A 144,179-nucleotide genomic window follows, 5' to 3' on the forward strand; every position below is an offset into this window, starting at 1 on the left:
GTTTGTATTTAGTAGTATCAATCATTGTTTTAGAGAAGCTGACAATCAATAGTCCTGTTGCCGGATGCAAAGATATCGTTGTGACAGTCAAATGAGTGTTACTATACAGTACAGTTGTATTAAATATCCACAGTGGTGCATGCAGTATACCTGGCATGCATACATTTTTCTGTAAGCATGCCAAGTTTCTATGGCTCATTATAATCATCTACAGGTTGCACTGAATTTCAACAAGCAGCATCCCTCCTGTTACTATTAAAAGTGGAAATGAAAAATAAATGAGGATTAAATAAGAAAAATGCAAGCTCCCCAATAACACTGGATTTATCTTTCATGTTTAATTTATTTAGATGAGTGCCTATCTATTCTTCAGGCATGCTGTGCCACTATGATACTTTGGGAAACAGTGCACCTACATTGTTTCCACACTCCAAACACACACCAAGTGTCATTTTCCCACACATACACTCAAGGTATGAGGATCTTTGAAATATATGTGCCTGCACCATACGTGACCGATAAGCCTCTAAATTTAGCTGATTCCATTGGTTTTCACCGTACTCAGACAATCCATATATGGTAGACCTGACATATATAAACCCTGCAGTTAGACCTCTACTCCACAGGTCCACAAGGTGAGTCCAGCTGCAGAATGCAGGGGAGTGTGAACTAAATATACGAAGATGAACCTGTTTTTGTATCTCTGCTCTGAGTGAAGGCTCTGTCTAATTCCAGTTTGTATCCTGCAGGTCTGCTGAGATGGCTTACACGTGCGTTTCCAGGTTATCTGCTCTGGCTCTGCTGCTGCTGTCCGCCTGCTGCTGGGCTCAGAGTGAGGTAGAGTCACAGTGAGATCATGTTGCTACAGAAAGCTGTTATTTAAGAGTTGACTTTTTAAGCTCCTTCTGAGAGATATAGCTTGAGTCTCCATGATGCAAGTGGATTTTTTTATACTTAAATTATTATTTATAATTTAGCATTTATTAGTTATCTGACCGTGGATATCTGTTAACATTCAGCTTTGTGATTTCATGTTGTTTGTCTGTATATGTTTCTAATATGTTTTGGTTTTCTCTCCTGGTCAAATGCTGAAGCTTCAGGCAGGTATGTAATTTGCTGAGCTGGTCAGACCTACTAACATGCTCACAGTACTGAGGCTTGGTTAACGCTATACAGTGAAGTAAAATTGTGTTTTTGTGGATGTTTTTGAGCAGAGGACATTTCAGAGGAGCTTTCTGTTTCTGAGCTGCTGGAGAGAGCCAACCGTAATCTGAGTAAGTGTGAGTTGCTGCAGTCACTGTTTTTCTTTGTTGGCAGTTCCAAGAGTATGAATTTGCTGTACGATGTCTTTCAGTCCGTTCTGACGATGATCCCATCCTGACTGGAGGAGACATTGCCATCGACAGCGAGGCAGAGAAAAATGCCGACCCCTGCACCAGCAGAGGGTGCATGTGGGGCAAGTGGACTGACGGGAAGGTCTACATTCCTTATTACATCACCAATCACTTCTGTGAGTGTGACATTGACAACATTAGTGAATGTTAAGGGTTAACAGGGACGTTTGAAAGAAAACTAAATTCTGTCACTTTTTAGATCTCAGTTATTAAGACATAAAACACATCCTGACCTAGTTCAACGTCTTGAATTTTTGACTAAACCATGGACTTTTCCAGCCTCCCGTGAGAAGGCCATCATCACCCGTGGACTGGAGTCTTTCTCTTCCTTCTCCTGCATCCGCTTCAGGCCCTCAAGAAGCAGTGACCGCGACTGGTTGAGCATTGAGTCACAGAATGGGTAAAAACCGGTGATGAGTATCAGCTAAAAGTTGTCTTCAGACTCCAGTGCCTTTCAACTTATTCCTCATTCTCTCCAGCTGCTACTCCTATGTTGGACGTCGTGGTGGTAAGCAGGTGGTGTCTCTGGCCCGTCGTGGATGTCTTTACCATGGTACAGTCCAGCATGAGCTGCTCCACGCTCTGGGATTCAACCACGAGCAGACACGCTCAGACAGGGACAACCACATCAAAGTCTTGCTGCAGAACGTTCAGTCTGGTAATGCAGTTGTTTGTTTCTGCAACATTATAGATGGAATCAGATAAACTTCAGAGGAGTAGATTCATATTGAAAACACAGATGTGACTCCTGAAGTCCTTTTGTTCCAGGGTAAACAGCCTGAACTGAAGAAGTATGATCTTTGTCCTTTACTATTTTATTTTCTTTTTAGGAAAGGAGCACAACTTCAGGAAGATTGCCACCCTCAACCAGGGCACTCCCTATGATTATAACTCCGTCATGCAGTACCACAAGTAAGATCAACTCATGCCACTTCAGCCCTTCTCTGTGTATATGCTGTGTGTCTGGATGTGGCATAGTTCATTCTAAATGTGTCCTCTGGTTCTGTTGTAGGTATGCCTTCTCCAAGAACAATAAGCCCACCATGGTCCCCATCCCCAACGCCAATGTTTCCTTTGGCAGTGCTAAGGAGATGAGCCGCACTGACATTGCCAGGCTCAACACACTCTACAAGTGCTGTGAGTCCACATGAGTCCATTATGGACATACAGTACACACACACACACACACACACACACACACACACACACACACACACACACACACACACACACACAGAGCTTGTGATCCACTTTGACCAATACTGTACTCTACACTTTTACAGAGGAAGTCTGTCCAGATGTGCTACGATACAGATCAGAGGGGAGACTGAACAACCTGCAGACCTCAACACATCAGCACAAGGTTCAATCATCATCCCATGATGTTGCTCATTAGAATAAAAACTGTGCTTTTTCATGCGGTCGACTTCAGTGAAAAATCAACTCACAGGAATGTTATTGACCCTAAAAATACCTCTAAAATGTTGTTTAGGACAAATTAAACTCAACACCTTGAATATGTCTCTTATACTCTGTTGAAAGTCGATGATGAAACTGTGCAAAGCCGGATCTTGAAATGGCAGATCTTTTCTCTGCTGTCTGGGAATAAAAATTGTATTGCATCCAAGTAAATGTGCTGACTGTGTTTTGTTGGGTTTTGTGCATATCATGTTTTTGGATTAAACTCAGTTTTGTTCTCCGTCCAGAGAGCACTGAACAATCTTGGAGTGCATGGCAGCGTGGCAAGAACAAACCCACTGTAGTCCAATTTTCTAAACATCATGCATGCAAGCTAGAAGACTAATGACAAAATGTTTTGTGGACAGATGAGACCAAAGTAGAACTGTTGATGCAAAAAGTTCAAACTGAGCTGTGACCTTTCATGCCATCTTACAGCACACTCTATAAGTTATTTTATTCATTCATTAAGACATGAACAGAGATCAGATTACTACTTGGAACCTGAACATTTCCGAGCCCTTTAAAATTTGAGCACTTTGTGACATAGATTGATCTGTTCTGTCAGTCAATGGTTCCTACACGGATTCAGACAGCCTCTTCTATCTGTACACAGGCAGTAACGCTGCTAACAAAGTGAAGGCACATTTAGTTTCAGCAAAGCATCAGCACACATTAATAATAATAATAATCATTAGATGAATCATTATGGGGGAAGGTCCTTTGAGACTGTGAATTACTGGTTCATTCCCCTCTATGCCCATGGCTGAGCTGAGCAAAGCAAAACAAAACAAAAAAACTGCTCCCGAGACACACCGCATGGCTAAATGGCCAAAAAACAATTCCTTTTAAGTGTGTGCATACACAATATACATGACCAATAAAGCTAATTTGGAATCAAAGTACATGAAAGTAAATGTCTCAATTACAGCTATTTCACAAAACAAAGGGTAATTTAGTTGTTTTGAGCTTAAGATTATTAAGACATGTTTCATTATATGTAGACTAATTTATTCACGCAAGCATATGTGATTTTATGCCTCATTTTATTTATGAAGAGCTTTCTGGATGGCTGAATTGAGCCACAGCTATAGTTGTCGTGTGCATAGTTAAACTCAGTCCACTGTGATCTGTCCAGCATGTTTCTGTCAATGTCCTTGCTCTGTAAGTTTGTCCTCCACTTTATCAGCAGTTAGGTTCAAGAGGCACGATCTCAAAGCATCAATCAGATCCTTTGTCCGGGCGTGAGGTCCTTGAATTTTCCTCCACTCCTTCAGCAGCTCCACTGCAGTCTCCTCTAGGTCTGTGGGATGTTGCTTGGAGATGGACTCAAGCTTTACATCACTCACACGTAGTTTGCGACCCAGTTTTCTCCAAGACTTCCCCAGATTCTCTGAGATCACCTGTGTTGCAATCTCTAGTTTGGCTGAAAGAGTAAGAGAAGACACAGAGGTTTTAGAGAACAACAGAACAATTACTAATATTTACAGCATGAAAATTTACTGTACATCTACAAAAGAGGACAGGTGGTTGGTAAATGTGGCAGGCGTACTGCACATGGTAGTGTACCAGCAGATGGGGGGAATGTTCATGGTCCACAGATTGAGGAGAGATGGGTTTAAAACATTCTGAAATCAAAAGTAAAAGTCTCAGAGGTAACACTGCAGCTCATTGTACATTTTTCTATCTGCTTACTCATCTTTTATTTTCCTGTTTGGCTTTGGCTTCTACTTCTCTGCCTCTCTCTGATACTCATATTAATAAACTTAAATGAAACGGAATGCAATGTCCGCTATGTGATCCAATAAGCAATAAGCTTGTGGTTCATTAAAGTCTGTCTAAGTTCAGTAAGTTAATAATAAGTTAATTGCCGATAAACAGGTCTATTTGCTGATATACAGGTCTAGCGTGTTGACTCTCAATGCAGATCTTATGGATGCCCCTTTCGCACAAAAAACATAGTCCTGAGTTTGTGTCTAAAATGAACAATAATCATAGATTAAAGTCTATAGCTTATCCTGCTCTTATTTATCTATGTTTATCCTCTGATCCTTAAACACTCTCATTTAGATCTTAGAAATATACAGTACATATACGTATATATATGTACACACATTTTCTTTCTCAGTAATATTAATGTTTACTATTTTCTCTGTACCTCTGTACACAAATCAGCCACAACATTATAACCACTGACAGGAGAAGTGAATAACATTAACCTGCTGAGAAACCTTTGGACCTGGTATTCATGTGGATATTAGATATGTACCACCCACCTAGACCAGACCAGACCAGACACCCCCACCCCATAGCACTGACACTCCTAGATGGTAGCAGCCTGACACAGACACACACACAAAAATGCTTTAAAAAAATCATGAAGAACACTAAGTTTTTCATGTTCTCCAAATCCACTAGATCTCAAACTGATCAAGTATCTGTGAGATGATCCTCAACCCATAGGATCCAAAGACCCCCACTAATAACATTCAGTTACCAGTCACCACAGGACACCCTTAGAAGACCCATGTCCATTCTGTGATGAGTCACAACTGTGTTGGAGGCACAAGGGAGAATATTATGTCATAATACTGTGGCTGATTGGTGGGCTTGGTGTATTGGAGTATATAGCAGTAACTAGTGATGTGCAGGTCAATACTGAAATATCGATACCTCTGATACCAGATCTTTATGCTCTAAAATCAATGCTCAAATCAAAATATTGATACTTTTGATACTTCAATCATTTCAGGTAATGTATGCAATTTAAGTAACTAAAGTATTGCATTATGGCAACACAACAAACCTTGAAACACCACAAGTTAAACCACAACACAGAAAACAAGGCATTTATGATAAGGTGATCAGAAGAGGAAAGCACATTGTCAGAATTAAGACGAAAGTTTATATAGTAATTCATTATTAAACAATAAATGATTTTAATGGTTTTATTATCTTATTTATTTATTTTAAACACCATTTTCACATATTTTGTTATGAGTGTGTCTTCTGGTTTTTCTGTTGTATTAGCTTGGCTATGACGCAGCAACCTTAAGATACTTCTGAGCTTAAAAATAAATAAATTACTGAATTTTAGTCAGTATCTGATCGGAATATCTTGCCATGCTTGCCTGCCAGCGAGTCTGTCGTTTAGTGAGCCACAGAGCTTCACAGAGACCGTCAGTATGCGCCACATCGAGGTTGTTGCCACAGATGAGTCACTACGAGGAACACGTCCTTGCTCTTCCTGCGGCTTGTATTTCTTTGTACTGACTTACCCTTCTCCGTCTCGTCCGGTTCATTGTCGGGGGGTGCTTCATGGCCGTCCAACTTGTCCACAAGATCTTGTCTCTTAATTTCTTTGAGAAGGCGGGACAGAAAGTCCGTGTTGTTAGCAGACAGTTGGCCCCTCTGCGTCAGGACGTCAAACAGTTTCAGTCCGGTGTCGATTTTCTCCAACTTTCTTTTCCCGATTTCTGGAACCAAGAACTTAATATTCACCATGTCTTCAGCAGACAGCTGGTTGGATATATCCAGCAAAACAGCGTTAAACTGTATAGGAGTCATATCTGGGACACAAGCTGGACACCAGCTGAAACGCCGACAATTTGTCTCACAAAACAGAAAACTTTTACTTTCGCTTCCGCCTATGCTTACTTCCTTTCTTCTTCTCTGTGTTTTGAATTTACTGGCGAATTACTGCCCCCACCAGGATACATATGATTACTGCAGCCTTATATATATATATATAAAATAGAAAATAGAAAACACAGAGAAGCCACCTTAATTGGACTCTATCTAAATGTTTTTTCTTTCTGTGCTATACATTCTAGGATAACATGCTTCACTGTTTATGGTCACTTCATCTCCTTAATTTGTCCTCTGAGTGCTCCTGTACCAAGGCATATGCTGATTTTTTCATTCCTCTCAATCCCAGAATGCCCGGGAACCCAGGAGAGTTTTAGCCTACATCAGTACCAGCTCCCTCTGTATTAAACTTGGCAAAAAAACAAATCTCTCTAACCATGCTGTACCCCTTTTAAAACAGAACAGCTGCTGAATGTGAGCAAATTAATACTTGATTTTGTCTGTTATCCATTATAATACACCATTTTGCTGTATGCTGCTGCTGTCACTCAACAATCTCCCTTGCAGGATGACGTAAGTCTATCTATCTATCTATCTATCTATCTATCTATCTATCTATCTATCTATCTATCTTTCTGTCTGTCTGTTTTACTATCAGAACCATTTACTATCAAAGCTAGCCTGACTCCTTCATGGCCTACGTCACTGTGGCGTCACACTGTCAACTGGAGGCAAAACAGATGGAAGCCTGAGGCGAACACTTTTGACCACGAACATGTCGTCTTACTGTATTTCAAAAACACTAACTTGAAGTGTCATCACATACCAGGCACTGCCAGTCGTAGACAACTTTGATTTGAATTTTAAAAGAAAGTTTGGAGTGAGACAATCAACAATGTGCACAATTCATATCAGGTCAGATTACAGTTTTTTTTCCTTTGGTTTGGCTCATTTCTTAAGGCAGAAATTACATTCTCAAAACTCAAAGATCATTTGGCAGAACAGTCTTACAGTTCACCACAACACCATAGTTCACTTGCAAAAGCTCATATCTCTCCCAAAACCGTTCATTCATGCTTCAAAACTAAATTTCTTTCCCATATAAATAGTCAGTGCCACCAAAAGGCAAAAGATCCTTCTCAATTGCTTTGGCCCATTTCTCCAAACAGACTGGACGTTCTCAACACTCTTGGTTCTTTTGCCAAAATAACCTGGATGGTTCAGCACAACACCATGGTTCACCTCCAAAAGCTCATATCTCTCCCAAAACAGTTCACTCATGTGTCAAAACTAAATTTCTTTCTCATATAAACAGTCGGTGCCCCCAAAATGCATTGTCCCTTTGGCATTGTGTGAGCAGTGCAAGTCAAAATGATTAGATGTTTTGTCACTATGGCAGAGGACCATTGAAATATCCCTTATGTCCACCTCTCAGTCTTAGCCCAGTACTTCATTCACAATGGTTACTGTACTCGTTTTTTTTTTAACTAACAGAATACAATTGTGTATAACACTGAAAAAAAAGAAACAATAGGACTTTACGGTAAGAGTACCCTCCAAGGTTTGACTTCACACATTGCACTCATACTGCCAAGGAAATTTAACCATTTTTATTCACACACATGAAGTAACTGCCATACATCAGAGTTAAAAGAAAATGTATACAGCACAATATACTGTAATATAAACACATACACACAAAAAACTAGGAAAATTATATGTAGCCTACAGTGCTGTAAATTTAGCCGGAGATTCAAAACTAACATTTCTTCACTGGCCGCTGTCCTCACCCTCCCTCTCCTGGCCATCATCCTCACCCTCCCTCTCCCGGGTTTCATCCTCACCTTCCTGGCCACAGATTCTCGTCCATATCACAGCGCATATTCTCCCTTCCGATGCAACGAGGGAAGAAACGGCGTGCATGTCGCAACCATCCCCCTGCACTGATCTCCTGTAATATCATCACACGCAGTGTCCATTGCATGGAGCAAGGCCCTCTGATTTTGAGCCTGATGTTCGTACACTCTCCACCTCCAAGCGGAGAAAAACTCCTCAATAGGATTGAGGAAAGGAGAGTAAGGTGTTAGGAACACCATGACCATCCTTGGATGAGTAGTGAACCAGGCTCTGATGAGCGAGCCATGGTGGTCCTCGGCCTCTTCCCACTATTCTACCACCACACACCATTACTCTTCCTCCTCTTCTTCTTCCTCTTCCTCGAGCAGGCAGTTGCCCTTGTTCATTTACTTGGCCAGGTGCCTCCATGTTCAGAAATTGTACTAGTCCTGGTCAAGCTCTATATGTACATGTTTGGCAGCATTCACAATCATGGACAGCACCTGTCAGGCAACTAAACATTGTTTGATTGGTCATCTGAGATGTGTGAAACTCCTCTTTTGTTAGTCAAATTCTAGTTTCACCTGACTGTCAATTAATCAATTTATCAAATGTTCCAAGAGATTCATATATGATATTCATGGTATTAGGTTCTTGACTCATTTTGACAATTGAACAGACTATTTTGCATGTGATGACTTATAGAATGAAATGATGCTGACATGTTTTGGAGAGAATAACCATTAGACTGAGAATCAATCAATCAGTTTAGATCAACAGGATCTATTCACTTGTAAATTGTGCTAAATGTAGGCTAACCGTGCTAACTGTAGGCTACCTGTACTTAATCATTTGCAAAATGTACGAAGACATTTGCAAAGTGAGGAAATCAATGAGAAATACAATTCTGTTGTGAACAATTGCCAAGTGGTTTGGAGGTTTGTCCATGTTGTTTTGAGAATGTAATTTCTGTTTCAAGAAATGAGCCAAACCAATAGAGAAAAACTGTAATATGTAGTGCATCATCAGTTTCAGCCTGGATAACATTATGGGTTAGAATAAATCGTGACTGAAATTACGTTACCACAGTCTAACTTAAATAAATAAATAAATAAATAAAAAAAACTCAGGATTCCTCTAAAATATATTACAGGAAGACAAGAAGGATTTTATTTGTGGCCAAACCATTTCCCACTGCTGTGCACATAGGGACAGAACACACACAAAAAAGACAAAAAATACAAATTTCTTTTACAGCAGATCATCGATAAGCATCATCTCTGACTCCTGAACTCCCGAGTCAGAGATGAGAATATCTCTGCAAACTGAGTTTAACCCTCTGTTTATGTAGAGACTATTGGATTAATGAGTTGCTCCAGAAATAAATAAAACAAACATAGAGAGAAGATATGAACATATTTGGGTCATCAAATGAAAATGCCAGATACACTGAGACTTACTCAAGTTAACATATGTTATGATTTTATAACAACAGACCAATTAGAATTCGATCATTAATTCAAACTCTTTTACTTTCAAGTTTTAAAGTTATAAGAACAAACACAATTTGCAGAGACAGCCCAGTCCTTTATAGTCATTTTAAAAATAATCAATCAGAGTGTGCTCATAGAGGCTGGGACAAAGTTCCCTGGGTCTCTATGGACCCCTCACCTCCGCTCTCTGTGCAGCGTCTTTGTTGTTACCTCTCAAATTCAGTGCACTTTTTGCTAATAAAAATAATATGTTGTAGTCTGTGATAATTTAGTTAGTAACTTCAAGTAACTTCATTTAAAATGTGCACCATGTATACATACAATCTACTAATACATCTTAAAGCTCTTAATAGTAGTTTTTGCCACAACATACCTTTGCAAGATGCACACAGTCACAACATGAAATAATAATGTACCTTAGCTGAGATGTATTTTAGTTATGTATTAAACAAACAAAGTGAGATGTTGGAATGTCTGTAAACATCTCCACTCTAGGTCATTTACATCTGGTTTATTTGCAGTTAGTTTAATCAACAAAAAAACAAGAGACTATTTGGTTATACATGCAAAGACACTCACACGCTCTGAAACGTGCTTTGACATACATTAAGAATAGATAATAGCATATTACAATGTGTGACTGCTGTTGGTGTTGTAACAGCAAACATGGCAAAAGGCCACAGAACAAAGACAAGGAATAGGGGCATGGGGTATGTCTCCACATTTGAGATACAGAGGAAAGGAATATTTGAGCAAGAACAAGCTCCAAAGCTCGCTAATGTATTTATACCCACACAATATGAAAGAGAAAATGATTTCGTAAAAAGTGTCGTCCTTTGAGGTACAGTAAAGATGCCCATTATTTTGTTTTCAGCTTGTAAAATAATGCATTTAAAGTAAATGAGTGTATTTGTGAATCTATCTATAACTGGCAGACCACTCGCCCCTCGTGCGCTAGCGACACTTTCATTTATGGAAATACAGTTGCATTGTAACTACAAACAAAGTAACAACATTTTCAGCTTAAAGTCATCATACAAAAGTGAACATAAAACTGGATATTACATTCTATCAGTCAGCACTGAGGGCTTCAATTGGGAAAGAATGAGCATATTTACAGGAGGGGGCAGATTACACACTGCAGACTGTGTATTTCACTCTACATCCTACTCCCATTGTTCAGTTACATATGTAACCCCTTTTTGTGGTTTAGGGGTTAGTACAAATGAAAACATATTTCTGTCCGTGTGCTTTGTTTAAGAGCTGCAGGTTTAGAAAAAATGCCAAGTAATTTATAAGAATAATATAAAGCCAAAGATAATAATGTTGAAACAGAGCTGCTTTGCATGGTTTGATCTATCTCTTTACCTGAAACCTACTAAATAGAAGTTTTAGATAGGTCAGTCACAGTTTAAAGGGTGATGAGGTCAAGGTTTGACCCTGGAATTGCTGTAAAAATATCAGACATTCACCCTCTGTCACTGAGGTGCCTTTGAGTAGGACGCTATTGCTGAGACACAAAGAAATTCATACAAAAACAAAAATCCATTGACATGAGAATCTCACACTGGTAGGAAACAATGTCTCAGTCCCATTTGTTCCACGATGCAGTAAACTGGTATACATCGTATATGCAATAAACATGTGATTCTCCAATTTTAGTACACAGTAACTTAAATCTGTCTGTACAGATGTTCGATAAATAATAGGACAACAATTTAAAACTGACATTTGCATTTTAATTTACACTCGTATATCTACGCCAACAAGCAGACTTTGTGGCCATTTGGGGGCAGCAGACATCAGCTGAAAACTGATATATACACTAAGTATCATTACCTTTTTGGTTGATTAAGCAAACGCAATTTCTAGGCACACAAGCATTTAACTGATTTGGATCACTGTTAATGATATCAGTCTTAAAGTAGCAATGTAGACAATCTTGTCTCAAAGAAATGTCTGTCACTATTACAGAATGAGGTAACACAAAAGTAAAACAAGATTATGGCCCACTAACATTCAGTGCTCTGTGTAGTTAATGTTCTGGATATAAATGCAAAATCACTGCAGACAATAGCAAATGCAATATGTGCAATCTGAGCACATCCTACTATACTGCAGCTTCACATTAAAAGCATTTCATTGGAAAAACACAATTTGTCTTTTATTCTAATGCAGTCGAAGCAATGTATTTTGTAAGAGATCTTACACTTCTCACTAAAAAGACAATGGAAACATTTGGATTAATATTATTATTATTATTATTATTTTGACAGCAGGTCCCTTTAAAGTAGTAATGTAACAACAGAGAACTGCATGAAACAGGCTGTTGTTCGCAGGCTGATGCCATGTACAAAAAACGTCAGTTATTACCTGACTTTTTTCCAAGTGGTAATAGTTTATTTGTCACCTGAAATTCTGTAACCAGTGCTATTAAACCATATTTGCTGTTACTGCCTGTCACCAAATCAACAAGGACGTAAATCTTTGATAAAGTCGCATTGATCAAATATGAACATTAACAAGATATAATGAAGTGTTGCTCATAATGATGAACTATGCAGTGGTTAATCTGAACTTCTTTTACTGCCCCCAAGTTAAAAGCAAACAAACAAAAATAGTTCACGTTAAAACCAATACCAGAGTTTAGTAAGCGAATGCAGGACATTCAGTGTATCGACAGCATCTCACCATGTGAGAGGGAATGTTATTTTGTGCTATAAATTTGGCCAACTGCAACTTTAAGAACTGCAATATACAGAGAAATGTAAAAAAAATAAAAAATAAATAATCATAATAATAAAGCAATGATACTCTTACAAGAGAATTAGAAAACAAATATCAAGAAAATTTGCAAAATCCTGCTGTTCACTCCAACAACCAAAGCACGCGTTCATGACCATGTTGCATATTCAAAATGTACACCAATAAATGTCCACACTTACCAAAAACAGACAAAAATGATGAGACTGGTGTTGGAGAGAAGTATCTTCTCAGCAGGACCATTTGGACGGACTTGTGTATTTTGCCTTTATTATGAAAGCTGAACTGAAGTCTCAAGAGACAGGTGCTAACAGGATACATGGCATTCAAAGTTTGTTGGAGTCTTAACCAAGAAAGCTCACCACTACGAAAAAAACAATAATAAATTTAACTGGGGCGTACACTGGCTGATATAATTTGGGCAGTGGTTCAGCTGATTGGTCTGTGTGCTTGATTGGCGAGATGGACTGTGATGTGATCTTGCCTTCTGAGAATGGCCTCAATTTGAGAGGTGATCAAGAATCCAATGGTCACTGTGGCTGCATGAATTATGTGACCTGATGAAAGTGTCGCCTCAGAGAAAGACATGAAGACTTGCTTTATGGTTATAGAAAAGGCAAGAAATAACCAAGACTTAACTGTTGTGCCTCAATTCAAAAGCCCTTTAAACACTGGACTGGAACCCCAGCACATTTAATTAAAACATTTAGCAAAACTGAAACAATGCAGACACACACTTGTGTGATATATGTGCAGATATTTGCCAACACACAACACATCTGGCAGCTGTCTTACAAGTCTCAGAACGAACAGAAAACAACAACAACAAAAAGCTTGGATCTTAGGGGGTATTAGCCCACATTGTTTACTCTCTACTCTGAAATTCACATGGAGTGAGTACAGTACGAAATAATGCTTGTAGCAGATATCAAGCCAATCAAAACACTATGGGACTCTATAAAGCAAAGGCAAACTTGTTAACTGGCAGGGCAATGGCCCTAATGTATGGCTTTAAGGTCACTGCTGTGTCTGTGAATTGCTAAGCCAGAGCTATGGTTTAAACCCGGACAAATATCTCTGGAAACCATAGACCTGAAGACCACAGCCCTCATTCAGCCTGACAGAGCAGGAGAAGATTGAAAAGAATCACCTTATACAGGCATGCAAAACCTGTCAGTCATGTCATTCCAACAAGTCTTGGAAAAATATGAATTTAGCTGATTTTTAGACTGTGGCATAATGAGGGAAAAGGTGTGGGGTCTGTACAGTTTCTGAATGCACTGTTTGATAGGCTGCATGCTGCATGCCGAGTTTGGCACTAGTTCTTCTCTCCAATGGCTTGTTCCTTTCAAATACATCCAATAAGATAAGTCTATGGCTGATAACTACGCACTTGTTAGATTTTGGTTAATGGATAAACATTTAAAATGTCTGAAAAAAATTTAACTAATGTCTAAATATGGAGCACGACCAGTCTCTACAGCGATGGAATTCTAATGTGTACACATCAAAGTGTGAGTTCCACAAATATTCCAAAACGACATGAATGCAGCAAAAAAACTAACAATGTATCAATGAACGACTGTTTTAACCTTGACCAGCAAGCTCTAGCAGCTGATTAACCTACTTACAGTTTGATGTGTTTTCTCATTGCCGTTTGTGCTTGTTTTAACAGACCCAGTAGCTCGCAGTTTAACTGCAGCTAGTGTGAGAAATGGGCCGTGAGCGGGGCTGTTGACCCTGACTCACTGGTGAGGAAGGAGTGCAATTGTCCTGGCTGTGGTTGTCTCTTGGTGCAAGCCTTTTGCCCTGCTCCTCCTTCATAAAGAGCTCCACCATGAGGATCTTCTCCTTGTGAATTTGGAGGCTGATGTCCTTGGGGATGTCTGGGATCAGCCAGTCCACAAAGTCACTCATAAGCATCACCACATTCTATACAGGGCAGTGAACAGAGAAAAAGAAACCACTCAGAGAAGAACATGTCATTGTCTTTGGGCCTTTGACCAACAGATGTGATGACATTAAAGCTTCTGTTTTAGAGTTTTACAAATCGGATGTCTGTACAACATTCCCATGCCTTATAAGCGGCTAATAGTGACTTTTCTGGAGAGGGCAGTGGAGCTAACACCAGGCTAATGTTTCAACTCCCCAGTTGGACAAGGAGCCGCACACTGACATTTCAGAACATTTTTCACTTTAATATGCAGACCTACCTTTTTTAAGGACTGTTGGGCAACTGACTAAATAATTAGTCGTCCTTTTTATATGACATTGTAAAAACAAAATAGCAAAACAAACATTGTGATTGTACATAGTTCTACTACACACTAATTACTTATGATATGGTGTTAGCACAGCAGTTGAAATAAATTAAATCTGGAAATCAAACAATGTGGCGACACAGGCCAGGTTCCTTATTATATTACAATCCAATACATAGATAGATAGATAGATAGATAGATAGATAGATAGATAGATAGATAGATAGATAGATAGATAGATAGATAGATAGATAGATAGATAGATAGATAGATAGATAGATTGACTTACTAGCCTTTAAACATGCACATGCACTTTGATAATATTATCTGTGTTTCGTTCCAAACCTGAAAGACGATAACAAAGGTGAGGCGCGCAGCTAGAATAGCCCAGAACTCTTTGGAAAGTTCATATGGAGTGTTAGACCATGGAGGCTCTCTGTAGTCCTTATACCTGCAGATAGAAACAAATACAGACAAAAAATAGAGTTGACATGATTTATTTAGACAATTTTACAATTTTTGTCCTATAAAAATGACAACTCTACACACTACAAAGACTATATGCAAAGACATTGGCAAATTTAAAACCAATGTGGTTTCAAAACAGATTCAGAAGTGAAAGCTTACCTGCATATATCTACTTTGTAGCCCAGATGCATTGGCTCCAGAGGGTCTGTGCCAGGCTGGAAGTCGCTGACGTTGAAGTACGACAATGTGTGATTAATGAAGCCATGCATGGTGCCATCAGGGCTGTACGTATACTGGTAGACCAGCCGAGGGATGAAGTCAGAGGTGAAGGAGATAACAAAGGCCTGTGGAACATAGAGCTGCTCATGTTTTACTGTGTTCCTGAATCCAACAAGCAGGATAAACAAAAAATAAGAAGCAACGAACTACTGCTATTGTGTATTTTGATTCGTATTTTGATTTCATTTTCATTTTCCAGCTATGCAATACAGTTAGGGAGTTCAACCTGCAGCATGTGGGTAATCCAGGGCCTGACAGCAAGGTTCACAATGTAATACCATGATTATTGCAAAATTTGGCCTTGCTGACATATGCAAGTGCAGTTCTAACTTTAAACACCATGTTTAAAAATTAAAGGGATTACCTTAGCTTATCTTATACACTATATACACTACTATCAGGTCACTGTTGTCACTTTCCCAACCCCATCACAATCATTCAAATCTTTATCTGTCTCTCAGGCCTGCAGAAGTGTTGTCGGCACAAAAACAGACATATCTGTGAAATTATAGATATATATTATTATAGACAGTTCAATTAGAACATAAAGATTTTGGTGCCTTTGAGAAAGGCAACTTATTCTCAAAGAATGTCTCAGCTACAATCACAGGATGTTGTGTGGCTGAAATGCAGCTTTTGTAAAAGGTTAACAGGGTCCAGGTTTCCCCAGAAAATATGCCATTGATTCATTTTTCAAGATGAACCCTGTCCTGTTTTGGAAGTACAACCGTTCAGACTTTAAAGATGGATAGGACTTACGTTGACTATAACAGCTACTTTGCTGAGGCCCCTCAAGAGGTTGTACCAGATACCTACAGAAAGAGAGAAAATGAATTCAGTTGAACACAACAGCTCCAAAATTCAGATGCTGCAGTAGCCTAGCAAGTACCAGCAACCACTAGATGGCACAAGCACTCTCAGCTGGTGAGGGAGAGGCTACTGTCTGTATTATAGGAATTTTACAGGTTTGTTGTAGGGAATGTAAGGTACATGTTTGAACTGCACACATTTGAAGTTATGACATGCACTTCCATTTCCTTACATTATATATTTTTTTTGTGCATGGGTACTCCCCCTGGGTACTGAACACATACCGATGTCTTTGGCTCTGAGTGCAATGGGCCTGCGTAGCTCCGTAACAAACTTCTTGGCATCCAGGCGGATCTCAATGATATTGTTCAGAAGAGCAAAGAGGGGAGCCAGAGGGAAGGATGCAACGAAAAGAGTCACCATCCCAAACTGGATGACTAAAAGGACACATCACAGGAGAAATTCGTAAATACAATTACTGGCTTATTTTGACAAAAATAAAACAGAAACTAACTGCATACACCACTGGAGAGACATCATTCAGTACTGATCTAATAAGAGTGAAATCATCTGACCCAAAATACATGTGGTCTAAAACCTGGAAGACAAAACTAAATTTAATGAAAGATAAATAGAGAAAAAATTAATTTTTAGAGATGTACAAATGATAAAAATAAAGAAAGATAAAGAAAAATAAGAAAAAATAAACTTAGTAATAATAAACTAAGCTTTTTTTGTTTGTTTTTCGGTTATTTGGTCATGTTCCCTGATGGATTTTGTTACCTGTAATCAACATATCTCCTTTATCATTACCAAACTGTAAACAACTCACAAATGCCATTGATGATTCGATTCATTTTTGTCTGAACACAACATGCTCACAGTTGCAGTTGCTGCAGTTAGAATGGAGCTTCCTTCTTTGACCACTTGGGAGCAGCAGATCAAACTAATGATAAATATTTCGGACATCAGTTATTTGTGAGGTTTTAAAGATTTAACTGGCAAACTGGATTACCAGAAGTTTCTTAATGGCACATCTAGTAAATTCAAAGCAGGTTTAAGACCAGAGTCATGTTCGTGAAAATATTAGCAGAAGAAAATGGTTCATTTTTATACTGTGCTATATAAGCACATTGGGTGATTGTTGTTTAGAATACAGAACCTGCCTCTGGCTACATTTTATGTTTCATTATCTATTGAAGCGTGTGCTGGTAGGAAATGTGAGTCCTCACACAGTTTGCATGTCGACACACATGCATGCACAGAAATGAAATAATCCATGATCTAGTCAGAGTATTCCATATTCTGTGCATTATCAAATTGATATTTTATCACAACTCAGGAAAATATTTGCTGGTTCAACAAAATTAAATATTACAAATGATTATACAAGAAAATGTATCACTGTAGGGGAAGAGCAACAAGGATAAAACTGACTCACTCATCTCCATATATTCAGGGTTGAGACCAATAAATGGGCCGAGGAAATGGTCTTTCTCATAACGGTGCATGGTTTTGTTCAGCTCCTCTTCTTGCTTTGAGTCAATCTCTGACTTCCTTTTCCGGAGCAGTTTTTTCAGTTTCCTGCACATGACAAGAATTAAACATTCAGCTTACTTTGAGGCAGATTTATGTTCAGTTTTTAACAGAATTAAAGCTGCAGTTAATTGGTTAGTGGACTTGGGATTGTAGGGTCACTGCTTTGAATCCCGTCTACATTCATTGGTGAAGTGTTCTTGAGCAAAACTAACCTCTAAACTGCCCCTGTAGTATGGGAAGTATGGCTCTTTTCAAAGACTCGGTTGATTTTTTTCTTCTCCCTTACAAGAGCTCTTATGGCTCACAACCGGCTCGCAAAAGGATCTTGATTTAGTTTGAGCCTTCTATTTTATGTTAGTCCAGCTTGGCATTCACACATACCAGATGCCTTGGCTTGGATAGCCAGTTTGCTGCATTTACATTCGTCTCTCTCCTGCGCTCTGTATATACTCAGCTTGCGCCACTACACTCAGTCAGTGAGTTTTACATGTACATAATTTTTGGTCTTTGTCCCAGAAACATGTCCTCCTCCTCCACACTAGGTGGCGATATGGGTTTTGTCAGCGGGTTAATACGGGCCCTTTCCCGTTGACCTATTACGTCAAACATATAATAAATAAGAGTCGTTCATGTGGAAGACCGCAGGATGGATAATAGTACATCTTTTTCGTCTTTTCATCTTTCATCATCATTTGTAATGTCCGCGCTACTCACGGTGCAGATAAAATGCGCACTATCCCTCAGGTGGTTCTTCTGTTTACTGTCTTCTCCTGCAACTGGTTTTCTTGGACGTTTTTGTTGTAAATAGTCTTGCTCTTATATAGCGCTTTTCTACCTACTCAAAGGTACTCAAAGCGCTTTTACAGTCAGAAACACATCCACCCATTCACTCACACAAGCACACACACATTCACACACCAATGCCAGTTGCACTGGGAGCAACTGGGGGTTCAGTGCCTTGCTCAGGGACGCTTCGGCATATGGCACACTCGGGGGATTGAACCGCTAACCCTTCGGTTCATGGACAACCCGCTCTACCTACTGAGCCGCCCACAAACACTTACTTGGGAACCAGACAACAATTTACTGGCTTGCGGTCAGCCAGCAATTTCTCCTTGTTTAGCTTCATCCCTACGCCATACTGAATGTGTCACTGCCCTGTGAACTGACATGTGACTGTTATTTTATTCCTTTCTATTTTATGTAACACCAATTAGCCAGCAATAGTTCAGGTTGCAAAATGAGCTGATGTATTGATAAAGTATCAGAAAATACCTCGTCAATATGAATATTACCACACTGATACTGCCTTAACTAAAAGCTCATATGGAGGGACCCATTTGCTTGAGGCTGAACATACATGACTAGGAGAGAGACAGAAAAGAAGAAAGAGGAAAGTGCAGAAGAGAAGGGAAGAGAGGAGGAGAAGACACCAGCAGAAGATCAATCCCTACATGCATCTGAATAAAGCAAATTTGCAGCATACGAACATGATACAAACAAATGCATCCATGATACTAGACACTGTATAAAACGTGAGAGACTGATAAAAATAATGGATGTTGTGGGGGTCATACGCCAGTGCAGCGGTTGTGGAGCATGCACACATGTTGTCTAGTTTAACTCTGATTGAGGCATATACATGCTGATTTCCAATCGCATTATTTGGGTGTCTTAGTAGGATAAGGAACATTCCGATATTAGCTGAGTAACGCATTTACACGCACTTAAGTTTTCCAGTTAGAGTGCCAATAAGGCAATGAACGTAAATGTACGTCCCCCTTCCTTTTATTAATACAATGGTATGATCTTAGTCTGTCCTTGCATGTGTTTGTGTCTATGGGTTTCTTAAAATATACTCCTGCCCTTGCCTGCATGGATTCTCAGGAGTCTGAAACTTCAGCTTGATACAAAGAATTGTGTGTTAAAGTCGGCTCGTTCACATATGTCACATCACTAGCTCTCTGGGTGTTGCTTGAGCGGCTGCCCACTGGTCGGAATGTGCTCAATATTGTGAGTGTGCACAAATGAATAGGTTAAATGCAGAGAATAAGTTTCTTATAGGTTTGCTTTCTTGGCCAAAACAAAGCTGCTTTTTGGTAAATTCACACACATCTGTTGTATTTCTGTACTAGCTGATAATATGGACATGCCAGTGCTTGGATGTCAGACTGTCTGAATCTCACACTGTTCTGTCTTGTTCATGATTAAAAGCGTATTTCATTATTTCAAAATATCTGCTTTACACGTCTAAGTTGATTTGAGGATCCACAGATACATAGACATTCTCATCTTCTCTTTCCTGCCTCTCACTCCATGCATTTATGTGATACTATTGTCTGTGTTTATCTCCATCGTCCCTCCCCCAACTCGCCTTTTTATGAGTGCCTCCAGCCTGGAACTGCATTTTCTGATTTGCAGAGCTGCGTGTTTGTCATCTGTGGGCCATAACCTGCCTATTGTTTATTGCCTACAGTTTTCTATTCCTACCTGAATGTTATGCATAATTCTCCAGCCTATTGATATATCTGTATATTAATACAGGCAACTCATCTGTCATATACACCACCAATCAAAAGATTGGAATTGAATGAGAAAGTATGCCCAAACCTTTGACTGGTAGTGTACATAACTACTATTGTCATTGATGTAGTTTTATGCTTTTGTTTGTTCTTATGGTAGTAACTTCAGGGGGTACTGTGAATGTTGGCTCTATCCATTATTTTTATCAGTCTCTCACGTTTTATACAGTGTCTAGTATCATGGATGCATATGTTTGTATCATGTTCGTATGCTGTGTATTTGCTTTATTCAGACGCATGTAGGGATTGATCTTCTGCTGGTGTCTTCTCCTCCTCTCTTCCCTTCTCTTCTGCACTTTCCTCTTTCTTCTTTTCTGTCTCTCTCCTAGTCATGTACATTCAGCCTCAAGCAGATGGGTCCCTCCATATGAGCTTTTAGTTAAGTCAGTATCAGTGTGATAATATTCATATTGACGAGGTATTTTCTGATACTTTATCAATACATCAGCACATTTTGCAACCTGAACTATTGCTGGCTAATTGGTGTTACATAAAATAGAAAGGAATAAAATAATAGTCACATGTCAGTTCACAGGGCAGTGACACATTCAGTATGGCGTAGGGATGAAGCTAAACAAGGAAAAATTGCTGGCTGACCGCAAGCCAGTAAATTGTTGTCTGGTTCCCAGGTAAGTGTTTCTGAAAACCAGACAGACATTTAAATGATCCCTCTCAGATGCAAGTACAGGTGGGTGTGCATAATTTTTTCTGAACCCACATGGTATGCTGACCTATTGTTCTGCTTGAATGCATGTGTGTGTGTGTGTGTGTGTGTGTGTGTGTGTGTGTGTGTGCGTGTGTGCGTGTGTGTGTGTGTGTGTGTCTAGAGGAAGGATGTGTTTGAGCGTGTTAAATGCATGTCTCTGCTCTGACTCACGGCATGCCAATCTCAAAGAGGTTGTTTTGGATGAGCTGCTTGCCCAGCATGGTGATGCACAACTGGATGCACAGCTCCATGAGACAGCCTGCATGGGCACACTGGAGAGGAGGATGTTTGTAAGTTTGAACAGCTGGCATTTTAAAACATGTGAGTGTATTATGATATAGTAGTATATTGATCTTTATATTATATGATCTTTGAATTACCTCTTCCATTCTGTAGGATCCAACAACATACAAGTAGTTTCCAGGCCTCCCGACAAGCCTGTAAACAAACAACAACCATCTCACGTTTATAGTCTGTAGAGAAAAGCAGGGAGCATGATCATGTCCTCTGTGTATTAACAGTACACACTGCACATCAGTACTGTGACATAATCATGGCCCGGTGTTTTGTATAAGCTGTCTACTAAATGGAAGCAAGAGATAATAGTATTGGATTTAAGGATAACCTGCACTCAGAGAAGTTTGATGAAAATGACTTAAAATTGAACTTATTGAAGACAGTTTTTACCTTCCCCTGAAAAAGGCCAAATACACAATGGGGGTGAAAGCATTGACGAACTTCAAGATAAAAGTTTTGAAGATGAGGCGCTCTTCAAAGCTCTTGTCCGTCTTTGGAACCTCTGAAAAAGAGATGAGAATTTATTATATTTATTATACACCAAATACACACGGCATCTTTACTGACTGCTGCAGCTCCAATTAAACTGAATTAAGTGGGGAAGATATTTTACACATGCCTGCTTCTAAGTGCATTTTCATTTTAAATATTTATTATAATTTAATGATTCTTGTTCCTCCGATAGAAGAATATAACAAGATAGTTCCACTTAAGAGAAATATGAGAAAGAAGGGGTGGCAATTACAGGCTGACAGATTAATCACAAATGAATTACAAATGAATCATGATGATCCTCTTACTACTTAATAGTTTTATTTTGCAATTTTCTACCTTAGCACAGACACATTAACACATGACAGCTTAAAGGTAAAAATTACCCATAAAAAACTAAATAATGGTTAAGATTAAACTGAAAAAATAGAGCTGATTAAGACAACTGAGAGAGAAGAGAACATGAGAAATGATATGATGAGGTGGTGGAGACACTAAACAAACCTTATCTAAAAGGCTCAGACAACTTTGTGGTGTGAAGGACCGCCACAGGAAATGTTTCCTGCCACCAGCCATCAGTTACTATAATTCCTCATCTGTGCATGACAGATCACACTCTGGACTAATTGTAACTGGCACATGGCAGCTAGTGTAGTTTCACTGCAGTATAGTTTTGCTATGTGATTAAATTTAGGGGGGGAAAAATGATGTTACATCCAATCACATGAAACCTTTTTTAATTACAATAACAAGCAACTGTCCTGGGAAAATATATGATGATTCTGCATGATCACCCTATAATATACAAGCTGCTTGCTTTACACTGGGTATCTAATAATGTTCATTTTATCTTCCTCCCTTAGAAAAGCTCTCTCATTTTACCTCACAGTGATTAATGGCAAAATGACTGTAACTACGAGAGATATATCATATATATACACATATATATATATGTGTGTGTGTTCTCAGAGCTGCACTGGGACAGTCTGACTACATCATGGACCATCTGATTCTTGCATACAGGCAGAATTTAAAGCTCTCTAGACTTGTTGCGAGGATCATGGAAGCAGTGGACACATAAGGCCGTGGAGCTTGACACAAGATATGTTTCAATAAAAAAATAAATTCTCAGTGTTTGTGACCTTAACATTTCAAATCTGTACACAGAGAAGCATTCCACGTTCAGCAGGTGAATGTGACAACGAAATGTGCGGACAGTCAGTCAGTTTGCACACTGAGCATCAATCCTGACATTAGGAGGTGAACAGTGAAGTGTGTCTCACCCAGTGTGGTGAGCCAGCGGGCGATGGCGCCGTAGATTTCATCTAAGATGATGATTATGATGAGATTAATGATGGCAGCTGTAGTTTTGACTGTGGCTCGGATGTTGGCCCTGGCTGCCGGGTAGGTGCTTATGTGCAGGGCTGCCTTAATGCTAATCCTGTACAGGATGACACCGAAGACTATGGCAAACGTCACAGTTATCTACGAGTAAAGAAGAGTTAGGGGAACACTGTGTCAGACAGTCTTGTAAAACATTATTAACACAAAATATTTATTTACGGTAAATTCATGACCACTCAGATTTACACCATAATCGTATTTCGGATGATTATATTTTTTTCATGGCTCTCACAAATGTTTTGATGTAACACTGAGGATATTGCTGGGACTCACCATGAAGATCATGATGACCACGGTAGTCACGTAAGCTGGCATTCGATCTGTACATGTCAGCTTCACTTTCTCATCCTGCGATACATTGATGGACAAGAGCACATCTGAAACATACTGTCACTCCAGCTATGTGTTTAATCTGTGAGTATGTCTTGATGTGTGTTCCCGCTCCCATATCGCCATGTCTTTCTCTCACTAACAGCTCATACTCATACCCCCAGCACACACATACACACCGTAAACATACATACACACACACTGTGACTGCAGCGGAGCACGACTAATGTCGCCCCAAGCAATCATGTCACATTCAAGTCCACTCAGAAGTGGGTCACAGAGCTCGGGCAACTGTTTGTGTGTACGTGTGCGTTTGATTAAACAGACGACGTGGCCTTTGTGCAAGAAAGAATAGCAGAAGGCTTATAATCAACAAGAGGTATGGCCAACTCTAAACCTTGAATGGTGAACGTGTCGTCTTCACGCTTGGTGGTTTTTGCTGCCCACAAACATGTTTCATCAGCACTTTCTCTTCAAGATGCAGCAGAAAGTGCCATTAAATTGTATTCCTACCCGAGTCAGAGCTGTTGTTCCCCTGAGAGCTGTCAGAAGCTGATGGACAGTATTTGCTTCTTTGCTGTTGCTGTGTGTTCGTATGTATGAGCTTTAGAGTATATCCCACTGGAATGCAAGCAGTACTCAAATATATATAGTTTTAATTATTTTTGTTGAGTTCATGGAAGATGAAAAAGCTATTTTATGATGTGATATTAGATAAAAATGAAAAGGAAGAATGTGTTGTTGCTACTGACAGTAATTAATAGTAGTATGCAGTACACCTTTCCTAATTAGACAACAAACAGTGCATACATCTTCTCTTTTGTAATGAATAGTATCATTAGGTTAAATTATGAAACAACCACTTCATTCAAACAATGGTTGAAAGATTAATGTTGAATTCACAGTTCTTATCAAATGGTAAAGAATTCATCGATCACACTGCAAATAAAAAAATAACTGAAAATATAATCATTACTTAATTCAATTTTATTCATATAGCAGCAGTAACAATCCAAACTGCCTCAAGACACTTTGCACAAGCCAGAGCCTGACACCCGAGAGCAAGCGCTAAGGCAACACTAGCAAGAAAAAACTCTATTAACAGGAAGAGTCCTTGAGCAGCAGAGTAGAGAAGACCTATGTGTTTGAGGCTGGCTGGTAGAGATATGAAACACAAAGAGTGGAAGGGAGAAGCAAGCAGATGAATTCATACAGCCATGCATGGATGGAGTCAGCATTATTAATTGTTTAAAAAAATGTAGGCTGACAAACATATGCGTTTATGAGACATCATAACCAGGCTGAAAGCAGCAGGGATAAGATCCAACCAGCATTTTCACGTACTCGAGTGCTGAATGGATAAAATAATAAAGTTAACGTTATTTTTACCTTCGAGGTTGAATGTTCCTGCTTCATTGACTTCTGCATGACCCGGAATTCGTACTCTGCTCGGTTGTGATCCTAGAGGAAAGAAAGAAGTTAGTGTCACATTTGCTGATGTTCTGTCCCTAGAACAGTGCAAGTCATAGAGAAACTAGGCAAGAAATAAAGTGTGCATCCATTCACCCTGAAAGGATTAATTGAAAGAAAGACATGAAAGTAATATTAAGCTTTAGTTTGTTGTTGAAACAGCCCATCGATACTTAGGCGTCTTGACATTTTAATTTCTATATGTTAAGCTTCAGCACAAGTTAAAAACAAGTTCCTATATAAAGATAAAAGTACATCATTAAATCAAGGCTAAAGGTTTTTGGCATGAAGGTGTTAGGTTAACGTACAGGCAGACAGATAGACCCAGATGTTGCTAAAAGCAGCCTTGACAAAGCAAATAAAGATCTCCTCCAATGCAGAGTCATGGCAGCAGGCAAAGAACTAATATACATATATATGAAATCATACTTTGAGTCATTTCTACTCAGATTCAGATTGCGTAAGGCACGGGAGATGTTGTCCCTGAAAGCAGTGAAGGGACGGTGGCTGTGTCTGACCCAACATCCCCTCTGAAACATTTTGCAGGAGCCGTCATTGCAGATGTCTTCAATTCAGTGACAAGGCACAACACAACATAAAAATGTATTCATGGTGAACCCTGAAGAAGACCTCCGCTATGCCTGCAACTTTTTCATTAAAATAGTCCTGTTTGACAACATTTGAGCTACGCGTGTTCACGCGACTTCACTTTCTATCAGTAACGCTGGTGCGTGCTCTATTTCTACTTTTCTGCTTAAAAGGTAAAGCCAAGAGAGGAGACACAAGCAATGGTTCAACAAAGTGTCCTGTCAAAGCACAAAAGCATAGATCTGCAGTGAGGATTGTGTTAGGCAGCCGCGATAACAGGAGGCTACAGGATGCGCTTCAGAGAGAAAGTTAGCATACTGGTAAAACATTATATGTGTACAGGAGCAAAGAAACAAAGAGGATGTCACATGAAATAATCTGAGTCAGATAGTTAGACCTTCAGGGAGAAAGGATTAGTGTTAGTCAAAAAGAAAGGCCAGCTTAAAAACATAAGAAAAAGCAAGAAAAAAAAACAAACAATTCGGGTTCAAACCTTGTGTTCTTCCTGTGAAATACACATAAAAGAAATGAGGAGAAGATGTCAGTACGTCTGAATATCAAAACATCTATGCTACTCATTAAGCAACACAAAAACACAACTAAAACGGTTTCATTAAAGGGAATGCATCATATCATTTATTATGTTTAAGAAGAACTATTTACATCTAAAGCTGAGATGTTTGTGTGGGAAACTTGCAACCTCATTACTTTGTCAATGTGACAGTGGAAAAAGTCTGAAGAATTCTTTTCATGGTAACTATTACAAGTTGCTCCTAAGGGTTAAAAAAAAAAAAAAAAAAAAACGATCTAAAAAATAAAAATTCTGTTTACAAGGTCTGAAATAAGATGTGGAGATCCCTGAAATAAACAGAGGGGACTGTTGGTTCTGGAAGATATTTTATTCTAAAGATATTCTCAGTGTTGCGTAACTGCGCATGTGATAGGCTTGGTAGTTAATGCCTACCCATAGGCTCTTATTGGCTACAGCAAATGCAACTGGACTGGAAGTTTTCTCATCCATGTGGCTTCTTCAGTTCTGAGGGATAAGCGGTGAAATGTTTATCGACATTGTTTCTTTTTTTTTTTTCTTTCCCCAAATATCCCAAACTAGAACCTTAGTTATAGTCCAAATTTTCCAATTTTCCAGGTTCCTATCTGTCTCCAATTGTTTTAAGGTAAATAGACAGCAGAGACTTGCAATATATTAGTTAACTAATTACAAAGCCTGGTATAAAAGTGACTTAGGTGAGTTAGTGACAAAAGTTAGCAATTACTTAAATAACTGCATTACCAAAGAATACAGTTTTCAGTTTATTTCATGGATGTGGATTGTGATTATATGATTTTTGTTGTTTGTTTTTTGTTTTTTGTTTTTTTGTTTTTTAACCGGGGTTATCTCACCTCCTCCTCCTCTCCAAAACCTGTCAGGTCCCAGATATAGTTGAGTCGCATCTGTCTCCTCTTCCAGTGCTCCATGAAGAGAACGGCTGCATAAAGAAGCATGCACAAGCACTGAGCACAGACTCAAACACCAGCATAGTTCGTATGGACAAAATGTATTTGACACTTTCTACATAAAACAAAATCTTATCTTAACATATAGAAAGGGTCATTTTGTTGATGTTATATTGCTGGTGACAGACACCTCTTATGTGCCATCTTTGCAGTTATTTTTTAAAATCATTTCATCTACAAGAAGAAATGACTGGCTGTATTTCATTTCGATTTTACAATTGTCTACAAATGCATTACAAACACAAACAACATCGAAATAAAACAACCAAAAACTACATTAAGTGCGTTCACTACATCCCGACATATGTTCATGCATAGAAATGTTCTGCTGTTGCTTTGATGCAGTTACCCTGACTAGGGGAAATGTTAACAGTTTCATCTTGTCCCTCCTCAGATCTCCAGCAGGTGAATCCAGATGGCTGACATTCTGTGACTCCGTGGCCCTGTTGCTGCTAACAGATGGCAGCGAGGTTTGGCCCTGGCTTCAAAGGAGTTCCCGCTGTGTGTTTACATGGGAGTTACCGTTGCAGATACGATTTGTATTGTGAATTTCATGTGCGTCTCTAGATGGGCTGCAATGTTTTTGCCAAAGCTGTAGTGAATGTGCCAGTTGGTGAATGGTCCTGTATTTATTTGGTGTCTTCCTGTCTACTGAAAGATAGTTTACAGACACACATTCACACAGCTTGAGGTTCAGTGTTTTGCTCAAGGACACTTGTACATGTGTCATTTAACTGCAGTAGATGCAGCTATACTTGACTGCACTGTCTGCATTTGTAAGGCTTTAGTTGTTTGCTGGTCTACACTAGGGCCTTTTGGCTATATGCTTCAACTGGAATGTCTTCTTACCCCAGAGGGACATGAAGATGGAGAAGAAGACGGTGGCTGGGTTGTCAAACAGGTGGCTGGCTCGGGCTGTGCCGCATGCGGTCGCCAGCTTCCAGTAGCTGCAGGCGCGGTCGCACAGTGGACACATGGTAATGTTGTTCCGGGGATCACAAATCTCCATACTAACAAAACAAGGGTGGATGGAATAAAGTATTCATTGTGATTAGATGTGCAGTGAAAATGTAATCCCTTTTTATTTTATTTTTGTGTCAGTTACTCTAATATGAGTCTAAGAGTTAGCTTTATACTCATTATACTGATTTAGAAAAAAAAATCATTTATCACAATAAACTGTAAGATATAACATTTCTTTACAAAGAAATTGTCTTTTCATGCATAATTTTGCATCACACCAATGCACACATGTGTATTATACACTCACAGACCACTTTATTAGGTACACCTTGCTAGTAAAAGGTTGGGCCCCTTTTGCCTTCAGAACTGCCTTAATTCTTCGTGTCATACTTTGAACAAGGTGTTGGAAACATTCCTCAGAGATTGTGGTCCATATTGACATGATAGCATCACACAGTTGCACTAAGGGGCCAAAAGTTTGCCAAGAAAATATCCCCCACACGATTACACCACCACCACCAGCCTGTAGCATTGATATAAGGCAGGATGGATCCATGCTTTAATGTTGTTTACGTCAAATTCTGACCCTGACATCTGAATGTCACAGCTGAAATCGAGACTCATCCGACCAGGCAACGTTTTTCCAATCATCTATTGTGAACTGTTCTCAGTTTCCTGTTCTAAGATGACAGGAGTGGCCCCTGGTGTGGTCTTCTGCTGCTGTAGCCCATCTTCTTCATGGTTGGACGTGTTGTGCGTTCAGAGATGGTATTCTACATTCCTTGGTGGTAATGAGTGGTTATTTGAGTTATTTGAGCCTTTCTATCATCTCCAACCAGTCTGCCCATTCTCCTCTGACCTCTCACATCAACAAGGCATTTTCATCCACACACCTGCGGCTCACTGGATATTTTCTCTTTTTCAGACAATTCTCTGTAAACCCTAGAGATGGTTGTGTATGAAACTCCCAGTAGATCAGTAGTTTCTGAAATATTCAGACCAGCCCGTCTGGTACCAACAACCATACCACGTTCAAAGTCACTTAAATCCTCTTTCTTCCCCATTCTGATGCTCGGTTTGAACTTCAGCAAGTTGTTTAATCACCTCTACATGACTAAATGCATTGAACTGCAGCCGTGTGATTGGCTGATTAGCTATTTGTGTTAACAAACAATTAAACAGGTGTACCTAATAAAGTGGCCAGTGAGTGTAAATATACTGTAGGTTTGGCATCAATGTCCTACTTAGAGAGTTGCATCTTAATATAGAGAATATATACATTTCTAGTTCCTTATGAATCATTTTAACAAAACTGACTGCTCTGTGCAGATGCAGTAAGTGTGTAGGCTAGTGACTTTGTGTTGGAATAAGTGTAACCATTTAGTATGTTTCACAGGAATAGGTGCAGATTTAAGGGCATTACCTACACCTCAGTCCAACCTAAAAAAGGTGACCTAAAAAGGTGATATTTATTCAGTCAACACAGTACAAATCAACTGCTCATAAGTACCATTACTTCATTAATTAATTGGTGGGTGGTGGTAAACATACAAAAGACGATGCTGGCATGTAGAAAAATAAAAAAGATGGCGAAAAACATCAAACAGTCTAAATTTAATATCTATTCATAAGAAATTATGGGACTCCTGAGTTTGTATACAAAATCCCGCTAGTTAAGTGCGGACTGACAATTAAATGGAGACAGGGTAGAAGTGCAAAAGTGTAAATATAAACAAAAAAACAAGAAGATGTGCCATTTACCTCGGTATGTTATCGTCAACAGTGGCACAGCCGTAGAGGAACACTATGACTCCAACAATGGCAGCAGGTATTAGCATCTGTGTGTAGACTCCTAACCAGGCAAAATACAGTCCGACCTTCTCCCCGAAATATTTCCTGTGGAAAGAGACACAGAATTGAACAATGCACCATTTACCAAGTCAGTATCAGAAACTCTGGGCTGACCTACTCTTAATACATGAGATGAGTAAGATGGCTCTTGTGATTTGATCACACACACTGTGGCTGACCTTTAAGAATTATCCATCGTTATTATCTTTGGATAGCACTATACTGTATTTAATGATGTTTCTTCATTAGCTGTAACCCGAGGAACCAGTGCAACACTCAGTGCCTGGAGAGGATCTGATAAGAGACTACTTTATTGCTTCAGTGTATTAGATTCAATCTGCCTGGAAGAGTCCTCATGTATATTTCTTCACTGTATCGTGCATAGAGCAGTTAAAGCTACTGTGAAAGCACCAGCTGGGGACACAGGTGAGTACTTTCAAATGTTAATGCAATCCCCCTGATGGGGGGTAACATTGCTGAATGAATGAATCTGACCTGATGAGTCCAATAGGCTGGTACTTGTAGAAAACACTGTAGCTGGCCCACTCCTCATACAGCAGCTGGAAAGAGAATTGGGAATCAATACATACTGTGGTGGCTCATCTAATTTAATTACTAGAGAAAGACAGTTATCATCTGTTTATTTCTCATTAATCAGTGACACATTATGTATGATGATGGTATCAGGTGTGGCCAACGGAAAAACAACAAGTAATTGCTGTTTCAAATTATTTTCCGTGACACCCATTGCTAATCCAGCAGAAGCAAGTCATCACAAACCCTCCAGTCCATCTATTGGAAGGCAACTGCCACATTGATCAGTGTGAAACAGCACCACATTTTCACACATAAGCTCATCCTCCATTCAGAGTAGTAAGCCTCAAAGTGAGAAATGATGGCTTAACAGATGAAGGCTCGGAGGACGTTCTGAGCCTGAGAGAAAAATAACCTACTTCCGTTTATACTTTCATTCCCAGATTGCAGGTGAACTTCAATATTGAATATTTTGACATATAATGTGTAGTACTACATGTGTGATCTGTATTTAAAAAACAAAAACAAAGCTAAAACAAAGCTAAAACAAAGGGCCAACTGGGCTTGGTTTCTGGACAATGAAAAGAATTCCCAGACCTATGAGTATGACGCTTTGAAGTACCAAATTAAAGCTCTTCAGAATGTTAAGAAAAAAATGAGGGGGCTTATTAGACTGTTGCCTTAGTGACACACAGCCTACTGTATAATTATGGAGGCTGGTAGCAGAGGAGGAGATGACTTCAGTCTCATAAGCGGATCTTTCCAATTGCATTGTTATTTCAGTTCTTTTGGAGAGGGGGAGAGAGGCACAGAAATATGTAATGTATGTAATATGTAATAAAAAATAATATGTAATAAAAAATGTGGTTACATGTTATTTGTCAAACTTCATTATTCATTCCTTTTATATTACAAGTGCTACTGGCATAACTAATTCAGGGACCTATCACCATTACCATTACAAGACTACTAAAAGAAAATTAGTAGGGGATAAATACAAAGGCATGTAAAAGCTGAAGCAAAGTAGAGCGCACATATTGATTTATGTCACGTTATATGAATTATTTAAAGCCTACTGAATCGAGGGGATTTCAGGAGGCCGGGGTATAAGAAAAATCTCATTCTTACCTTCAAATACTTTCAGACTGTTTAGGATGACAGGACGAGCAGAGGAATCAGGAAAGTGGCAACACAGCAATGCTATGCCGGAAAAAGCCCAACAGTAGCAGTGTGCACACCCAAACACTACATGTCCAGAGAGGTTCTGTGATGCCCTCTAGGCTGCATTTTAAGATCCACTCTCTGTTTAAACCCCAACTGCCTCTGGCATCATCCACTCGTCTACTTTGAGACTCCAGACTCAAAATACTGGCTCACCTTTTTGTGAAAATAATATGTCGGGCTCAATGTTCCTGCCTATGTTGCAACGTGTGCATAGTATATGTAGTGTTATTTTAAAGTCTGCAATGTGCTAAAAAGAAGATAAATGACTATATAATTTGACACAACATATACTGAAAACAAAGTCAAGCGATTGTAGCGTTTATTTTTTTAATTAGATTTGTTCCCTCCGTGCTTTCTGTGGACCCAATAATGAATGGACTATTATAATTACATGGCAACGTGTTGGGGCAGTTCCACCTCCTTCAACATATTAACCAGTTGACTGGCTTTACTTACTTTCCTGTCATTAGGTTCTGCATTCACTCCCTCAATGTCTCCCTGTAACACACACAAACACACACACACACACACACATACAGTATTTTAATTCAACTCTGCTCATTGTGCGTGTTATGAATGCAATTCTGTGGTGATTTTCATATCAAAGACAGTAATTATGTGGGAATATGAAAAAAATACATTTGTCACATGGCCTCAGGGGGAGAGATAGACGTGAAGTGCGATGGCGATACTCACGTCATGCAGAGGATAAGCAGACATGTAGACACCATTGGCAAGCAGACTGGTGATCCCTGAAAAACATATCCATATTCAGTATGTAATATGAAATAATAACAAACACTGAAGATGTGATGGCCAGGTGGTGTTGTGCAGGTCCTATATGTTTTATCAATCCTGTGTATTTTAAAACGTCCAAATTCCAATATCTCTGACATATTTTCATGTTTGTGTTGTCAGGCAATGGAACAAGCATGAAATAGTAACTGAAATGCAGCTCACTGAGACTACATGTTGACCAGAAGTCACCAAACGAGTTCCTACTTTGGTCAGCCATCAAATCATGATGGTGACAAAATCACCACATACAGTATAAGTGAAAGAAAACAGCTGTGCTGGGGTTTTGGAATGAAATAAAATGATAACTCAAAGGAAAAATGTCTGCCCTTTCCTGTTTTTCTCACAGATTTTTTAAAAATAATAATTTCATGCTAAAAGCCTCATATGTTTAACTGCATATCAGCATCAGCCTCGCAAGGTCAGTGATGCTGATTTCAAACAGCAGGTGGCATGTTGAAACTTTTCCAACCAATGAAATTAGAAAGTAGAATTGATGTGTTTCATCACAGTACAGTCATAACCTTTATTTCATAGATCAAAAAGTGGGCCACAATGCTTTAAGGATAAGTTTGTTCTGGGAATAACTCTTGATAACATGGCATTCACCAAGTACTGTAATTGCTGAAATCGTGTGAAAAGGCATCGTCTCCAGATTAATAGATGGTAGAATTTATGTCATTATAAAATATTCTAAAAAGATTTATTATACCGTAAATATATAACATACTGTATATTTAGCTAAATATGTCCCTGAAGGCCTAGTATGGATAATCCCCTGTGGGATAAATAAAGAATGATCTTGATTATCTTATCTTAATCCCCTACATGCTTTTACTAGAACCATATGTGCCTGTGTAAAATGAATGCAGAATTAATTCAGGTGACTTTACTTCTGGAACTTTCGCGTTCAAAATACTCCTTTGTGAGATCATGTGTCAGAGTTTGATCTGCCAAGCAAAGGGGAACTCAGGTGGGCCCAGATTTAGGAAAGTCATCAATTGTTTACTTCATATGTTGCATAGCATATATATAGACTGAGACAATCACACATTCTGCACCCCTTTATGGTTGAATTAAAAGGAGGGACCCAGAGTAAATGCATATTAATGTATATTAACTATGGCAGTTCTCATACCCATGGAGTATTTGGCTTTTGTGCATTTTGTCCTCTTCAACACCTCAAAGACCTGGAAATACAAACACACACACACATTATGCTTTCAGCAACTGACCAGATTCAGTCTTAAAAATATCAGGATATAATGTAAATGAAAAGGATGAGCTGAATATTTTTGTGTGTGATGGCTCATACATCTCAGTCTCGTGTGTGTAGAAAATGTTCCACACACATTAGGTGGAGAGGTGGAATTCTTTTATCTGATTTTTTAACAGGATTAACCTTCTAATCATTTATCTGGTGAAACAGATACTTACTATTGAGCTCCTGGTCTTGCTATCAAAGAACCTATCCCTGTCAGACAGGTCAAATCTGGCAATAAAAAAAACAAAACAGACACAGTTTCAGTTACAATAAAATCAAAATATGTTATAAATGCACCAATTAAGAGTTTCAAAGTACAATGCAAAAGCTGATCCAGTGTCTTTAGATTTTTTAAGAGTGCAGTATCTCAGCTGGTCCTAGGATTGCACTCGTCCAGACAGGGATCTCAGATATTGTTTCCTAGCATCTGCTGGAGCCAACCTTTCTATATGGGGCTCATAGTATCACAGTGTTTGTCCTATGAGCCCAGTCAGTGTTTCAGCATTCCTATAGTTCCTTGTTCTCAGCTCTTGTTCTTGTTGAAGTCCCTCACTTTTCATTTTTCCCCTAGTTCACCAGCCCCTGGTACAGACCTAAATGACCTGGGACAATGTCACTAGCTGTTTACCAGCTAATGTTAGCATGCTACTGTATTTGGCCATGCACTTGCAGACATCTGGTTATTCCTAAACCTTTATTCATATTCCACAGCAACAGATGTTGATGTCTTAAGCTTAACTCATGACAAATACATCAGCCTAAAACTGATCTTGTGATATATGACTTAACAGTGTGCATGCTAATGCTTGCCTGATATGTAGGGACACTGAGTATCAGGATCCCACAGGTGTGACACTCTTAAAACTGATGCTTCACAATTTATTGCCTGCATGTCCTTAAGGTGTGTCCCCAGAAATTATATAATTTCATTAAAGACCAGTTAAGAAGAACAGAAACCAGACTAGACTAGATAAGTCAAAGGGACATAATGTGCTTTGAAAGACTATGTTGTACTGTAATTCACAACTGGGCTTACTGTCAGCAAGCCTGCAGGTTAGTTGAGAATTTATGGAAATTAAGTGACGGATAAGACGTGGAGGGAGATCTGTTAGTCAGCGCTGTAAATATAGCTGCTCACTGCCCACACTACATGGCAAGACATCCTCCCTCTCTGCCTTTGAAAGGAATCTCTTTAGTTGGCAATGAACAAAAAACATATGCGAGCCATGACATGATCCAGTCAATTGTTATTCTCAAGGGAGTTATTCCTTGCCACTGTCACTTTCATGCTTGCATGACAGGTTTTGTGAAGTGTCTTGAGACAATTTGCATTGTTATTAAAGCTAGATAAAATATATAAATATAGATAAAATTGAATTGAACTGAGCTGAACTATGAGAAAATGTTGTCATTTATAAACCAGACTAGTATTTGTTTGAAAAGTAAGTTGACTGATAACAGCTTCATCAAGTAGTATCTGAAAACACCATTTTATCCTTGATGCCATGCTCTATAGTCAAAAAAAAAAGCTCCACTCACATGCTGAGAGATTTTTTAATCCAATTTACACCTCTGTGGTGACACACTGTACAACACCATTCAAGTGTATGCGCCACTACATCCAGGTTTTCTGTCTTTGAAATTCACATTTTAAAATTACACAGCCGATTGGGAGCAACATTATCATTCATTTCAAGTTGTGTTTCTGGCTAATCATGGACTCAGATCCAGTGTTCATCTTTTAACTCTTTCAGAAACTGGCTGCTAAATGCTTCAGTCTGTTCACCAGCTGCTTGATAACTGTCTACCTGCTACTTGTATTTTCTACTGAGCTGGCAGAGTACACTGGGTTTATGGAGTCACCTGCAAACCAGGGTGGAGCTCTTCACGGTTTGAAAACAATGTGGTGTATTTTGAGGGGCGGGACTTAACTGGAAGCAAAAGATCGCACAATAGCCTGTAAACAGCGGTTAGCATATTTCAAAGGACTGTTTTGGCAAGAATGGATGAGGAAAACACATATTTTAGAGAACATACTAATACAGTCACTCCCCGAGACCATGACTGTTATTTTTAAATGTTGACTCTGACTGATGGGGCGACGATCCCTACACTCTCACTCACTGGATGGACGATTTGATCCAATGAGGACACAGAGGGGACGAAGTCTGGTCTGTCTTTATCAAGTGAAGCCTCTCCAACAAAGATATTACAACAAGTAAGTGGAGCCACTGTGGAGGGTAACGTAGTAAATGCAACTTCTGCTTGGACACCCATGAAGCACACAGCTAACATTGTGTTACTCAGAGGTTAGCATTAGCATTAACGTGTAACAAGACCTAAATAAACATTAACTTAATGTAATTTCAGTCACGATGTATTCTAACCCATAATATTATACAGGCTGAAACTGATGAGGCATTACATATTAACATCCTGTCTTTTAATCGGGAAAGTCAAACCAAAGTTGTCTACGACTGGCAGTGGCTGGTATGTGATGAAACTTCAAGTTGATGTTTTTGATTTTACAGTTGTGGCTCAGCATCAGCACAAAAAATGTTGTGATCCTCTTACATTCTAGCACTGCTAAATATCCAAGGATCCATTTTAAACTGCTGTATTCTGTAATTTAAAATGCCTAACATTAGGTGGGAAATAATAATAATGGTAATGATCAACGAATTACAGAAATACTGAAAGTGGGATCTAATGTCTTTAACTGCAGCATTCTGTTAATGTTTCAGCCCTTGATTGTATTTTATGGGATGATTGTTTTCTCCTCCAGTGGGCATGGCCCCTCAGAGTACAACATGATGTGCTTTGTCTCTTGTACCAATTAATTTCAGTAGCAAAAAGTTTGATTAGTTCAGTTTGAAAGAAATATTATTTGGGCATATACTACCTGGAATACATTTGTGACTATATATGAATGTCTTTACAATCAAACTTAAGCTAAAACCATTTCAGTGAGTTAGTCCGGTGTCCATGGGAACATTTTATCTTCACTGTGGGCACACAACTCAGGCAGGTGACATACAGATTCTATGCAAAGATGTAACAAGTCACATTTCACAAAATTACAGTCAATTTGAACGTCTTTGCTACCGAAAACAGAGCGTGAGAGGGAGATTTACTCACAGGTGCTGCTTCTCTCTGGAGAATGGATGAGAGAGGGGTTTGACACTTTGAGGTCGGTTGGCATCTACTTGTGGATGGAGAGGAGCTGTGATTTTGTGAATGAACATCCTTATCTTCTCCACCACATTGCTGCCCTGTTTCACATCATAAACCTGCAAAGGGACAAATATGTAAAATTGCTCTTACATAACAAATGTGTATAGATCATGGAGCAGAGGCAATTTGTCAGTTTTTCCAAACAACTATATTCACTTATTCACTCAAAGAGGGTTTGGATAAAGGGATGATTCCCTTCTGTTTTTATATTTTATATCAAGTGTATGTTAGATAAGAGATAGGTGAAAATGTTTTGAAAGCAGATTGCATATTGTCCATAACCAGAATAAGAGACACAGAGTGGTAAGCAAATGATGCATATAGTGGAAGTGGGATTTTTGTGGGATTCATGTACCTTGCATTTTGCACTCTAAATAATCAAACTGTTGGATAATCAAAACTTTTGACAGGTGATCAGACTTGGTTTTTATGGGACACTTTTGTCAACCTTAAGAAAAAGAAAAGCAGCCTTCAAAACATTTAATGTATTGATGATCTTGAGCCAATTCACTCAGCTTCAGACGAACATAGATGCAACAAGTATACATCTGTTACATAGACAGCTTACCTTCTTTGTCGGCATCTTGAGCTTCATGAACTCAGCCTCTCGGCACAAAATGTTCCAAGGAGCGTGGATCTTCAGGAAGCCAATTCCAGGAATTTTACTCTGAAATTCAGTGTTTTCACATTTTAATGGCAGCAGATACAGTTTATGTGCATCCTAAACTTTACGAACCACATCTGTTAATAACATTTATAGGAACTCATCTTCATGCTGCTTTTCTGTTTGAATATTTTCTGTCTGGTGGAGTCACAGGATTACTCTCAGCGTCCACTCCAGCACAAGCACTTCAGCACAAGTGTATTACTGCATGAGATCTCTGTCTGTAAATCCACTAATGTTACATAAAGCATTGCCACTTTCTCAGCTCCTTTCAGCTCTGCGCAATGTTCTGTCTGGGTCCAAAAATACATCAGCACAAAGTGAAACGAGGTGGCTTACTGTGTATACAGAGATTTACATTGTATCAAGACAAAGGTTTGTTGTGTTTGAATTATTTTCCTTATTCTCAGCTCTTGTCCATTAACGCTTAGTTCTTGTTGAAGTCCCTCACTTCTCATTTTCCCCCTGGTTCTCCAGCACCTGACACAGACATTGTTGACCTGAGACAATGTTACTTGACAGTGCTTTTATATTATATTTTACTTCTTAATTTCCAGTACTATTTACCAGCTAATGTTAGCATGCTAAGGTTGTTGGCCATGCACTTGCAGACATCAGGTTATTCCGAAATCTTTATTCATATTCCACAGCAACATATGTTGATGTCTTAAGCTCAACTCATGACGACAGCAGCTTTAAGCTGATCTTGTGATATATGACTTAACAGTGTGCATGCCAGTGCTTGCCTGATATGTAGGCACACTGAGTATCAGGATCGCACAGGTTTTCCTCTCCTTAATGATGCTTCACATTTTATTGCCTGTATGTCCTTAAGTTGTGTCCCCAGAAATTATATAATTATATTAAAGACCACTTAAGGAAAATAGAAAGAAGACTAGACTAGATTAAGATGTCTGTCTGTAAATCCACTAATGTTACATAAAGCATTACCCCTTTCTCGACACCTTTCGGCTCTACACAATGTTCTATCTGGGTCCAGAAATACATCAAGACATAGTGAAACAAGGTGGCTTATTGTGTTCATACAGAGATTTACATTTTTATCAAGACAAATGTTTGTTCTGTTTGCTGATGACACTGAATGTAAATTGTAAACTGAAATGAAAAGAGTTCCTTCAATTGGAAATGATAGAGTAAATAATTATTAATAGGAATATGTGTATGTGTGTTTATTTGTTATATATTCTAAATTTGTGCAGAAGGTCATCTGATTTATGCTCTTTGAGGTGGTATTAATAGGTCTGTTTTTTTGTTTTTTTTAACAGTTTTAACATGCTGACAGATGGAAAGAAGTAACTGAAATGTTTGAGACTGCCACTTTAATTTCAGTAAATCCATTATTTTGTCATACAAGGCTAAAACATCTCTATCCATCCACACCTAAACTAATCCACACCAGTAACGTGATGTTTCCGTTACCCACACTGAGTTAATAAATGAATTTTCTAGAACATATCAGGGACCCAGCTTCCTAACCTTAGTAGTTTGATCATGATTTTACTGGATGATGATTCACCGTGTGAAGACTTTGTTTATCTCAGTTTGGCTTTTCCACAGAAACATGACAAAAACACAGTTGCTCCGTTCCTGAAAACAAATCTCTTTTGAACCATGGGCCTACTCACATAGCACATACAGAGCTGTGACACAAGATCTACCAGGAATATTGTCCAGCAAACATCCCTGTTTAGACAAGAACTGATAGAAAATAAACATAAAAATGTCAAAGTAAAACTCTGGACTCGGTTCAAAGATAAGGATGAATTAAAAAAAAAAAAACAACTAGGTCATCATAGGCAGCAGCTTCTGTTCTATTCACCACTTCTGTTTTTTCATGTTATCAAAATGACAACATGACATCAACTAAAGATGCGTGTGTATTTATGTGTGTTTAAGGCAGCTGATATGTCACACAAATAGTTTACATTTGTCTGTCAAGCAACAGTTTTAATTCATGGGATTAGTCACTTTGTAATGCAGAGTAAAAATGATTCAAACTTACTGGATGTTCCAAATTTGCACGGTTTGTTTTTATATTGAAAAATGTTGATTACACCTACAGCATTATACAACCTGTGAAATAACTGTAAAACCCTAATATCAGTTGATCTGTTTCACTTCTACCCATGGGTTCTTAGTATCCCTCTGTATCATTTGTAATAAACTATGTATTTGCTTTTCAAAAAGTAATTTTGGAAGCTCAGTGCTTGTTACTTTTAATTTTGCCAGGGGGATTCTGCTTTTCCTTGGCTTTCCAGTAAATGTTTTCAAGTTAACAAATCCGATCTTATGTAAATCATTTGACCTTTGATGTTGTTAGAAGCATTACGGACTGTCTCCTTTTCTGCAATGCAAAGCAACAGTACTAAGAAGGCCTGCGCTTTTGCATATATTTCGTAGAAAACGCTTCAACAACATGTCTCCAGTACAGGTGAATACCTCTGAGGCAATTCCAAGTTTTAATTTAAAATCGTTTTTCTGACTGTAAACTGTCATTTCCTGCAGCTCAACTTGTTTTAATAATTTAATTGTATATTGATTTACTTAATATTTGTTTTTTTTTTAAGTGAATGCACTCAAACATTTTTTTTTTGTATGAACATCGGATCAGCTTAACTGGTTAGTCAAGAAATGTCCTTTGTGACAATACAAATGTAGTTGAGCCATATGACAATCTTTGCAAAAGATCAGCTGTGAAAACACAAATGTTAATGTGCCGTGCATTCCCACCCTTCTCACCTCTTCATCCTTTTCCAGCTCTAGCCCCGTCTCCAACAGGTTTTCCTCAAACTCCTCCCGCCTGAAGCGCTTGTCATCCTCATGATAGTCATTTCTCTGCTCCTGGGCAGCGATTTCTGGGTCTTCCTTTGGCTGCAGTGGGGCTCTGCTGCTCCTCATACTCATGCTGCGGCGAAGCCGTCGTATGAAGTTATTCTCACCAAATTTGGATGACTGCCGCCGGATGCTGCTGGGCTTTTGGATACTGTATGCCAGCACATAGTCCACACGCCGCCGCCCATCAGAGAAATACGGGCCTAATGACGAGCCATTAAGAGTCTTCATGGGCTAGAGAGAGAGAGAGAGAGAGAGATTATAGATTCCACTTAGGTTAGAAACTGTTCTTACTCCATCTTACTAAATTAAAATAGGGACATTAGGAATAACGCTACCCCCAGACTTTTAACAGGTACTAAGAGACACAATCACACTACACAAAGTTTTAGAATTTTAATTATTTTATGACACTATGCTAGTTTTTGAAGCCTTTTTAAAGTGGTATATGATACCTGAGATCAGGTGCCTACTTCTTTGTTAAGTTGTGGAACTCACTTATGGCAATTTGCAATTTTCAGTAATTCAGTCTAAGTAATGCAGTCTAACAATATATATTTTTCTTCCCAACTAACTAATACTAATACATACTGTATTACACAGGACAATGATAGCAATGTCACTGACACAATATATCTTATTTATCTAATACATCCAAAGTGAGGATAGTCTTCTTGGTGCTCGTGCACCAGGCCCATCAGCAGGCAGCTGAAAATAATGTGTGCATGTCCCGTACCCTTTAACGAGCTGTGGGGCACCAGCTGATGGCAGCCAATAAAATGTAATCAATTTAACGTCCATCAAGACATTGTAATTGAGTAATTGGTCGGTTGAGTATCAGGGTAACCAAATGAACCAAGTGGACAATTTATGAAAATATTTAGATAGATGTAGCAGTTTAGAGCATAAATACGAGATTAAATGAGAGGATTTTAATATAATTCATTCATATATAATTCAGCCACTCCTTCAGTCCAAGAGGTTAATAGCGCTAAGTTTTGAAGATGCTGTAGTGTTGCCAAAAAGCCACTCTTCTGTTTTCCATGCAATTCACAATACTACAGAACGCAGCCAGAGCATTCACAAGAACCGGTCAGAGAGATCACCCTTTTTTAAACGATACACTTTTAAACGTCAACATTCCTGTTATTGATATGCTTATTTTTATTATTGGTGAAAGGTTTAGCTTCAACATTTACACCTTGATAGCACAATACCATACACTTACATAGCCAAGAGAAAAATCACTTTTAATGACAATGACAACAATGAGTCCACAGTTGAGGTATTTTTTAAAAAAAAAAATTTCCAAAGAGTATCAACTTCATGGAGAAAAGGAAGAGTCGTTTCGAAGAGGAAGGAGAAGTGACACTGATTTGACTTTGTGACTTCTTTGTCTATTGTTTCCACTTGTGAAAGACTTTAACAATGTGTGTTCCTCGTGTGGATGGTACACAGTGCGGTACGCCAGCCGCACGAGAAAAAAAACGTTGCAGCTGGTCATCAAGACTTCCCCACTTCCACATCTGGACAAGATCTACTCGAGCCGTCTCCTCCAACGAGCCACAAAGATCCCCAGGGACCCCACTCGCCCAGGACACTCTGATCAGCAGCCTCCAATCTGCTAGACCCGCACCAACAGACTCAAGCACAGCTTTTTCCCCAGGAACATTAAACCACCCACGATCAGTTTTTCTGTATGGAAATACCTATACTATTGTATAGGTATTTGAGTTGATATCCGACATTGATGTTTACATGCTGATAAACAGACAATTACACGGTACTACACACAGATCAGGCAATCCATTGTCAATATAATAGTCATTAACTCTGCGTGAATGTGTGTGCATACCATATCACACGCACACACTCACAAACACTTAACACACTTATGTTCAGCTCTCTCTCAGCAGGAAGTTGTCACAGCTGAAAAGGTCAGAGATCCCTTCTCAGAGGCCATTTGAGGATGTGGTGGTGTATGCTTTGCTCACCGTTAAGAACTCTTTTCTCACCAGGCCACAAGGAAATTGATTTCTCCTTTTCAATAAATATATACACACACAGTGAAAAACAGATATTTCACGCAGGCATATGATGTTATTGTACAGACTGTAAAGGCAGCGGTAAAAGTTTACCATGCTCGGGGACTCCTGCGGGGACTTTCAAGTAAGTGGTGGGCGGCAGGAACCTGACTACGCTTGCTAAGCTGCTCAAACAGAGGTTGCCGGCTGCAGGCTGCTAGTAATGATATTTTGTGTAATTCTTGGTGATATCTCATAATGCAAACTGTGGTTCCTTCTGTATCAAAGTAAAGTTGAAGAGTCCCTGAATTCAAGCAAGCTGAGCAAATCCACCTTAGTTATTATTTTCCTGAAGCTCTGTTCCCAGACACGTCCAGCAGACTAATGTCCAGTCACCAACGGAGAAATTTTGAGCAGGCAGACAATTTCTCTCTGTTAATGTCCCAGAGTAGCAAGTGATTGAAAACATCATTAACGGCAAGACACTAGCTTACACCATCAAAACCCCCAAACCCCCTTAAAGAGACGCACATACACATAACAGTGTGTAGAACGTGAGTCAAAGCTGTCGTTATGGTGGATTATGTCCCTAGAGCCCCATACACAACTAGACATTAAGCAATACCACATTTAAATGAATCAAAGCAGTCTCACTTTTAGCCGACTTTTAAATTTCATTTCTTAGTCCAGGCTAAGGAATGAAATTTATTTCTCTCGATGGAGCTTTATCACATACTTTTCAGTGCTCTGTCTGTGCTCTGTGCTGGACAGGTAATACTATGAATACATCCTATACTGCTGCAGTCACAACTGTTAAACTTCATATGTTAACACTTCCCAATGCAGCAGGACAACTTCTCGTCAGAGAGAAACCAGAATAGCTTACAAAACAAGTAACCCCACTCCTAAAACAGACTTATATAACTGAGTTAGACACTGAAACACTTTGTTCTATTTACTGTATATTTCATGTAAATTGTCCTGTACATTCTGTTATAATTTTTACTTCTACCTCATTCTTATTTTATTTTATTTTATTTTATTTTATTTTATTCTTATATCTATAACTTGTCCATATATGTTCATTTCTTAACTCGTGACTCTTGGACAACATAATTCCTTTGCAGGGATCAATAAAGTGTTCCTGAATCTTGAATATTGAATAACGTGACTGTACAAAGCATCTGATGAGAGGCACATACCCATCAGTCAGTGCATTCCTCTCTTTGAGGACAGCTAATTTGATTTTCTTTATAGACTTGAACTACTGTATCTGTGCCCCATATCAGGTATCTGACTAAAGTAAAGACCTCATCACGACTGCTCTTTGCTTAATTTCATTAAGAAGGCATATGAGGGTTTTAGAATTCCTTGCCAGGACTTCATCTCTGCAGAAGGCATTCCTGAAGACAAAAAAATCTTGGATGACTTGTAACTTTTTACTAAACTCAGACAACGCCACAGTCATTGTATTTGGCCTGAGGGCCAACAATGTAAAACTATTTGTCTTACATACAAGGCTCTTAAAGAGCTCACAGTGTCATATTCTCTGACCTGCTTGTATCACCTAGAATGATGTGCTCTTGTTTGTATCCTGTTTATATCACCCATGTATGTTTTATCAAGATGCATGTGTGAATTCCTCTGGTTGCTTCTGCTGCTCTCTTCACCTCCTCCCGTCTCCTCTCTTTTCTTTCTGTCTCTGTACTCAGCAGATGGGTCCCTCCATATGAGCTGGGTTCTGTTCAAGGTTTCTTCCTGTTAAATGAGTCCTTGTGGTGGAGGCTACATTTCTGCAGCCCTACACTCTTTCTCCCTCTTTCTTCAATGACGGCTATCATCATGCCTTGGCTGAGGTTCTTGTAAATCTGTGTAACATGTACTACCTTTCCAACTAAGAAAATAAATAAAGCAAATAAATTCCTGAATTTAGATTTTCATTTTCATTTGCCTTACCTGATGATACTTTTATCAAGCTGCCTCTAATAAGCTCAGTTATTTATAGTGCCTCCTATAACTACATGCAACAGCTTCACCTACAGCACCTTGGCATGATCATATCTGATGTCTTTTACATAAAGTTTTCAGTGGAAGGCTGGTGCCAATGTAGCCACAATAAGATTATTTCTTCATGGTATAAATGGGGTCATGACTGAGCATCCTCATATTAGATATGTCAGTCCTGGGGTGTTTTAGGAGATGTCATTCCCTGTGATAATGTTTTTAAGTACATTATGCATTAGACAAATGCACTGTTTAGAGTTGGCAGCTGCTCTTAAAGTTTTGACTAATGGATAATATTGATGTTCATATAGGTGGCTTAAGAGTGTATAGTGTTGTGGCTATGTCTATTACCTACCACATATGCTTCAGTTAAATTACATTTGATTTATGTAGCATCAATACCAATACAAATTGTCTCAAGATGCTTTACAAAAAAACGACCTGAAACCTCCAGAGCAGCCTGACAGAGACGGTGGCAAGGAAAAACTCCCTTTTAACAGGAAGAAACCTTGAGCAGAACCCAGCTCATATGGAAGTGTTTTCTCACTCTTATTCCTATAACCTTCCTATAATCTCCTTTTCCACCTGCCACCCCGTGGACCCTGTGCCTGCTCCACAGACGCATGCATGTTCTCCCCTCTCTCATGTGTAACTTCTACAGATTGTATTTATATTTCCGCCCCTTTACTCTTTTTTTGCTGTTAAATAAAATATCACTGTCAGTTTAAATACAAGCAAATCGTCCAGTAGTGATAACACCTTTAGGATTAATGCTCGGTTCTTTTTTTTTTTTTTTTTTTTTATGGATACAATACTGTGTAGTGGCATTGCCTGTCTTTCATCAGCTTAACATACATGAACTCGATATTCCCTAATGTCCCAGGCAATCCTGTTTCACAGGTTGTGAAAGGTTGTGAGAAATTTCCATACCTAAATTCACTAAAGACAGACAGGTCCTAGCCTGACCAGACTACACAAATAGACATGAAAATAGACTAGAAATCAGAAGCACTGGAGTTACAGCATAGATCTGGTATCTTACTATGGACTCGGTGCCTTTGGTGCCGATGAAGTCCACATCCAGGTTCTTCTCCTCACCAGGGACTGGCAGGTAGATGTCAGTCCTCCTCATTATTGCGGTCTCTTCCTGCTGTGGGTCGCCTGTGTGCTCACACGAGCAGAAGGGAGGAGGACCTAATAGAGGAACACCAGAGAGAGAATTGATATCTGGCTTACAAAGAACTTGATACTTACAGGGTACTTCACAAAACTAAGTCAGCTTCTCTTTCAGTTACATTCAGCAGACAAAGCGGAACTGCAGCATGTTGATTTTTGTTCTCTTACAGTATAATAATGCTCATTTTTATGTGACCATTAACAGCAGGTGTAATCTAAACCTTAAAGGAGATCCATTCTTTGCTCAACTACTGCTTTTATTATGCGCTGTGCATACTCTACTGTCTTATGTACTGAAAATAATGTTGCTATACTCGATCTAGATGACTCGTGATGTGTTTGATTTTATAACTGTAAAACATTTAGCAGCTAATAGTTAGTAGCTTATTCTCTTGAGGGAGAAGACCTCCTTGCTGTATGAAGTTCAGACCAGCGAGGACATTTATCAGTCAAGACAAAGTAATAAGCTCAACACATCTAAGTATCTGAGTCAGCAGAACAGAGCCTAATAGCCCCATCGAATCCCAAAGCAAATATTATTTTCCAACAACTCTAATAACTAGATATTGTTCATTGAAGAGGTAGCAGAATATACAACTGATTTTGAACACTTTGCAGAGGTCAATACTATTTGATATGTTATATTAAATTTGATGTAATCAAGTGTGTGGTGACATACACACAGAGGAGAGTATTGCTTTCAGGAGAACGCCTGCTGCAATTAATTGAGTGTTTAGAAATAGTTTAGAGTTTATCTACAAAACACAGTGATTCCCTGACTAATAATCAATATATTAATGGATATAAAAAGATAATTGCAGCATCAACATACAGTATTCACTATATGTTCTCTGTGGAATATAATACTTATCTACCACAAGTGTTCCAGTGCCATTGGAAGCCAAATATATGTAACTTTTATATTTGGTAAAACATGGAAGTCTGATGGGCACGACAATGGCACAATCTGACACTTTCTGAGCAGGTTCAGCAATCCAGGAGTATCATCCAGTAAATGACTCACTGTGTCTCAACTAATCATGAATCAGTTGCTTGAATGTTCCACTCTGTTCACCAACTTTGATGTAATAATAATATCAGAGTGTTTTTACTGCAGCCACTGGATTGAGGTCTGTGAAAGTGCTGAGTGTGACCTCAGCATTACTGTCAATGTAAAATATTGATTAGCGAAGCTCAAAGACATTTTTTAATTGATTTGAGGTTTTAGGCAGACTCGTCACTTGACTAAGCAACTTATATTAAAGCTAAGTTTCTGTAAAGAAATCATCAAAGAATAAATATCTTCTGTTTGTATTTTGCATTGTCTTCTAGATGGAACGTAACTATTCAACTTCTACTCAGAAGGGTTTCTTCAACAGCTGATAGTGTTAAGTCTGTATGAGACAAGGGCAGTAACAGTATACAGTTATATTTTCAAAAGCAGGTAAATGTGGATATTTGTTATAGTACGTACATGATCAGCCATAACATTGTGACCGGATGAGTAAATAACATTAACCACCTTGTGACAATTCAATGTTCTGCTGCAAAATTTTTGGACTTGGCATGGATGTTACTTAGACATATACCACCCACCTAGACCAGACCAGACCCCCCTCACCCCATAGTAATGACACTCCTTGATGGCAGCAGCCATCCCCAGCAGGATGCAGCCTGACACACACACAAAAACAGTTTACGAACAACTCAAAAAAACAGCACGAAAAGACGAAGACGAACAAAACCCATGTTGACTGGTTCAAGGTACAGAAACAAAAGACAAAAAACAACTGTGCTGTATGTTTAAAGCTGCTCTAGACAGCGGTAGATCTTAGTGACTACAAAGAGCAAATATATGTGTCTTGAAAAAAATGTGAGGAAACACGATATCCAACAGAAGTTAGGACTATTTACTGTCCACTGCACACAGATACTAAGAAGTCTGCATTTGTCTTCTTCATTGACATTTTCCTTTTTTTATTCTTTCTATCAATTAACAAAAACTGTCTCATGTATGTAAATACTAAAAAGAGGGATCAGATATTTGGATGATTAAAGAAATCACTGTAGAAAAGTGAGACACCACAACAAGACGGCAGGTAAGACAATTTAATGATCTTAACATGTTGAATCACACAAAATGTCCTGAAAGAATAGCTTCACTGGGACAAAATTACCAATTTAATGTAAAAAAAATGTGCTAGCAAAGACTGGATCTTTATGACTAATAAAGAGCCAGTATGGGAGGCCCTGAAGCACAAATGACTTGTTAGCTTGGCAATGGAACAACTGTTTTGTTTTCATGTTACATTCATGATAGTCCTGAAAGTCCAGTTTCAAGGTTCAATTTCGGAATATGTGCCATACACATTCCTCCTTGGACTGAGTAATTTGATGTTGTGCAGTTACCAAAGAACGCTTGATTTAAGGTGTCAGAACTGGTACAAAGTACACGGTGTTATGACAGGGATTTGTAAACCTGCTAAAATATACCACTGACAAGAAGAAGTCATGAAGTGTGAAACACATGCTGCCATGCACCAGAACCACAGAGGGGTGGTTTACACTGAACAGCCCATTACATTGATGTGAACTAATGTCATTGTGGGTTTTTTACCACTCTGTGTTACACAGCAATCAATTCCAATTTATCCCATATTCCCATAAAAAAACAAAACAAAAAAAAAACATCTTAATGTTGATGGCTTTTTGTTTCCAAGGATGGAGTCGAGTGCTAAACCGTTAGCACATGGAAGTACATGAGCATTGAATATGGACAATAATTGCAATAATTATCAGAGCCTTTATGACACATAGAATCCCTTCTGAGCTAAAAACAAAACAGATAAGTTGGTATTTTATGTTGTGTAAAGTCTAGAGCATGTTTTTTGTTGTCATCCCTGTATTTCTGTACATCTTTTAGTTGTAAAGTCCACAACTTCACCATACTGGTGGTGCCTTCTTTCAACAGCAGCAACAAAAAGAAACATTGCACACTGCCCACTGTGCCGACAAAGGGAGATATTAATTGGTGAACAAGATACACCGTTTAGTTGTTGAAAATCCAGACACTTTCCTCAGAAGTTGGGTTGGGTCATTGGTAAATGTGCTCCGCCATTAGGGTTAAAGGGACCTGGGCGGGGTGCATTCAAAAATGGCAGCTTGACAAGCAGATGACATCCATCCTCTATTCTGGTACCTACAAATTCTCACAAAATAAGTCAATGCTCTTTTAAGTATGCATGTTTTTTTCCATGCGATACTCCAGCAAGGATATTTATTTTTATTTTTTACCACAATCAACCACAGGGTTCAACTAGCAGTTAGTGATGGTCAGTGTTTTAGACCGCCTTGCTGGCCTGCCCCTTTTGGGACAATTCCAGTATGGTTGCAAACCAGATGGTTCTCTTAGACTCTGACACAGAGGTGTTTTTGACAGAAGACACTGTATTGGCATTCGAATTGGTTCCAAGAAGGCTTGCACTGACATGCTCTTATCGCATGTACTGTATTCTGTTTATCGCTGGGGGAGTCAGTTAGCGATCAAGACATTCATGTGGAACACAGTGTATCAGGAATGTCTGAATGCACCAAGCATGTTTTTCATAAAAAAAAAGGAGCTTAGTCAGGAACAGGCCTATCTTCATTGAGAACTTATCATTGCTTTCAAAGAGAAAGAGAGAGTAATACAATTGAAATTGTGAATTATGTGATTGCACCTGTAAAACGATTCAAGTTCAAAGGTTGAACTGTAAATGTTTCAATTCATTGTACATTATCAACCAGTAAACAGTGTTAATGCTCTTTAAATTGGATTTGCTGCACCTAAAATGAAAAGTATGTGATGTAATTAATCTGATTGTGGTGTCATATTATATTTACTAATAGTAGTCCTTAGTTTTACACCCAGAGGTCCTCAACTGATGAATGACAGCAATAATCTTCAAACGAGCCACGTATGTGAAAGACGAGACAGCAAAAGCCAACTGTTCAATGCATCGTGACAATGTTAAGTTAGCCTGCTGTTAATTTGCCCGAGTGGTTGACCACATGCACCATTAAGACTTTGCCCAACATTGCCAGAAATGTCTCCCTGAGGAATTTGGCATGAGCTGCCACCGACGCGAAGCATCTGGGAATAATCAAGATGATCTGAGGCTGAAGGAAATTTCAATATCAGTCAAGACGTTACTAGGTCTATGTATGAAGCGCCTCAATTACACTTGTCAGGGCACGTTTTGAATGTTGTCATGCAACATGTGGTAAAGCAGCTTGTGTGGATGATTAGCATGAGGAAATTATTCCAAGAGAAGGCAGTAGCCTGTGTATAAACTGTGGCAGTCAGTTGCACACGAATAAAAAGCTACGTGAACAGCTGTGTGGTGTGGGGGATTATGCGTGCGTTACTGTATTTGTGCGCACATGTGCCTCATAATAAGAACCACAATTTACCAAAACCAGCCAAAAGCACTTCAACGAGCGATGGAAAACGCATCTTTAGTTTATCTCTACTTGATATTAAATCCTAATCTTCAGCGCTGCCATAAACACATTCCGCAATTCACTGGAAAGAAATCTCTTACCGAGCTCCTCTGCGCAATCATGGTGATTGAAGCTCTCGGACGGCTCATCGTGCCGCTCCATTAGGGTCAACGGAGGCGCTCGGGTTTCCTAAGGAGAGACTAACTAAATCGACAAAGCCGCCTCTCTCTCTCTCTGCGGCCGCATCCAGTCCAGTCGCGCTGTATCATGGAGACGCTGGGTGAATGATAGACTATTGGCAAACGGTTCCCAAAGAAAACAAGATAACAACAGAAGCGACTGCGTCTACCAAGAGTCTCCTGTTGGTGTGAATTAGATGATGGAGGTGTCGTGAATTATGCCTATATGACATTATCTGTCAGGATGAGAGTACTAAAGCGCATCTCCTCCATGTGTGAGGAGGACGTCCTCTGTTTCCAGGAGATGAACCACTCACATACAGCAGAGCGATAACTCGTGGGGAAGCGCAGCAGAAATCGTGCCATAACGGGCAAGAAAAATGTCGCGTTCAAATCCAGCAGGAAAACGCGGACACGTGGACTTCGGTTGCATGTCTAATCTCGGACGTGCAGATAGTTATTTCATGCAGAGTTTGAGAGGGAATTTTGATTAAAGAAACTTTTTGAAAAAACAAAAAAGCACCTTACTAAATGATCAAAAAAAAAAAAAATCAAGGTGAGGAGAGAAGCTTGCTTTATCGGAGCTTGTGGTCAGACAGGTTATTTTACAAAGTGATATCGAGTAGAGAGAAAACACAAAGTGTTTACTGTCTGTAGTCTGTATGAGACGACTTAAACATATCCTTGGTCTTGGTGAGCTATATATTATATATTATTCATCGTCAACAGTTTTGATTGGCTCAGTTTGTGACCATGTAGACATGCAGACTAATGTCTGGTTAAGTCCTAATGGTGCATAACCTATGATAACAGTTTTGACCCAGATGCCCAATTGGCAAGTGTCCAAATGGTTTTATTACCACTATTTCCTGTATATGTTATGTCTTTATGGATTTTTGCTTGTGTTTCACAAAACAGAATCAGAATCAGAATCAGCTTTATTATGCGTGCACATATTTTACTCAGGTCACTTTGCTCAGAAGTGCAAGTAATGCACTTAAATAAGCATAAAAATAAAAGCATAAGAAAAAAGAAAAACTGTACAACATAAATTAGACAATGCTGAATTTGGTGATTTGTGTTTTTTTAAATCATGGTAATTACTCATTCACAACCCACTGTGAATGGGCACCACTGGCAATGGCAATGGGCGACGGGGTGTTTATCAGTAGGCTAACTGGTAAGCGAACTTCAGACTGCCTTTATTGTTTGTTACACCTTGATAAGTTCAACTCTGAAGTCACAGGGGAGGACACAGTCGGTCAGTCCTTTTGAATCAGAACACTAGGTGGGCAGTGAAGTGATGATGCTTCACAAAAACACAAGAAGAGTCGAGCGATTTAGAGCCAAGGGTGCAGCTTCCTCATTTGCATCTATTCAAGGATGTAATATGGTTGACGGGGGCTACTTTGTGCACAAATAAATTGACTAAACAGTGTTTGCATGTCAAAATATGAAAAGCAGAACATCAAAATAAGGTTAGGAGAAACATACTCCCAGTTGCTTTAACGTTGAGACTTGCATGCGTTATTTCTTATGAAACGTGAACGCAGCACCGTTCTCGTGCTCCAGCATCACTGAGCCAGCTGGTGCCGCCTACTCGTGCCGGGGTCTACCCGTAGGCGCGGGGTGACCGGTGTAGTGGTCTCACAGCGAGATCACAGTGCGCAGGAACATCTCCCGACGTACGCTGTCTTGAGTTACACACTTGATGAATCGGTTTGTCCGAAATAGCCCAAATAAACTACTTCGCCGAGCAGCTTGTCTGCACTCACCTGCCACATGCATCACTTAACACAACAACACAAACAAAAAGGACACGTTTTCTTCAATCCAATCGGATTCTTTCTCTTCATCTGCAGCTATCCGTGACATTGCATGGCGCATGCAGTCACTGAAGACTGGTTAGAGTGGTTATCAGCTGGTCGCTCTTTACGCAAGCCAACACACGGAACCTTCTCTCTCACAAAATGCGCCTCGGGTCGCTAAATATTGAATTACCCCCTCTTATTTGCAAAAAACTGCTAGAGGAGCCAACTGTGAGTCGGACTACTAGCTTAGTGCAACAAAGTCATTGAAACCTGAGACATCGGATTCATGCAAAGGAGAAGGCGCAGATGGAATTTCTAAACAGAGAAGCTTAATGGCAGACGAGTAAATAAACGGCAGCTTTAGAGAACAACGGAGATAAGAACAAGAAGATGCGAGTTACCTTGTCTCTGGAGGTGAGGGGGTCGCTTTGTAGAAAGTGAACTCCGTTGGGGCACCTTCACACTTCCCACTCACCTGTGCTCGAGTAGGGCGGAGGAGGAAATGCTCCTCGTCTCAGGTAGATTCTCCTCCCACACACACACACAGTCACGGAGAGAAGGTGAGGTCATTGGCTGGTTAAGCTCATGTAGAACATGGGATTCCTTAAAGACCAGAAGCTCAACGGAATTTCACCATAAGAACAGTATACGTCTTGTAAGATGTTGAACTGCGTGGTACGTTTAACCGCGTTTGACTGTCGGGTCGATTAACAGCATATACTAAGCATAACAGACTGAGACAGCATCATTTCAGGCAATCACGCTGGGAGTCTCCTCTTTTCCCACAGACATTTCCAAACAGGCATGTGTGGGCTTGCAGCAGAGTGCTGGGTTATGTTCCACTTCAAAAACAGACCCCCACCCCTGAATCCAAGTAAAGAGACAGAAAGAACAGACACGTGTATGATTTGTGTTGCCTGTAATTGTCTTGCATAAAGAGCATGACAGCAAAACAGGAATACATGCAGCCTTTCCAGGCGAATGTTGAAAGAACACTTTTATTTTCAAAGCCAAATATAAGTGTGGCTTTGTCTTCCTCTGAGGGGGGGTCTTACAGCGACATGTTCCCTAGTGTTTTACCAGTTTAAAACGTGAATGAAAACCTCATTCGAACAACAATATGAGTCTAATAGGCATCCAGTGCTGAGTGCTATAGTAATTATAGTATGGAATACATATGGTTCCAGAGAGTGTGCCGACACACCCATGACACTGTATGTTGGGTGTGCTCATATAGAAATGCACAAATTATAGTCTTATGTGGATCACTGTCGCCCATTTATCATATTAGACAGTAATATACACCCAACTGCACAATTAATCTCATAGTCTGTATTTTTGTATTTTTATTTTATTTTATTATTGTATTTTTGTTTCCTGCAGAAATTTCATGTTACACGCCTTTTCAAGCGCAAAGGCGGGGACATTTTTACGAGTGGAAATGTCTGGAGACTGCACCTTAAACAGTAGTAATAGCAGCACTAGTAGGCCTACTGTCACTACTACAGTAGTAGTAGTAGGTAGTCAGTAGTTGGAGCAGCTGTTGTAGTAACCTTGTGGCAGTGGCAGCAGATTGCATGGAAGCTCTTTCATATCACATTTGTGTGTGCAGATTCAGAACATTTTAGTAGCAGAAGCTGTTAACATCTGGTGTAGAGATGTTACAGGAGCGTGGAATTTTACAGGAATTCACTGACAGACAGGGATTATACAGCAGGAGAGGCAGTTCCTGTGTGGATAGGCGTGTCTCGTTGCCTGTCTGAATGCACTGAGAGCAAACTCATACATCCATGTAGTGTTGATTCATCCACAATGCTTTTCAGAATGTAACCTGATCTGACCCACGCTAACAGGAGAGTTTGAATAAACAAAGTGCGCCGTGAGATCTGAGTTTCAATCTCTGTGTAACCTGTTCTGTTTTTCTTCACATGCAGGCAGTGAAAACTGCTCTTTGCTAAATATTTTTCAAATGGGGGACAATAAGACTGTTGATAGAAATTTCCACAATACTGGTCAGACATGATATTAACATGCATCCTGAATGATCCAGTTTCAAGTGACAAGTTTAGGTTTCATGTGTGAACATGCCCAAGGCGTAGTGAGGATGCATTTCAGATCGGAACACTGAGACCACATTTGGAAATGGTCTGTGACCAGTAGTGTGAACACACGTGTGCTGGAAACAGTGACGGACTGTCTACTGAATGGAGATCATGTTGCATGAACAGTTTTGCCTCATTCGTTCAGAAAAAAATTGTTGAATTGCCTCAAGAAAAGCCAAAGCACTATAACTGGGATGGCATTTTGCATTTTGATATCCTTTATCCTTGTACCTGTTCAGTAATTAGTGAGAGCACTTTCAGTGAGCGAGAGAGACGTAGTTTGTTCATGTCCCCATGTCAAGATGCACACACAACAAATAGCTCCATTGTTTTAATAAAGCAGTTGTATGCAGAATAATTTGTTGAATGCCAGTTTGCATTAAGAGTTGATTTAGTGTGTCAAACCGTGTGAATTAAGGTGCATCTGGGGACGTCTCTTAATACAAGGTGTGAACACATGTATTAAAGCTGGCCAGTTGTAATGGGATCATTCAGGATGCAACCAGCAACAGATCACATCAGAGTAGTATGTGCTGGAACATTTGAATGTCAAAATAAACTTGTAAATCACCTGTTCAGCCAGATCTGAACAGGGTCTTAAAAATGTGACCAGGGTGCGGTCTGAAGGGAGGGCATTGTTCATTTGCATAAGCTTAGTCCACCTATTGTGTTTCTCACAAATACCAATACATAGCCCTGGGTGTTGTTTTACACAGTCCACACCCAAAGCTTCCTGAAGATTCATCAGGCAGATCAGGAGAGAAAGAGCTGGCTTCAGATAATACATCAATGCAGTTCATTTAATTTAGGAATACAATCATTTCTGCTGTCCTGGCTGATTTGATTTGGGGTTTTCTCAAACTACTCGACATCCATATTTCATATACATTTGTATTTAAAAATGTTACAGTACTTTAAAGAAAAACATAAAAATAAAGGTATCAGTAGAAATGGAGTTGGTAATAAAAATGCAGGAAATCCAAGAATTGGATGTACCTCTGTGTACTGGGCGCTACTTTTACACTCAGCAGCAGATTTGTAGGACTTCACATCTTTGTACAGCTCAGGTTTTGGTCTGCATGTGTGTATGTCCCAAACATGCATTTTTTCTTGGAAACTTATTGGTTGCGCTGTCGCTAGGTTTGTAAAGCACATTCTTCCCCATGTTGCATCTGATAACTTGTGCCGACTTCAGATGCTCACTACACCTTTGCCTCAGCGGCACCTTCACTTAGGCGCCACTCGATCAGTCAAACGATCATCTGTATTTAGTCCATATGTAGGTGATTCAGCAGTGTATACAACACACTCATGTGTACAGCACACATAACATTTAAACAGCATACCCTCGACAAGAAGCTTTTTTTTTCTTTTTTCCACATCAGCCACTTCAATCAAGAATGTTCAGCTTGGCAGAACATATATGCTGTGGGACACTCGTGGGATTTCAGGACCACTCAACCAGAATGGACCATATATTGATGCCCCTGATGAGCGTGCACAACCACGTCTCTGGGGATTGCGCAAATCTGTAACTAACCTGGGAATCGTTCATATGTCTCCAGGTAATGTGCAAGTTACTGTGAGATTCAACAACCCTAAACCAATACCACTCTGGCGCTGATGATTATCATAGAGGGGAGAGGTCTCATGAAAGGACACTTACTACTTCTAAAAAACCTGCTGCTTAGACAACAGCATCTGTGTTTTTTTGTTGAGGCTGTTGTTGATGTCAAAAATAATCCCAGTACCTGCATAAGACATGCAGCAAGTAACTGTCATATAAACCTATCAAAGCCTCCCTTAAAGTATTTTAGTTTGCTTTACAGCCTTAAACATCTGGAACAGTTACACCCAAATTTACTATCTGTACATCTGTAACAGTTTATATTCCATTTCTGTGTCGTCAGAAGGGCCATTTATAAGACAACATACCACACACTTAGGCTGAATGTGTGTCTTTCTCAACATCTTTCAAATCCATTTTCCTCCGTAGACTCACAATTTCATACCACAGAACAAACTGTGTTCTCGATATTTGGTAAAATGTTGGGAGGGGTTTGGACTGATGTGATTATGGGCGGATTTCATTGTATTATTCACTGGTGTTGAGATTGCCAGCTGTCATAAGAGCCCTATCATAGCTGACTCTCAGCGCATTCATCAACGTCTTACAAGAAATGCTAAATCCTAATGGTGAGAAGTATTGTGATTATGACAAGAAAATATAAAGTAGTGTGTGACATGTAACTCGTTTAGGAGGGGCACAGTTACAGTGTGATTTAAAACAGTAAAAATAATCTTTCCAATTCACTCAGATCTGAACTGTTGGACAAGAAACACATCAGTGAGTGTCATTTACACATCTCGAGGAGACTGTTAGCTGTGATGTCCCTAAACTGTAAAACACTTCTGGTACTGGAGTTTGCAGTGGAGTTGTGATGGATATGTTCACAATGGTTTCCAGACCCATCAGTATAGCAAAATAATGATAAAACAATGAAAAAAACAAGAAGCAAAAACATTTCAACAAGTGAGCAAAAGAAATGTCAAATATTCTCAAGTTCTTATTGGAAACAGTCTATGGTAGCAGTGTTATTGGTATTGATGTGTCAGACCTACATCTAATCTAATGTGCTTCACAATTTGCATTCACACACAAACTTCATTACCAACAAATAGTCCTGTATTTGGTTGTGTAATGCATCTAAGTGTTCATATTTACATTTCATTCACCTACAGTATTTGTATGTGAGTACAGGAATTGTGCCACGTTTGCAATGAGATGAGCCACAAGTGAAAGTCCTGCAATTATTTGTATGTAGGGCCTTCTGAGTGAATTCACAACAGTGAGTGAATCACTGTGATGCAGGTAAATTTGGTCTGTTCAGAAATGCTACAAATAGACAAATAAACATTTATTATAACCATTCTCAGAAAACTATTTACATCAATATGCACACACTGCTAATCAGAAAATGAGACCCACTGCTTGCTGCTTTCATGTCTTTTAAAACATGATGATGCCTTGAAGTCTGTTTCAAGAACAGAGAGTGCAAACTGAATTCTGAGGCAGGGCCCATGGGATTATATCTGTTGAGACATGGTACAGTAATTTATAATACGTTATTGTCCAACAGTTTATGGTGCATGCTAAAGCTGGTGAGTGCTGACATGTGAAATCCTGTGATCGAAAGGTATGTGTGTCAAAGACTCAGTGGTACGTTAGCATCAGAAGCAGAACTATGGTGTGGGGGAGAGAAATGAGCCCTAATCCTGCTCCTGATTATCTTGAACTGCCATTTCCTGTTCAAAGAACAATTTTCCTGAAACTGCAGCACTGCGCCATGTGACGTGAAGCAGCCGGTGACTATAAATCGATCTGCGCTCCTTTGTGTGTAAATCGCATGTTGAAACTGGCTGTTCAAGTTATGTTGCAATGTTGTGGGACATTCAGACAGGTGTGGCGTAAAACGTCAGTTGTGCGAAGAAAGACAAGATCATCCCATACCTCACAGACATGCACCATTGCTGTTTTCTCACAGCGGATAGGCTGAACCCTGCCTTCTCACCATGAGTAAACATTTGTCACCTTTGTGACAGGTAACCAGAACCTTTGCCGTTTAGAGTCACAGCTCACTTGAAAGCCTTGTAGTTTCTCACACATAACCTGGAAATATAGATATATAAAAAACTCTTAGGGTTGTTGTTATCCTTCACCCACCTGGTCCTCATTCATAATATTTACCCTTTCATCTCATTTAATAATTACAGTTGGTGGGTTTTCATGTAGATGTGTTATACTGTAAAGCGCTTTGAAAAAAAATATCATTCCAGCAGATGTCTACTTGATTAAGTAACTAAATTAAAGTCATTTTCTAACTATTTAAATCAGCGCAGCCAGAATAAGTACAACTCTCAACTAAGAAACAAAGAAAAAGATATACATATATACTTCTTTTGAGCATCCATGGTATAATTTCATGATATTTGGTTTTATTTGTGTCATAATCTTGTTAGTCTTTATGTCCTTAGTTGCCATATTTAGCACCAGTGTGAACAGGGCCGAGGTCAAGCAGCCCTCCTCACACCAATGTCCCTAGCAAAAATAACTCTGCAACTGTTTCCCATGCACCAGTCTATCGACTTCCTGTTGTCTCTTCATTTCTCCAAATACACACTCTCTATCTCTCAGTCTTTTTCTCTTTCACACACACACACACACGCACACACACAGCTACACACACTTCCTGTCATGACAAAGCTGAAATTAAAACAGGCTGTTAGTTTGGACCCCTCCGCAGCAGACAGCGAGATTAGGAACATTTTCTCACAGTCTTTACACGTGTGTGTATGTGTGTGTGGGTGTGTGTTTTTTTTGTGTGTATAAGGTCTGGATGATATTTTTTTTTCAGCATGTTTGGTGAATGCTTTTTTGTGTCTTTATGAAAGCCAAGTGAAACTTTATTCAGCAATGGTTTTCTTTATGAAATTATACAGTGAACAAAACATGCATTGTATTTGAATTTTTCTAAGTGCTCCTTGTATACAATAAGTGGAGAAACATACGCAGTGAGAAATATTGTAACCGCAACAAATGAATTACAATTGATACAGTAATGAATTAACATTTCTGTTAATCAAAAAGGACTCCAGCACAATCTCTCTGCCAGCAATGTGTTTTTACGTAGCCATGCACCATAAGAACACATTCTTCTGTGATAAAGTCACACTGCAGAGCAAAAGAATAACATCACTTCATCATGACAACCTCAAACGGCAACAGCATAAAGCAAACAGTATCACCTCATCGGTAAATGAGGACAGAAAGTGCCAGGCAGGTTCATGTCAAGATGCCATTCTATGCAGGTTTGTAGATGTGCTGTTGTTAAGGAAAACGATGCTTTTCCCAACTGCATTGCAATCCTCTCCTGTGTTTTTTTTTTTTTTTTTTTTTTTTTTTTTTTTGTTCAAGTGTGCTAATGCCACCACAAAATATTTGCAGTTAAACATTCTTACAAACCCAGTCTGAGTACCACGCCTTCCTTGGTACCATCAAAAATAAAAGCCCAAATAAATTTGATATGCTTCCCAGCACTAGGGTTAAGCTTTGTTGACTTGATAGCACATGCCTGCCCAACACTGAAGCTAAAATAAGAAGACTCTTTTAGGTTCTGTATCCCACATGCACTCTTGTACTGTGAGCAACTAAAATGAATGTTTGTGTTTGACTAAATAATTCAGTTCCATTCAATTTTATTTATATAATGTTAGTAACAATACAAATTGTCTCAAGCACTAAGGTGACTCTGAACAGAAAAAAAAAAAAAAAAAAACCTTAGACAGAATCCAGCTCATATGGACGGATCCATCTGACTGATGAGCAACCAGGTAAAGATAGAGAATAGAGAGAGACTAAAATACTAAACCAGCTAGTTGCAGAGATGGCTCACCAGTGATTTTGTGTATGCGTGTGTGTGTGTGTGTGTGTTGTTGCAACCAGTGCCTTACAAACACACATCGACTCAGCCGCTTACAGACGCACCAGTGGCAGGCGCTACATCTTGTTGCGCAACCTCCACAAGTGAGTGAGGCTAGAGCTCCCTCTGCAGGCCATTCGGCAGTACCACTGTGCTTGTCTGCCTGTGGTGAGACGGCGGCAGTGACCAGATGCTTTTAAGGTGGTCTGTCCAGAGAGGAAGTGGCAGTAGCAGGACAGGCCATGAGGCCATTCTTCCATTAACATTACAATCCTTGGTGTAAACGATGTATTTTCATGCAACGGTAATTATTTTTGAAAGAATGAAATTAGATGTGCTTTGATCCATTATCCAATTATTATTATTTTTTTTTAATTTTTTTTACCACTTATCCGGACTGATGATCAACAACAACTTTTTCCGAAGTCTCCTGAATGATCCTTTGTCTATGCCATCATACACTTCCTCAAACATGTGTTGGGAAGATGAGACTGTGACAAATCTGTGATATTTTTAAAATAAACGGGGCGCTGTAAGTCATTACATTGACTGGGAGCACTTCTAAGCCAATGGACTAAAATTTGACTTTGAAATTAACTTGTAATCTTAGAGGTGCATTTAGTTTTGCAACTTACAGATGTGTGATATCGTGTAATTTACTGATTAAACAAATACCAAAGTATAATACATTTGTTTCATTTGTTTGATTGTGTTCTCTCAGTCTAGTGTCAGGACTAAACAGTGTGAAAATCCACTAAAGCAAATACTTTTAAGCGGCACTGCACATGTTGATGTCCTGTAATCACTTGCACTCCAGCTGTGTGTATTTGTGTCAAAGGTCATCTACAGGTGTTCTAGAATGTTGACTCTTATGACTCATCAAAGACAGAATTCCGTTGCACATCTCTCTTTCTTACCACTTGTAATGTGGAAATCGCTTTGTTTACTTGCGTATTGAGGATTTCTTGAGTGCTTTTGCACATGTCATCCGACTCGTAAGACATTCTTTGGTATTTTGACTCATCTTCTTTATCCACTTTATTCACCGTGTCACAATAAAACTGTTTAACTTGGACCATTTTGAGCCTGTGTCTGTTTTTGGGTCGGATCCCTGTTGAAACCAAAACAACTCAGGTACCAAAACTGGGTTATTAAAAAAAAATGGAAACTTGTGTCAGGGTGCCAGGGAAACAATCTTGCCAGGGCCCTGTCCTTTGTTCAGTCCATTCATGGGGCTTCTTATAGTTGTGTGAAGAGACGGAACAACAAAACATCACTGCTTCACCTATTACTCACTCAGGCCATTACTCACTCACTTAATGACTCACTTGATGATCCCTTTATCAAAGGACATTTTTGAACTATGTTCCTTTTTTTTAGGATGTTTTACTTAAAACTGCTTGTATTCACTGACTGACTGCAATTTTGATTGTTTTAAGAGATTCCATCTCATCGCCTCATCTGCACATACTTGTGACAATGTGACATTTGCACATATCATTTGGCCCTTTGAACACCTTTTTTTCAGCACTTTGCAGTCTTACTTGCTTATTTTATTTATTTATCTTTCTATTCTTAGAGTAAGTTTATTTCCTTTCTTCCTCGTTTAGTTTGGTTGTTTATGTGAAGGGAACTCACAAAGTTTGCTGTGTATATGACAAAAAACATCTTGAATCTAGAATCTAGTTTGCAAACTACTGCCTCTACATTCACTGCTGCTCCTCTGCTGAACGGAGAGGCTATCGAGAGGTTCAGGTTACATAGGTATATATGGTGTGGTTACATCAGAGCTAGTTTCAAATGTTCCTTTTCAAATATGAAAACGAATAGGCTACATGATCAGACCAATACAGGTGTTGGTATTGGTACATCCCTACAAAAAATGTACAACTTAACATTTCACATGTACTTTTCAGGTTTGCAGTTCTAAATGTTAGTGATGCAGGTTTTTGAGAGACATTTTCAGTGAGCCATTATCAGAAGAATAAATGAGACATTTCTGTGCAGCTATAAGTAAGAATCTATTAAATGAATCAATAAATCTATCAAAGCAATTAAAGCTAGCACCTCCAGACTCATTAACAGTTGTTACCAAAAAGCAATAGGCGAGCTAAATGCTTGAGACTCAAGAAGGCTTGAAGGATGGTTTGAAAGAGAAAAGGAAATCATCATCTACTGTATGTAAAATTGGAAAAACCCTCTCTAATCAGGAGACATATCCTGAAACATCACTTTTTAGAAAGTTACAACACAGTCTCAACATCTTTACCCAAAACATTTCACCCCTATTCAAACACCAGATCTGGAAAGTTTGAGGCCATTAATGGGTCGTTGGAGTATCACTTTTAATATGGTGATAATTTAATCTGTCTATGGTATGTTGCTGCTGTCAGACCTCATGTCATCGCCACAGAATGGCTGCTTTTGTTTTTTTTGGACATAGACACAAAAAATCATAGTTTCTTTCTGTCAGAGCACTCTGTACATCAGCTCAAAGGTAACATTAGTGCTAGCCTTAGCTGCTGTTAGCCTCATTATAGTGGTCAGTAATTGAAAACAGAAATTTCTAACCAACCAGCTGACTAATATGAGCAGAGAGATAACTGGCATCGACTTGGGATAATTTCTCACTCAGAACTTTCTTCAAATGTTCTGAATTTATGTGTATATATTAATCAAAACTAGTACAGTGAGCGCCAGTACTGGTGTAAAACTTCAGAGGCAGTGTCCTATAACAAACCATTTTCACTGCAGGATAATAGTAGATATCTCACACCATAGTTCCACTCAGGAAAAACTCATCTTATGTTCAATTCCAACATTAAAGCATCATAAAAGTGTCTCTTTCCTCAAAATAGTGACACTGATTAAAAGGAAACCGTGTTGCTAAGGCCAAAATGCCCACCTCTTCGGAATAATAAAGACATGATCAGAATCAGCACCAGAAAAGCTATAAGTTATAAGGTTATTGTATCATTATAAAGGGTGCCTGATTGTAAACTTTTCAAATTAAAGCCCACTTACAATAAATGTCACACATTCAAGGTTCTGGGTGGAGTTTCACAATTATAAATCAATCACTAATAATAATAAGCAAACATCCTTCTTTCTGAAGATGCGACAAAAAAGACTCCACTCCATGTTCTGAAAAAAGTCCTATATCTGCCAGGAGGGGACACTATACACACATTTAATAACTCAGCATTTTACAGGCCCCAACCCACTCAGCGCTTGCATTTGTGTTTTGTGGCGGACATTTCATGTCATCAAATGACACAAAGTCAAACACCCAGGTCTTTCTGATGGTTTAATTCTACATCTAAATATGGCACAGGCAAAGCACGGAGCCCTGCATGCGGCAAATGAACAAAGAATTCACTGTGCGATTATTTTATGTTCAGGCTTATCACTGAGAGTCATGAGAGCACCAGGAAGAGCTGACACTGTTATTCCCCAGGCATCTGCTCAGCGGTGAGCAACAGTGGTGAGCTTATTATAAACCAGAGAGTTGCACATAGCTTTACAAGAATATATGCGGTTTAGTGGGGATCTTACAAAATACACATACAGTATATCATAGCAGGATCTATACCTCATGACACCAAGGAAAAATTACGTCATTCCGATGTGTGATTTCCCAATCAAAGCCCTTTAACATGTTGTAAACTGTATTTTGGCTATTTTCCTTAGAACCACAGGCTGAAATTTATGAAAAAACTTTCTGTTTACACTGAACAATTCCACTTCACGCTTCACCCAGACATTTTCAAAAGCATTCGGAAACCTTTTTAATCCTCTATAAAATATCTTGTATAGTTTTGTTTCCCTTCAAATGTTGAAGCTAAAAAGAAGCTACATTTCCACAGACTAATTTGATTTCAAACTTGTACATACACCACTTTAGGACGTCACTCAGAAGATATCAGGCCATTTTGATGTCATTTCATGATTAAAGTTCAGTACTGGGATCAGTCAAGTACTGGGATCAGTCAATCAGATCAGTCCCAAGTGGAATTTGCCTGTGGGATGTCTCTTTTATATCTGAAGTTATAGGAAGAATAACAAGACAATGACATTTTACAGCTGCTTTCATTTTGGAACTCCAAATTTCCTTTTATTTCAATATTTAAGTTGAATATTATTAACTCATGTGACACGGACCTGGATTCATACAGGTGGGATGAAAATCGTTAAATGAATATTTGAACAGTTCTCTGACACTTACTGCGCTCTGCTGCCTAATGGGAAACCCGAGGCGTGCCGCTAGTCGGCGATTCTAAATGGGCTTCCGTGTTACTTCCGTGTTCTCCGAGGAACGCGAAGTATTTTTGACGGAACGGTCATATCTGGATCGGTGACTTTTATTGAGGCTTCTTTCTCTCTTCGACAGGAACCGGCTTCTAATGTTGGAAGGAAATCCCTGAACTCTCTTTCATCGGTCCGAGCAGACAGAAAGTTTGGAAGCATGGCTGACAGCCGTGAAGAGGATAAAACAGATGGAAACCAGGAGCCGCAAGGAGCTGTGGGTGGAGAAGGTATGTGAAATCAATGTTTACACGAGACTTAAAGGCTTTTTTCTTCTTCTTTCCCCCACCCATTCCCACGCCTGTCAAAGGTCCCAAACAAAACCGAACTATAGACGACGTCTCGTTGTCTTTTAAGGAACTCGCTGGTGTATGTTTGTTTCCGTGTCTATGTGTTAACACGAAGGTAATCACAACGCCCATTCATAACCTAACCTTTATGTGGTCCCGACCGTGGACGGGACACCACTAACTTTCAGGGAGCGCCGGAGTTGTAAGAGAGGAGCCCTATCGGAAAGGAGCGAACTCCGTCCGTGCTGGTTCAAGACAGGAACTTACTGCGAGAACTAACTTTGAGTTAGTCGGCGTTTATGAATGTACATTCTAGTTTCTTTTAAGGATTTGCGAAACGTCGTCTGTCGCTGTCCAAGTAAATTTCCTATTCAAATGATATTCAAGAGGGTGCATCGGGATACTTGGGAGGATCTATGCAGTCTATGGTGTGGACTTGGGACAGTCAGGTTTCCCAGAATTCCTTTCGAGGACATAATTAAGTAAACTACTGTTCCATAATGACAGTCCTCCAGTAGTGACTCCGGTTCTTTCGATTCAGCTCACTACAAAGAGCCAGCACCTTAGGCTCCCAAGTGGCTACTTTTTTTGTTGTTTAAATTAATTTATTCCCGAATTATGTGTATTGTGTAAAATTAATTACTAATAGAAACAAAATATTATGTTAAATGTTTATCATTTAAATGACTTTAAATTGGTGTTTAAATCAAGACAGGACACCATTCACAGTGGCCTTTTCTAGGAAGGTAACACACATTCTCTCTCATATAGGCCTGGGATGATTTTTTGGGAAAGTGTTATCCTGTTTGCAAGCAGGACAACACTCTCTATGGAAATGCATACATTGGATTGAGAGCACAAGTATAGCTTTTGAATGTTTTGTCACCCATTACTGAAAATGGCTGAAAATCTCGTGGAATCATTTTAGCCAATTCCTCATCAGCTGTGTTCAGTTGACATACTGGCCCCTTCATTAGTTCCATTGCTTGTCTTTTCTTCTCTAATTGCACTGAAGGATGGACAATTCGCATGCGCCTGTGCAAGCTGTTTGTGGAACCTGCTCGGTATGAAATTTTAACTTTACACAATCTACACTCTGCCTTTGTACTATCAAGCACATTAAAATTTGTCCAGGCTTTACTCCATTTTTTTTTTTTAATGCAAGTAGTTTCTGTCTCTGTAATGTTCTCTGTCTCCCTGCCTCCTGTTTGTGTGCTACTGTGCTCCATGTGCTGTGTGTGTGTATGTGGCTAAACACGCTACCTTTTCCTCCTTTGACTAAAATTTTTAAGAGCTCAAGTTCCTAAATCTAGGGGCACGCCCGAGTACTATACAGTTTCTATATTTTACCAAATGCTCTGGTAATAAATAGGAATAACTTACAGAAACTTCAATTTAAGGGTTTGAGTTCCATTTCCTGATCTCCATTACATATGGTAATGTTTTATACAAATGTACTGACGTAACAGAAGTAAAAATATTTACAATTTACACAGTTCAAAGTTCACAAAAATCATGCACTATTGTTTTTACCATTGGCCTTATGGTTAACAGATGTGGGGTTTCCTATCTATATTTTCATTTTATAAACTACATGTTAATACATGATAATGCTAGTATAAATTTATTGTTTATGCTTTGTTTTTGTGTTTTTACTATCCTGCATCTGTACATTAGTACTTAGTTTTGTTCCCTTTCATGTACCCCGTGACACCAAAAATGTTGAAACCTAATGGCAGTTTATGTTGAATCAGTTAGTATAGTGGTTAGCTGACTTTTCCCTATAAACATCCACAATAAAATACATTAATGACAAGTTCAGTCTCACTTGCCTCTGAGCTGTTTGAATTACATCTTCTTACTGCAACTCAGTGAGGTAGTATCACAGTAATTTACAAGTTTATTGGTGATCATCCTTTCCTCAATTTACATAAGTCCCATAAGTACTGATGGTAAGGCTGTGTTTTAACTACATGTTTCCATTCTGCTAGCAAACAACTCTATATATGGAACCAAATAATGATTTTTGAAGATTTTGTATGTTAAATTCTCATATAGTTCATACACATTAATTAGGATACATTTCTAGTTTTGTGTCCAACTTCAAGACATCCATGATCATCAGATTTCTCCTTTTCATGTCTTTTGAACGGTCTACTGCTTGAAATATACAAGCATGTCAGCTTTTCTGGCAGTCATATTCCATTGGACCGCTTTTAGCTTTGATCACAGCAGCATAAGTTTCTGCAATGTCACAAGTTCTATTTCCATCCAGTGCATTAATTTTTCTCCAAGATCTTGTATCGATGATGGGAGAGTCTGACCTCTGCACAAAGCATTCTGCAGCACATCCCAAATATTCTCAATAAGGTCTGGACGCTGTGGAGGCCAATCCATGTGTGAAAATGATGTCTCATGCTCCCTGAACCACTCTTTCACAATTTGAGCCCCATGAATCCTGGCATTGTCATCTTGGAATACACCATCAGGGAAGAAAGAATCCATTGTATCAGAATCAGAATCAGAATTACTTTATTGATCCCAGGGGAAATTGCTTTTCGTTACAGCAGCTCCAACCCAAAGTGTACCAGTGTTAAGAACAAAGAGCAATGTAGGCAATAAGAATAAGTAAGAGAATGTAAAAAATAAAAAAAAAAATAATAATACAAAAATATATGTACAAGTGGAAAGTAAACCTGTGTTCTGTGTTGTTGCTCTACAGTGACATTGAGTATGGGGTACTGCACAGTGGGGAAAAATGTTTGCACATGGTGAGAATATAAAAGGAAATATATACAAGTGTATGAAAATAATGTAGTGAAGCCTGTGTTATTGCACAATCTCAGGATCAATATAGTTATAAACATGGGTTATTGCACATAGTAAGTCCAGAGTCCAATAGTATACAGGGAATACGTACTAGTATATGAGATGAAGTGAACATCAGTGAACATGAGTTATTGCACGTTATCAGTATAAATATGTCTATAAATAAATATGGGTTCTGCACCCTCAGAGTGAGGAGTTGTACAGGTTAATGGCCACAGGCAGGAATGATTTCCTGTGACGCTCTGTGGTGCATCGTGGTGTGATCAGTCTAGTGCTGAAAGAACCTCCTGTGTCTGGCCAGCACGTCATGGAGTTGGTTAGACTCATTGTCCAGGATGACTTTCACCTTGTGAGGCATTGTCCTGTCTGACACCACTATCAGAGGGTCCAGCTTCACTCCCACAACGTCACTGGCCTTGTGGATCAGTCTGTTGGTGTCTGCTACCCTCAGCCTGCTGGCCCAGCACGCAATAGCATAGAAGATGGCACTGGCCACCACAGACTTGTAGAACATCCTGTAATAGTCCTGCAGATGTTAAAAGATCTCAACCGCCTCAGAAAATAGAGGCGATTTGTCCCTTTCTGTACTTTGCGTCGGTGTTCTTCCCCCAGTGATGGAATAATCTGGTTATTCATTATTTTGAGGTAGTCAGCTGACCTCATTCTTTGGGCATAATGTTGCTGAACCTAGACTAGAGCAACTGCAGCAACCTCAGATCATATCACTGCCCTCACAGGTTTTCACAGTAGACACTAAGCATGATGGGTGCATCACTTCATCTGCCTCTCTTCTTACCCTGATGCCCCATCACTCTAGAACAGGATCAGTCTGGACCCTTCAGACCACATGACCTTCTTCCTTTTTTCCAGAGTCCAATCTTTATGCTCCGTAGCAAACTGAAGCCTTTTTTCCAGTTAGCCTCACTGATTAGTGGTTTTCTTAGGACTACACAGCTGTTCAGTCCCAGTCCCTTGAGTTCTTGTCACATTGTACATGTGAAAATGGTTTTACTTTCACTCTTAAACATTGCCCTGAGCTCTGCTGTTGTTTTTATCGGGTATTTGATTTCGCCAAACTTGATCATCAATCAGGATTTCTTTCTGACCACATTTCTTCCTGGAAGATGATGGTTCCACACTATCCTTCCAGTTTTTAATAATGCGTTGGATAGTTCTTAACCCAGTTTTACTCATTTCTGCTTAAGTCTCCTTAGATGTTCTCTCTGCTTCATGCATGCCAATGATTTGACCCTTCTCAATCAGACTAACATCTTTTCCACGACCACAGGATGTGTCTTTCCACATGTTGATTAAGAAATGAGAAGCTCATTGCATCAGTTGGGGTTAAATAACTTGTTGCCAGCTGAAAGATAATCGCCCAAGGAGTAATTATCCAATAGGAGGCTAGTACCTATTTGCTTAGTTAAATCCAGGTGGCAACTTGTTTTTTGGCCAGGCAGTGGATAATAGAATGGATACAAGCTTTTATCTGACACCGATGGACATTGCACTTGCAGATCATACGAAATCCAAACAGCTTTGAGTAAGAATTGTGAAATAGCTGGCAGTGCTATTGTAGGTTTGAATGAATTGCAGTGGTACACACAGCAGGTTGTAAGGAAGTCTTATCACTGCTTCTTGGTGATGGATGAGAAATTCTCTCTCCACCCAGGTCATAATTTACCAGATCACTAGTAGTGAATCCTATTTTAAGAAGTCTGTGATGATCAGACAGCAGGATAGAGTCAGAATTTTTTTGAGATGTCCGACAAAAACGACACAAACAAAACTAGCAGCAACAGCTGGAAAGTCACACACGCTGGCATCGTAACTTCATTATGAAGGAATACGATGCATTTTTTTTTGGAACTGAACATTTTAAGCAAATACAGCAGTATTACTAATCACTTTCCTGGCTTTTCCAGACGTTGTAGATGATCCTATCTTGGAGCAAGGAGCAGTGGTTCTCAGAGGGTGAGTCTCAACAAAATATCTGATATAAGCAAACACACCCAGTATACATTAAGGACAAATTCAGATTGCCACAACCGTATTTGGAACTGGTAGGGGCTGGTTGTGACCATATTCCTTCAGTACTGTCAAAACCCGACTACACTGACAGCCCGCCAACTCAGCTGATGTCCTCTTGCATATACTTTGAATCATTCATTCAGAAAAACAAAAGACATAGCTCCTGTTATGAATGATCACCAGAAAAGGCAAAAGTACTGTGTGTTGTGCATCTGTTAAGATGGAGTTTTAAGAGTATTGCAAAATATTTTGTACTAAAGTAACACATACATCTAAACAACAACGAACAAATGAGATCTGTCTGTCACATGTCCAAACACACAATAGTATACAGTAGTATTTTGTTGGTAAGCTGTTGTCTCTGTCATAGGTATGTGATTGAGCGTATAAACACAGGGGACCCCGATCTGCATGTCCGCTCTGAAGATCTGGGAGGAAGGCCAAATGAACACCAAGATCCGCAAATCAAAGAAGTAGTGGAACAGCTGCTTAAGATATCAGATGAACTGAACAGGAATTCTGAGTTTCAGCGGTAAGAACTACGGCAGTCAACAAATACTAGTGGTTAAATGATAATAATATTTGGTGTATGAATGACGCAGTTTGCTTTCTGGAAAATGAATCTTGTGCGAGAGTGTATGTTGCCTATCTATACTAAACATTTAATCCATATACAGTCATTTTCACAGTTATTACTTTAATTATTAATCGCAGTTCCATATAAATATATCAGAATATTTAATCCAACCGATATTTATTATTTCATGAGAGTAATCTGCATAATAACACTGCCACCTTATATTTGTACTACCTGTGTTAGGTTCAACAGACATACTGTGCTGGGGCCAGATTGCAAGAAACTTAGGGCAGGCACATGTTTATCACTTTGGTGCATTAGGATTGCCTAATGTTGCACCCTGGACAGTGTTTGGCCATAAAGCAGTCAATCAGCCAAAAAGTGGGATCACATAAAACCTAACAGTACAATCTAATAAAATCCATCAAATGTTCATTTAAATATTAGTTTTGTAGTATATTAAAAGTGTCTTATATCTGTTTTTCCACTGATTATACTGCACCTTTGTTGGACTAATTTAAATGAAAATGCTAAAATGAAATTATTAGCATTTTAATAAACATTTATTCTGTTCATGTATTAATTCTTTTCTAGTGTAGCTGATGAATTTACCACAAAAAAATAACCTTTGTTCATTTAAATATTTTTTTCATAATGACATATTACAACAGGAAATCTGTGAATGAAGTCTACATGTCAAACTTTAGCTTTTACCTACTATTCCTGACAAAATAATGATTTATCCTTTCCATTCCTTAGCATTTAAATACAGGATTTGTGTCAGAGCCCTAGAATTAAATCAAATTCTCTGTGTACAGAGGCAAAATTAAAACCTAACTACGCAGTGCAGCTAATGCATAGCCACACACCTGTACTTTGGAGACTACTTGTAATGCAACACAAGCCTTACATGTATGTTTGAAGAACACTAAAATTGCACGATTGTGCATCTAAATGTATGAATTTCTTCTTGGCAGGCTGGTCAGACAGGTTCAAGGTGACTGCGCTCAGGACGTCTTCATGAAGGTGGCAAGGAGCATCTTCGCTGATGGCATCAACTGGGGTCGAGTGGTGGCTCTTTTCCATCTGGCCTACAATCTCATATACAAGGTAACACATCCAGTGTAAACACTGACTGAGCAGAAATGTTTCCTCACTAATTTAGATGATTTAGATTTTGGTTTTTGGTCAAAGTCTTTCCATTCTTGACCCTTATGAATGAATTGCTCCTATGAGGTCTTCTCTTTATGGTAGACTTATATTATAATATGCATTTCTCCAGTGCATACTCAACCAAGCTCGCATGAAATGGTAGAAAGCATCAATATGATAAGAACCTGGCCATCAGTTGGCAGTTACAGTACCACCTGTGCGGAAAAAATGAACCCCATCCAGGTTAATGTAATTGTCAGTCAGATCACATGTTTTTCTTTTTTCTTTTAAAGGCTCTGACCTCTAACCACCTAGAGAATATTAGAATGGTTATCAACTGGGTTCTCCAGGTCATCAGAGACCAGCTCTACTCCTGGATCGTGCAACAGGGAGGCTGGGTGAGTGCTCTGTTGTCCATAAAGATCTGTCATAAATGGTGTTGTGAGCTGTAGAGCTGCCTTTATGGGCGTGTCAGGATGCTTTAACAATTATCTTTTTATCTTTCCAGGAGGGGGTGATCAGACGTTTTTCTCAATGGAGGACAGTAGCCATAGCAGCATCAGTAGCACTGGTGGTAGCCTTTGTTTACTACAGGAAGACACACTGAGAAAATTAGACCTTGCAACAAGGACTGCAGTCCTATGCGCTGAATGCATGTAGCTCCTCAGGTTTCCAAGAACAAAATATGATTTTACAGCCAGCTGTCCGTTGGGAATCTCTCGTCTTCCTTCACCGGCATATCAAACTGAGCCAAGGACTTGATTTTACCTGAAACATATGTGGGCCTTGCATCGGTTCTGTTAGGGGTCTTGCATCTGAGCAAAATTTGTATCAGACCACAGACAACATATAGAGACCTAAAAGTGCCTGAGGGCGACACCAACATATAGTTGACTTAACTAATTATGCTTACATGTACACAATTACATATACACTGGAGAGTTTCATATCCATACTGACTGACCGATCTACTCATTTTTTCCCAAATCCTTCACTGGACTTATGATCACCTACATTTGCAGTAAAATGTCTGACACTTCTAGTGTGTGGCATCTGAAAGAAAAAGAATACAAGGCCTGACTTGTTTTCTTTGCTTTCTTTTCCTTTGACTCCACTGTGAATGGACATGTTTTAGAAAACAAAATTAAACTTTAGAATTTATGCTCTCTATATTTAAAAAATTATAAAAATGTCTAATTAGAACCTTTTGACTACACACAAGAAGGAGCTTCAGAGTGCGAACCTTCTTTTTGACTCTGTGGGTATTGATAAAAAGTAGTTATTACTATTTAAATGAGTGCCTTTTACTTATTTCAGAGTGTAAATCTTGGTTGGTGATTTATGTGGGGTTTGCAGTCAGTACCTCCATGCTGACCAAGCAGCTGTTATTTAATATGTGTGTAAGTTTTGTTGAGCATTTTTAGCTACCAAGAACTGATTGTGCACTTTGAGGGGGAAATCACATAACTGATCTGTGGTGCCTTTTTACAGTTTTGAAAAAATAAATAAATATTTGAATGGAGTCCAAGTCTATCAATAAATGTATGATACATTATTACCACTCACTGCTCACTTTGTGAATGTCCTGTCATGTCATAGGAAAACGTACGTTGCAGACAGTCGAGCTCCACGGTATCGCACACCAGGCCCTCAGACTATATATATACCTATATACCTATACCCTCATGCAGTCTGTTTCTGATTATTTGGTCAGAGACATTCGCACCATTGTCTTGCTGGAAGTCATTCCAGTCTCCTGAAAAAGAGTCAGGAACGATATAGAGGGAAAAATATCAGTTCTCCTCTACCTGTAAAACCATTGCTGATTTGGGGGTGGTCTCGTTGTTGCCCCTCTACTTCACCTGTTGTTCATTTCACGAAAGCATCTGAAACTGATTAACAGCCTCCTCTTCTACTTGACTGACCAGATCAATATACTAGGAGTTTAACTGGCTTGATGCCATGCTCCAAGTAAAATGTGTTTTTTGAGATCACATAATATATAGAGGTTATACACTCACAGGCCACTTTATTAGGTACACCGTGCTAGTAAAAGGTTGGACCACCCTTTGCCTTCAGAACTGCCTTAATTCTTTGTGTCATACTTTCAACAAGGTGTTGGAAACATTCCTTAGAGATTTTAGTCCAAATTGACATGATAGCATCACACAGTTGCTGCAGATTTGTCGGCTACACATCTATGATGTGAATCACCTGTTCCACCACATCCCAAAGGTGCTCTATTGGATTGAGTTCTGGTGACTCTGGAGGCCGTTGGAGTACAGTGAACTCATTGTCATGTTCAAGAAACCAGTTTGAGATGATATGAGCTTTGTGACATGGTGCATTATCCTGCTGGAAGTAGCCATCAGAAGATGGTACACTGTGGTCATGAAGGGATGGACATGGTCAGCAACAGTACTCAGATAGGCTGTGGCATTTAAACAATGCTCGGAAGCAGACAACGTTTTTCCAATCATCTATTGTGAACTGTTCTCAGTTTCCTGTTCTTAGCTGACAGGAGTGGCCCCCGGTGTGGTCTTCTGCTGCTGTAGCCCATCTTCTTCACGGTTGGACGTGTTGTGCGTTCAGAGATGGTATTCTGCATTCCTTGGTGGTAATGAGTGGTTATTTGAGTTACTGTTGCCTTTCTATCATCTCCAACCAGTCTGCCCATTCTGCTCTGACTTCTCACATCAACAAGGCATTTTCGTCCACACAACTGCGGCTCACTGGATATTTTCTCTTTTTCAGACCATTCTCTGTAAACCCTAGAGATGGTTGTGTATGAAAATCCCAGTAGATCAGTAGTTTCTAAAATATTCAGACCAGCCCGTCTGGCACCAACAACCATACCATGTTCAAAATCATTCTGATGCTCGGTTTGAACTTCAGCAAGTTGTCTTGATCAGCTCTACATGACTAAATGCAGTGAATTGCAGCCATGTGATTGGCTGATTAGCTATTTGTGTTAACAAGCAATTGAGCAGGTGTACCTAATAAAGTGGCAAGTGATTATATGTTATTAGGCTCTGAATAAAGTGATGCCTAGCTATACTATATACTGAGCTTAGGCCAAGGTGTTTCAGTTGTGGCCCACTTCGAGCTTCCAACTCTGTCAACCAGTCAAAAGTTTGGACAGATTTTCTCACTACAAAAAAATTAATGTTTTTTGGAAGGTTAATAAAAGACCATTAGTAAAGTCTACACTGATCCAGCTTTAGTGCGTCATCATCAACTTTATTCAAACACATTTCAATTTTAACATGAAACAAGGCAACACATTCTCTTCATGTTTGCTATTACATTTAAAGACATATCCAGTTTAAGTACAGATGCACTGAATAAATCATACAAGCCGTGGACATTTAAATAACCAAAGAAGTAGAACAACTTAAATATACTACATGATAACAATACATTTGCCAGGTGTAAAAAATAAAAGTAAAAAAGTATGTTTTTAACGTAGTATCCCACTGTTTGCCTTTCCGTCTTATTTATCTCCTGCAAGAAGGATACACTAATTCACTTTTTGTTATTTTAGTAGTGAATACTTTTTGGCTAAATGCGTATTGTCCGTTCTATCCAGAAAGTGTCCGACAGGCCTTACAGACAGAATATCTGATTGTTCCTTTAGTGCCACTGCATATTTGCAGGTCCATCATGTTGAACTAGACTTCCTCGAATCAGACAGTGCAATGAATAATATGGTATTCTTTCCTTTCCCCGTCTGAAGGCGTAGCTCTTTCTTCCTCTTTAGTCGGTGCTCATCATCCGTGTTCTAAACAAACACATTCCTGCCAATGTGCATGGGCTTTTCAGTCTGTTCAGTAAATGATGTTGGTGAAAAAGCGACAAAGCATTACACTCTGTACAGATTCACTCTCCACTATGTAGTACGCCACACTTGTATTCTGCTCTGTCGGCCGTCACTGGGCAGTGCTGGCAGCAATCTTCCTGGGTAAAGCTGGCTAGACCTGCAGTTATTCCCTGATTTCACAACATTCAAGAAGGAGTGCATGGACACCTCAATATTTATCCATTGAGAGGTTCCTTAGGGCAGCTTTCTCATCTCTTGTGGAAGCTGGGGCTGTGAATGATCTGAGAAAGCTTTCCAAACGTGTCCATTGAGACTACAGGCTTTTCTGTCTGTGGCACACTCTGCTGGTCAAGTACGTCAGTGTCAGAGAACAACGTCTGATCCAGGGTGCTGATCCTGGGAAGGAACTGGGCCAGAGCCGGAACACCTCTGTCTAAGCCCTGGAGCCTCTGCCGGTGGTTTCCCAGACTGATCAGGGCTCCATGTCTGTCAGAGATGTAGCTGTTGTACCCGTCCGGTAAGATCTGCTCTCTGAAGGTGCAATCATCTCGGCTGTAGGTGTCCTGCAAAGGAAGGAATACATTTGAATGTGAAGAAATAAAAAAAAGAATGCATGTGAATGCACAAATTAATAGCTTTGGAGACTATATTTGATACTATAATATTTGATTTAATCATATTTGATTATATTATATTTGACATATTTAATACTAATACTAATTGTTACGTTTTTTGTTTTTGTTTTTTTTGTCCATTTAGAGTTTTATTCTAGAAACGCATTTCACAAAAGTGGAAGCAAGGTGACAATAGACTGATGATGTTGTGTAATATGAAGAAAAAAGCAATGGTGTGAAAACTTCATGGATATTTGCATTAAATGGTGATATGGCACTAATGCGGTTGAGTCTGAAAAGACCATCCGAGAAATCTCTCAGAAATAAAGGCTGCATTGGTAAACACTCCCACAATTTAAGAATGCTGTGTTGCCATAAAATGAAATAAAATCTCCATGAAGAATTTAGGGTTTTCATCATTTATGTGAATATCTAAATTATAGGAATCGGCTGAAACAACAATATTAAATAACCATGATCTCTGGCCCACACTAGGTACTTCATCAACATCTGTTGTAGAAATCGCTGCATGGTTTCAGAAACACTTCCAACAGACAACTGTCAGTGAACACTGGGTCCAGACACCTTTACAATGGACTGAAGCAACTGTCCTGTGGTCTAACACATCAAGATTTTAAATTCTTAGTGGAAATGGTGAATGCCACATTCTCTTAAACCGTGGCTTACACATCAGTATACAGTACATGTGATACACAGCTGGCACCTGACCTGAAGCATAAAGTGTAGTCTGTAAAACATGTTGGAGGCAGTGTGATGGCATGAATATTTATAGCATTTATTAGCATTTATTTGAAAGTGACCTAAGGAGTGTTGGATTGTGACTGTGAATGAATTCTGAATTATATAAATATACTTAATACTGTCTGCTCAGTTTCAGCCAAAGAAAACAAATATTTGGACTTTGTAGTACAATCAGCGATGGTAAAGGTAAAGAAGACAAATACTCTGCAGTGGCTGAGTCAGTCGCCTGATCTCAGCCTGATGAAGCATTCCTTTCAAGGTTGAGAATCACACCACTAATAATAGCTGTAGGAAAGGCTTTATCTGCACTTTAAGGCTATATTCTTTATATTACTATAGCTTCTGTATATCTTGAACATAATTTGGTAATTAACAAGAACATATTGAACAAACCAGAATTTTGTTTTTTTTATATTTTGGATTTTTCCAAGGACCTTTGGTCAGCTGTGCACACTCTTGGCATTCTTTCATTCAGCTTCATGCGGTCAACTGGAATTGTTTTCAATGAACAGGTGAACCTGGTCAAGCACGAATTTCTGGATTTCTTTTATTTATTTTGTCTAATGTGTTTGACACCATCAGATGTAGGGCTGGTACACAGTCATTTACAGTAAACAGCCCTCCTTGATTGTAATTCGTGTCCATATAATGCTCTAATATTTGCAAATAGATAGATAGAAAAATGCATACATACCATCCATGCCTGTTTTATGCAAATGCATGTCATTACTGCCTCAATCCAAAACACTGACAAATTATCTCCTGAATTAGCCACCCCTGCAGGTATTGCTGTGAGTTTGTGTCAGCACGTTTTCAAGCTGACAGTGCCACTCAGACTCATTTCCTAATCAGTTTCTGCAAGTTTTTCTACTTGCTTTCTTCTCTTTTGCGATTTATTTTATTTTAATAAACATGTGCGTTCTTCGATGGCTGTTTACCTTGGCCAAAGATAGTCAGCCAGAGGCCAAGGTTGTTGTTGCTGCTGGGCCTTTTCATTCAGGTTTTTCACTTTGCAAACACATCCTAGCCTGCAACACACCGGACAAAGGTTGATGAACTGGTCAACCGTTTGAATGAACGGCTGAGTGGCATGCAGTGTTTTCTCAACATGGAAGCTGATTAACAACATATGGAAAGAAGAGGAAACCTTAGTTCAACAGTAGCCAATGAAACCAGTGTTGTAATAATCAGCGTATGCCCATTTTGGAGAAAAGTTGTGTTTTGTGCATATTTTTATAGACATTATTTTATTTTATTTTTTATTTATTTTTTATTTTTTTTGCAAATTTTGAAAGATGAAATTCATTTAGATTAGTAACACTGTGTCATCTTTTCTTATAGGTTTAGATGTGGCTTGTACAACGAGTATCTAATCTGGATTGGTATTCAGTTTACCAATTGCAATTGTAAGAAGTGCTTAAAGACTACATGGGTCGTATGCTTATAGAAAGAGATTAACATTTTTTATGTTTTTTTTAAAACATTTTTTTATAGTTTATGTTCAACTACTCACAATGTACATGGGGATAGTGGAAAAATGTGCTTGTGTAATACGCAAAAAATCTAAATACTAAATAAACTGTATTACAGTAATATTCATTTTTAAAACATCTACATTCCCTGATATAAAGAGAGGCATATGACAGATTGCTGAGCAAGTATAGACTTGTCTTCAGGATGATCTTGTGGTAACTTGTCTCATTACGGTCCTGTTGCCTTAGGTACCACAAAAAAAAAAAAGCATCATGAACCAACGTCACAGACACGGACAGACAACAACCAATTAATGTGGCTGGAAAGCTTCCAACCAGCAGAAATGTTGATTGGCTTGTCAAAAACCCCTGCAAACTTTGTCATCTCACTGGGTAACTAAGACAACTCTACCTGAAAATTACATTTGCGTGGCTGCGCTGGCGAAACAGGTGCCGAGGCTGCAGAAATGTGATTGGCTAAAAGGTGAGGAGACAAGCGCTATACTAGGTAATTTCTTTGGCGATTCTCTCATCTTTTTAAATGTGTTCACAAAGCTATTTTGTTGTTCCATGGTCCGTGCTTTGGGAGTTGATTTTGTGAAATGTGTTTTTTTCAAAACCTTTTCCTGCTTGTTTTCGCATCGAGCAGCAAAGGTCACATTGCAGTTCAAGTTTGTACCCTGTTGTCCATTAAGTTGGAATAATTTTCTTTTCAGATACATCCTATTTATACACACCACGGATGTGTTTAGAAGAAACTTACCAACACAGAGTTCTGTCTGTCAAGAATAAATCAAAATTATTGCATGAGAAGAGAAAAAAAAAATCATTTCATCTTTATTCGAAGTGTGATAATGCTTATACTTTATTTACCCGCTCAATATCTAATGAACCTATCCACCCTAATTGTTGATCACTCTAATACCTGGGCACTTTTATCTTTAACCTCACTTGCCGGTAATTCCCTGGCATCTTATTTATCAACAGAATGCATATTAATATCATTTGCTTACCGATGAAAAGAGTCTGCCATCGCTTTCTATGCAGAGAAACCGTGCGGTCGCTACTCCCCTGATGGCAACACAGCCTGGCGCCACTGGACGGATCTCCAGAAGACCTACAGTTCAAATTTGAATCAAAATGAAAAATCCCAAGCAAGCCCACAGTCTGCAACACGCATCTCAGTTCGCAGCCTGCCAACTCTGTTTGTGTTTTCAACTTACTGTATAGAGTCTGGTCAGCAGAGCCACGTATCTGTCCATCCACACTGATCACTAGATGCACGCCGGACCTGGCTGCGTACAGGTGCCTGAGCCGGACCACTTGGTCCCAGCCGTGGTCGACGTGGGGGCCTCGGTCCGTTAGCGGCAAGCAAGTAACTCCAGCAGCAAAAAGCACATTGAAAACCGCAACGACGAGCAGCAGCATGATTAGTTAAATCCCCTGATGTGCTGCGTGGCTGCTTTTTGAAGTTGGCAGTAAAGTACGTCGGCCTCATCTTGACGCAGCCTTTTATATCATGCGTCCTTATCAGCTGCAGATAATCCGCTTTCCGAGAACCAGACCACAACACACCCCTGCATGACATCCAACTGATTCGTTGCTCTACGTTGTCCCCTGGCGAGCCCCGACGCCAGCCCACAAAGCTCATTGACAGATCAGGCGAGACGCTGGTTGTAAATACCAGCAAACTCAGTGAGAATAAAATCATTACAGTGGGAATAAATTTCAGCATTCTATCAGTATAATTATTACTTTATAGTTTAACATTAGTATGTCTCTTTATTCTGAGGTGATCGATGAATAACCGAACTAGCTGATACAGCGGTACCTTTAGAAACATTTGTTTCCTGAGTATAGACCAAAATTGTGGAATAGCAAGGAATCTTAAATTCTTTGTCCTGGTATTTCATCCTAATAAAAGTAATTTCTCCTTTTATCGTGGCTGTCGCTTTTTGTTAGAACCAAGACGCAGAAATCAGAGGCGCAGAATAGAATTTCGCGCAAACTCGTGCGTGTTGCACCTGCCGATCCTTCCAGCGGGTGCTCCAATTACTCCTTATGTTGAAGCCAGCTCAAATTCACTTTTAAAATAAAACCCTCACAAATGCGCACAAAAACGTCCGTGTTAATTCAAAGTACATATGAGGAGACAGGACGCTATCAGTACTCAGCATTAGTTTACTGTACCGTAAGCATGCCACAAGAAAACATTAAATAGACTATTTCACATATCAAACAGGAAAATCTTGATTAAACCACACAATAGTTACAAATTCCACACATAATATCCCTCAACATTTACTTCTTAGGGGTTACAGTGCATTATAAGCTGTAGTAGTTACCTAATGGCTGAAGAACAAACAATGTAGTAGTGTATAGATTTAGAAGTACTAAAGGTAACACCGTTTTCTTGTAGCTGCATTCAGATCTGGAGAGGTTATGCCTTCAAGCGTGCGGCTCACCGTCATGGCTTCTTATGTCAACATGTCTGTCCTGGTAGGCTCATATTGGTACACATGGGTCGAATGAGTTCCCAGTATAGCAGAGGAAGCTTCCACTTGTGCACAAGTCAATGTAGTCTGAAGGAAGGAAGGAAGGAAGGAAGGAAGGAAGGAAGGAAGGAAGGAAGGAAGGAAGGAAGGAAACATTTCTTGTCTCTAACCTATAGAGTCTTTGCGTCTTATATTGAAGACATTGCATAATTGCGTTACATAAAGTGCTACCAAATATGCACTGTCAAATTGCACATTTTTATTTGTGGACAGGGTAAAGTCTACAGATTGGTCTAAATCCAAGCGGAGCTGTGAGACTGGGTCACTCCACACTACAATAACAGAATCCTTTCCGTTCTTATCACATTCTGGCCTGTGCTTCCGCTGCTCTGCCTTTGATTTACATACGAGTTAACCTGTAATCAGAGCAAACACCACTATTCACCAAAATGCAATCTGAGGCCCAGATTCCAAATCCTTATCTTTGGATACGTTTTTACATTGCAAATTGATTCTCTTTGGGGGAAGATGGTGTAATGGCCCCTGTGTAACTAGATAGTTACGCAACTATATCTACATATATGTATGTATATTCACTGAAAAGAAAGGCGCATAGACACATTTGATCAGATGTGAACCACCTGGAAATAGACATACATGCTGCACATTCATTATCAACATTTCTGACCCAAAATGTCAGTTCAGCTTTTGTTTCTAGATGGTAGCCAACCATATCAATCAGGGGAGACTTCCTTTGAAGAGGACAATAAAGATTTTATTGAATGCGTGCACAATGGAAAAATGTCTTTGGCAATTTTTGTGCCATTTTTGTATTTTCAAGAAAACTGTGCATGTGCAGCCTTTGTAACCAAAACTGTTTTCACTTATTTTGCCCGATTAGACTTTGTCTCCACACCATAAATATTTACAGTCCATCAGACAGACGTCTTACCTTACCTTACCTTTCTATTGCGCCTATTGAGCTAGGTCAAGCTACACCTACATCGTAGACTCATCTTTACTCCAGACAGTTTGGTTTGTCACATTAACAAAAGCCCAGAAGGATGAATTATGGCTGCATTTGCCGTAGGAACGGTTTTGCTTTTACCCAAGATAGTTTAAAGTAAATTTTTTTAGCTGTCATAGGCACATTTTTATTGAGTCTTTTGGGTTGACTTTGACCTCATATACTGCTCTGTTTGTCAGCACAGTATGGAGCAGCTTTTTTTTTTCTGTACACAGCGCTTTGAAAAAAGTAGCCCAGCAGACAGGTAAAGTTGTCAATGCATGATATGGAATATCATGGAATTGCATACAAATGTTACATCTGTTCAGGCATGCCATGACAATTGATTTGAAACTTGATAATGGTTCGGGTACCAAGAGCAGGGGTAGGTGGTCTCTGATGAAGATAACAAGGCTTCAAATGACACGTAAAAACCACAAAATGCTAAATGCCAATGAGATGCAGCATGACTTGGTGTGTTATGCATTGCACTGTTAGATTGTAAGTTGCTTGTTTGCCCTACCACAGCTTCGTGAAACCACGGTGGCCAAAAGCCTTTTGGGATATGTTAGTCAGATATTAACGTCATTAGTAAATGACAAATATGTGAGCATCAACAGAATAAAGTTATATAGATAAGAACAACTACTTTCTAATCACAGTGAGATTCCATAACATAGAACAAACATTCAAAGCTGGATTTCTCTCTGTGGATTTAAGGTAATCTGTGTCTCCTTGTACTCTTTTGGTGATGTATTGCCATGATGCTGCTTATGTCTAATCTGTCGTGAAAGCCAGGTATGAAAGCCAATTGCATATGAGCTGACAGGCTAAATAGATACTGCCTCGCTGCACTGAACTACTGCTTTTTGAAGTTTAACTCAGGTAGTGATACTGCCAGTAACCAGTAGATGGCTGCCATTCATTAGTTTTGCACTTCAGATGCAATTGGAATTACTTTGAACAGCAAAGTGTTAAGTGACGCTTACAATGTGCAATAAGTTTAAAAAACAACAACAACAACAACACACAATGCAGGCACTGTACTTAATACACAACAAATTAAGTCACTGTAATAGGTTGTTTCTGTTTCATAAGAGGAAAATGTTACATGTTCATAACTAGTTTATTCTCCATAGGAAGCATGGCCGTCGCTCCTGTGATCCACAGGAATGTCAAACTGCCTGTTGTAGCAATCATAAAAATGTCGTATCAGCAATACATCATAGACACAGTTTGACACTGACTGGACTGTAATCCCAGACACAGACCAATCTACACTGATCAAGCAAAAGATTGTGATAAGTGTAGGTCTCCCTTGTTGCCTCCAAAATAGTTGTACCACATCAGAGAATGGACATGGGCCTTCTGAGGGTGTCCTGTGGTGTCTGGAAACAGGATGTTGTTAGTGGGGGTCTTTGGGTCCTATGGTTGAGGGGAGGGACCTCTGTGGATCATCCCACAGATACTTGATCAGTTTGGGATCTAGTGAATTTGGAGGCCAGGTCAACTTGTTTTTGTTTTTTTTGTTTTGTTTGTTTTGTTTTTTGTTTTTGTTCCTAATCTGTGTGTGTGTGTGTGTGTGTGTGTGTGTGTGTGTGTGTGTGTGTGTGCGTGTGTGTGTGTGTGTGTGTGTGTGTGTGTGTGTGTGTCAGGCTGCATCCTACTGGGGATGGCTGCTTCGCACTCAACGAGTGTCATTACTATGGGGTGGGGGTGTCTGGTCTGGTCTAGGTGGGCGGTACATATCTAAGTAGCATCCACATGATCCGAACGTTTCCCAGCAGAATATTGCATTATCACAAGATGATCAATGTTATTCACTGTCAATGGTTTTAATGTTGTGGCTGATCGGTGTGCATTCTTTCTCAAGACATCATCCAGGAAGTTAAGGCTTGGTCACAAATGGCTCTTCCAAATGTTGGAAAAAGTTTTTGGCACACTGAATGTAAACATTACATCATGTGCAGTGCCATTGAGTACCTAAAAAATATACAAATATATATATTGGATTGGATAGGATTCTCAGAATATTGACTGAGATATTAACCTCAGATAACCAGTAAAACATATGACTGCCACCCAGTCATGAGTGTTGACGGACAGACTGACTGCCATATTAATCTGCCCATTAGGAAAGCAAAGCAGCACAAACCATCTGGATACTGCAGAGGCAAATCAGGTGCTTAGTGGAGGCATTCAAATGTCCTCACAAGCAGTTTGAGAGAGCACCTGCCGTGAATCACACACAGCGATACATTAACCTTTCCTATTTCTGTCTGTCCATTAAAACTTCACAAATTAGAGTTGTTGAGGTTGTGTCAGATTGTGTGTGTAGTTGGGGTGAGGGGGGGGTGTGATCTGTTAATCTGCCGGGAAATCTAACACAGTCTTCACGTCTTTCAGTTCTGAGAAATTTCAGCCCACAGTTGTGGGATTGAATTTAGGGTGGTGTGTGTAGCGTGGGTAGCTTTCAGACAACAGAGCGGAAGGACGATGCAGAATGAACCTTTAACGAATGAATGAAACAGAACCTAGGAGAAATCCATGGAAAGTTTTTGATGTTCCAAATATAAAACAAACTCTGTGTTCAGAGTAAGGATTAAAAATGTATCCAGTGATAGCAATCAACAGCAAGGACGAGCCAATTTAATTTATGGGAGGTCTAGGATTCATTGTTTTGGGAGAATAACTGAGACGAGGGACGACAGTGTCCAACTCAGCTACTCTGACTTCGATGATTCTATTTAGATGTTGGTGCATAAACTTTCTGTTAAATGCATCCCAATAGTGCAGGACAGTACCTTAAGGTGTGAGATAAGATTTACATTTAAAATAGTGCAGACTGACTGTGACAATGACAAATTCTGGAAAATTCTCCATCTCCTTGGTTGGACATATCTGGATTAGCAGCAGTCAGGTGGTGGGGGACGTCAAGATTGTATGTATAGTACACTCCACGTACACAGTTAATGTGTAACAAATAGCTCACATGCTTTGTCATTGTACAGTCAGACACTTAAACCTGGTAAACTCTCTTGTTTGGTCTCAGATTGCGTTGCTCTGTGATGTCCACATTTGTAACACTGGTGTAATACCTTGAAGACAGTTGTGTTTTAAACAAAAACACAACTTACAATCAAAGACAACCGTATGACAAAAATGCAGACAGTGAAATAATACAGGCGTCATGTTTTTTTTTTTGTTTTTTTAATCATTATTATTATTATTTTCAGTGTGCTCAGCACATACAGAGTTGCATTTTATTAAGCCCTGTATAAAACTACAGGACAACTGATAGATACACATTTGATACTGTCGTAAGACCACAGGACTCAGAATACAAGATAGTAGACAAGAGTATAATATCACCACTGTCCCTTAACTGTCACCTCCAGGCAGCAGAGTTTGAAAATGTATATTAATGGTTTATACCTCATAGATTAGGGGGAAAAAAATCCAGTCATTTAAATGAAGCACACCCAGGGTGTGAAATTCTCCACCCGCTGAAAAATTCTCCAATTTCCATTCAGCTTTCTGACAATGTTATCACTTTAAAGAATATTAATTCAAGCATATAGATCTGTGAGTTTTAACAAACATACAGAGATACAGATGACTCTGAAAAGATCAAGCCACGTGGATGTTCAATGGCACTGAAATAAAATATAAACAGCACTGAAATAATAACACAGCTGAAAACAGTGTTTCTGTCCTCATACTAACCATTTACTAGTATTTGCAGGCACTGTTTCACCTGCAAAATATAGAAGTGCAAAACTGAAAACTGCAACCTATTCCAACTAAAATCAGTGGTTTTGTGGTGATAAGCAGCTCAAAGACCTAGAGGAAGCGTGAACTTTATTTTTTGTTATTGGGTCAACTGTTTAGCAGTAACATGAGATTAAATGGGGCAATTTGGTTGGTCTTGGCTAACGAATAAAGACTGTATCTTTAAATCCTCAATTCACAACCCGTTTACAGCAGTCTGTCTGTGAGAGTCCATGTGTCAACCTGCAGGGAACCATTTGCTCCCTTTGGTGCAGAAGAAAGTGGGTTACACCAGTCTCAGGCTGTTGGCTTAGGAACTGTAGCTGGATAACCAAATGAGCAGGAGAGGTAGAGGGCTGGCTCTGGGTCAGTAACAGAGGACAGAAAGGTATTCCACAGTAAACATGATACCCACCATGCAAAACAGTGATACTAGAGAACACAAAGTCCAGGTGTGAGCACCAGCCCACCAGCTGCATGCATCACTGCTGACATATTAGAGGAGGGATTTAAACGGCCATGCTGTAACAGGAGATGTTCTTGCAGAACCAAAAAGACATTTTGAACATATTTTGATGTCCTGACATGAATTTCACAATGAACCCACCGAGCTTGGATCAGTGTAATCACCCACGCTGGTTTACAAAAGTCAGGGTATAAAGCCACAACAAAAACTATTTGCATGATATTTGCCTGAGCTAGTGTATGTATTAAGTGTGCCTGAGATCTGTAGTGCATCATCACTTCTACTGAATGCACGTTGCCTGAACAGAGAAAACAACACAACTCAGACCCGAGCAGGAATCAGGTTGGCTACAATATGCGCCATCATACGCGGAATGTCGAAACAAAGATTTCAAACCTCTCAACTAAAAGACTGAATAAGAAAACAGAAGAGCAAATGGAAACAGAACATCTAATACATGGCCATGCATGGCCTGTTTCAGATCTTTTTTTGCCAATGCTGTATTTTTAATTCCTAATGACTTCAATTCATTCCATTTCGATTGCACCAAAAGGAGCAAGTCAAAACTACCCCGTGCCTTCAGACAGCTACTTGCGCCCATCTCTGTTGCTCTAAAACTGTTGCTTCCCCAGAAAGGAATACCAGCTCCTCATAGAGAGGTTATATTTACAAAATATATGAAAAATATAGGGTTACTGGCCCTAGCATATAGTAAAGTCCAACAGCTGTCTGTAAATATTTCTCCCATGATTATCCCTTCTAAAAGTAAATCACAGGATAAAGATAGCCGGAATGTGACAAGGCGCAACTAGGACAACATGGCCACCAGAGCTCAGCTGCAGTCAACCACAGGGACTCAGAGAGACAAATGCAAGAAAGATGAGGCGTGGCAAAAATGGACAGTATACTGAGCAAGTGCAGGACAGCTACTGCTGCAGGAAGCCACCAAAATCTGAAAGAGGTGCTGGGTTAAAAAAGGTAAAATACAGAAAAAGCCTTGCCAGACCTGTATCAAAGTTTGTATTCTCAATGGAAATGACTGCAGGGGAAAATACACTTAGCAGATGATAGTGATGTACAGAAAGAGAAGCAAAAACTGAAGATGTTTCTGAATGCAAAGACTATTAAATGAAACATTTTGTGTTTTAAGAAACTTATGTTTGTTTTCTGCTGAAAGTCAGATTGATTTTCAGGAGATTTTCAGATTGAAATCAGCCTAATGTCTGAGTGTTCAATATAACGCTACAGTTAGTTTATCTAGGCTCCAATACACTTTGGAAACAAGGAAATAACTAGCCCTCAAATTTTCTGTAAGGACAAGAGAGTGGCCTCAAACTTCTCGTCTAACACACTACAAATGGCCCTGTGGCTATTACAGCAGCTACCGCGACTGTTTGTCAAACTGAGATAGGTTGCATTTTATTGCTTATTGCTTTTCATTCATAAGACTGTTATCCCTTCTTTCAAAAGTAACATAAATTTGCTTTTTTTAAAAAAGCAAAAATGACAAATTACCTTTTCAAGACAATTTTTGACACAATAAAATATTGGACGCGTTCCAGTTCATGTCGTCCTTCTTCAAAACTAGCAAGCTCACTTTTTTTCTCTAACCTTCCAAATCAGGAACTGCTCACATGAGCAACAGTCTAATATCTCCGGCCAAGGCTAAGGTTCTTCTGTTTAATTTCAGCTCCATGACCTCGTCTCTAAACCGCCAACGTCCCCACTTATACAATGACAAAGAAGATTCTTCCATTAGCCAACTTATAGATCTGACTGAGATTTATGGCAGAATAGTTCAAAGTTCAACCCCACCCAATCCTCAGCTGATGTATAAAAAGCCCTGGTCCAACTGTGCTCTCTCTGCCTCTCTTTCTAGTAAGATGATACTGTTTCAATTAAGACCCGGTGCCACACAAAGTTACTGACGCACTGGGCAATCAGTGCCACTTCTTACACCAAAACCACTCATACTTCCATTCTTTTCCTTTTTTTGTGTGTGTGGCTCAGAAATGTCCTTTTCACATACCTTAAAATAATCTTCACATCTGTGCAGCAATAACCAATATTGACAAACAGGATTTCATTCAGTAGCAGCAAATATCTGATAAATTATAAAATGAATAAAATACAAAACAGTTGTTACACATAAATAAAAAAAAATCTATATGTACATAGTAAAAGATCAAATACGATACACTTGCATAAAGTCTGAAGTGAAAGTGCATCACGGTTCGGAACCTCCCATCCCCTTTTCTCTGTCTTCATATTGAAGTGAAGTCTATTTTTCTTGCCACTAGATTCTTGGCAAGAAATGTGTCACTGTCATGGCGGGTGACACTCGGTTTCCTCTTTTTGTTTTACCATTCTTACTCAGGCCGATGAACATCCTCGGGTAGGCCACTGACTCATAGGCATTGTAGTTGTTGGCAAGAAGCTTCTCTCTGAACTTACACTCATTGTTGTAGTGTAGCTGAAAGAAAGAAGAGATTATTTTAAAATGATTGTCTGAAGACAGAGACAAAACAAAATTGCCGGGACATTTCTGAAGGCGTATTTCAAGGCTGTATTGTTTGTTGTGATCATTATCAACAATTGCTTTATTTCTGATTGCAAGGTTATTATTGTGTAGTAGCTGCTCCAGCTAGTCTTACAAAAATTTTATTGTGAAATGATGAATGGTGTGCGTGAGGCAGGGCTCAAGACATCAGACCAGAATGAATGTAGTTATTAGGTCATCTTTGTTGTGTCATATTCTTTTAGACACAGGAAGTTTTGACTCATACTTAGGTCTGGGTTCCACTAAGTTTATGAATCCATCTCTAAATCTCAGTCTTAAGCTAGTCAAACTAATGTCAGACTTAAGCTTGTTGCACTATTAAAATACATTCCTTCAAATTAAGACCTATAGTAAAATACAGTCCCCTGCTCATTCACTCCACTTAGATTTTTCGGATAGTTTTCAGGAAGTTGTTTTAGTTTTGTGCTGAGGACGAGACGGTGACGTATGTGAAGTATACACTCACAGATCCGTATAGCTTTCCCCGTCGGTTCATGGCCACAAAGAGTCCGCTGCGAATCCCCAGCAGAGTCACCACACCTCTCTCCACCGGAGAGATCTGCAGGAGACCTTCAGGGAAAACAACACACACATACTAAAAAATACTGGTGTGATGGAGAAATGCAAACCTGCTGCTCTAAGACGTGTGCGTGACAAGCTCATTGTAAAGTTAAAGAAGTCACCTGTGTGTGTGTTCACTGTCTTTGTGCCGAATGCCCATATTGTTTTCGCCAAGGTGGGGAGTATGTTAGCAAATTCATACCATAAATTTTTTTTTTTTTTTGTCAGTATAGGTAAGAAAGGTTTTGAACTACATACACTCAAATCTTTTAGTACATTTAGAGTAAGGACCAAAATGCCAGATGGATCCCTTCTATCATAACCAAGCCCTTAAACTGAGCTGGGTTGATATTTGGGTTTTTACAGTGACCAATGAGATTATTGTGATTACCTACATACTACTGATTATGACACAATTAACAAAATCTGGCAGCTAGACTTTGGATAAATCACGCAGAACACAAAGAGGAACTACATCAGCAGTGGTTCAGTGGTTTCTCACTCAGCCATGACAACCTGTTGACTGTACTTCCTCGCACTTTCTGTCAAATGTGCAACAATGACATAAATCCTTCAAGAAGATTTTCTGTGTGTATTACTGAATTGTTGCGTGTTGTCGAAGTTAGTATAAAGGCAGCGAAAAACCAACATAAAGTTGCAAAACAACAACTCGAAGTTCCCCTAGAACGACTTTCAATTTCCCAACTCGCCTTTTTTTTTTTTTTTTTTTTTTTTTTTTCTTTTTCGGACCACAATTCCCAAACGCAGCGTTTAGATGTGACAGTTGGGGAGATGGTGAGGACTTTGTGTCGGTGGGACCGCTGGTGTTAATATGTCTAAACAGACGTGTCTGTGCGCTGTGTCCTAACTTTAGGCTCCTGCTGGCCGCCAGCCTGGATCACAGCGAGCTCTGGTTACACACAAAGCAGAAAGCACAAGGCACATTTGTGCTAAGCGTCACTACAAAAGTGGCGGATGGCGTGGATCGATATCTGACCAGCGGCATCTCGTTTACGGCTGTTAAATAGTGAAAGCAAAAGTTTGGATCCGGTGTGAACAGGTAGTGAAACGGTAGGATTAGAGAGCGAATCAACTTTAACGTGACTGAAAAACAGCCTAAAACACTATTGGTCTTTTATTATTATTATTATTTGACTTTTTTGTCTTAAAAATTATTGTAATTCTGAAAGCTATTAAAATAGTTTTGTACCATACTTTAAACTTAGTTTCTGTCGTCCAATCGACCGAGAGTAACACCACAGGTAAATGCGTCAAAAGCGAGGAAATGATCAGCCGCTTGTATCTGATGAATTAATACTTACTGTAACGATTTTCGTTGTGTATTCCCGTTATTCTACCATCCGGTAACACCTGAACGTGAAAGCCGATCCCCACGTTGCAATAGAGGCGTCGCAACCTTTTAATGCCCAGGAGGTAGTCGCTGTCCCGGCTTATCTCGTCACGTTTCTCCCCCGGGATCCGTGCCAAGGACCGAGAATAAAGGGCCTCCCAGCGGTCCGCTGTCAAGTTGAGGCCGGGAGAGCATCCTGCCAGTCCGGTCACCAGGCCCAGGACCAGGACTGTCCGCAGGGCCGCCTGAGAGCCCATACCGGGTCTGGCTCTTAATGCAGCCGCTCGGCGTTTGCCTCGCCAGCGAAGCGGGAGTAAACACAAGAGGCGCGACAGATTGGATCGTATAGAAGTTGCGCTCATTCCCTGACCGACAGTGGCACTGGCCTCAGAGCCGAAGCGACATTGATCTGCATGGACGTGGTTCAGCCATGCCTCTATATTTATACCTGCAGACACATTACATCACAGCTTCACACTTAGAAGAAATCCACAAACTAGACTCCATGTTCACAATGAGGCGCACGAAAAGGAGCCGTTAGGCTACTTAATTGAAATCAAATAATAGGCTAGCTGTCTTATCTCAGAGCAAAGTCAGAAGTATGTGGAAAATAAACATATAAGGCCTTATTATAATGAAAAAAAGGCGTCTTTGTGTGCGGCCCTCATTATCAGCAGCAGAATATCATAGTTCATGTATGGGAGGATGTAAAATAGGAAACAGTCAAGTTAACAGAATGTAGTGTCGAGACAAGAGACAGTTCTATAAATGAACAATAACAGGAAAAAACACAGGTCCAGTTCAACCAAATGAAAAAAAGAAAAAGAAAATAACCCGCTAATTTAAGACGGGTAGAGGGGAAATTGTATCCAAGGCCCTTATAGAAAACAATGGTAAGATAAATAGAGAGTTTGCAGTATGATAAGTATGCTGTCATTGTTGGACAAGACTTTACGCACTTTCCTTTCTATTAACATTTCACATGTCTCTAACATTTCCCATGCGTTGGTGTGTTTAAGAGTATTGCAGTATTCTCATCTTTCATCCCTGTCACAAAATAAATAATTGATGTGCGACGTGTGAAAATACACTATATCTTAGAACTTTACTTAAAGTCTTACCTAAAGTTTTCAAGAATTTAATCACTTTGTGTTGTGTTTCTTCTTCTTTTATTTTTTATAAAATGTAAATATATGTGAAATAATTGATGTTTATGTATATTAGATGTTTTTCTTTCAGCTGTCTGAAACATGATAACCATGGTATCACGAGAGCATGTCCTTGATGAGTCATTCTCAACAGCCTTTCAGATGTGCTGGTGCATTGCTTTTGATGTCCAATGAAATAAACCATACTTTCCCCTTCTTTTATGTCACTGTTTCATTACACATATATCCCAGCTACATCTTTGTAGAGCACCAGCGTTCACCCTTTCTGAAGGTCCTCCCTCTCATTCAGCCCAGAGACAGTGGTCTTGGAACCACCGACAGAATCCTTTGATCTCTGGGGTGGCTCTGTCCTGCTCCTTATCCACCATGCATGAAACGTTTTCTCACGTTCACATCCAGCTGCTCCTCAATGCACTGCGACCCTGATTCTTTGTGTGCTGAAAAATAGTTCACAGATCATAGTGACCTTCCTGTGTGTCATGGTTGGTGACTGGTGACAACAGAACCCAGCCTGGAGGACCCTGCTACCTTCATAATGCATGGACCAAAAGAAAAGTCAATGCTCCATCAAACTTCTGGGATGACTGACAAAAACAGCCAAAAGGCCATCATACAAAACCCACCAATGGTACAGAAAACTCCTGGAAAGAAATCCTGGACCACAGATTGCACTGCAAGAACAACTACTTGGTAGGTAGACTTTATAGGATAACTGGCTGCATGAACATCTGGGTGACTGCAGGACCACTTTACAATTCAGTGACCCCCACACATCCAGAACAACCGCTGGACTGCCTGATCCTCAGGAACTTGTGGCTTGCTAGAGGGTCAGAATGGACTTCAGAGCTGCATGATATCTGTAGGGCTACTGAACCATATTACGACCAAGAAACATAGCTGGTATGCCTTCTTGAAAACTGACCAAGAGAATTTAATCAAGTCTCAGCTGATGAAGGGTTTAATACCAGAATAATGAATCAGTCACAAATTCCACATATTCCTGTGCTGGTAGTAGGTGGATCTCTGGATTCCATGTGAACTGATGACTGATAAAACACCGGGTCCATTCTGAGATGTTTCTCTGGAAATTAAGACTTTTGTGGGCTGTGTAAACTGGTAAGTCTGTGCTGTCGCTGTCCATGGTTCTGTAATCAGCTGTTTTCACCTTAAATAAAGGAAGGTTAATATGTTTCTTTCCGAGTCATGATGAGATTTGTTATGTTCCACTTTATTTTCTGTTTATGTTGTACTCAAGTCATCGTGGTTTTAGGTTACATGTATGCAATGAATTATGCTGTGGGAAAGAGGTTTAACATTTCACTGGGTGACAGCTGCAATTCAGAGCTTAAAATGTCTTTACATTCAGCGCAAGCATTCATTTGGTCCCCTGTTTATTCATCGCTTACAAGTCTGTGCCTTTTATAATTTAGTGTCAATTATTTATTCTTTTTTTTTTCATCTTCAGTTCAATGAGGTGCAACATTAAAAGGTAAACAAACATTAGTAAGAAGTTCTTTTCTGCAGTGATCTGTAAGGTACGACATGTGTGTTGTTGTTGTGGCCGGCTAGCTGATTACAGAAGTAATGAGCTATCACTCACAACCGAACAGTAAACATAGCTTGGGAGCTTTTATTGTCAGCACCTTTTTTAAAATTATGTCCAGATTTAGTATGCTGCCACTGAAAATGAAGTTGGAGCAAGGTATTTTCTAAGTACTCACATTATTGTGGCCAACTTGGAGAAAAAAATATATGTAAAACAGAATGAAAACTCAATTTGAAACTTGGTCCGACTTTGGTTCATGATTAAGATTCATAATTAAATCCTTCAACTGAGCTGAAAACCAAAGCTGTTCACTGGGCAGATGAAAAGATCAACATTTTTATGTGGGTTAAAAATGAATAAAAATAAACATTTTGGTTGTCATGAACAAAATCTCTGTCCTCTGCTCTCTTGCCATTACAAAATAATCTAAACTGACGGTGCAGTAAGTTTCCTGTGTTACCCGGCCTTGAGCTGCCTGCAGAGGGCATTGTGTCGCCAAACTGAGACAACTGGCTGCACGTTGACTCACGGCTGCGCTACAAGTGTGTGAAAGACAGACGGCTGTCTGCCTGTAGGGGTCACTATTTACAACCAATTCCAATCAGCTTTATTTGCGGTGCATAAATGTATAAATGTGCAAGGACTTTCTGAATTTAACCCATCCAGGCAAACACGCCAGGAGAGGTGGAAAGCCATACAAGTGAGCCAGCAAGTGAACTTTCCTGTGCACCACTACTTATTAATAAATATAACTTATTTATTAATGCTTTATGGGCTTTTTTTGTAATGCTCTATCTACAACTTCAAAAGTGTGTGAATCCTTCGAAAGGTTTACTCACAGTCCTCTTTAGCCGAAGATGACTTGTGCTCATATAATCTAATCAGTGAAAACTATTTTAGAACACCTATAAAAAATTCATAATTCTTAAATAGTTTTAATAGATAGGCTCTAAAACCTAATGATAAACACATTGCACATGTGCAGTAGACAGACAGTAACGTTCCAAATTTATACCAAGCTTACTGAAGCTGTAGTGAAAGAGATCCTCTGTGTTTCAATCTTTGAAATATCAACTCAGGATCATTTAGAAGTCATGCAATTCATGACAAAATGATTCCCAAGTAGATCGAGGTTTCTCGTAGGACGTTGCAGATGACTGTCATTTTGGTTGCAAGGTGGATGAGTTCTATCATAATAATGTAATGGTGCAAATGTAAAGGACATCATGGATGGTAAGGGCTTGTCCGATTCAGAAGATACAGTGCTAGTTGCTAAATAAAACAGACAGACAAGGGCCACATTAGACCCTAACCTCTCTGAGGCCCTGCATTCCTGTTCAGTAATATTAGAGTTTTGCATTCACAACAAGCCATAGCAAGTTGTTACGCTTTGTATGACACAGTTTCCGCTTTCAGCAGGGCCAGCCTTATTTATCGACTCAGTAGCTTTTGGTCAGTATTTCAAAAGAAAAAAAAACTCCAAATTCTCAGGCGGCATTTCTTCCCAGGCCCCCCTTGGGAGGGGTTATTGTCCAGGCCAGGAAGCCTCCCCAGCCTGCAGGTATAGAATAACAAGGCTTTATACTGTATGCGGCTACCTATAGATGGGAGTAAGGCAGCACAATCTGTGAACATCCAAACAAGAGTGAAGGCTGTTTGGGAAGAATTTTGCAGCAATGGTTGTCTATAGAGTTTCTGCTCATCAGTGATGTAGACGGGCACTTTAACAAATAAACTGCAGCAGGAAGAGACGACTGTAGCAGCGACACCTGTCTGCTCCAGTTAAATCATTAACGGGGATATTGACACTACTTTCATTGAAAGACTATATATATTTTATGTTCAGATGACACACACTGATATTATTATCATGATTATTATCCTTAAAACAACATCAGCTGCATACAAGAAAACATGTTTTAACACACATTAAATTATATATATATTTGTTTTAAATATAAAACTAATTTAAATTATATCATATATATATGGACATTTGAGTGAGGCAACCATTGTAACAAATCAGACACTGTTGTTTTTTTTCCTGGGATCAATGTGTTTTATGCTGGAACCAGGTGGTGATTCAAAACTATGTAACAGCAGCATCATCAGTGAATCAGTGAGTAAAATGCAGAAGTGGTCTTATAAATAACTTATAATGCAGGCACCAAATAAATATTCAGATTCATTATTAAAATATACAAAGAACTTCTTTACGTTTACAAACAGTAGACTATCACATTGTAAGAAAGTCACAACAGCAGTGGATTATGACTCGCACTGATTTCTCCTTTTCTTCTTAATGTGACCATGACAAAAAAGTGCTTTGCTGTGTTTAGTCTTTTCTTCAGTATCCATCGTGTTTCCTAGCATTTCGAATCAGCAGAATATTGCTTGTCATCTCAGATCTTCAGAAATGAAAAGCTACAAGGCTGCTATACATGTATTTACAAAATAAAGGTTTGCTCTGTGTGAAGTGAATGGGGACATGGTTGCTCGAACAAAAGTTTGACAAAACAAGAGTTTTTTCAGCGACATTAACTTTTGGTGTGTACAAGGCAGTAGCGTTTTGAAGAAGTCACGCCTCAATAAATAGAGGATGCAGCTGCGTGAGTCTCCTGGAAGTGGAGGGTTTAATGTATGGACCCCAGCTCTTGGGGTTGCCCTCAACATCCCGTGCATCAGTAAAACTAATCCACACGTCAGGATCAAAAACGTCCTCCGCTGCAGCGAGGCCACTGTATGTGCCGATATTAGGGATCCGTGTTTGGGCGAAACATGGAACCATTAAGGCAGGTCCCTCTCTAAAAGTCTAACCCATCTGGTCGTCGAGCCTTGCCTTTTCCGCGGTGCCGGCGTCTCCTGCGTTCACCGCGCCGGACTTGGTGATGGGTGTGGTGGTGTGCGCTCGGACTGTCCCTTAGCCGCCTCACCATCTCATGGTCCTTGTTGCCCAGCACTCTGGGCAGGAAGAGCGAGGCTTTGTCCGTGCTTCGAGTTTTAAAGCCTCGTCGCGGCCGTCCTTTGCCATTAATGGACACATACCACTGGCGCTTGGCACTGGCTCGACGCTTACTGCTGCTGCTGCCGCCTCCTGGCGGGTGCTCTGTAGAGTGGTGGCGGGATGCGTAGGTGTTGTACCCCAACTCGTGGATCCGTTCCACAAACTCACATTCTTTATTAAAAACTTCCTGGGGAGATGATGAGGGAGAAAGTGGTGAGACACAATTTCCTTCCAGGATGCCGTTTATTTATTTTTTATTCATATAAGGATCTCTGGTTTTCATTCTGCTCAAGTCTGCATGACTGCACTAGAAACCAGCCATAAAATAATAGTTCACGACACGTGTAACTTTACAGCAACTTTATATAACAATGTCAAACTCGATGTTTCTGCCTGGACATTGAGGCTCTCGGCTGCTGTCATACAGGTGCTCCATTTTTGGAGATGGTGACAAAACAATGAATCCATGCATACGTACCGACGCATACAGCCGTCCTTTATCATTCATTGCCAGGTATTTCCCAGAAAACAGCCCTTTTATGGCCACAACACCCACATCCACGGCTGTAATTTCCAGGATGCCTGTAGTACAGAGACAAGTATAACAGGTACATAACATTACTAGGGTTGTTTAATTCTTTCAGATTTAGTATGATGGCAAATGCAATATACTGTACAGGATTTATGAATATCTCCGCCAATAATTCTTCAAAGCTAGAAATGGAATAATAAAAACAATTTTACCCCAAACTGAAAAAAACGTTTCCTATTGTTTCCTATTCAGAGTAGGTTTCGTTAAAGCTTTTGCCACCTGTTAGCGCTCTTTCTCGATGTGTATTGGTGTTTTAAATCAGCGTCTGATTAGTCAGCAGCGCTGATAAAAGACTCTAATGTGCGCTGATTAGATAAATTCATCATTTACGTCTCTGCTGAGACTTTGGCTGAGAGTTCCGATTGAGATTAAGATGGATAGCTCCGAAACAATCTGTGATTAATCTTGATAGAATAGTTGCATCCGCTCTTTTAATAACGGGCATGTAGACAGAAACAAATCACATAATACAATGCATTTTAATATAACGAGATCCTGAAACGAAGTCCTGGTGTCATATTAGTTAGTCTCTGTGCGTAAAACACTCACTGAATGGGTTGTTTTCTTCCAAGGACCCGTCTATTTTCCCATCAGGATGGATCTGTAAATGATATTTGGTTGCGCAGTAAAGTTTCCTGCGTCGCGGCGCACCTCCGAGGTGTTCATACACTCCTCCGCGCCCCCCGGCGTCCCTCCGTCGCCGTGGGTCGCAAACCTGTCCCGGTGCGCAGCGGGCCTGCAGACTAACGGAATTCATCAGGCTCAGCAACATCAGCAGAGGTATCGTCAGCATTGTGGCATGACCGGGGAGCGACGACTGTGGCGAAAAAAATTAGAACTCCTGTCCGACTTTTGGGATCCCATTAAAGTGTCAGGGACCCGCGCTGGAGAGCTCCTGTCCTGCGCACATCCTACACCGATAGGCAACTCTGACAACACCGCGGTCTCCGAGGTGGTATCTTCCTCGCCTCTACTGCTGGAAAGCCCTCCTATGGACCTGACTGAGCGCTTCTGCTCAGACTGAGCGCAGATATAAAAGAGGGTTGTGGCGACAATAGGCTGAACTCCAACCAATTGATACAAAGGAAAGGGGGAGGTAAAAGGTATCAGCCCTGTGTGAAGTGAGAGACAGCGGCATGGATAAAATTACATAGTGGCTGAGTGAGGAATAGTCCTATCCTCTGAACTCCTCTTCTGAAATATTCTAAAAGAACAATTAGACATGATACAGGCGGACTGAGCCTGTGTCTGCCGCGGAAGCAGGTGAGGAATACGACATTAGCTGGAACCAATCTTCAATAAATAAGTAAACTACAGGCGTCTGGTATTTATTCCTCCAGTCACTGACTCACTGGCATGCTTTATAACTGGAGGTCGTTCCCTAATTTTTCGGGTGATTCACATCTACCTAGCACCCGCTTAAAACACTCATTCCAGTTAACAGGTGCTTACACAGTAAAACCACCATGACAGTCTGAGGTCAATATCAAGTTTGTGTAATTTGCCTCATAACAGCATGTGACGCAGAGGTTCACAGATATCTTGCAGAGAGGGGAGGCCACACACAACACTTCCCCTCATCATTTAAAAGTTCACAGCTCTCTTTGTTCTTAAGCGGTTGTGATGCTACAGGCTGCAGAAGTCGAGCAAATTAATCCTAAATACAGGGTTCTCCTCATGTGCTCCTCACACCACAGAGTCCCTCTTTTACTCTTTATCCTTCACCCAATCAATAGATTGTCCCAGAATTTTCCCATCCTGATGCCCCGGCTGGGCCACAGCCGGTGGGCGGAAGAGCAGCAGGCTAAATGACTACTGCCTAAATTGCTTCCATCTTGGTCACATTATGGTTTGCATTCTGGTAATTAGCACCATCATCTACAAATTTCTCTGCCCTTTGGCGCTGCTCCACTTCTGCTATGAAGGGCTCTCTGGTGGGAATACCCCAGAGAGCAGATATAGTAATTTGTCTTCCCCTCCCATACATCACCCCGCTAGCTACCTCTGTCACTTTATTTACCCTGATGATCAGAAAAAGGCAGCTGCACATTTTGTCTCTGAGACCCCTCATGGGTCAGACAACATACCAAAACATCTGCCAGGCCGCATGTATCAGAGGTTGTTCTGGTGGCCATTTCTAAGTGAGCTGCTCTTGATGTGGGTAAATGCTGGAAGAGGGTGGAACCTTAGATGTGGTGTGTTGTTTCTCTCAGAAACTATTTTAATTACGCTTCCCTCCACTCTGCCCACAAAGCAGCCAAGCAATAGGCAGGGCAGATGCTCTCAGTTTTTAAGGCACTTGAACGCACATCTTCCTCTTCACGTGTAGAGTAATGTGTGCTGCTGCATGTGATGTTGTTTTTAGGTGGAAATTTATGCAAGATGTAAATCCAGATATTAGTTTTTCCCAACAAAAACAGTCTCACAACACAGTACTTTGAGCATTCTCATTCAGCAGCTACTTGACTCAGAAAGGATTTTCTCATTTTTTGATTAAGATTTGATTAAGGGAACACCATGGCACTGGAACCTGGAGTAATGTATAAGAGATCTTCATGTTAAAGTCAGTCAGAAACACACCCAGTGAAAATGTAAAACCCAACCAGCAGTAAAGTAATCAATCAGATACCTGCTCTGAAAGAGAAAATAATTGCATGTATTATCACAGACAAACTAAAAAGTATTGAAAATTTCTATTTTGGCTTCATGAAATAACAATAAAATTTGGTGTGGTCAAATGAATATCTCTTCATAAAATCCTAGAAAACAAGTGTAAATCTTTTAAATGGTAAACTGTCCAACCCGGGTCTAGCCACAGTTCTGCAGAACCAAACTGACCCTTGAAGCCTATAGAGTCCTGAACTCAGAAAAGAAAAGGGGCTAGATTAGGGATAGAATTAGGCATTGGAGCAGATCTCAAATACATGTTTGAAATGCACCATTGATAATGTAATTTATGGAAACATTACACATCTGAACAGGACCAACAGGACAAAAAAAATTGTGCTCAGTAAGAGAAAGGGGTTGGAGTTTCTGTTCAGTGGCCTCGGCTTGTGTACCGACTTCAGAACCCTGTCCAAATTGTTTGTCAGAGCAAATCAACTTTGGGAACTTTGACCTGCTGACTGCACAATACAAAGTTGACTAATTGGTCCTTCACTGTGGCCAAGGAGCCATTTTAGTTCACATTACATTGCACACTTGCATTCCTGACCACCTTTCAATGTGGCATCAGGCCCTCAATACATCTTAGGTGCCTTCACACCTGTGTTTAGAGAAAAAAAAAAAGACAATGAGCAGTGCATTTGCTTCCAGAGAAAATCTAGAATTACTCAACTGAAATATTTCCAACCATTCCCTTTTCCACCATCCACTTGGCAAATTAATCCAAATCCAACCATGTGAAGTGCTCTGACACAACACCCGAAAGCATACATTTTAACTTTCCCCTTTTCTCGTCTCCAGACATGAATGAAAGCAAGGATTTTAGGGCTCCTTTTTTAATTGACCTCCCCAAAATTCTCCCCCCACCACTACCCCACAAAACCCCTCTTGGGACAAAAGGTTTTCTTTTCTGCAGTAATACAAAGGTTATTAGCCAGGTTCTTTTCTTTCTTTCCACATTTAGTGGAGGGAAAAGGAGGTACCAGTAGTCCAGAGCAAATCAAAATGACCTTTGAACCCTTTCTGCTGTACTTTTTCTCATGGGCAGATTTCTTTGGTGAGGCGGTGATCAGAGGGCTGAACCCGACCGCTGCCTCTAGTCTCCTGACAAATCGCTGCTGAGCCTCTTTTGTCCCAGTGACTTTGATCTCACCTGCTTGTCAGGCTCTTCAGAAAGAAGTCTAGTACAGTTCCAGCACACAGCAAACAAATTGGAAACTATTTTATTTTACCTAGCCCTTTATGCTGCTATTTTATTTCATCCCAGCCCTTGTCCAGTCTTTAATTTGCCTAATGACCATTTCGCAAAACTTGCAAAAGAAATGAAAGTCGCAGTTTAGAATAATTCGGTCGGACAACAGTCATTTCAACAAAAACAAACAAGAAAAAAAAATGTAGCGTAATTTAGATTTCATGATTTTGTCATTTCTGGTGGTCAGGACGTTTCTGATTCTCCAAATAAAATCAAACAAACTAAAAAAACTATGAAACTCAGCATTCAGAGGAAGTAATCGAGAAGAGACGGGACTGTGGGGTTGCCGACATTCACAGGCACACAGTGACATTCACTGTCAGAGGGGGAAGACAAAGTGTCCACATCGTGTTAAGAGGTTTGAATGTTTGCTTGATTTTTATTATACATCTCTCAGATTGAGTTTGGTTTGTAGACGTACAGAAACATAGGGGTGTCCACAGAGTCACCAGCAGAGATTTGGCTGGTTCAAATGTACTGGCAGACGCCTCTCAGCTCAGCTTATCATAAGAAAGTATGAGCATAAAGACTGCTGGGTTGACACACTGTGTGAAACCCAGACCCCAGGTACTCAGTCTAGTAATGTGAGGAAAACATGAACTGTTCTCATATTGTCGTATTTCTACTGATAATAATAAAATATCTGCACATTGGCTATACTTTGTTATGCTGTGCAGGGATATAACGTAGGTCGATGCTGAGATGTTCTAGTGGGGATCACCTCTCTTCATCTGCCACCTGCTTTCTGTGAGGAACAGGTGATCTCTACATTACTGTTAGCGATAAACAGAAAGGTGTGTTTTTATTTGCTTGCTTTTTTAATTTTTGCTTTGTATTTCTTCTTTGTTTACTTTATTTCAAAGGATCCTTTGACCACACTCAACATATGGTGTCTTGTTCAGATTCAATTTGACTCAGGTTTAATTATATAGTGTCAAATCATCTATATCATCTCACCAGCTAGACCCATAATGTGACATCTGGTTGTGGGACATAAGCTTCTCACTAGCTTTTAATGGAGTGTTTTGAAATGGTTAGATCTAGGATATTGGAAATGGTGCAACGGCCAACAAACGCAGGGTATCACTAGTGGAGAGAGGTGACGCGGGAAAAAACCCTGGGAGAGAATCACACGAAAACGACCAACTACCAGCCCTTTAACTGGGTCTGTTTTGCGGGCGCTTCCCTGGAATCACACGACAGAGCCAAATATCCACAGTTGTGTGTGGTGTTTTTTCCTGTCTTACTGTAAATAGAAATTGTTTATTCACTCATAAAACAGATGAAAATAACTGCCTCTGTGATGTTTTTGTCCCTTTCCCTTTCTTACATGCTTTCTCTTTCTCGTTGCTCTCTCATTCTGGCATTGTCACTCTTTGACTCTCATTCACTTGTTCTCCCTCTGTAACCAGATATGTCTGTCCTATACTCCTACAGCTCTTTGATTGTTAGCTGCAGGTTTCAGATGCCTACAGAGCGGCTGCACCTTCCAACAGGCAATGGATTGTGGAAGGATGAAACTCTAGAGGCCATCAATGACTGTGACAGACACACACACACATACACACACAAAATACAAAAAGTATTCCCATGCAAGCAGCACACACCTACACTCACACCACCAGTACAAATCGCTAGTAAGTGTGTGAATACTGGGGGGTGGGAGGTTCACTGCAGAGAGCGTCACATTGGTTTTGCTGTTTAAACAGTTTATTGATGATAATTATTGGGTCCGTCAATTATGACTTTAGTAATCAATTTAAAGTGGAGCTTTCATTCCTTCTACCCATTGGAATAAACTTCAAATTGCCTTGTTTAGAAAAAGTCACTTTCCCTGAAAAATATTCCACATAAATCCAGAAAAACAATATATTTTTAACAACAGGTCTGTTTGTATATACGTCGTTCACTAAAAATATACATGCATAACGATCAACTCTCAAACCACAGCTGCTCACTGTCTTCCTCTTTGTTTTCTCCTTTACTTGGTTTCTACACCAGGCACAAGTCATCAGCCATCAGAGACATTCAAGACTGTGTGTCTCTGTCACAGAGTCACACACTTTTTTCTTCTGTTTCTGGTCATTTGTTTAATGCGCTATTCAGACCAGAATGATTCCCATCAGAGATTTGTAGCTTCTCCAATGTGTCACAAGTAAAAGTCAGAAAGTATAATCATAGCTTTGTAAGAAACTTCTTGTCTCCTTTGTTTGATAAATAAAACAATATGATATTCATTTATTTATCAAGCACAAAAACCAGTTCAGTTCGATTCAGTGTTAGATTGTTGAAGACTGTTGATCAGATAAATGCTGTTTGCTGTTGACATTTTTTCTGACAGAATCGTGGATGGATGGACACAATGGGAATGCTTCAGGTCTAATATATTTGTGAGGTAAATGATAAATGACACTGTGTGCGTGTTAAGACAGTGACCTCAAATATGATACTAATTGCGTTGTTCTTCCTCCATATGTGTCACGAAACAGTCAACAATCCTTTCAGAATCAGAATCACTTTCAAGCCAGGGTCCAAAGTTGTGACGCTCTGATAAAATATTTGACAGCAGCTACAAGTTATCTTTTTATAACAACAACAACTGAGAATTATCATCTACATTTAAATGGTAACAGTGGTCTGCACTTATACGGCACTTTGATACCTACGTGGTACTCAAACAGTCTTTCAGCACACTATTCAACTGTCCCCCCACAACTTTAATGTTGTGAGGGGGGACTGATGGGTGGGGGCTGGCGGGATAGTGTAGGGGAGGACAAGCTGAGTAGGAGGTACATAAGGGTGTTTGAGGCAGTGGAGGCTGAGGGGCATTCAAAGGAGCTGGGCGGAGAGGAAGGAACAATGAGTCTGCTGAGAGGAAGGAGGCAGCATGGGAGAGCAAGTACTAATCACGGTCAGGGTTGGCACAGTACGGGGTTTTGTAATCTTTGGATTGAAGATGCTGTACGGGTTATATATATAAAAAGCAGTTTCCTAAGAAACGTTCATTTATGCTTCAGTTATAGCATCTCTGAAGATCATGTGTCCTTTCTCCAGAACATTTCCTTAACCCACACACATGCTTTGAGCCAGTGGTTAAGGTTTAATGTAACAACATTTGAAATGAAGTTTCAGGTTATTCCAAGATGCTGAACATATATCTCTACAGACATTTCATGTATATTGCCATGTCTTGTTGCCCTTTTAGGATAGGTGGTCAGACTGGACCCTTGATGGTCTTCCCAATGAATTAAAGAGCTGCACCAGTGTAAATGACCAATGGTATCTAGTGGAGAGTTGCATCTCAAATGATCTGATCTGGTGAAAAGACCACTTCCTGTGAACGGACTAAATGACTTGTAAGTCACTTTGACCTGTAACTGAGCAAAGAAATCAAAATAACTCAGCAACACATTTTCACCTGTGGTTCAAACCAAAGACAGTGTAATTAGGAGTTCCAGTGAAGGTGAAAAAAAATATTTTTGTTCAAAATACGACTACTGTCCTTGCCACCTTCCTGGTGTTTCAATCAACACACTGATGTGAAAGACCTGGCAAAGTATGTTGTTTCTGTGTGAATTGGTATGAGAGAGATTTGCCAGCAGACAGGAACCACATTCATTTTAACAACGTCTACATGTACAGAGTGGCATGGTGGGATGTCTAATGAAAAGCACACCAGCGTGTCTGCGGGTTTGCCCAGTCAGTTGCATACCTCAGTGAGGAGGTATGACATTGTAATGCTTCTTACTTCCCAATAAACAGAATGCACTTCCTGTGTTCAAACTACATAACAACAAGAACAAGAAGCTTGGGGGAGGAACCAGTCTAGTGCACTGTAGCACAGATAATTTAAGTATTATTAGTCATTTTGAAAAAGATGAATGTCCTTTCCAGATTATTCCTATCTTCACCCCATTTCTGATCAGACATCCAAATCATCTGAGCTAACAACATTGCATTGCTAGAGGTCTCCCGTAATGATCTGAGATCTGCTTTTTGCAAAATTTGATATCCAAAACACATTTCAATCAGTTGTGACAGAGACAAAAACACAACAATTTACAAATATTCAGTTGGCTGGCAAATAATATGGATATTTCATCATCTACTGCGCATATAGCACACATTTTGAAAAGATTCAGAGAATCCAAAGAAAAAGCTGTAAACTTGCAACAAAGTATGTTGCCTGAGACAGACAGGTTAGCATTAGCATTAATGTGTAACAAGAATCTCCCAAATAATGATTAACGTAATTTGTCAAATCATCCATCCAGTGAGTTATGGATGATTTGACAGGACTTCACACTATGTAATGGGCAGACATTTACATGGACCTAATCATAAAACCAGCATCTACATGAAAGAAAAGTTGAAGGCATACAAATCAGACGCCTATAACAATGTCTTGAATGGACACATGCAGTAATACAGGCATTTGAATGATGACTTTTGTCTCTTTTGTCACTTTTTATGAACACAGAGGGGTTGCCTTTATTTAGTGAACCCTTTCCAACAAAGATATTACAAGAAGTAAGTCGAACCACTGTGGAGGGTAATGTAGCAAATGGAACTTCTGCGTGGACACCTGTGAAACACGTAACTAACGTTGTGTTACCTAGCCGTTAGCATTAGCGTTAACATGTAACAAGAATCCCCTAAATAAGCATTAACTTAATGTAATTTCAGTCACGATTTATTCTAACCTGTAATGTTTTCCAGGCTAAAACTGATGATGCATTACATATTAATCTGACCTGATATGAAGTGAGTGCATTGTTGACTGTCTCACTCTAATCCTTTCTTTTTTTCACAGAAGCCAAAAAAAAGTTGTCTACGACTGGCAGTGGCTGGTATGTGATAAAACTTCAAGTTAGTGTTTTTGATTTTTCGGTTTTAGCAGTCAAATATACAGTAAAATGACATTTTCATGGTTGAAAGGGACAGTGTTTGCCTCAACCTTCCCTCTGTTTGCCTCCAGTTAACCTCCAGTGACATCACAGTGATGTGAGGCCTATAGGTTGAATGGGTCTATAGGTTTTTCAGTGAGTTTGGATTCTCCAGATAAATAGTATTACAAATGTCAAGCCTAAAAGTGACAAATGTGCTGACTAGTTTTTCCGCAACGCTCTGAGACAGGTTATTTGTAGTTTTCAGTCTCAGTATGTGACAACAAGAATATTCAGTCCAGTCCAGACCTGAGAATGCTAAACTGTCAAGTAAAAACTGCAAAGTGGATCTACTATGTTATGGCAGGAACAGGAGGAAGGGGAGTACATGGATATTCCTCTCCAGGTAACCTTACCTGTCCCTGAGGAGGCAGCTTTCCTTCTCCCCTGACCAAGCACCAAACACCAGCTCTTCTTTTAGCTGCAGTAACAGTGCTCCGGCACAACTCTCGCTATTTGTTGGCCCCTTTGTTGTGATATCTACTTAAAATATCAAAGCTGACAGAGCCTTGAATGATACATCTGAAAACTGAGAAACAGTGGTTTTATGTGTCATTGCAGCACAATCTAACACCCCCACCCCCACCCCGAGTCACCATATCATTCACACACTTTCCCTCTCTCCATCTCTCTCTCTCCCTCTCAGCCTGGCCCCAGCTTGATTGGTCTGTGCAGGTGTCCCTCGTTGCAAAAGGGAGAGAGTAAAGGAGTAAAGCAGGTTTAGGGTGGGACATGAATGGCTGACATGGTTGGGACCACAACAATAAGTGGAGTCAGAAAATCAAAGGCTCTAAACACAGGGAACCAGGTCAATGGCATTGCCATATGTCTCTCTCTCTCTTTCTGTGTGTGTGTGTGTGTGTGTGTGTGTGTGTGTGCGTGTGTGTGTGTGTAGTCACTACTGCCTTGCTGCTTTACACTATCCAGCTAATAGTTAGCATACCTAAGTATCCCCTTGTACGTAGCTGGAGCTTCTCCTGCAACACAACTTTGAACACCTGATGATCTGGACTAACCAATCTGAACTACATTGTGTACAGTCTCCTCAGAGATGACAAAAGTGTTTCAAAAAAGCACAACATCAACTACCACCAACTACCACCAGCTACATACTCACCAACACCAATGCACCACTTCATTGCATGCTGATCCTCTTCCATGACATTATGTACGTCAGTGACTGCATTAGCCCCTCGCCCACCACCACCTACCTCACATATTCCATGCCAATACTATTCTTGCCCTCCCCACAAGTATGTACTCTCATCACATCTAAACTCATCACATCATAGTTGCCACCCATTCAAAAAATGAGTGATCAACTCTTAAAGCAAGTATTGTTTAACACATATTGCTTTGCTGCTGTTCTGTAAGGACATCACCCGGGATATCATACAGCCTCTTCTCGACACAGGCACAAGACCCTGAGATGTAAAAGAACTCATCTTGGCAAAAGCATGGTACACACAGCAAAAGCAGAACAGTGTGAGCTACACTTTTTGATTCCATGTTCTTCCCTCTGTCTCTTCAGTGTGGTGTTGTGTCACAACTTTTGTATTTCTCTTTGTAACTTTTGTGTTACAAAGAGTGAATGCAATTCAAAGAACAGATCTCATCTCATTTTCTGCAACCACTTAATCCTCACTAGGGGTTGCTGGAGCCCATCCCAGCTGTCAACGGGCGAGAGGCAGGGTACACCCTGGACAGGTTGCCAGCCTATCGCAGGGCTAACACAGAAACAAACAACCATTTGCCTAGGGTCAATTTAGAGTCACCAATCAGCCTAACGAGCATGAGGTGGGAGGAAACTGGAGCTTAACAAAACGTACAGTTGAATTGAGACTTTGAACTTTGCGCATTAAGTTACCTCAGTAACATGGTGTGGGTCAGCTAGCTTCAAACCAGGAGAAAGGGAGAAACTACTTGTTAGCCAGCTGCAATGAGCCATAACTAACGCCAATGTATGCTATACAAATTATTCCCTCTCCATGTCCCTCCCTGAAGTCCTCCACCCTCTTGTCAAATATGCTTAAATGTAGTTCCAAAGAAAGTCAAGATAGCTATAGCCAACATGCTGAACTCAAGGATTTAAAGGACTGCAAGGATTTCAAACAGTAGTCCACAAACCAGTGGGTGGCATCATGGTGGCTATGTTCATCTTTTATATACCATTTTAGGGCTACACATTTACAGCATTTTCAGTTATATTTGCTCTGGCTCTGTTTCTGTCTATCTTGATCTGAAAATGCCAGTGGGACGTTATGCTGGTTGATTATAATCAACCTTTCAAATTTTGGAAAGAGCTTGAAGCTGACCTTGCCATTCAAAAGGCCAATTTCTTCATCCACTGATGTTCATTATTTTCTGCTCGATTTCATCTTCCTCTTTATGTATTTCTGTAAATCTTTGAGGCTGTTAGGTGTATTACTGCCCTCCACAGATTAAAAATGTCCACTACCACGGCACTTCAGATTCAGCTTGCTTTCCACAATGTGAGCACTTCCTGATCACATAATAAGTTCTGTTATAACAACATCCTAGCACCACTAATTACATGAAAATGAGTGGCATTAAAAGGGATTTGCATCAAGAGTTATTGTGTAATATGTGTTAGGTGTTTTTTGTTTTTGTTTTTTTACCAGAGCCACAGCCGTCTAAGAAGATTGTGTTTTTGAATCTAACTAAAAAAGTAAAACCAGGTGCTATATTCTAGCTTCATGAAAAGAAGCGTTGGTTCAAATGTAGTCCATGAAACATTGGACATTTTAGGTGCTTTCATTTTACTGTAAGAGAGGCAACTGGATAAAGGGTGTGTGATCATCTGACTGGTTGGGGTGCTGCTATGTTGAATTCAACATAAAGACCTTGTGAAAGGTAAATAACAACAGAATATTCTGTGTGAACGGGCACAGATTTATAGGAAATGTGTAGCTATGTGCAATGATGGGTTTGGCTGAGTTCTTACACTGGAGGTCTGCTCTCACCACCAAGTGCACAGTGGGACAGTGCAGACTGCAGTCAGGGTGGTTTGCAGGGTTTCAATTAGAGAAGCAGCAGGGTGGGCCTGTAACCTACATGGCTCAGTCAACATCAAACACTTCGGATCTTGTGCTGCTTACACTGAACCCAGCTTTCCCCCTTTATTTTTTCCTCTGTTTCCAAACTCCACAATGAGCAAGAGGTATAGATTCACACGCTATGAGAAGCTGCTTGAGTTGTTCAGAAAATAAACCGAAAACATAACATGGTAAACACTATATATTAACCACCGGCACGGCATGAACATGTCCCTGGAAGAATGACTGATGCATTGTTTACCTCAAAATTTACCAACATGGTTGCAGACATTGGCTCATGTCTCGCTACTACTTCTCTTGCAAATGTTGTCCAACTGTGTTATCAAATGACCTCCTGCCTTTAAAAGTTTTTTTGTATCTTCAATTCTGTTTTATACAGTATAACTGTGTACTAGGGGGGTGGGGTCTGGAAAACTTTCAGTCAGCAGCCATTTCAACTGTAGATGAAAAGGTCCATTGCCTCGGCTCATCTTTTACCAGTCAAAAAATGGAGATAATAAGATACTATGTTAAACACAAAAAAGACAAATGAAAAATTTATGGCATGTTATGTATGTTATGTGTTGTTCAATTCAAACTTAAATAAAACTCAAGAAGCCTTGACATGAAGCTGATTTCTACTGGAAGTATTTGCTATTAATTCAGTTAAATTCTGGGGTGCTTCAGTTCTGAAGTCCAGTACTCAGGCCATTTGGTCATACTATTACATACTATTGCATTTTTCATTACAATCAAAATATTCATTCTCCCATTCTCCTTCCACTGGTGCTGCTGCCTAAGTTGGAGAGAGGACAATTATCCTTATTTGAAGATATTTGGCAAACTAAGCTAAGCTAGGTAGTTTGTAACGATTTATATGAACACTGTTGTGGAAATTGTATCGATGGTGGATGGAAGGAGTTAAAAATATCAGTTTTCTGCACAGTTAAGCGAGCTGTACAGGTGGTGTGATTAAGAATTGACTTTTTACACACTGACAATTTCCTGCACTCAGAGTACATTTTCACTTTTTGTGGCCAGTTGCAGCAAGACAGAGCAGGTCATGCGCGGTTATTATTAGGGTCTCCATTGTATATAACGCAATACATCCAGTGCCCTCAGAAGTCTTGGAGAGACACACATGGACGCTTGCGTGTGTGTTTTAGTGGGTGTGGTGAGTTGTTTGAAGTGCTCGGTTGTTGCGTCTGTGTGTGGTCAGACAGACTGAGAGACAGAAAGACAGGGATGGATGGATAGACTGCGACAGGCCAAACAACAGGTGTGTCTTTTGAACGTAACCCGCCACCATACGAATGCCCTCTTTACTTTTAGCCCTGCTGATTCTTGTTTTCATCTGCAAAAGAAAAGACTTCCCCTCCTCCTTGCCGCTGACTGTCTTTCATCTGTGAGAGACGCAGACATCTCATCTCCCTTTACCTTTATGCTTTCTTACTGTCTCTGGTTCTCTACATTAGTGCTCACATTTCTTTGTTAGTACACATGGGGAATTAACCTATCCAGACCCTCCAAATCTGCTATGATACTGAATGATGTTATTCAGTCCTGGGCTTGGGCTTGTTTGGTCCATTTATTAAGGGTTTCAAAAAAAGTCATAGTAGTTGCCTTAATATTGATGTATTTATGTTGGATTTACGAATTTTATATTTTTATGTGAGTGCTGATGAAACAATAGATCAAGGGGTATTTTGTATTAAAAAACATAAATAGTGTTTAATTTCATAGCATTGCAAACTTTACACTGCTCGGGCAGAAGCATCAGTGTCAAGTAGGCCTGGAGGATCGATAAAATTATTCACAAATCTCCTTGTTCAAAACCTGGTGTGATGTATCACAAATAAGAACCCAAATGCAGGAACCCCAGGAAATATGGTTTGATGACTGGTGAGGCTCTAACAGGTTCTAGCAGAAAAGTCTAATCAGAAGTTCAATAGAACCAAACAACTGGGAGCTGGGTGTACACTTTGGGTTCTGAAGAGAAAGGGTAACAGAAACTTTGGATGGAGAACCCGAGGGCTGTGTTATCTACACAGAATTCATCCTACTGCTTCTGTATTTCATCACATCAAGAAAAAACGCTAGCAGCTCAGTGCCACTGAAAGCCATGCATGCGCATGTGTGACACTCCCCCCACTGTATTTTATGGGTGACGTAGTCAGGTTTCAGATCATGAGCTCCTACCAGCCTTTCCCATGCTTTTTACTGCTTATCATTCTGGTGCACGTTAGTTTAATCTCTCTAAAGAATCTAAAATCTAGCCTATCTATTCTTGAGGCTTATGAGCTGTTTGCACTGCTGCTAAACTCTCTGTATTTGTCCTTGTGAAGTCTTCCCTTCAGTTAGACTTGGATAATGGAATGACTACCTATGTACAGTGTTCACTTGTCTGGATGTTTTGAAGTGTGAAGTGGTTTTTATATGTCATTGTCCACAACTGTTGTGTTCCACGACTTTTATGTTGCAAAGCAAACAAGTGTGCGTTTTTGTCTGTAGACGAGAATTGTGTTCCTAATGCAACTTCACCTACTTCATCATTTTATTCCTTATAGGTTGACAAGGGACCAACATAATTCCAAGTTTGTTGTCTGACCTGTTCAGGCAACTTATTTTGTAAATTATTCCCTTTACAAAAGGCTGAAATGCGACCCAGCCAAAGAATAACTAAAGAAGCTTAGAATATTATTGAAAGGAGCCTTTCTTGATGTGACATCTCTTCTTAACTGTCTAACTAATATTTTATTTATATTTTACCTATAACAAAAACCTGAAGTGATAATGTGGACTGTGTACAAACAGAAATATCCGGACATGCTAGAGAAATGTCTTAACACTCCCTTCTTAAGAGAAATCGCTTCTTATTTAATGTATCATACCTCCAGACCTCTAGCACTGCTATGGGCACTAAAATGACACCCAGTTTTGGTTGTTCAGGATACAACTTCTGTGTGTTTCCTTTCATTATTTCTTGAAAGAGGCATGTCAATGGTGGGGCTTTCCTTAGAATGGGCAATCCCTGCTCTATTTGACTTTTTACTGTGTTTAGACAGTAGGTTTGCATGCCAATGCAAATAGGCTGCATACATAACTACAACCTTGAACACGTTGATTTCCTTGACAGTGTAACAAATACAAATTCCCTGTGGTAAAAGTTTTCATTTCTTTCCTCTTTAATAACCGGAAATATACAAAATGTAATGGCCGCTCTCGATTTCATGGCATCTCCCAAGTAAATTTTTGGTTGTGATTTACCTGCCTAAGGCTGACATCTTTCACTTGCTTTAGCCGTTCTTTTAAACACATGTTTTGGGTTCACAGGAACTGTCACTGAACTCAAATGCCACGTTCAGAAACAACTCCAGAATTAATTCCTACTTCAGTGATGGAGAAAAAAGTGTCAGTGTCCAAATATATATGGACCTAACTGAATGTAGGATAGATAGTCATCAATTATTTCCTCAGGAGCCGTAAATGTCCTTTGTAGTCTGTTTTTTTCCTGCTTGGTGACAGATCCAAACCAAACAGTGATGGATGAGCAGAAACAGACTAAAGAGATAGTGCGAGTAAATCCCCTGCTGGGCCTTTTGGGTGACAGAGTATACAATATGTTGGACGGCCATTATAAGGGCTGTGGTGGATACCAGAAATCTGTTGATTCCACAGCAGATTCTAATGACTGGGGGGCAGTGTTGGGAAGACAATTGTTTTAATGGTGTTCAGATATACATAGCGCGTGCTTCATACTGATGCCTGTAAGATATGATTTACTTGATTTTCTGCCACTTTCCTCCCTTAGTTTTGGTCCCAGTTCCTGCTTTTTCTCACATGGGGTTGTTCAAGGTTTAATCTGTTATTTAGGGGCTCCGACACTGGGTTTCTTGAACAGTTTATTTATTTATTATTGACACTATCTGCGTAATGTGAATGGTAAATTATGAATACACAATATTGTTGTGATAAACATGTGTAATATCTGTGGGCAGAAAATTTGACTGTAGTGGCATGCGTTTGTGTCACAATCAGTGGAAGTTGTGGACATTGGAAGATTTGGTGTGGGGAGTTTACCAGCTTTTTGCAAGACATGTTCACATTGGTATATATGTATGTGTGTGTGTGTGTGTGTGTGTGTGTGTGTGTGTGTGTGTGTGTGTGTGTGTGTGTGTGTGTGTGTTAGTCATATAAATGCCTCAAATCTGAAACTCCACATACTAATACCGTATACCAAACTATCTATTTGAATACTATCTAATGAATAGATGTAGTGAACATTATTCTATTTTGGAGTTCTAAAAAGTAAGAAAAATTTAAAATCAAATAAACCAGTATAAAAAATAATTTATTAAAGTATTTATTTAAAGCCACACTGATCATAATGATTATGTGTCTGTGCAATGTCTGACATTATCATTTGTCTGAGTAAACCCCATCTAGTGGCAAAGATGGGATATACAGTAAGTACAGGTGATGCTACCTGCAGGGTAAGGACGGAGTAGGAAGAGACGGTCTTTGACCTCACAAACTCAAGTCCAATGTTGTACCTGCAAGTTTGTTTTACACAATCTTTGTTTCCAGTTAAAATAAGGACTTCTGGGTATTTTGCTCATTTATTATTTCATACAAATAGTGCTCAATATTATGAACAATTTGCGTGGACCTTGGATTACTGTGGATGTGTAGAGTCACTCTAACAAGAAAAGAAGAAACCACTTCAATAGTAAAGATGAAACACAAAAATCTACCGTGTAATCTATGTCATCCAGGAGATAGTATAGCCTAAAACAAGGCAAATGGATTTATTTGAGATTAGAAGACGTATCGCCTCAACCTCACATCTGAATGGATGGATAAAAGAGTGTCTGCGTGAGTGCACACTGAGGTATACATGTGAGGTATATATAGAAATATGGTGTTCATGTATACATAAACAATATTTTACATCTCTGTAAGTCTGCATTAAAATATTGTGGACGTGACAATAGCTGTGGTGCACTTGTTGCCACACTGGTAGAGTCTGCGTGATAGATGCTGGTTAAATAAGTTGTTTACGCTCACTTAGTGGTGAGGAACAGTGGGGGAAAAAAAGAAGAAAGTTCTCATGTTGTTGTCATAAGAAGAGAGCTCAGTGCAAACATTTTCATGGCAGAGGAGATCTCTGCCATGTGGTCAGAGCAGGTGATCTCAGTAACAGCATGAGACCAGTAAGAAAAGTTAGAAAACTGAGGGAGATGGAGTCTGGAGGAGTCTGCTATGTCAGCTAACTCATTCGACTCAAAGCTTCCACTTCACAAGAACAACAATTCAGAATCAAGTTTGATTTTTTCTACCCACTTGTGGTCCATAGCTTGTTTAACATGGCCCTCACACAGACTAGTGCCAGCTGGGGAGATTTTGGGTTGGAGAGAGGGTTGTGTGTGCTTTCGTTTGCCTTCTGTGTGTGTTCAGGATCAGTGTCTCCCTGACCATAGTAAGTCTCTCACTGAGGACATCATAGGTGATGGTGTCTCCCTGTTTAAACCCCCATGAAACCCATTTGTTTGCTGAATAGATCAATGAATTTAAAGCTATAATGCATAACCTATTTGCATAAGAATATTTTTCCAACAATATTCACATTTTTAATGTTATTCAATGTAAGGGGGCCATAATTAATTGTTATTGGCTCAAATAGCATCATATCCCTTTAACCAGTCCAGCTAAAAATATATACAGCTGATTCTTGTGATTATTACACTAAAAGGTGATTATATGTGACCAAACATGAACTAAACTGGCAGTGATGGCGATGGCAGCAATGTCCCGTGCTACTTCATGCTAAATCATCAAAACTATCTTCTGTCTTATTATTTTTGATTGATGTGTAGCAGCAGTTTCACACTGTGAGGGAACTGCTGTATTTTAGAACTCCTGGATTCACTAGAGGACAAATTCTTAACGGTCTGATTTTCAAAGTAGGATGTTACGCTTCATGTAAATGTGTTGTGACAAGTGTGGAGTTGCGTTTTGTGTAATTGCGGGCTGGTCTGTATTTAAGTTTTCTGATGTGTGAATCCGTTGTAGATGTGCTCTTTCAGTAGCGGACACTGTGTGAAGGTTCAAAGATATTCCACCTGCACCAAAGTTCAAAGCTCTTCCACCTGCCACTGATCCCACTGTAAGGAAACTGGAAAGCCGGGCTTGATGCCAAACCACAGGCGGGTGTGGAGCACTGCAGCAGATGGATGTGTACATTTGGCACTGAAGTGGCTTTTGCGATGAAGCTCTTGCGCTATTGACATGCACGCTGAATCACGACAAGCCGTCTTACACTGACTCAGTTTCTCAGGACTTCATGAGAAAAGAGTGAAGTCAAGCCGAGCTGCAACAGGGAGTGGTAATCAGGGCATCCCTAAAACGTTTCTCAGCAACAAGAAGAGAATATTTCCATGATCTTGTGTGGATATTACAAGATAAAGGCAGTTGCTCTAACTCTTCTTCTTAACTTTGGAATAACCCCTGCAGTAGAAAGCTGATTCACTGGAGGCGTAACAAAAAACACAGTGGAAACTTCAAACTTGTGTGTTAGACAAAAGAACTGACACGTTCCAGCTTGTGGCGCAGCTTAGTAAATATAACTTCAGTTTCAGTATTGTGAAGATCAGAAGACTGCAACATTTGACCTACATGAAGATCAGTTAGTTCTTCTGGTTCGTTTCACGCGGCAACCGCACTTTTCAGAGTGCTTTATTTGTTTCACTTTATGCTTATATCTGGCTATTCAAAGCCATTCAAAATGACCAGCAGAATGAATGTGGTGGAATACGGTATTACACAGCTTATAGCTTATACATAACATTATGAGCACCTACCTGATATTGTTAATACTGTGTTAAAAATGGATGATGATTATTTCATAGGAGCAAATTTAAACTAAACAAGAAGAAGTGGGACACAAGCTGCTCACCACACCACACAGCTGCCAGTGTACAGTTGTATATATTAATAACAGTGTAGGTCCACTACATAGTGTGAGTTGTAGATTCCACCTGTCTATCTGTGTTGTAATATATTGAATGAAGTTGTGTCACAGTAGTTGCAGTGGTAGCAGTTCCTGTCTGTGGTTTTGTCAGCATATATGTGGCATAGCCGGATTAGGATGGGGTGGCCAACCAAAATGGCTTAAAGAGACAAAAGAAGAATAGCAGGGAATTATAGGCCTAATTGTGACATACCACACCACCAAACAGTTTTCAATTAGTCTTCAATTTTACTGTGCTCTGACCGCAGATCGCACAAAAACATAAAACTGATATTTACACAAAAGAGGCGTCATCTGAAAGGTGAGAGTTCACAGTTTATTAAAACTTCTCAGTCATCGGCAGTGAATACTCAAGCTGAACATACTCATCTGTTTGTACCAGTGTAGCAGGTTCTATTGTGTTAGCTGTGCTGTCTGAGTGGGCTGCAGGTTGACACGCACATTCAGTTGCGTGTTGTCAGTGTTTACATTCTGTGCATAGAGAACTCTCTTCAGATGCCTTGTTAGTCAGAGTGGTACCCGCTATTTATTCTCTTGATCTGTTTGTTTTGTTGTAATTCACAATTTCTACCACAGGTTTCATGACGTGGTCCAAGTTCAGCCTCCCAGACACCAGGTGCTCTCGATGTGTGATTCAGAGGAATGTCCAAAAATCTGGGAAACTCCTCTGTCTGTAACTAGTTCATTTTGATGAATGTACTTCGATTCTCAAACAAACACAAACACACACAACAAAAAAAAATAAAAATAAAAATGACCGTCTCTTTCAGATCAGTGCCATGGGTTCTGTATTTTAAAGGCACAATGTCAGGTAATAAGTCTTTAATTTTGCCGTCTTCTGACACAGAAGGTGCAAAGACTTTGTTGTGTGTCGTGACAGGTGCAGGTCTGACACAGAACATTTCAAATTGTCATTTTCAGGTGGTAGGATAAAAACGATATAGTCCCTCATGGTTTTCTAGCCTGTGTAATTTTCCAGGACACCTGATGTTGCTGATGATGCTGTGTAACTTTTTTTTAAACTTCTTTCTGAAATTAGTTTTCTTCTCTGACTGACGTTTCAGTGTGTTTACCTTGTGTTTGTGAAGTACTGTGCCTTTTGGAAACTCCGGAGTGAAGAGGAATGATGCTCAAATCTTACAAAATGTGCCAGTGGAGCCAAGTTGGAGTGTGTCTCATTTTGTTCAACATTCATCCTATTCATGTGGAAATGTTCTGTGCTCCTCATATTTTCTCTTAGCTTCATGCTCCCTTGCCATGGAGACTTAAAGCTGGCCTAAAAATAAACTTGTGTGTCCGCATAATTAAGCTTGAGCTAGAGAGAGAGACCCCTCTTTTAGGTATTATTAATATTTTATTAAAATATTGGTGACTTTATTTTTGATTGCAAATCTATTTTTAAAAGAAAGAGAACACCACAAAAAAACGCCCCTAAGCTCCTTGACAATTTTCAAAAGAAACGTCATCTGAAGGCTGAGAGTTCACAATTTATTAAAACTTCTCAAGCTGAACATACAGCCCAACAGGTTCCATTGTGTCAGCTGTGCTGTCTGAGTGGGCTGCAGGTTGACACGCACATTCAATTGCGTGCATTCTGTGCATAGAAAATTCTCTTCAGATGCCTTGTTAGTCAGAGTGGTACCCGCTATTTATTCTCTTGGTCTGTTTGTTTTGTTGTGATGTGCTTTGTTTAGGGTTTCTTTAACACTGTGAAAAGGGCGACTCTGCTACCGCACTGCTGAGCTGCAACTAAAAATATTAATAGCTCACGAGCGGCCAGCTGATGGGTCTGATACCTGAAGACGAGAATGTCTCCGTGAATCACACGTGATCTCTATCCGTTTGTGTGGGTGTGTGTTTGTGTGTGTGCGGGAGAGATAGAGAGAGAGAGACAGAGAGAGAGAGACAAAAGAGAGAAAACCTTGCATCCAGTTACAGGTGGTGGCATCTCAATAGGCCCAAAGAGGAAAGCGCAGACTTTGAATGCCACATGAAAGGACTGGGAGGTATGGGATATCTGGGGATACCTTCATTTCTGTGACAGCCGACATGCATACAAATGGGAAGCTATGTAAGGAATCCCCTCTTCCTCGCCCTATCTCCCTTCTTCTCTTTTGCTCTCTTATGCCTTTGTGTAGTCGCTCTCTGTCTCAGTGAAGCGAGGAGGGCTGTTCTTCTGGGGCTTGATGCGCTCACTCTCCCATGCCACTGGGGTGTTAGGAGTCTTGTAGGACAAGAGTGATGACACAAAGAGGGGCACTGCTCAGTGTGTGTGTGCGTGTTTCAAGTGTGAGGGGTGTACCATATCAAGCCTATATAGGGTGAGAACAAGTGAGCCAACCCAATGCTGCATGACTGGGCAACGCACACGCACGCACACATGGACACGTTAGGATTGTAGGATAACTTAAACTAATGACGGATGGAGCCAGTGACTGGAGCTGCCGACATGTCGTTTAGACTGAATTCACACTGGAAGTGAGCTGAGCAGATCAATGAATCTCTACAGTCAGGTCGAGCTGGATTTACTCCCTGCAGCAACAACAGCCTTTAAGGCAGTGAGTCCTGATCAGAAGACGGGATTGGCTGTTAATCTCATGCCCCTCAATTTTCCTAAGTTGTCCTAAATTGACTTAAGGTTATGTTTATGAGGGAAACATCTGGAAAGCTCTCCCCATTTCTCTGAAATGAGTGTTGTGTACCAGTGCTGTCAAATCTGCTAAAAGTGAACCCTGAGGAGCTGAGGATGTCCAGAATAACAGCCTGGGGAAGCCAGGTTATGTCCCCTTGAAACCATTTTATCAGTACACCAGACTTTATGTGAAGCCATTAACTTCTTCACCTCTTCATATGGCTCTCTCTGTTTTAAGGCCGCTCAGGCCATCTGTGGGCTGAGTTTTAGCAACGAGGAGGCAAATGACTGTCTCAAAGTTTGATGGAGAGCTCCCCCGCTAACATCCTGACACACACACACACACACACACACATAGCATCCCCCTCAGGGCTCTCCTCGACCTGAACAATGCCCTAAACTCTTTATTAATGAGACAGCAGTGGTTTTCACTGACTTGCCGTTTCCCACCAGCTGTTTTAAAGAATTCTTCCTCTGTTTTTAGTGACATTTATGCCGGGACCCACGGAAGAAGAAAAGGCCGACAGCAAGAAGAGGTTTGAAAGACATAAACTAATCACCTTGGTGTTAATGAGATAATCTGCTGTCATGGTTTAAACAATGTCTTTATGTAGAGTTAGTGTCCTCATGCTCTAGCCGACAGTGTCTTCACCTCAACCACTTAAAAACACCATTTTGTTTGAGGTCAGTCTTTAACTGGATATCTTCCCCGGATCAAGTGCTTCATAAAGCATTAGTAAATGCACCTCAAACGATCCAATCTACTCCATCACTTACTTACTTTTATTGTGAATGTAAACTGTAAGGCCATGTTTTAAAACTAAAAAAAGCAATGTGTAAAATATATTTAAAGCTCTACCTCTTTCTGTTAGCTCATGCTGTCCATCAAAAAAAAATCCTAATAAGCTTTTCTAGAAAATAAACTACAACAAAATAAAATAAAAAGAAACTCACACTCACGTTCAGCAGTAGTCAAGATGTCCCAAGTGCTTGCAACCTCATTCATTGGTTCCATTGGTTATCTCAGAGAAAACCACAAAAATGACTCCATCACGCGACCTTCATCACGTTGTCATTTTTCCAGCTCCACCTGTCTAAACATGTGTCCACGCATACGGATGCATTGTATCACTGAGCAAATCACAGCAGGATCAGCAGTCATGTTAAAAAGGAACAGAATAAACAGAACTAATTCTAGAGTGACACACAAAGCCTACACGTGGCTTTATACAATCATTGATGAAAGTCAGTATGTAGCGTCTGCACGTACGGCATTTTACTTAGCTTATCTACAAGTTGTGCACTTTTCAAATGATTGTCAGTTTGTCATTCATCAATTTCTGAGATAGAATCCATAAAATCTGATACAGAATCTGAAGACAACGTGTGTATAATCATGTGAAAGCACAAATTAAGAATGTGTGACCTGTGAAAAAAACACTTTCTGCCCTAAACCAACAGACATAGAGCCTTAGACTAAGCCTTTAGTCTAAGGATTGATCTCTGGCTTTTCAGAAGAAGAACCTCATACCGTCTGTGGTGTCTTTTTCAGACCACAGATGATCAGTGCTGTCACTGGTTCATCAATGAATTCTGCATCATATCAAATGATGCCTGAAGTTAACCTCTCCTAAAGTTAAACTTCAATCAAAATTGGACATTTGTTTGAGAAAAAATTATCCTCAGCATGCTAGTAAATCCATCAAGAAAACCCTGGTTTGTCTTGTGTAAGAGGTTTTATACGCAAGAAAACCCTCACTAAAGTAATGTTATATGGAAGAGTAAAACTCAGTTCTTAGTAATCCTTAAGATATGTGAATCTAATTATAACTGCTTCACTTAAACAAGCTATCTTCTCCATGCTGAAAAACACTCCAGGAATCTGTAGAAATTATTTCTTAGAAATCAAATTAAGTGAAGAAGACTTGCCCTCCTAGTGAGCATTCTCATGGGAAAACTAACACCACATTTCTGTTTTCCTCCTTCTCGTCTTTCTTCTCCCCCTCTTCCTTCTTCTCTAATAAAGAAGAGAGGGCTGAGGGGCCATAATGGTGGTGAGGCAGGTCTGTTTGATCCCAATGCCGTGCTATCTTCAGCTTTCTCCATTCAACCCATATTGATGGGGATCGGTGGAGTGGACCGCCCATGTGCCCAAAGGGACAAAAGTCCCCCTGCTAATTGCTGCCACGTTAGATGAAGAGGGACATCGCAAATAGGAGCCCTCAGACTGATTGAGAGGGGAAGAAAAAAAAAGACACTGATTCATTGGTAAAGCTGTTTACTGGTTTCATTCTCATTACTCCTCAGTCTTTGTTGCACATCAGCTGATGCCGTCCAGTTATTTGGGAATTGCTAAAAACCTTGTTGCTAAAAACAACAACATGAAGCTGCTGTGCTGCACATCGATCTGAAAAATGAAAACTGTTTGAATATTCCTGTTGAATTGGAGCCGGTTTTGCTTCAGCCTCTTCAGGTTTTAATAAACTTCCACAAAGTAGCATTTTAAATTCCTTCAAATGAAAATTAGGAATGTCTGCTATTTAATCACTGGTGATTATTTTGTTAAGTTAGTTAAAGTTTTAGGGAATGTAACTAGCTGGTAATGGGTTTTTTTTTGCCCCCTCCCAATGACCTGACCCATAGATCAACCACGGTGCCTGCGGATATGACTGCAGTTTGCACTCCAGTACTGTTTACACACAGCAAACAAAGACAAGGACCAGCTAAGAAGATGTTAGTACCGAAAGGCATTCACATAATTACAAGGAGAGTCATTACTGAAGTCTGAAAACACAGTGTGAGTCATTTGAGGTGGATGTGTAAAAGAGCAACATCTACATTATTCAGATTTAAGTGGAAAATTCTTGACTTTCATTAGATATTTATTGTTTGTTGTTTTTGTTTTTGTATTTGCAAGGTTAGGTAAAGAGCATAAATACTAGATATGGGACGAAATAAAGGAAGTAAAGTCACAAGGAATGATACTTACTATAGCTTTAAGTTGTATTTGAATTGAAAATAAAAATACAAAAAATCCTTGCGTTTCATTCCAAACTTTGAGTCTCACTTTACAAAATGAAAACTTTGAATCAACTATGAAGCTGGCTCCAGATGATGTGGATTAATTAGTGGTTTAATGACATCCCAACAATAATAATAATACTAAAGGGAGAGAGTAAGCAGAGCTTCAGTGGCGAATCTATGTTTTCCTTTTGTTTTAATTGTCAGGAATGCTTCGTTTTTGGTGAGACTTTCCAGATTAGTTCTGCCCATGCGACTGCGTGCTATGTTACTGGGAAGCAGACAGTAGCTGACTAACTGCCTGTTTGACTGACTGCCCCTTATTGTCCTTCAGCAACAAGTGAGATCAGTGGACCAGGACTTGGCAACAAAAGGCTTGGAGCCACCACTCTGTGTGTTTGTGTGTTCTTGTATGTGTGTAACTGTCACGGCCCAGTGATATAAGTGTCTTGGGATTCTGGCCGAGTCCCTGCACCACACAGCGACAGAGAGAAAAAGCTTCACAGGGTCTTTTCAAAGCCTGCATCACTTCAGAGGAAGCAGGCCCTGAAAGTCACAGTTCATATAGTTCTCTAAGCAGTCAAAACGCTTCTGCTCACTTCAAACTCCCCCATTCCAGCCAAACCTTGACCCACACTACCTCCCAGGACTTACTTTTCTCAAATCATGCATTCCTGTTTTCCAATTGTGTTGTCTTTGTGTCACAGCAAGGCTTTGTCTGGGGCCATGGATGACTGTTGGGGCCAGCGGTGCAGTTTCAAAGTGTTTATTGATGTGCAGTCCCAACATGATCATGATCATGTTGTCAGAGGTCCCAACCTGTTGGTGTTCCGGTGTGGCCGGAGTCAGGCTCATATCTTGATCCTTGCCTCGCGTCACGCTAGGCTTTTAAAAGCCACAAGGTAAACAGAGCTTTGGGACTTCAGCTCATTCATCAAACACACCTTACGGTTGTACCAGCCAAGCATGCAGCGCTGTCACTCACAGGCCAGTAAGGTGTTGGCGCAGAAAACAGAGTCACAGGAGGATGTGCTGTAAATCAACTGGTCAGTTTACAAGCTGGAACCTGGAATAGTCAGGTCATGTTAATAGCTCAGATACATGATAAACGTACATGATATTCAATCTTCCAGCTTTCTTCTTCTCTGTTATAAACTTTGGGCCTTTTAAAGTGACACTAAGTATCTAAACTTCTCTGGTTGGGCATCAACAGTGTGCTGGCATCTCGCACTATTATCTAGGACAACACAGTCAACTTGGAAAGTGGAAATTAGTCAACTTGGCATGTTAATACAAGCACTAATTCAGAGTATAAATTTGGTGATGGTGATGCTCTTCAACATCCAAATCTGGGCAATGACCCTGACAATTTTTCACCTGTTGACATTCACCACAGACATCAGCTTTAAATAAAAGTTCTGTGGACCAGGATCTTTGTCTCTGGGTATAATTTTATCTTGAAACTTCCTGTGATTAGAGTTTATTTTATTCAACATTTCCCAATAGTATTTGTCATCGTGTGACGCGTGTGAACAGAAAAAAAAAAAAAAATCAATGTGCTTCATTAATTGCTCCTAAATCCAGTCATATATTATTTTATATTGATGAGAACAATACAAAGATTTGTGCGATACTACTGATACACTGTTTCTCAGCATCTTAGTAGATCAGCAGTTTCTGAAATTCTCCAACCACTGGCATAAACAACCATGACAAGGTTCAAAGACATGGTTGTTGGTTCACCTTTCTTTTAGGAGCCAAAGTGGATGAATGGGATTATGTTAAATTATTGTGATGTGACATTGGACAATAATTTAGAACATGTTAAAGGCAACTTGCAAAGTTCTAGAATGACTACTTATCATGGCCAAACAAAACTTTAAACACAGCAGAAGAGACCGTCGGAGCTGTAGAAGCTAGGTACTATTTAAAGTGAAAGAAGTCCACACATGCTTTATCATCCAACACACTAGTGCAGGGTGTTTCCATGTTTTTCAGCACATTGCTTTATTTGCTCTACTGCTATTCCCTCTCTGCCTTCTTATGTTGTTCTCATCTATAGCAGCCAGTGTTCTTTTGGAAAAAGCTGTAAAGAGCCCATGTACACTAGTACCTGCTTAATGTCAAACAGCAAACAGACACAAAACTGTCTAAACGTTTAACAGCTAAAGTGTCAGGTATTTGCCTCGGGAGCTGTTACCCTGTTGCTCAACTGAGAGACATTTATGCAGAGATATATTAATAGTGTGTTTATAGCTTGTTCCATTGGTAAAACCTTGGAACCATGTGTGGTTCATGGCTTGAAGCTTTTCTCTCTAGTACACCACTTACTATTGCCAACACTTGCTATAATTTGGAGTCCTACCATCCATTAACCTTTTTTTTTTTTTTTTTTTTTTTTTTAATTAATATGTCAAACCGGTAACTTTTTTCCCCCCTCTACAGAATTCCCAGATTAACATGATCAGTCAAGTCAACCAAATCAAATGAATGGACTGAATGAATTATCAAACTAGTTGGTCAGTCTCCTTTACAGGACCCCGGTGTAAACATTTACAGGGAGGCTGAGCAGTTTGATATCCCACTAACTGGAGCCACCCTTTTATTTAATGGAAACCAACATCATAAAAAAAACACATAAACTTTGACTGTAAAGACTATCCAAACCATTCTAAAGCTATTTTCGATAGACCTCGTGCCAAACGTGAACACAGCAGCTGCCTGTGCCCCGTGCCTCCTGGCAGGCTGATGTTCAGCCGTTCAGCAGTGTGGTTGCGCTGCTCGTTTCACCTGACTGTCCTCATCAGCTCTCATTATCATCTCATCAGGAGGTGGATCTAATGAGAGGCCATCTCGGCTCACCCTGATCTGACCTCTGACTTCTTCCTCCCTGCCACCAATCAAGATTTCTTTCTAACTCTTTATTTCTTCATTTTCTTTTAGACTTTGGGTCACACAAGACTAAACACACAGACACACACAGAAAAACTCCCAGCTTTGTGAACAAAAGCTAAATTATACAGCACTTAGAGCTGCAGATCATTATGATGTGTTATTATGTGCAGATTTTTTTTATACATGGAAAATTCACGTTTCATGTAATTTTTCCCAGATTGTGGCAAAATAATGTCAGGATGTGAGTGACTGTAATTGATTCACTAACTGAAACAGAAACTGTCAAAAAGGTGGAATTTCAACCAATTTTGCACTTTGTCATGAAGGAATATCTCATCAATCATGCATGTTTCTTCTTTTATTCTGACATATTTGCCTGTCTTGTCATTCCAGTTCCTTCTGTTATACCTGTCCTTGCTCCCACATGAGTTTCTCTTTGCTTAACTTCAAGTTATTTCTAGAAATGTTAAAAAAAAAAAATGCAGTTGTGAAGGGGTGGAGTGTATGGGGGTAGGCTGCAGGGGTCTCAAGAAAGTTGGAGGTGAGGATTAGGGGAAAACAATGAGGTAAATGTTGGCCCTGCAGAGAACATGGATTTAGAGGCATCCCCCCCAGTGTCCATAATTTGTGTAGAATAATTGTGTGTTTGTGTGTGTGTGTTGTTGGTGGTTAAGGGGCTTCTGGAGAGAGTGGAGGACCCTCACTGTCAGACAAGAATCTGAAGAGACCTCCCAGTAGCTGTGAGTGTTGAGATTCTGCAGCTCCAGCAGTGGAGGTAGATGGACAGAGTGAATATGTTTCGGCTAATTCCAGATGGAATCTGATCTGAATGAAGGGGTGGAGTTTTGGTGTCACTGGAGAAGATGGAGATGGTAGACAGCGGAGGGGGAAGTGACGGATGGGGGTGATGGAGGTGAAGAAAGGGATGGTGAGGGAGTTGGACGTGGTCTTAGAGCTGATGGTGGAGGAGGAGGCTGGAGTAGGGGACTCTCTGCTGCACAGCTGCGTGTGGCCTGTGGTGCACTGCCATCTAGTGGCAAACACAGTAATGTCATTACATTGTATTATATACTGAAATTTACTTCCAGTTAAACAAGTTTTCTGTTCCAATAAACGCATTGCTACAAACAAATGGCTTATCTCACTACCTATAAACTTTAGAAAGATAGAGTTTGACAAAAAAAATAACTGTAAGCATTAGTTTATTTGAAAGCTTTAATAACATCAGTTGCTTTCATCAGATTTCTTTTTTAATTATAGGACATACACAACAGCTTAAACGGCCCCCTGTACATCTGCACACACTCTATCTGCAGATGAAGGCCACAACATTTCTGAAAGCTAAGAGAGATCACATCACGATGTTGAAATCAGTGTTCCGGCGGTTTCATTAATGGTTTGGATCCAAACATTTAAAAGCGTGCATAGCAGCTCCCTGTGACCTATCCCACAGGGATAGATCATGCTGGGTTGTAAAGCATCAGAGGTTTCGTCTCCCTTCACAGTCACCTGATGAGTAAACACAGTCACATTTAAAAGTTGGATGTATTGCGCAACACGTTCCTGATTTACAAACACAGCTGCTCACATACCCGCACGTGTCCCATGGATATAATGGTACTGCGTGGCAGATTTTGGGCTGCACATCCTGACTTTTGTGGCTACCTCAGTTTAATTCAGTTTTATTTGTTAAGCGTCAATAACAATACAAATTGTCTCAAGGCGCTTTACAAAGCCCAGCCTAATACCAAGCCTGAGACCCCCAGGGCAAAAGACAAACATCCAACAGGAAAGAATCTTGAGCAGGGTAGAGATGGAAATGGAGAGAGATCAGGAGGGAAAGAGAGCAGCAGCAGGAAAAACGAGATAGACGTATACACCTATCATAGACACATACATCTGACTTAAGCATACAAGTACAATCTCATAGTACACAACACAGAGAAGAATGACAATAAATAACAACAAGAGCTAGGAGCATACAACTCTTACTGACAATTGAAGTTCTATTACAGGTGCATTCACAATGAAAAACTGGAGGAAACCATGACTGGACAGGTTAATGAGACCAGGACCACAGATGAGTAGTGTGGAGCTCTGCAGGTCAGAAACATACAACTCCAGGTCAAAGACAGACAGAGGAGGAGGAGAGGGAGATGGAGTGATAGAAAAACAACTACTAACATGCTATACGGTAGTAGCACACAATCCATGAGTAGTAAGAGCGAATAAATTAGACGAGAAATTGAAAGATCGGTGCTCAGTGCATCATGTGAAGTGTCCCAGCAATCTAGACCTATAGCAGCATAACTATGGGCTGGTTCTGTGTCACCTGAGCTTGTCCTAACCAGAAGCTAGTAAAGGAAGAGTAGTAGATATTATGCCTTCCTCCAGAACCCAAACTGAGATTTGGTTTCTTTGGGGTGGCTGAAAGCTCTACCTTCTACTAGACCTTTTGAAACCCTAGAATCCACAAGAAAATCTGCACTTTGATGCAATGTGGATATTGGACAAGGTGGTAGTAGGCGATTGTCAATTAATAGTACCGATTTAAGAAAAAAAAAGAAATACATTGAGTAGACTGAAGCAAAGCACCAAAACAACAACATTTAAAAACAATCCTTCAGACAGTAGAGAGAGGGCCATGGAGTTCATGGAGTTGCATGACCAGCCCCTTTCTGTAGCCAAGTCAAGTCACATTATTCACAGTCTGTTGGAGTTTCTGGAGCTACGGTATTAACTTACCAGTTTTTACTACACTGGCTTTGACAGCCCTATTTACTGTAATTGCTGCAGCATTAGGGACAGTTATTTATAAAAATTCAAATCACAGTATAATATAATATGTAGAATGCTACGGGTACTCTCACACAGGTTATATATGAGTTAATTATGTCGCCCTAAATATTTCTGTCATCTTGTGCGAGTGATCATTGAGAATAACCCCGTTTGTTTTTGAAAATCGCAGGCCCGTCCTTCACCTGGAGCTAGGCAAAGAGTGGAGGTGCTGCACAATGCATACCATTGTAGATGGTACTTATATTGAGTATGACAACACAAAACATACACTCCTTTCTGATGACACAGGAAGAGTTGTGTCTTTTGAAGTTGTGTGTTTGCTTTGTCTATCGCCTTTGGCGGATAACCTCTGACCGCCATGACATAGACGGAGGTTACTGTGGTTCATCTTCACAACGACGATGTAAGAATGTATTTGATAGTTGATGCATCCGAATTAAAAAAAAAAAATAGCTGAACTGAATGAACAAAAATCACGTCAAGTGATGAGCTGCTTTGTAAAAATAGCACAGGCATAGACCTGGGCTTTAAATGTGCCCTGATCTGTTTTCTTAAAGTAAATTCTGCCTGATCTGATTTTGATTGCTTTTGTCCACTCCCGCTTCTCATGCACAGACACTGAAGTAGCATGTAAGGTGTCAATTTTAAGTTGCATCTTACTAATTATCACATAATTATAGTCAATATTGACTCATTACATATCCTGTATTGTGTGTGCTGGGACAGCTGTATCATCAGTTATAATCTGTTGAAGTCTGCCCATGTTACAAAAAGTTCTCAAAGTAAAAGCAAAAAGTATTTTATAGAAAGTAACACTAAGCCTTTAGGTCACTATTTCTTGTCTGGAGTATTTTTTATTGTCTATCAATATAGGATAGTGGATGTTCAGGAGAGAACCCAAAGGTGTTCACCACAGTGATCATCTTTTTCTTTTATTTATTGGAGAGTACTTGAGAGTTATTGAGAGTTAAGGTTATCCTGCTGTTTTTTAAATCATCACGTTTGACCTCTGGAAATACCTTTTGCTGACTCAAACGCTGGATATAAACAGTGTAGCACATGTGCCATTTGCACAGCTGTGTTGCCCTGGAGTCCTGCCAGAGGTTTCTGAGTGTGTCTGCGCTATGAAGCATTAGAACACAACACATCGTACAAAAAGAAAAGCAGACAATAACCTTGATCCCTAACCTCAGTTGAAACCCAGTGTTACTCTAACATTAACCAGTCAAGGCAAACAGTTGCTCACCTGGAGTCTATTTCCTGTTAAACGTGAAGTTGTCCCCGTCAATGTTGTACTACAAAGTGCAGTATAACAGGTTGTTGGGTTCCCCCTGTAATAGCGTAAGGATTGATCTTACTCATGCCCTAAGGGGGTCTAATCTGGCCCATGGGATGAATTTGCAAAGACCTTAACTGCAATTTTTCAATAAAGTAACATCTATTCCTAATGGAATCATGGTTTTAATAAGTGGAAAAAACACAACATCCATTTCATGTCGTTCATAAAATGTTTGTAAAAGGATAGTTCATAAAAGTAAACATTTTCCCAGTGTCCTTTTTTATTCTTTGCACTAAAACAAAGGGAAACATTTGGAGTTGTCAACATTTCTAGCTTATCCCTCGTAAACCGAGCTGTATAGGACCTCTAAACTAAAATGAGTTTGACACCCCTGCACTGAGATAACATATGGTATGAGATGGTGCTATATAAACAAAATGAAATGAATGAACTGAAATGTTGCATGCTATCTTGGCAGAGGGCCCCACTAAGGTGACAGGTGCATTGCATGGTATTGCCATACGGCAACAATTACTTAATTTTAATTAAAGGCAGTAATACAAAGCCATGCCATGATCGTATTAAAAAAATAAATTAAAGAAAAATAAAAATAATTTGCTGATGACCTCCCATTCTCAGTAGAGATGACTAACAAAGATGTCAACATATGACAGACAGATAACCCTCTTCTCCTTAGTCTGGTGCACGTGTCACCACCTCCTACTGAAGTACCAGTGAGCCTTTGCCTGAGAGAAATGTTTGCAGAACAAAGTAATTCATCTGTTAGTGTTGCTGTTGGTTCCAGATCCAAATCCTCCAGCTGTGTTTTCACAGCTGCCAGAGAGAAAACGTGAAAACCCCGCTTGAACTTAACCATTTCTTTTCTGAACTGTACCTAGTGTTGCCTAGTGTTGCTGATAGTTTCCAGCTCAAAAGCTGTTCAACTGATGCCAAAATGGACACAAACCTGCCAAGAACATCAGATCAATAATGAGTTTAGTGCTTTTACCACCCAGAGTGCTTAGGATAGCCTATCAAAAAATGAAAAAAATTACAATGTTGAATCCTTATCTCCCCAGAATAACTACATGTTATACAGTATAGAAGAGGGGCATCTATGGCAGCTTAGAGTATTGCAAAATATGCCACGTATCGTAACGTAACGTACATCTGTGCACCCACTGTCTCTCTCAAGCAGTTGCTTGGTTTGCAATGAAGGTGTGACCCTGCATCTTGTTAGTAGGAAGTGTGTGTGTGTGTATGTGTGTGTGTGTGTGTGTGTGTGTGTGTGTGTGTGAGCACGTTACTGGTCCAGAATGTGTGAGATCAAACTGGTTTTCATGTGGCCCCTGAACTAAGATGAGTTTGACTCCCCTGCTCTAACCGGATGGTACACAACAACACATTATGCATACATACCTTTTTTTTTCATCTTTCCTGTCTTTTAACCCTTGTGTGGTCTTCAGTTTAAGGACCCTCTGGTATCCCTCGGGTCAAATTGACCCAGGACATATGTGGGGTGTTAAAAACAATTTTACTTCTTAAACCATTAAAATATATTGTCTTTATTTCAATTTCAAACAATTGAGATTGCATGTTTAATGATTGCAATCAGTCTCTACTAGAACACAATTAACAGTGGAAGCGTGACTGCTCTTTTTGTCATAAGGTAAGCATTATAGTCAAGTATGACCTCTGGTTTATGGTCCACCCTACCACTTATTGCTCCGTCCCTGTGTAGAGTGCTCAATGAGCACCACATTTTGTACCTTTTTTTGGTGTGTAAGATACCAGGGCAGTGTTGGCTGTGAACATGAAGTTGGAGGAATGGACTGGCCTTTTCTTCACAGTTTGAACCTCAGGTGGAAGCTCTGTCCTATTTTTCCAGACTGTTCCAACCATTATCAGCTTTCTTTTGAGAAGCTCCTGTCCCAGGCTGTACGACGTAAAAACATTGTCACAGGTAATGTTGTGGCCACTGAGGCCTTGTGACATATCTAGCACCACTTGTGTCCCCTGGTTTCTTTCAGCAGCTCCTCCTTCCGGCTTCCCTGTATAAATTTGCATGTTCCATGCATAAGATGAAACAGCATCACAGGCAGCCCAGATTTTGATGCCATACCTTACTGGTTTTGAGGTCATATACTGCCTGAAAGGGCAGCGGCCTCTAAACCCCACAAGCCGTTCGTCCAGTTACATTGGGCCCAGGGTTATAAAGACCCACTGGTCCCACACAGTGCAGATTGCTGCCAACTTGTCCCCCCGCCGTCTAACAGGTCTTGATTCCCGGTTGTCAAATCAGAATACATGGAAGCTCTTCAGAGGCACTGTGGCTCTAAAAGTTGCTCTGTGTGGTGTGTGTCTGTGTGTGTCTGTGTGGGCATGTTTCTGTGTGTCTCTCTGTATGCGGGTCAAAATGACCCGAAGACCATATGAAGGACGTAAATGTGTGGGGTATAGAAGCATGCTATTTTTTTTTTGTTGTTTCTTTATACATGTTTATCACAGAAAATAAGCTAAGGCCATTGAGTTTCAGGTAGAAAAAATGTATATTTGTACCATTTTTCTTCTTGTAAAAATCTGAAACGGGTCAATTTGACCCAAATACCATACAAGGGTTAAGGACTTAATGCACTGTGTTTTATTTTCAAAATAGTATTTTATAATCATTTTAATTATAATTTCATTTATATAGCATCAATAACAATACAAATTGTCTCAGGACACTTTACAGAACCTGGCCTGAAAACCCCAAGCACAAAGGTGGCAAGGAAAAACACCTGATGTGTGTCTGGCATGTGTTTGTATGTGTCAGATTGTTTGTATTTCGCCCTCTTTTCTAGGAATCTCTGACAGAAATATTTCTTTAACCAGATTTAAACCCAGCCCAAAAACCAAACAGCATCATTTAACTTGTCTTACAATGCCCTCTGCTGTTACAAAACCATATTTCAGAGAAGGGCAATCTGGAGTTTTTCATCCAAATCTGAACCATTAAATAGTATAACTATGGGGACTTTTTAGCTTTTTACAGTAAGAGTTGTTAAAACATAATGCTAGTCTTGTACTGCTGTGTTTTACTTCCTAAATAAGGCAACAAATGTATGAAAACAGCCAATTACTGAGAAACACTGTCATTTTACAAGAGTGTAGTTCCGAGTCAATCGTTAGTTATTTGTTGTCATGGAACAATTTGACCTCTTGGCCATTTCAGTTAAAACCATTATATGTTTAAAGGAAATTGTAGCTCCAGGTTTTCCGGCATCTGAGTGCTTGAAGGGTGCAGGAAATTGAATCAGACAGAAGTAGACCAGTTTGTTTATTGTCTGCTTTCTCATTATTAGTTTTGTATCCGTAGAATGTTCCAGTGACTTGTAGAGCAGTTTTAACTCATTCTTCCAGTGATTCAGACAGGGCTTCATTTTCAAAAATCTGTATTTATATGTTAAACATTTACTTAATAACAGTAAATTGTTAAGAACAAAATTTAAAAGCTTATTCTGAATAAGAAAACCAAGCTTAACAACCTCTGCCATAATGGATGGTGTATCTGCCTCTTTTGATTGTAGGCAGCTCTGTATGTTCCTTTTTAAAAAAATAAATAAATAAAAATGTCAATGTGTAAAAAGGCCTCACTTAAATATCCCAGCATCTACTTAAATATCTTAAATGAGCTTATAAAATGCTTTGTAGTCCAATTACCTCATCAGTCACAGAGCTGTTTACCTTCTCCTCAGTCTCCCGTGTTCATCCATCACCGTTAAAAGGTTGAAAATACTATATAAAAATATAAATACTCAGAAATAGTGAAAAAGAAACTAGTTTTACTGTTATTTAGTATTATCACTATAACATTAGCACACTAGCAATAATAACTTGGTAGTAACCAAAGTTAATGTTACGTGTAAATTAAATTTGCAATTTGCAAATTACATGCACACGTTTCACAGTATATGTGATGGTAGCTGCTATTTTTCTAAGCTTTTAGCCTAGATAACTAGCTAACATAAGGCTAGCATAAGGCTTGGTTAACTTCAAACTTCATTTATAAATTAAGTTTTTGAGATCAAGGTATACATGAAAGAGGGTAGGACTTTATTTGTAATGTCATTTACCTCACACAACAGGCAGAAATCAGTTCACATTCAGTTCTTTATTTTAATCTTCTGTTCCCATAACTTTCTATGTTTTTGCTTTTGTTCACTGGGGAAACTGTGGAGTTTCCTCTGTGTTTTCCTGGTCCTGTGCTGGAGCCGTGGGCTGAGTACTGTGGAATACTTTAACTTTGAATCCAGTTTTATTCTCTGTTATTGCCACTTCTTTTCTGGGGGAAAATTACGTTTTCCTGGAGTTACTAAATTAATTGAGAAGATTTTTTTTTGTTTTTGTCGTAGTGTTATACATCTTGATCCACACTCCAAACCAGGTGGTGGCGGTAAAGCACCAGAAAGTTGTTTGCCGACCGCCCAAATAGAAGAAAACGAAGCGTGGAAAGCTTCCGGGACGCGAGGACTGTCACCTGTGTTGACTGTACTACCTGTGTGATTCAGTTGTGTGTTGTTGGCCGTCGGACAGAGAGAGATGGACCTGTTTGACAGCATTCTGTTGGCGGAGGAAAGGTCAGTTATTTGGTTGCGTGTTGTTTTCTCCAGTGTAGCGGGGCGCGTGAGAGACATGTTTCTCGGTTCACCGCACATCCGCGTCGGTCTAGTGAGATGCTCCTAACGGGAAGCATGTCCTGCTTAGTTGCTGCCTACAAATGTGGTCGTGTTCACGACAATCGTCCATATGAACTGTCTCTTTCTTGTGGGGTTCACGACCTCGTATGTTTCCGAAGACATGGCAAACAGTAACTTACACAGCTCCTGAACTGAGACCACGCGTAATCAGAGTAAGGTGGTCATGAATACCACAAGAGGGGCCCGTTCATGTCGACATTTCACGTAAAAATGGTAACTTAAACACGACCCCGTTTGGAGACAGAGGGAATATTCGGTGCGGGTCGAGTTCACGAGTTGCGACCATTGAATTTTTGCTGACGTTATCAGAAAAGATGGAGGTGATCGGTGAGTTAATATGTTTCACTTTACACGTCTAGGGGTTTGGTTTTACTTTATTAATATGTATGAGGTTAGAATATGTTTTGCTGCCTTTAAAACGGAACTTGTAAACTCGTGGTTATGACATGGGATGGGAAGGGAAGCCGTATACGCAAAATGCTTGGCGTGGTCAAAATGAGTCACAAATCAGAGAGCACTGTTGCTAGGCTACAGTGGATAAATCGATTAATCGACTTATCTGTTGATTCTTTTTAAGTAATGTTCCGGCTATTTTCTGAGTTTTTGATGGCAGTACTAAAATATAACTGAACTTTTCCTAATAAATGTTATTCAAACCTAATAATGACATATTTACATCATGAATTAACCTTGAAGTTTTACTGCATTATACCATGCAACAACAAATCACATATCCTTCATTGATATAAATCATCACACAGCTGGAACTAAACAGCCAGCAGAGAAAACACAGACCAACTTTACATTTCACTTTAAACATGTCAGAATTTCATCTTATCTCTCAATATTTAATCTAATCCAGAAGAAAAAAAAAAAAAAAACTTAAAATGCAATTGAGAGTCTCAGTATTCCTCTGTGTTCTGTTACTGAAATCAGAGGGGAGCAGCATTAGCTGTGCAGTGTGTGAGTGGTATCTGAGGTTATCAAAGCAATACAGATACACCAGCTCACAGGCAGCTTTCAACAGGTGATCTGCTATGCTGTGTTTCCTATGTCATCAACATGTACTGTGAATTATGCTTGAGCCCATCCCTCATTTTCATACATAGTCCCTCTAGCGGGCATGTGCTGGTACTACAGGTAACAAACAGAACACTGATTTCTATACACTGAAACCTGTGCATCATGTTACTTGTATTATTAGGTTTTTCTCACTTTCCCATTTAAATTACCAATGAGCTACAGACTACTTGATCATTCACTGTGGTTACTTCTCAGGTTCCGAAATGAGGGCTTCCAGGAGGGGTTTAAGAGGGGAACTCGCCGGGGTCTGCAGGATGGACGCAGACATGGAGCCTCTCACGGGGCCAGACTGTCCTCTGAGGTGAGGAAACTCGGGTTGTTTTCTGAGCTGCTTTTCTCACACAAGCCTGTAAGCACTGGCTACCATGATTTTCCAATTAAAGTCAGGCTCTTTTTGGGATTCAACAGCTTGTTGGCTAATTAGATTTTTGTTTGAGCCTTTCAGGTTGATTTACTGTCTCTAGCTCTTTTACAGATATCCTTCTATTATGGATTTACAGTCACATGGAAATGTCTTCTACAACATAACTCAGATGTCAAATCAAGGTATAGTCTACACCGACAAGATAATTAACTTCATTAATCTTATCTTTTACCTCTAATAATCTGTTACTTTAATTGAAAGTGTTTCTGCTTCATTTTAAAGACACCAAACATGTGTCAGCTAAATTAGGCTAACGTACTGTTATTTGTATAAAATGGTCCTGTTTATTTCCATTTATTAAGTAGACTATATTCACTAATGGTAAAAAACATAAGTGTGTTCTGTTGGAAATTTAAGGTGTTGTTACATTTAAAATTCAGTGGAAATTTTTTCATCTTGTGTGTTGACAGAAAGCGTTTGAAAGCAATGGAGACTCTCCAGGATTTGATCCAAACTGCTCTTCTTGATGATCCACTGTCCACGAAGCAACATGATGATACAGAGAAGCTTCGAGCAAAGTTCAGACAGGTAATCGAGTTCTTGTCTTTACCATTTTCATGATCAAGGATTTTGTATTGAATCAGAACCAGATATGGATCCTTTATAACTCTTTTCAGACATAGTACCTCGGCTTTACTTAAGCTTTCAAAAGCACCATGTGCTCCATAAAATACTGTCTGTAACAAAGCCCAGCATTTAATTATTAGACCTTCACAAATGACAACTATCACAGAAAGTTAAAATAGCAAAAGTGTCACTATTAGAAACAGACTCATATGTACTTTTACTTTGCAGTGGGCAATGACTTGATACTATTCTGTCATTTTGATGAAGTTTAGTTTCCTCACATTTTCCAAAGCTGCTAAGAGCCCAATGACATCATGATGACAATAACTAGAAACATGTTGACAGGGCATTGGTCCATGAATGTTAAATTAAAGACTTAGCAAAACAGGAGCAAGAGCAAAAAATGTTAGAATATTAAGGAGATTACATCTGATATTAGCCTGAAGCATATTTGTCATATTTTTATGTTGGGTGACTTGTGCCCACTGAAGCTGAAACTCCGATGATGTGTTGCTGTTATTCATCCTGTGTAGACACTGACCCAGCTCACACCCCGCACCAGAATGTGTCTGGTGCAAGGAATGTGTCTAGATCTGATCACAAGTTTGCGACTACAAGAAGAGATTTGTTAACTCGCCCAAGACGGATTAAGCATCCAGACACAAATGGCCACTTTTCTTGTCACGTGGTAAATACAGTGTGTCCTGGGAAGTGGAGGTTTACCCTAAAATGATTTGGGGGTGCAGGATTGTGGGTACTTTGTTATAATACTATCATTTGTTTTTGTTTTCGCCCCTCAATCTTTTACCAGTGTTTTAATATTCATTAACAATTTAACAACTCCAAGTCCCAGTCTGATCTTAAATGAACAAAATTTTCTCCCTGCAGATTCATAAAGACATTTGTAAACTTACTTCTATTTTCCTAGATCACATGTGCAACTATATTAAGTCCAGTAAATAGGTCTGAGGCTCCAACAGGCCATGAGAACGTGTGTTCTTTACTACAGAAATAAACTCTGCAAACCTAGACAGTTATTTCATAGTTTCCCAAGCACAATATGATTGTTTTATCTATTTGATTGGGCACACTTTCAGGACTTCCAGGAAAGTCCACTGATTTTGTGGGTGAATTTGTTCTTTTCAGTGTCTGCCCTGTTTATGAAGTCAGATGTTTTCTTCATGTCATCATTTTATGGGGGTCTCTTTACTGACTGAAGGTGCTCATTGGCCAATTATTTGTTAGAGCAGTACTTAAACACACGAATAGGCCAATTTTTCATTTCAGTTCAATTCAATTTTATTTATATAGCGTCAATAACAATACAAATAGTCTCAAGACGCTCTACAAAATCCAGCCTGAAACCTTCAGAGCAAGTCTGAATGTGATCCATTCATGCATGTGATCCATCGATCCATTGTTTGAACAGCTTTCTACTGTTCCCTAAATAATAAAGAGGTGTATTTGCTATAAAGAGTGGGACTAAGGTCCAATCACAAAGCCAACCATGGTCACTTGAGACACATTCTGATGCCAGGTGTGAACAGGTGAAACCTCCTGTGTGTTGCGTAGTTCTTCGGCATTATTGGTGCAGTTATTGGATGGTATCTAATCTCTGTGTCACTGTGCAGGTCTGCGCTATGCTGAGTGTCCCTACTGACTTCAATCAACACGTCAAGACAGCTGAGGGGACTTCATTCTAAATCTGTACTAACGATGAGGACGAGGACCTTACTACTGTGTCTCATGCAGACGGGAGGAAGCCTGAACTGCTTCATCTTGCAGCCCTGATGTCAGATTCACCTGCTGCAGTTTCATTAGTGCTGGAAGTGTGAAACATCGATTGTGTCAGATTTTTGAGGACCTGATATGTGGAAAGATCAGTCTCAGGAGATGACACAGATTGTCTGTACTGTTCAGCTGTGGAACTGAGCTCTAGTAAGATTCAAAAAACGGAGATCATGAGGAAGAAATTGTGTCATTGTTCTAGTGTGGCTGCCCAACATGTGGATTTACTGCAGTGATTCAATGAGTGAACTGAAGACAGTTACACAATAAATGGATGGAAATGCATGAAAATGAAATTTTGGAAATGCATTTCTCAGAACAGAGGCAAAGGCAGAATAAAACACTTGTTGGTGTCTGAAGAACCCACTGTGTTTGGAAAGTTTAACTAAATAACATTTTTTTAGCAGTGGTGCAAACTACTACATTTACACAAGTACTGGAAGTAAAAATTTGTGAGTTTGTAGAACATGATGCATACACCAAACATGTTCTGTTATTAAATATATATTAAATCCATTTGCTGTGCTACTGTGCTATGTATACATTACCTGTCACATTCTCCTGTTTATTTCTATATTGTAGGTTAGTATGGAAGACAAAACAACTATGAAAAAGACCATACAGAATTATCTAGTATACAAAAAGTGTTAAACCAGAATATGTTTTATAAGTAGACACTTTTTGCTGGTTGGTGGTTGAATTGCTGCAAAGAAGCCACTACTGAGGAAGAACAACAAGAAAAGAATTCCTTAGGCAAGAAACAAGGAATGGACTTTAGACCAGTAAAATCTCTACTGTGTCCATATATTATGTTTGGTTTTCTTGAGGTTGTGGCTCCTGCTGTAAAGCATGGAGAAGGGAGCATGATGGTGGGGGGGTGCTTTGCTTTGCTGGTGACACTGTCAATAAGTTATTCAAATTCAAACCACACTTAACCCGCGTGCTTATCACGGCATTCTGCAGTGACTTGCCAGCCCATCTAGTTTGTACTTGAAAAACAAATGGTCCTAATTTGTTTTTCAACTGGACAGTGACCCCAATGCACCTCCAGCCTATGTAAGGGTATTTTTCCTTGTAATATAATGTGCTATTACACCTTTAATGAATTTAAATGCACACCTTTTTAAGACTTTGCAGAGTAAGTGGAAAAAAGAGCAGACAAATAACAACACTGGAGTGAGACTTCACTGTTGCTCTAAATGACAAAGTCAATGATAAGCAGATTTCTTTTTAAATACCTTAACCAATATATTCTTGCTTACTTGTTCACTTATACTGTTGTATGGCAGTATATACAGTGCAAAATTGTCGGTTTTGGTTTGAAAACATGACATGAATCCAGAACATGTCACTTTTTCTTTTTTAAATAAAGGCAGATTCGACGTCCCTCTGCTTATTCAGTGAATTAAATACAAGAAAAATGTATAATAATATTATAACTTTTTCACATTTTGAGGTTATAAACATTAAATAGTCCATACTACGCTCATTTACAGGTCTATAATTTCCCTTTGGCGTTCTATTCAAATAGCTTTAATCTCCACACACATTAATAATCAGGCTGAATGTTTCTGCAGCTCCTCTCTCACACAGAGGGTGGCTCTGTCTGCTCAGTCTCAGCTCCTGACTTTTTAACCCCATCTCCCTGAAAGTCTACTTGTCTCTGATTGGCCTGCTTACCCATTTTGTAGTGATTGGTCAATCAGGGGCATCATGTAAATATAAATCAACTTCATTGGCCGGCATGCACATTCACCAGCCAGTCCATTAGTTGCTAGTACTGAGGTAGATGCTCTTTTCATCCTCAGAGCTGCTTGAATTCTTCATTAAACAAGGTGCAGGAAGCAGAGAGCTTGGTCCATATTGACATCTCACACTTTTTGTGGGTTTGTTTGCTAAACTTCCATGATGCCAATGTCCCATTCCTCCATATCCCAAAGGTGCTATTATGTTGGAACTGTGGAGGTCATTTGAGTACAGTGAACTCAAAGTCATGTTCAAGAAACTTGTTTGATTTAGTTTTAGCTTTGTTACATGGCACGTTTTACCTGTCGGGACTAGGCTAAACATGGGTACACTGACCATAAAGGGATGGACAAAGTTAGCAACAATATGTCGGCTGTATACTGCAGTCCAATTTCCTTTCATTTTTAGCAGATTTTTGTCACAGACTGATCTTGACAACAGAGGAAGTGTATGATGGCAAGGACAAAGTAGGTATTGGAGGACTTCAGAAAAAGAATTGTTGTTGCTACTGGAAAATGTTACAAAACCATCTCTAAAGAGTTTGGAATCCACAGTCAGACAGACTGTGAAGAAATGGAGGAGATTTAAGACTACTGTCAACTACTGTTGACCAACAAAGATCTCTCTAAATGCATGATTATCAAAAAGGTTACAAAGTAACCAGAATAACGTCAGAATAAGCAACTAAAGGCCTCTCTCACATTGACTAATGTTAATGTTTTAATGAATGCAACATGAGGAGAAACACTGAACAACCATATACTGATTAGTCATCTACAGTAACGGCAAGAGTTTATGTTCAATACAGAACCACTTCAGTTCTATTGGTTTCCTCACCAAACTGTTTATTTCAGGTCCATCCACACATTTCTATTGGTTTAAGAACATCAGATGATGAGAGATCAATGATGACAAGTCATCCTGGCCCAGATGTCGCGAAACAGGCCCAAACAAGGACATTACCACCCCTGTGGTTCACAGATGGGATGAGGTTCTGGTGCTGGAATGCAGTATTGTTTAGTCTCCAGACATGAGCCTCTCATTGGTTTTATAACATTTCGATGTAGATGAAGATTATTAAGTGATGAAAATGGTTGAATATCTATAACATACACACACCAAACTAGGGAGGAAACCATAGTCTCACTAGACTCACTAGGATGCTTTATCCTTAATTAACAAGTATGATCACTGCCTTTATCAAGAGCCTGTATCTAATCAGGCTGATCAGGTTTCTGTGATTAGACTTGTACTTAAAATCTTGATGTAGGTATTAGGTTGACTAAATCACTATTGACTAAATAACTATATGCAACTTCTCATATATGTTTCTGAAAGCCTGAAAATGCTGTTTGATCACAACTTTTTACTATGGAGAACATCCCACTTTAAAGGAGCAGCACTAGGTTTCGATCATATTTATTAGATTCCAATTTGTTAACGTACAGTGAATGGTGGTTCTTCCACACACAAAAAATGTCATGGTGTCCCACAAAATTGAAAAATTTCTTGGTTTTCATTTTTTTGTTAAAATAATAATAATAATAATAATAATAATAATAATAATAATAATAATAATAATAATAATGATTGGTGTAAATAATGTTCACTTTTGATTATATGTATATGAAAATTACAAATTTAAAAACTGACCCCAGGTACAGTTTTAATCCTGATAATTAATGTTTCTGAGAGGGGTTGGTGGTAACCTTAATTTTGAGTCATTGCTGTTGTTGTGACACAATGTATTTACCTATTTTAACTTAAGTTTTTATGGATCTGAGGTCTGCTCTCAGGATCCAGCATGCCTCGACAGCTAATGGCAATCAGCACTCATGGTACCTTGTCCCCGGAACTGTCTTATCTTATCTTAACGGCCAGGAGCAGGTTTGACCACCTGCAAGAGACCAGATGAAAAGGTGAAACTTCTTCTTCTAGGCCATCTAAAGCTAGTCTAGGAGGGTTATAGCCTCCACGGTGTGATGTATACAGTGGCAGCTGGTGGTGAAATTTGGTGGGTGGGCTAACAAATGCATAATACCGATTTAAATAGTTAAATATGCAGCAAATTAAACAGGAAACATCACCTACAATAATCACAGTTACATCGATTACAGGTACAGGTACAGGAAAATACTTTTATGCTCTCTTGAAGTGCTTTTTCTGATCGATGTCTGTTTCGATATAAAATTTGATGTCCACCTCCCTCCAAGTGATGTCTCGCGTGATGAGAATTTAAAAGAATTATGGGATATTGTTAGACGAGACTTTATGTGAGTCACAGCTCATTCATAAAATAAATTTCAATGGAAACATGTACAAAGCACAATTGTACTTTATCCAAATTTCAGAAATATCACTTTTATTTTGTGAAAAGCTGTAATGGAAATGCAGCTACTGACAACATTGCTTTAGTAGTGTCACCTACTCATTTGTTATCCTCTACAAAATTGGGTTTTGTGCAAAAATTTTACATTAAGGTACAATAAATTATCATAAATCAAAAAGTTGGCTTTTACCCTTGCTTACCCACACAGGCAACATTCTGAATGCCGAACCTCCAAAAAAGCAACAAAAAAAGTTATTTGTGTTTCTACTTCCTAATTAAATTTTAACAATGGCATCTAAAACCCTTTCATTGAAAGCAAGTCATCTGTCCCATGCAATCCATTTGAAAATTGCAGAGATGGAGAAGTGGCCAAAATTAGTAAAGCGGTAACACGGTACTACCAAACAGGACAATCATATTCACATCACATCACATTGCAGTCTTCTTTGCCATGACATGTTTCATTTCATTTCTGGGGAAGTGCACGTCAGGCTGTGGATCTGGGCTGACAGCGTCAAATTGAAGTGGATGTATAAACTGTGCATTAGACATGCACCACCCAGCTAGACCAGATGAGGCACATCCACCTCATAGCAATGCCGCTCCCCAGCAGGATGCAGCCTCCAAATTCACTAGATCCCAAACTGATCACGCATCTGTGTGATGCACTGGAACGAGCCTGATCCCCAGAGGCCCCTCCCCTCAATCCATAGGACCCAAAGACCCCCACTAATATCACTGTGTTGCCAGACACCATAGGACACCCTCAGAGGGCTAATGTCCATTTTCTGATGAGTTACGACATTTTTGGAGGCACAAGGGAGACCTACACAATATATATACTATATAATATATTTTGCATCAATTGAATCAATAACAAATTTGTATGACATTTAAAAGGAATAGAATTGCAGGATAAAATCAAGCCCGAGAAGCGTGTGACGTATGATGCAGTGGAAAAGCTCTATGAAGACTCTGCACTTGAGTTTCATAACAAACATTGTTCTTGATCTTGCTCACCTAGGGAACAAGAACAAATTTCTTGCTACTTGCGAAAAATTTCTAATGAGCTTTAGCCACACAAAGGTTATGATATACAGCATTGGTTTAAAATTGTAGCTTTTTGTCAACATCCAGGCTATTGTTGAGTTTCTGTAGGCTTTTAATTTGAAAGTCTTATAATGTCTGAAGCTGGAAGTGCCAGTCACACTAAAATAATATAATCTGGGGGCACCACATTTATATAATAAATAGTAAACAGAAACTCATTTGATTGATTGCTTGCTCAGCAATACAAGAAGCAAATGGACATCAAAGCCTGTCTTTGATCTGTAGAATGTTACCGTGAGTATAAATAGGGCTCAACTCCTGAAAGTCACAAGTGAGTTTTTGATCGCTAAACCTACCAGAAGACACACAGCGAGCGAGCGTGAATATTACTTCATATTCAACAGAGCATTGAGAGAATCAGAGAATCGAACAGTAAACACTATTCGATTTAAAATGGAGACTAGTAATACAAACTGCAAAAAGGTTCACAGAACCTTTAAAGTTACCCTGCGTAACTTTAAGCACCAAGTCTTCATTCCAACGAAGTCTACCATGAAGTCTGCAAACCAGGAGACGTCTCAGCCAATGAACTCTAGGAAAATCAATTATAACTTCCGGGAGGAGGTTGAGCAGAACTTCAGCATCCAGCTCAACGAAGAAGACTTTCCAGCACTCCAGACAGAGCAGACTCAACCCCAGGAGTCACAGAAGAACTCCAAGGCAGCTGACCAGAAAAGGGGACTCCGAAAACAGAAGGACAAGATGGCACCACCACACCTTCAGTTTGACTATGCCAAACGCACAGGCAACCAAACCTGCATCGCTTGCCACCTTCCCTAAACTGTAAACCACACCCGCCGAAGTCCCTGGTACAGAAACTGTACCTGCCATGGGCACCAAAGTCTCTGTCATAACCACAGTCCTATCAGCCCCTCCTCCTCCAACCCTTCCCACACTGAACCTCCCATCCCTTTCCCCTAACCCAAACTCCCTTTTTTGTTTTTTGTTGTGTGAATGTGAATGTGAATGGTTGTTTGTCTCTCTGTGTTTGTCCTGTGACGTACTGGCAGCCTGTCTTTACGGTATTGGACAAAAACATCGTTTGTCCATTGCCTGCAGGAAGAAGCTCCAGACATCAACAGGAATATGCTCTAACATCTATGGACAATGAATGAATGAGTGAATAAATGTCATTAACAGCATACAATTAAAAAACAAACAAAAAAAGAACATATACTAATTTTTACACATCTCTTCTATATGGATGCCCTAAGCAGCCATGGGTTCACAATTTTTTATTTTTTATTTTTTGATGTTTTCCCGTGATAATACGTTAATCATCTCATTATCTTAGGAAAATGAGCTCCATTTTCTTGAGGTCTCCAGTTAATTATCTCGTTCAAAGCCTTCTTTATTCTTTTCTTACTCACAGCAAAATGTTGTGGGCTTTTATTCTGATAATACAGCATAATACCACTGTTACCACCCGTTGCAATCGCTGTACAAAACTGGGTGCTTTTATTCTCTATACTGAAGCGCTGTCATCAGCTGCTGTTGTAGAAGGGCCGTCCACTGTCCTTCAGAGCCTGTGCTTCAGATTCAAACTTACCTGGTCTGTTTGTTTCGCTGGAGTGAAGTGAATACAGCACTACACTGCCTGAAAGATGCTGCCCATTTTCGTGGTAATCTCTTCTACTCATACACATTTATTTCTCTGAACAAAGTGACTTGCCCATGATATCTCTGTATACAAGTCTCTGGTCCAGCATGTAGAAACAGAAAAAGGAATGTAAAGACTTCTGAAAAAAAAAAATAAATAAAAATTCTTAACATTTCAACAGCCCCCAGGATGACACGTAAGTTATGAGAACTCCCCATGTTCAGTAGGTTAAGTCTCTGATGATCAGTGTCAATGGTTCAAATTAGGCACTTGTCATTTCTGAAGTAGGGTCTAATCACATTTTAAAAGGCGGTGATAATACTGATTTGAAGCTATGATACATTCAAAGGTGTACACATTTTCTCAGGTGTCTCATCAACTGACTTACTGGTAAAAAAACAAAAACAAAAAAACATCCAATGTCAAATTCATGTGTCATGGTTTTGGACCTGTGGCAATATTTCCTGTTTTATTTTGTTAAAGTTGGTTGTCCTTCCTGTCTTTGTTAAGGTCCGTATTATTGAATGATGTGTGTTGTGTGTTGCTTTTAAGGTGCATTGGTCAGACACAGTAATAAACCAAATGCAATTCAACAAGTTAACTTGATTAAGATATTCACCATCAATTCAATTTCATTTCAGTTGTATTTATTTATATAGCATCAACAACAATCCAAATTGTTTCCAGACGCTTCATAGAACCCAGAGCCTGAAACCCCCAGAGCAAACACTACAGTTCCTTTTAAATCCTGGTCGCACTTTCAACTCTCAGTAGTGTCAAATGCAGCACTGAGATGTAACAGGACAAGTACAGAAAAGACAAAAAAAATTAGTCGTCTGAAGTAATGAGGAGATTGTTAGTAACTTTAACCAGTGCTGTTTCTGTACTATGATGAACTCTAAAACCTGACTGAAAAAATTCAAACACCTGTTT

The 144,179-nt window shown here is 39.7% G+C and overlaps 9 protein-coding genes across 12 annotated transcripts in view; 3 read left to right on the forward strand and 6 right to left on the reverse strand.

Moving 5' to 3' along the window:
- Positions 1-678: 678 nt before the first annotated feature.
- On the forward strand, positions 679-3,021 carry LOC125005171 (hatching enzyme 1.2-like). Its single transcript, XM_047580243.1, has 9 exons — positions 679-837; positions 1,095-1,104; positions 1,215-1,274; positions 1,355-1,510; positions 1,674-1,794; positions 1,874-2,052; positions 2,225-2,306; positions 2,407-2,531; positions 2,678-3,021. Coding segments are annotated over exons 1-9 (813 nt in total). The 5' UTR covers positions 679-759; the 3' UTR covers positions 2,680-3,021.
- Positions 3,022-3,272: 251 nt separating this feature from the next.
- fadd (Fas (tnfrsf6)-associated via death domain) lies at positions 3,273-6,517 on the reverse strand. The gene is made up of 2 exons (XM_047580244.1): positions 6,131-6,517; positions 3,273-4,278 (listed from the first exon to the last, which is right to left on the reverse strand). The coding sequence occupies exons 1-2, from the start codon at positions 6,417-6,419 to the stop codon at positions 4,001-4,003; spliced, it is 567 nt and encodes a 188-aa protein (XP_047436200.1). The 5' UTR covers positions 6,420-6,517; the 3' UTR covers positions 3,273-4,000.
- Positions 6,518-9,419: 2,902 nt separating this feature from the next.
- Positions 9,420-52,854, reverse strand: ano1a (anoctamin 1, calcium activated chloride channel a). 3 transcript variants are annotated; one of them, XM_047580233.1, is made up of 26 exons: positions 52,733-52,854; positions 45,726-45,877; positions 40,563-40,889; positions 37,707-37,805; positions 37,043-37,194; positions 34,078-34,132; positions 33,779-33,830; positions 32,542-32,597; positions 32,302-32,343; positions 30,583-30,647; positions 29,998-30,132; positions 28,123-28,283; positions 27,160-27,245; positions 26,252-26,263; positions 25,090-25,161; positions 23,644-23,718; positions 23,250-23,451; positions 21,865-21,976; positions 21,558-21,615; positions 21,349-21,449; positions 17,792-17,934; positions 16,635-16,787; positions 16,300-16,352; positions 15,421-15,605; positions 15,139-15,244; positions 9,420-14,464 (listed from the first exon to the last, which is right to left on the reverse strand). In XM_047580233.1, the coding sequence occupies exons 2-26, from the start codon at positions 45,813-45,815 to the stop codon at positions 14,225-14,227; spliced, it is 2,832 nt and encodes a 943-aa protein (XP_047436189.1). In that variant the 5' UTR covers positions 45,816-45,877; positions 52,733-52,854; the 3' UTR covers positions 9,420-14,224. The 3 variants fall into 3 exon arrangements, with proteins under 3 accessions (XP_047436189.1, XP_047436187.1, XP_047436188.1); XM_047580231.1 differs by lacking the exon at positions 52,733-52,854 and adding an exon at positions 50,443-50,870; XM_047580232.1 differs by lacking the exons at positions 26,252-26,263; positions 52,733-52,854 and adding an exon at positions 50,443-50,870.
- Positions 52,855-64,180: 11,326 nt separating this feature from the next.
- On the forward strand, positions 64,181-72,619 carry zgc:153993 (uncharacterized protein LOC767645 homolog). Of its 2 annotated transcripts, XM_047581572.1 has the most exons (7): positions 64,181-64,448; positions 65,524-65,572; positions 69,263-69,311; positions 69,739-69,900; positions 70,923-71,055; positions 71,391-71,495; positions 71,606-72,619. In XM_047581572.1, the coding sequence occupies exons 1-7, from the start codon at positions 64,410-64,412 to the stop codon at positions 71,702-71,704; spliced, it is 636 nt and encodes a 211-aa protein (XP_047437528.1). In that variant the 5' UTR covers positions 64,181-64,409; the 3' UTR covers positions 71,705-72,619. The 2 variants fall into 2 exon arrangements, with proteins under 2 accessions (XP_047437528.1, XP_047437529.1); XM_047581573.1 differs by lacking the exon at positions 65,524-65,572 and having other exon boundaries at positions 64,186-64,448.
- A 1,697-nt stretch (positions 72,620-74,316) lies between these two features.
- fgf19 (fibroblast growth factor 19) lies at positions 74,317-79,585 on the reverse strand. The gene is made up of 3 exons (XM_047581130.1): positions 78,989-79,585; positions 78,779-78,882; positions 74,317-75,480 (listed from the first exon to the last, which is right to left on the reverse strand). Exons 1-3 carry the CDS (start codon positions 79,191-79,193, stop codon positions 75,166-75,168), a joined length of 624 nt encoding a protein of 207 aa, XP_047437086.1. The 5' UTR covers positions 79,194-79,585; the 3' UTR covers positions 74,317-75,165.
- A 4,886-nt stretch (positions 79,586-84,471) lies between these two features.
- fgf4 (fibroblast growth factor 4) lies at positions 84,472-90,637 on the reverse strand. Its single transcript, XM_047579890.1, has 3 exons — positions 89,947-90,637; positions 88,530-88,633; positions 84,472-87,976 (listed from the first exon to the last, which is right to left on the reverse strand). Exons 1-3 carry the CDS (start codon positions 90,335-90,337, stop codon positions 87,800-87,802), a joined length of 672 nt encoding a protein of 223 aa, XP_047435846.1. The 5' UTR covers positions 90,338-90,637; the 3' UTR covers positions 84,472-87,799.
- Positions 90,638-94,814: 4,177 nt separating this feature from the next.
- On the reverse strand, positions 94,815-97,274 carry fgf3 (fibroblast growth factor 3). Its single transcript, XM_047581069.1, has 3 exons — positions 96,836-97,274; positions 96,173-96,276; positions 94,815-95,881 (listed from the first exon to the last, which is right to left on the reverse strand). Exons 1-3 carry the CDS (start codon positions 97,077-97,079, stop codon positions 95,495-95,497), a joined length of 735 nt encoding a protein of 244 aa, XP_047437025.1. The 5' UTR covers positions 97,080-97,274; the 3' UTR covers positions 94,815-95,494.
- Positions 97,275-132,340: 35,066 nt separating this feature from the next.
- Positions 132,341-136,977, forward strand: lto1 (LTO1 maturation factor of ABCE1). Its single transcript, XM_047579832.1, has 5 exons — positions 132,341-132,479; positions 133,878-133,983; positions 134,158-134,228; positions 134,517-134,634; positions 136,305-136,977. The coding sequence occupies exons 1-5, from the start codon at positions 132,442-132,444 to the stop codon at positions 136,374-136,376; spliced, it is 405 nt and encodes a 134-aa protein (XP_047435788.1). The 5' UTR covers positions 132,341-132,441; the 3' UTR covers positions 136,377-136,977.
- A 6,899-nt stretch (positions 136,978-143,876) lies between these two features.
- The window catches only part of ccnd1 (cyclin D1), a 6,866-nt gene continuing 6,563 nt past the window's right edge, over positions 143,877-144,179 (reverse strand). Inside the window, exon 5 of the mRNA XM_047581308.1 lies at positions 143,877-144,179. This exon is cut by the window's right edge and continues 3,095 nt beyond it. The gene's annotated coding sequence lies outside the window, so the exon portion shown is untranslated.

The sequence above is a fragment of the Mugil cephalus genome, chromosome 3 (genome assembly GCF_022458985.1).
Source record: "Mugil cephalus isolate CIBA_MC_2020 chromosome 3, CIBA_Mcephalus_1.1, whole genome shotgun sequence".
NCBI lineage: Eukaryota > Metazoa > Chordata > Actinopteri > Mugiliformes > Mugilidae > Mugil > Mugil cephalus.

Bases quoted from the DNA above. Each gene is read 5' to 3' on its own strand.
- LOC125005171 (XM_047580243.1), top strand. From the start codon at position 760: ATGGCTTACACGTGCGTTTCCAGGTTATCTGCTCTGGCTCTGCTGCTG. The intron at 1,275-1,354 runs GTAAGTGTGAGT...GATGTCTTTCAG, and splicing joins GAGAGCCAACCGTAATCTGA to TCCGTTCTGACGATGATCCC. The intron at 1,795-1,873 runs GTAAAAACCGGT...CATTCTCTCCAG, and splicing joins AGCATTGAGTCACAGAATGG to CTGCTACTCCTATGTTGGAC.
- fadd (XM_047580244.1), bottom strand. From the start codon at position 6,419: ATGACTCCTATACAGTTTAACGCTGTTTTGCTGGATATATCCAACCAG. The intron at 4,279-6,130 runs GTAAGTCAGTAC...TTACTCTTTCAG, and splicing joins ACCGGACGAGACGGAGAAGG to CCAAACTAGAGATTGCAACA.
- ano1a (XM_047580231.1), bottom strand. From the start codon at position 50,503: ATGGAGCGGCACGATGAGCCGTCCGAGAGCTTCAATCACCATGATTGC. The intron at 37,806-40,562 runs GTGAGAAGGGTG...ACTGAATTTCAG, and splicing joins AGCTGGAAAAGGATGAAGAG to AGTAAAATTCCTGGAATTGG. The intron at 32,598-33,778 runs GTATGAGAACTG...TATGTTTTTCAG, and splicing joins AAAAGCCAAATACTCCATGG to GGATCACCAGTCTGCTTGCC.
- zgc:153993 (XM_047581572.1), top strand. From the start codon at position 64,410: ATGGAAACCAGGAGCCGCAAGGAGCTGTGGGTGGAGAAG. The intron at 65,573-69,262 runs GTATGAAATTTT...TGGCTTTTCCAG, and splicing joins CTGTTTGTGGAACCTGCTCG to ACGTTGTAGATGATCCTATC. The intron at 69,312-69,738 runs GTGAGTCTCAAC...TCTCTGTCATAG, and splicing joins GGAGCAGTGGTTCTCAGAGG to GTATGTGATTGAGCGTATAA.
- fgf19 (XM_047581130.1), bottom strand. From the start codon at position 79,193: ATGCTGCTGCTCGTCGTTGCGGTTTTCAATGTGCTTTTTGCTGCTGGA. The intron at 78,883-78,988 runs GTAAGTTGAAAA...TTTGAACTGTAG, and splicing joins TGCTGACCAGACTCTATACA to GTCTTCTGGAGATCCGTCCA. The intron at 75,481-78,778 runs GTAAGCAAATGA...CTTCCTTTGCAG, and splicing joins ATGGCAGACTCTTTTCATCG to GACACCTACAGCCGAGATGA.
- fgf4 (XM_047579890.1), bottom strand. From the start codon at position 90,337: ATGAGCGCAACTTCTATACGATCCAATCTGTCGCGCCTCTTGTGTTTA. The intron at 88,634-89,946 runs GTAAGTATTAAT...TTTTCCCTGAAG, and splicing joins ACACAACGAAAATCGTTACA to GTCTCCTGCAGATCTCTCCG. The intron at 87,977-88,529 runs GTGAGTGTATAC...TCTTTCTTTCAG, and splicing joins GGGGAAAGCTATACGGATCT to CTACACTACAACAATGAGTG.
- fgf3 (XM_047581069.1), bottom strand. From the start codon at position 97,079: ATGCTGACGATACCTCTGCTGATGTTGCTGAGCCTGATGAATTCCGTT. The intron at 96,277-96,835 runs GTGAGTGTTTTA...TCTGTACTACAG, and splicing joins GGAAGAAAACAACCCATTCA to GCATCCTGGAAATTACAGCC. The intron at 95,882-96,172 runs GTACGTATGCAT...TCATCTCCCCAG, and splicing joins AAGGACGGCTGTATGCGTCG to GAAGTTTTTAATAAAGAATG.
- lto1 (XM_047579832.1), top strand. From the start codon at position 132,442: ATGGACCTGTTTGACAGCATTCTGTTGGCGGAGGAAAG. The intron at 133,984-134,157 runs GTGAGGAAACTC...GCTCTTTTACAG, and splicing joins GGGCCAGACTGTCCTCTGAG to ATATCCTTCTATTATGGATT. The intron at 134,635-136,304 runs GTAATCGAGTTC...GTCACTGTGCAG, and splicing joins TTCGAGCAAAGTTCAGACAG to GTCTGCGCTATGCTGAGTGT.